The sequence below is a fragment of the Schistocerca serialis genome, chromosome 11 (genome assembly GCF_023864345.2).
Source record: "Schistocerca serialis cubense isolate TAMUIC-IGC-003099 chromosome 11, iqSchSeri2.2, whole genome shotgun sequence".
In the NCBI taxonomy this organism is placed as follows: Eukaryota; Metazoa; Arthropoda; class Insecta; order Orthoptera; family Acrididae; genus Schistocerca; species Schistocerca serialis.
The window spans coordinates 5,685,337-5,829,515 of record NC_064648.1 but is presented as its reverse complement, the minus strand read 5'-3'; positions in this window follow the sequence as shown (position 1 = coordinate 5,829,515).

The following is a 144,179-nucleotide window of genomic DNA, read 5'->3' as shown; positions in this document are numbered from 1 at the left end:
GTGCCTTTTGTATTTAATTCCGATGCAATTTCTGTGTTTCATCGTCAATAAGAACGTCCAAGGGATACAGTAAACCTGAAGTTAAGCATCGGAATCTATAACTAGTGTCACAGAAACGGTTCAAAACATAGACAGTAGGAAGAGTCAGTCTTCTTGTAATTTAGTAGCATTGTGCCTTTTTTATTTAATTCCGATGCAATTTCTGTGTTTCATCGTCAATAAGAAGGTCCAAGGGATACAGTAAACCTGAAGTGAAGCATCGGAATCTGTAACTAGCGTCACAGGAGTGATTCAAATCATAGTCATTAAGAAGAGTCAGTCTTCTTGTACTTAAGCCGGCATTGTGCCTTTTCTATTTAAATCCGATGCAATTTCTGTGTTTCATCGTCAATAAGAAAGTCAGAGGGATACAGTAAACCTGAAGGGTAGCATCGGAATCTATAACTAGTGTCACAGGAATGGTTCAAATCATAGTCAGTAAGAAGAGTCAGTCTTCTTGTACTTAAGTCGGCATTGTGCTTTTTCTATTTAATTCCGATGCAATTTCAGTGTTTCATCGTCAATAAGAATGTCAGAGGGATACAGTATACCTGAAGTGAACCATCGGAATCTATATCTAGTGTCATAGGAATGGTTCAAAACAGTCAGTAAGAAGAGTCACTCTCCTTGTACTTAAGACGGCATTGTGCCTTTTGTATTTAATTCCGATGCATTTTCTATGTTTCATCGTCAGTAAGAAGGTCAGAGGTATACTGAAAACCTGAAGTGAAGCATCGGAATCTATAACTAGTGTCACAGGAATGGTTCAAAACATAGTCAGTAAGAAGAGTCAGTCTTCTTGTACTTAAGTCGGCATTGTGCCCTTTGTATTTAATTCAGATGCAATTTCTGTGTTTCATCGTCAATAGGAAGGTCAGAGGGATACAATAAACCTGAAGTTAAGGATCGGAATCTATAACTAGTGTCACAGGAGTGGTTCAAAACATAGTCAGTAAGAAGAGTCAGTCTTCTTGTACTTATGTCGGCATTGTGCCTTTGGTATTTAATTCCGATGCAATTTCTGTGTTGCATCGTCAATAAGAACGTCCAAGGGATACACTAAACCTGTAGTGAAGCATCGGAATCTATAACTAGTATCACAGGAACGGTTCAAAACATAGACAGTAGGAAGAGTCAGTCTTCTTGTACTTAAGTGCCATTGTGCCTTTTCTATTTAATTCCAATGCAATTTCTGTGTTTCATCGTCAATAAGAAGGTCAGAGGCATACATTAAACCTGAAGTGTAGCATCGGAATCTATAACTAGTGTCACAGGAATGGTTCAAATCATAGTCAGTAAGAAGAGTTAGTCTTCTTGTACTTAAGTCGGCATTGTGCTTTTTCTATTTCATTCCGATGCAATTTCAGTGTTTCATCGTCAATAAGAATGTCAGAGGGATACAGTAAACCTGAAGTGAAGCATCGGAATCTATATCTAGTGTCACAGGAATGGTTCAAAACATAGAGAGTAAGGAGAGTCAGTCTTCTTGTACTTAAGTCGGCATTGTTCCATTTGTATTTAATTCCGATGCAATTTCTGTGTTTCAACGTCAATAAGAAGGTCAGTGGGATACAGTAAACCTGAAGTGAAGCATCGGAATCCATAACTAGTGTCACAGGAATGGTTCAAAACAGTCAGTAAGAAGAGTCAGTCTTCTTGTACTTAAGTCGGCATTGTGCCTTTTGTATTTAATTCCGATGCAATTTCTGTGTTTCTTCGTCAATAAGAAGGTCAGAGGGATACTGAAAACCTGAAGTGAAGCATCGGAAAATATAACTAGTGTTACAGGAATATTTCTAACATAGACAGTGTGAAGAGTCAGTCTTCTTGTACTTAAGTCAGCATTGTGCCTTTTGTATTTAATTCCGATGCAATTTCTGTGTTTCATCGTCAATAAGAAGGTCAGAGAATTACAGAAAACCTGAAGTGAAGCATCGGAATATATAACTAGTGTCACAGGAATGATCCAAAACATAGACAGTAGGAAGAGTCAGTCTTCTTGTACTTAAGTCAGCAATGTGCGTTTTATATATAATTCCGATGCACTTTCTGTGTTTCATGGTCAATAAGAAGGTCCAAGGGCTACAGTAAACCTGAAGTGAAGCATCGGAATCTGTAACCAGCGTCATAATAGTGGTTCAAAACATAGTCAGTAAGAGGAGTCAGTCTTCTTGTACTTAAGTCGGCATTGTGATTTTTCTATTTAATTCCGATGCAATTTCTGTGTTTCATCGTCAATAAGAAGGTCAGAGGGATACAGTAAACCTGAAGTGTAGCAACGGAATCTATAACTAGTGTCACAGAAATGGTTCAAATCATAGTCAGTAAGAAGAGTCAGTCTTCTTGTACTTAAGTCGGCATTGTGCTTTTTCTATTTCATACCGATGCAATTCCAGTGTTTCATCGTCAATAAGAATGTCAGAGGGATACAGTAAACCTGAAGTGAAGCATCGGAATCTGTAACTTGCGTCAGAGGAATAGTTCAAAACATAGACAGTAAGAAGAGTCAGTCTTCTTGTACTAAAGTCGGCATTGTGTTTTCTATTTAATTCCGATGCAATATCTGTGTTTCATCGACAATAAGAAAGTCCAAGAAATACAGTAAACCTGAAGTGAAGCATCGGAATCTATATCTAGTGTCACAGGAATGGTTCAAAACATAGACAGTAGGAAGAGTCAGTCGTCTTATACTTAAGTCAGCATTGTGCCTTTTCTATATAATTCCGATGCACTTTCTGTGTTTCATGGTCAATATGATGGTCCAAGGGATACAGTAAACCTGAAATGAAGCATCGGAATCTATAACTAGTGTCACAGGAATGTTTCAAAACATAGACAGTAGGAGGAGTCAGTCTACATGTACTTAAGTCGGCATTGTGCCTTTTGTATTTAATTCAGATGCAATTTGTGTGTTTCATCGGCAATAGGAAGGTCAGAGGGATACAGTAAACCTGAAGTGAAGCATCGGAATCTATAACTAGTGTCACAGGAGTGGTTCAAAACATAGTCAGTAAGAAGAGTCCGTCTTCTTGTACTTATGTCGGCATTGTGCCTTTTGTATTTAATTCCGATGCAATTTCTGTGTTTCATCGTCATTAAGAACGTCCAAGGGATACAGTAAACCTGAAGTGAAGCATCGGAATCTATAACTAGTGTCACAGGACCGGTTCAAAACATAGACAGTAGGAAGAGTCAGTCTTCTTGTACTTTAGTAGCATTGTGCCTTTTTTATTTAATTCCGATGCAATTTCTGTGTTTCTTCGTAAATAAGAAGGTCCAACGGATACAGTAAACCTGAAGTGAAGCATCGGAATCTGTAACTAGCGTCACAGGAGTGATTCAAATCATAGTCATTAAGAAGAGTCAGTCTTCTTGTACTTAAGTCGGCATTGTGCCTTTTTTATTTAAATCCGATGCAATTTCTGTGTTTCATCGTCAATAAGAAGGTCAGAGGGATACAGTAAACCTGAAGTGAAGCATCGGAATCTATAACTAGTGTCACAGAAATGGTTCAAAGCATAGACAGTAAGAAAGGTCAGTCTTCTTGTACTTAAGTTGGCATTGTGACTTATGTATTTAATTCCGATGCAATTTCTGTGTTTTATCGTCAATACGAAGATCAGAGTCATACAGAAAACCTGAAGTGAAGCATCGGAATCTATAACTAGTGTCATAGGAATGGTTCAAAACATAGACAGTAGGAAGAGTCAGTCTTCTTGTACTTAAGTCAGCATTGTGCCTTTTCTACATAATTCCGATGCACTCTCTGTGTTTCATGGTCAATAAGATGGTCCAATGGATACAGTAAACCTGAAATGAAGCATCGGAATCTATAACTAGTGTCACAGGAATGTTTCAAAACATAGACAGTAGGAAGAGTCAGTCTACACGTACTTAAGTCGGCATGGTGCCTATTGTATTTAATTCAGATGCAATTTCTGTGTTTCATTGTCAATAAGAAGGACCAAGGGATACAGTAAACCTGAAGTGAAGCATCGGAATCTATAACTAGTGTCACAGGAATGGTTCAAAACATAGTCAGTAAGAAGAGTCAGTCTTCCTGTACTTAAGTCGGCATTGTGCCTTTTCTATTTAATTCCGATGCAATTTCTGTGTTTCATCGTCAATAAGAGGGTCCAAGGGATACAGTAAACCTGAAGTGAAGCATGGGAATCTATAACTAGTGTCACAGGAATGGTTCAAAACATAGACAGTAAGGAGAGTCAGTCTTCTTGTACTTAAGTCGGCATTGTGCCATTTGTATTTAATTCCGATGCAATTTCTGTGTTTCAACGTCAATAAGGAGGTCAGTGGGATACAGTAAACCTGAAGTGAAGCATCGGAATCCATAACTAGTGTCACATTAATGGTTCAAAACAGTCAGTAAGAAGAGTCAGTCTTCTTGTACTTAAGTCGGCATTGTGCCTTTTGTATTTAATTCCGATGCAATTTCTGTGTTTCTTCGTCAATAAGAAAATCAGAGGGATACTGAAAACCTGAAGTGAAGCATCGGAATCTATAACTAGTGTTACAGGAATATTTCTAACATAGACAGTGTGAAGAGTCAGTCTTCTTTTACTTAAGTCAGCATTGTGCCTTTTGTATTTAATTCCGATGCAATTACTGTGTTTCATCGTCAATAAGAAGGTCAGAGAATTACAGAAAACCTGAAGTGAAGCATCGGAATATATAACTAGTGTCACAGGAATGGTTCAAAACATAGACAGCAAGAAGAGTCAGTCTTCTTGTACTTAAGTCAGCAATGTGCGTTTTGTATTTAATTCCGATGCACTTTCTGTGTTTCATGGTCAATAAGAAGGTCCAAGGGCTACAGTAAACCTGAAGTGAAGCGTCGGAATCCGTAACCAGCGTCATAATAGTGGTTCAAAACATAGTCAGTAAGAGGAGTCAGTCTTCTTGTACTTAAGTCGGCATTGTGCCTTTTCTATTTAATTCCGATGCAATTTCTGTGTTTCATCGTCAATAAGAAGGTCAGAGGGATACAGTAAACCTGAAGTGTAGCAACAGAATCTATAACTAGTGTCACAGAAATGGTTCAAATCATAGTCAGTAAGAAGAGTCATTCTTCTTGTACTTAAGTCGGCATTGTGCTTTTTCTATTTCATACCGATGCAATTCCAGTGTTTCATCGTCAATAAGAATGTCAGAGGGATACAGTAAACCTGAAGTGAAGCATCGGAATCTGTAACTTGCGTCAGAGGAATGGTTCAAAACATAGACAGTAAGAAGAGTCAGTCTTCTTGTACTAAAGTCGGCATTGTGTTTTCTATTTAATTCCGATGCAATATCTGTGTTTCATCGTCAATAAGAAGGTCCAAGAAATACAGTAAACCTGAAGTGAAGCATCGGAATCTGTAACTAGCGTCACAGGAGTGATTCAAATCATAGTCATTAAGAAGAGTCAGTCTTCTTGTACTTACGTCGGCATTGTGCCTTTTCTATTTAAATCCGATGCAATTTCTGTGTTTCATCGTCAATAAGAAAGACAGAGGGATACAGTAAACCTGAAGTGTAGCATCGGAAACTATAACTAGTGTCACAGGAATGGTTCAAATGATAGTCAGTAAGAAGAGTCAGTCTTCTTGTACTTAAGTCGGCATTGTGCTTTTTCTATTTCATTCCGATGCAATTTCAGTGTTTCATCGTCAATAAGAATGTCAGAGGGATACAGTATACCTGAAGTGAAGCATCGGAATCTATATCTAGTGTCACAGGAATGGTTCAAAACTTAGACAGTAAGTAGAGTCAGTCTTCTTGTACTTAAGTCGGCATTGTGCCATTTGCATTTAATTCCGATGCAATTTCTGTGTTTCAACGTCGATAAGAAGGTCAGAGGGATACAGTAAACCTGAAGTGAAGCATCGGAATCCATAACTAGTGTCACAGGAATGGTTCAAAACAGTCAGTAAGAAGAGTCAGTCTCCTTGTACTTAAGTCGGCATTGTGCCTTTTGTATTTAATTCCGATGCAATATCTGTGTTTCATCGTCAATAAGAAGGTCAGAGGGATACTGAAAACCTGAAGTGAAGCATCGGAATCTATAACTAGTGTCACAGGAATGGTTCAAACATAGACTGTGTGAAGAGTCAGTCTTCTTGTACTTAAGTCAGCATTGTGCCTTTTGTATTTAATTCCGATGCAATTTCTGTGTTTCATTGTCAATAAGAAGGTAAGAGAAATACAGAAAACCTGAAGTGAAGCATCGGAATATATAACTAGTGTCACAGGAATGGTTCAAAACATAGACAGTAGGAAAAGTCAGTCTTCCTGTACTTAAGTCAGCATTGTGCCTTTTGTATTTAATTCCGATGCACTTTCTGTGTTTCATGGTCAATAAGAAGGTCCAAAGGATACAGTAAACCTGAAATAAAGCATCGGAATCTATAACTAGTGTCACAGGAATGTTTCAAAACATAGACAGTAGGAAGAGTCAGTATACATGTACTTAAGTCGGCATTGTGCCTTTGTATTTAATTCCGAAGCAATTTCTGTGTTTCATCGTCAATTAGAAGGTCAGAGGGATACAGTAAACCTGAAGTGAAGCATCGGAATTTATAACTAGTGTCACAGCAATGGTTCAAAGCATAGACAGTAAGAAAGGTCAGTCTTCTTGTACTTAAGTCGGCATTGTGACTTTTGTATTTAATTCCGATGCAATTTCTGTGTTTTATCGTCAATACGAAGATCAGAGTCATACAGAAAACCTGAAGTGAAGCATCGGAATCTATAACTAGTGTCATAGGAATGGTTCAAAACATAGACAGTAGGAAGAGTCAGTCTACACGTACTTAAGTCGGCATTGTGTCTTTTGTATTTAATTCAGATGCAATTTCTGTGTTTCATTGTCAATAAGAAGGTCCAAGGGATACAGTAAACCTGAAGTGAAGCATCGGAATCTATAACTAGTGTCACAGGAATGGTTCAAAACATAGTCAGTAAGAAGAGTCAGTCTTCGTGTACTTAAGTCGGCATTGTGCCTTTTGTATTTAATTCCGATGCAATTTCTGTGTTTCTTCGTCAATAAGAAGGTCAGAGTGATACAGAAAACCTGAAGTGTAGCATCGGAATCTATAACTAGTGTCATAGGACTGGTTCAAATCATAGTCAGTAAGAAGAGTCATTCTTCTTGTACTTAAGTCGGCATTGTGCTTTTTCTATTTCATACCGATGCAATTCCAGTGTTTCATCGTCAATAAGAATGTCAGAGGGATACAGTAAACCTGAAGTGAAGCATCGGAATCTGTAACTTGCGTCAGAGGAATAGTTCAAAACATAGACAGTAAGAAGAGTCAGTCCTCTTGTACTAATGTCGGCATTGTGTTTTCTATTTAATTCCGATGCAATATCTGTGTTTCATCGTCAATAAGAAGGTCCAAGAAATACAGTAAACCTGAAGTGAAGCATCGGAATCTATATCTAGTGTCACAGGAATGGTTCAAACATAGACAGTAGGAAGAGTCAGTCGTCTTATACTTAAGTCAGCATTGTGCCTTTTCTATATAATTCCGATGCACTTTCTGTGTTTCATGGTCAATATGATGGTCCAAGGGATACAGTAAACCTGAAATGAAGCATCGGAATCTATAACTAGTGTCACAGGAATGTTTCAAAACATAGACAGTAGGAGGAGTCAGTCTACATGTACTTAAGTCGGCATTGTGCCTTTTGTATTTAATTCAGATGCAATTTCTGTGTGTCATCGGCAATATGAAGGTCAGAGGGATACAGTAAACCTGAAGTGAAGCATCGGAATCTATAACTAGTGTCACAGGAGTGGTTCAAAACATAGTCAGTAAGAAGAGTCCGTCTTCTTGTACTTATGTCGGCATTGTGCCTTTTGTATTTAATTCCGATGCAATTTCTGTGTTTCATCGTCAATACGAACGTCCAAGGGATACAGTAAACCTGAAGTGAAGCATCGGAATCTATAACAAGTGTCACAGGAACGGTTCAAAACATAGACAGTAGGAAGAGTCAGTCTTCTTGTACTTTAGTAGCATTGTGCCTTTTTTATTTAATTCCGATGCAATTTCTGTGTTTAATCGTCAATAAGAAGGTCCAAGGGATACAATAAACCTGAAGTGAAGCATCGGAATCTGTAACTAGCGTCACAGGAGTGATTCAAATCATAGTCATTAAGAAGAGTCAGTCTTCTTGTACTTAAGTCGGCATTGTGCCTTTTCTATTTAAATCCGATGCAATTTCTGTGTTTCATGGTCAATAAGAAAGTCAGAGGGATACAGTAAACCTGAAGTGTAGCATCGGAAACTATAACTAGTGTCACAGGAATGGTTCAAATCATAGTCAGTAAGAAGAGTCAGACTTCTTGTACTTAAGTCGGCATTGTGCTTTTTCTATTTAATTCCGATGCAATTTCAGTGTTTCATCGTCAATAAGAATGTCAGAGGGATACAGTAAACCTGAAGTGAAGCATCGGAATCCATAACTAGTGTCACAGGAATGGTTCAAAACAGTCAGTAAGAAGAGTCAGTCTCCTTGTACTTAAGTCGGCATTGTGCCTTTTGTATTTAATTCCGATGCAATTTCTGTGTTTCATCGTCAATAAGAAGGTCAGAGGGATACTGAAAACCTGAAGTGAAGCATCGGAATCTATAACTAGTGTCACAGGAATGGTTCAAACATAGACTGTGTGAAGAGTCAGTCTTCTTGTACTTAAGTCAGCATTGTGCCTTTTGTATTTAATTCCGATGCAATTTCTGTGATTCATTGTCAATAAGAAGGTAAGAGAAATACAGAAAACCTGAAGTGGAGCATCGGAATATATAACTAGTGTCACAGGAATGGTTCAAAACATAGACAGTAGGAAAAGTCAGTCTTCCTGTACTTAAGTCAGCATTGTGCCTTTTGTATTTAATTCCGATGTACTTTCTGTGTTTCATGGTCAATAAGAAGGTCCAAGGGATACAGTAAACCTGAAATAAAGCATCGGAATCTATAACTAGTGTCACAGGAATGTTTCAAAACATAGACAGTAGGAAGAGTCAGTATACATGTACTTAAGTCGGCATTGTGCCTTTGTATTTAATTCCGAAGCAATTTCTGTGTTTCATCGTCAATAAGAAGGTCAGAGGGATACAGTAAACCTGAAGTGAAGCATCGGAATCTATAACTAGTGTCACAGGAATGGTTCAAAGCATAGACAGTAAGAAAGGTCAGTCTTCTTGTACTTAAGTCGGCATTGTGACTTTTGTATTTAATTCCGATGCAATTTCTGTGTTTTATCGTCAATACGAGGATCAGAGTGATACAGAAAACCTGAAGTGAAGTATCAGAATCTATAACTAGTGTCATAGGAAAGGTTCAAAACATAGACAGTAGGAAGAGTCAGTCTTCTTGTACTTAAGTCAGCATTGTGCCTTTTCTACATAATTCCGATGCACTTTCTGTGTTTCATGGTCAATAAGATGGTCCAATGGATACAGTAACCCTGAAATGAAGCATCGGAATCTATAACTAGTGTCACAGGAATGTTTCAAAACATAGACAGTAGGAAGAGTCAGTCTACACGTACTTAAGTCGGCATTGTGCCTTTTGTATTTAATTCAGATGCAATTTCTGTGTTTCATTGTCAATAAGAAGGTCCAAGGGATACAGTAAACCTGAAGTGAAGCATCGGAATCTATAACTAGTGTCACAGGAATGGTTCAAAACATAGTCAGTAAGAAGAGTCAGTCTTCCTGTACTTAAGTCGGCATTGTGCCTTTTCTATTTAATTCCGATGCAATTTCTGTGTTTCATCGTTAATAAGAGGGTCCAAGGGATACAGTAAACCTGAAGTGAAGCATGGGAATCTATAACTAGTGTCACAGGAATGGTTCAAAACATAGTCAGTAAGAAGAGTCAGTCTTCCTGTACCTATGTCGGCATTGTGCCTTTTCTATTTAATTCCGATGCAATTTCTGTGTTTCATCGTCAATAAGAGGGTCCAAGGGATACAGTAAACCTGAAGTGAAGCATGGGAATCTATAACTAGTGTCACAGGAATGGTTCAAAACATAGACAGTAAGGAGAGTCAGTCTTCTTGTACTTAAGTCGGCATTGTGCCATTTGTATTTAATTCCGATGCAATTTCTGTGTTTCAACGTCAATAAGAAGGTCAGTGGGATACAGTAAACCTGAGGTGAAGCATCGGAATCCATAACTAGTGTCACAGGAATGGTTCAAAACAGTCAGTAAGAAGAGTCAGTCTTCTTGTACTTAAGTCGGCATTGTGCCTTTTGTATTTAATTCCGATGCAATTTCTGTGTTTCTTCGTCAATAAGAAGGTCAGAGGGATACTGAAAACCTGAAGTGAAGCATCGGAATCTATAACTAGTGTTACAGGAATATTTCTAACATAGACAGTGTGAAGAGTCAGTCTTCTTGTACTTAAGTCAGCATTGTGCCTTTTGTATTTAGTTCCGATGCAATTTCTGTGTTTCATCGTCAACAAGAAGGTCAGAGAATTACAGAAAACCTGAAGTGAAGCATCGGAATATATAACTAGTGTCACAGGAATGGTTCAAAACATAGACAGTAGGAAGAGTCAGTCTTCTTGTACTTAAGTCAGCAATGTGCGTTTTGTATTTAATTCCGATGCACTTTCTGTGTTTCATGGTCAATAAGAAGGTCCAAGGGCTACAGTAAATCTGAAGTGAAGCATCGGAATCTGTAACCAGCGTCATAATAGTGGTTCAAAACATAGTCAGTAAGAGGAGTCAGTCTTCTTGTACTTAAGTCGGCATTGTGCCTTTTCTATTTAATTCCGATGCAATTTCTGTGTTTCATCGTCAATAAGAAGGTCAGAGGGATACAGTAAACCTGAAGTGTAGCAACGGAATCTATAACTAGTGTCACAGAAATGGTTTAAATCATAGTCAGTAAGAAGAGTCATTCTTCTTGTACTTAAGTCGGCATTGTGCTTTTTCTATTTCATACCAATGCTATTCCAGTGTTTCATCGTCAATAAGAATGCAGAGGGATACAGTAAACCTGAAGTGAAGCATCGGAATCTGTAACTTGCGTCAGAGGAATAGTTCAAAACATAGACAGTAAGAAGAGTCAGTCTTCTTGTACTAAAGTCGTCATTGTGTTTTCTATTTAATTCCGATGCAATATCTGTGTTTCATCGTCAATAAGAAGGTCCAAGAAATACAGTAAACCTGAAGTGAAGCATCGGAATCTATATCTAGTGTCACAGGAATGGTTCAAACATAGACAGTAGGAAGAGTCAGTCGTCTTATACTTAAGTCAGCATTGTGCCTTTTCTATATAATTCCGATGCACTTTCTGTGTTTCATGGTCAATATGATGGTCCAAGGGATACAGTAAACCTGAAATGAAGCATCGGAATCTATAACTAGTGTCACAGGAATGTTTCAAAACATAGACAGTAGGAGGAGTCAGTCTACATGTACTTAAGTCGGCATTGTGCCTTTTGTATTTAATTCAGATGCAATTTCTGTGTTTCATCGGCAATATGAAGGTCAGAGGGATACAGTAAACCTGAAGTGAAGCATCGGAATCTATAACTAGTGTCACAGGAATGGTTCAAAACATAGTCAGTAAGAAGAGTCCGTCTTCTTGTACTTATGTCGGCATTGTGCCTTTTGTATTTAATTCCGATGCAATTTCTGTGTTTCATCGTCAATAAGAACGTCCAAGGGATACAGTAAACCTGAAGTGAAGCATCGGAATCTATAACTAGTGTCACAGGAACGGTTCAAAACATAGACAGTAGGAAGAGTCAGTCTTCTTGTACTTTAGTAGCATTGTGCCTTTTTTATTTAATTCCGATGCAATTTCTGTGTTTAATCGTCAATAAGAAGGTCCAAGGGATACAGTAAACCTGAAGTGAAGCATCGGAATCTGTAACTAGCGTCACAGGAGTGATTCAAATCATAGTCATTAAGAAGAGTCAGTCTTCTTGTACTTAAGTCGGCATTGTGCCTTTTCTATTTAAATCCGGTGCAATTCCTGTGTTTCATCGTCAATAAGAAAGTCAGAGGGATACAGTAAACCTGAAGTGTAGCATCGGAATCTATAACTAGTGTCACAGGAATGGTTCAAATCATAGTCAGTAAGAAGAGCCAGTCTTCATGTACTTAAGTCGGCATTGTGCTTCTTCTATTTAATTCCGATTCAATTTCAGTGTTTCATCGTCAATAAGAATGTCAGAGGGATACAGTATACCTGAAGTGAAGCATCGGAATCTATATCTAGTGTCACAGGAATGGTTCAAAACTTAGATAGTAACGAGAGTCAGTCTTCTTGTACTTAAGTCGGCATTGTGCCATTTGCATTTAATTCCGATGCAATTTCTGTGTTTCAACGTCGATTATAAGGTCAGAGGGATACAGTAAACCTGAAGTGAAGCATCGGAATCCATAACTAGTGTCACAGGAATGGTTCAAAACAGTCAGTAAGAAGAGTCAGTCTCCTTGTACTTAAGTCGGCATTGTGCCTTTTGTATTTAATTCCGATGCAATTTCTGTGTTTCATCGTCAATAATAAGGTCAGAGGGATACTGAAAACCTGAAGTGAAGCATCGGAATCTATAACTAGTGTCACAGGAATGGTTCAAACATAGACTGTGTGAAGAGTCAGTCATCTTGTACTTAAGTCAGCATTGTGCCTTTTGTATTTAATTCCGATGCAATTTCCGTGTTTCATTGTCAAAAAGAAGGTAAGAGAAATACAGAAATCCTGAAGTGAAGCATCGGAATATATAACTAGTGTCACAGGAATGGTTCAAAACATAGACAGTAGGAAAAGACAGTCTTCCTTTACTTAAGTCAGCATTGTGCCTTTTGTATTTAATTCCAATGCACTTTCTGTGTTTCATGGTCAATAAGAAGGTCCAAGGGATACAGTAAACCTGAAATGATGCGTCGGAATCTATAACTAGTGTCACAGGAATGTTTCAAAACATAGAGAGTAGGAAGAGTCAGTGTCCTTGTACTTAAGTCGGCATTGTGCCTTTGTATTTAATTCTGAAGCAATTTCTGTGTTTCATCGTCAATAAGAAGGTCAGAGGGATACAGTAAACCTGAAGTGAAGCATCGGAATCTATAACTAGTGTCACAGGAATGGTTCAAAGCATAGACAGTAAGAAAGGTCAGTCTTCTTGTACTTAAGTCGGCATTGTGACTTTTTTATTTAATTCCGATGCTATTTCTGTGTTTTATCGTCAATACGAAGATCAGAGTGATACAGAAAACCTGAAGTGAAGCATCGGAATCTATAACTAGTGTCATAGGAAAGGTTCAAAGCATAGACAGTAGGAAGAGTCAGTCTTCTTGTACTTAAGTCAGCATTGTGCCTTTTCTATATAATTCCGATGCACTTTCTGTGTTTCATGGTCAATAAGATGGTCCAATGGATACAGTAAACCTGAAATGAAGCATCGGAATCTATAACTAGTGTCACAGGAATGTTTCAAAACATAGACAGTAGGAAGAGTCAGTCTACACGTACTAAAGTCGGCATTGTGCCTTTTGTATTTAATTCAGATGCAATTTCTGTGTTTCATTGTCAATAAGAAGGTCCAAGGGATACAGTAAACCTGAAGTGAAGCATCGGAATCTATAACTAGTGTCACAGGAATGGTTCAAAACATAGTCAGTAAGAAGAGTCAGTCTTCCTGTACTTAAGTCGGCATTGTGCCTTTTCTATTTAATTCCGATGCAATTTCTGTGTTTCATCGTCAATAAGAGGGTCCAAGGGATACAGTAAACCTGAAGTGAAGCATGGGAATCTATAACTAGTGTCACAGGAATGGTTCAAACATAGTCAGTAAGAAGAGTCAGCCTTCTTGTACTTAAGTCGGCATTGTGCCTTTTCAATTTAATTCCGATGCAATTTCTGTATTTCGTCGCCAATATAAAGGTCCAAAGGATACAGTAAACCTGAAGTGAAGCATCGGAATCTATAACTAATGTCACAGGAATCGTTTCAAACATAGACAATAGGAAGAGTCAGTCTTCTTGTACTTAAGTCGGCATTGTGCTTTTCTATTTAATTCCCATGCAATATCTGTGTTTCATCGTCAATAAGAAGGTCCAAGGGATACAGTAAACCTAAAGTGAAGCATCGGAATCTATATCTAGTGTCTCAGGAATGGTTCAAAGCATAGACAGTAGGAAGAGTCAGTCTTCCTGTACTTAATTCGGCATTGTTCCTTTTGTATTTAATTCCGATGTAATATCTGTGTATCATCGTCAATAAGAAGGTCCAAGGGCTACAATAAACCTGAAGTAAAACATCGGATTTTGTAACTATCGTCACAGGAGTGGTTCAAAACATAGACAGTAAGAAGAGTCAGTCTTATTGTACTTTAGTCGGCATTATGCATTTTCTATTTTATTCCGATGCAATTTCTGTGTTTCATCGTCAATAAGAATGTCAGAGGGATACAGTAAACCTGAAGTGATGCATCGGAATCTATAACTAGTGTCACAGGAAAGGTTCAAATCATAGACAGTATGAACAGTCAGTCTTATTGTACTTAAGTCGGCATTGTGCTTTTTCTATTTCATTCCAATGCAATTTCAGTGTTTCATCGTCAATAAGAATGTCAGAGGGATACAGTAAACCTGAAGTGAACAATCGGAATCTGTAACTTGCGTCACAAGAATCGTTCAAAACATAGACAGTAGGAAGAGTCAGTCTTCTTGTACTTAAGTCGGCATTGTGCCTTTTGTATTTAATTCCGGTGCAATTTCTGTGTTTCATCGTCAAAAAGAAGGTCAGAGGGATACAGTAAACCTGAAGTGAAGCATCGGAATCTATATCTAGTGTCACAGGAATGGTTCAAACATAGACAGTAGGAAGAGTCAGTCTTCCTGTACTTAATTCGGCATTGTGCCTTTTGTATTTAATTCCGATTTAATATCTGTGTTACACCGTCAATAAGAAGGTCCAAGGGCTACAATAAACCTGAAGTAAAGCATCGGAATCTGTAACTATCGTCACAGGAGTGGTTCAAAACATAGACAGTAAGAAGAGTCAGTCTTATTGTACTTTAGTCGGCATTATGCGTTTTCTATTTTATTCCGATGCAATTTCTGTGTTTCATCGTCAATAAGAAGGTCAGAGGGATACAGTAAACCTGAAGTGAAGCATCGGAATCTATAACTAGTGTCACAGGAAAGGTTCAAAACATAGGCAGTATGAAGAGTCAGTCTACTTGTACTTAAGTCGGCATTGTGCTTTTTCTATTTCATTCCAATGCAATTTCAGTGTTTCATCGTCAATAAGACTGTCAGAGGGATACAGTAGACCTAAAGTGAAGCATCGGAATCTAGATCTAGTGTCACTGGAATGGTTCACAACAGTCAGTAAGAAGAGGGAGACTTCTTGTACTTAAGTCGGCATTGCGCATTTTGTATTTAATTCCGATGCAATTTCTGTGTTTCATCGTCAATAAGAAGGTCCAAGGGATACAGTAAACATGAAGTGAAGCATCGGAATCTATAACTAGTGTCACAGGAATGGTTCAAAACATAGACAGTAAGAAGTGTCAGTCTTCTTGTACTTAAGTCGGCATTGTGCCTTTTTCAATTTTATTCCGATGTAATTACTGTGTTGCATCGTCAATAGGAAGGTCAGAGGGATACCGTAAACCTGATGTGAAGCATCGGAATCTCTAACTAGTGTCACAGTAATGGTTCAAAACATAGTCAGTAAGAAGAGTCAGTCTTCTTGTACTTACGTTGGCGTTGTGCCTTTTGTAGTTAATTCCGAGGCAATATCTGTGTTTAATCGTCAATAAGAAGGCCCAAGGGATACAGTAAACCTGAAGTGAAGCTTCGGAATCTGTAACTACCGTCACAGGAATGGTTCAAAACAGAGACAGTAAGAAGAGTCAGTCTTCTTGCACTTAAGTCGGCATTGTGCTTTTTCTATTTCATACCGATGCAATTCCAGTGTTTCATCGTCAATACGAATGTCAGAGGGATACCGTAAACCTGAAGTGAAGCATCGGTATCTGTAACTTGCGTCAGAGGAATAGTTCAAAACATAGACAGTAAGAAGAGTCAGTCTTCTTATACTTAAGTCGGCATTGTGCTTTTCTATTTTATTCCGATGCAATAACTGTGTTTCATCGTCAATAAGAAGGTCCAAGGGATACAGTAAACCTGAAGTGAAGCATCGGAATCTATAACTAGCGTCACAGGAGTGGTCCAAAACATAGACAGTTTATAAGAGTCAGTCTTCTTGTACTTAAGTCGGCATTGTGCCTTTTCTATTTAATTCCGATGCAATTTCTGTGTTTCATCGTCAATAAGAAGGTCAGAGGGATACAGTAAACCTGAAGTGTAGCATCGGAATCTATAACTAGTGTCACAGGAATTGTTCAAATCATAGTTAGTAAGAAAAGTCAGTCTTCTTGTACTTAAGTCGGCATTGTGCTTTTTCTATTTCATTTCGATGCAATTTCAGTGTTTCATCGTCAACAAGAAGGTCAGAGGGAAACAGTAAACCTGAAGGGAAGCATCGGAATCTCTAACTTGCGTCAGAGGATTGGTTCAAAACATAGACAATAAGAAGAGTCAGTCTTCTTGTACTTAAGTCGGCATTGTGCCTTTCCTATTTAATTCCGATGCAATTTCTGTGTTTCATCTTCAATAAGAAGGTGCAAGGGATACAGTAAACTTGAAGTGATGCATCGGAATCTATATCTAGTGTCACAGGAATAGTTGATTGTTATAGACAGTTTGGAGAGTCAGTCTTCTTGTACTTAAGTCGGCATTGTGCCATTTGTATTTAAGTCCGATGCAATTTCTGTGTTTCAACGTCAATAAGAAGGTCAGAGGGATACAGTAATCCTGAAGTGTAGCATCGCAATCTATAACTAGTGTCACAGGAATGGTTCAAAACAGTCAGTAAGAAGAGTCAGACATCTTGTACTTAAGTCGCCATTGTGCATTTTGTATTTAATTCCGATGCAATATCAGTGTTTCATCGTCAAAAAGAAGGTCAGAGGGATACAGTAAACCAGAAGTGAAGCATCGGAATCGATAACTAGTGTCACAGGAATGGTTCAAAGCATAGACAGTAGGAAGAGTCAGTCTTCTTGTACTTAAGGCGGCATTGTGCCTTTTGTATTTAATTCCGATGCAATATCTGTGTTTCATCGTCAATAAGAAGGTCCAAGGGCTACAGTTAACCTGAAGTGAAGCATCGGAATCTCTAACTAGCGTCACAGGAGTGGTTCAAAACATAGTCAGTACGAGGAGTCAGTCTTCTTGTACTTAAGTCGGCATTGTGCCTTTTCTATTTAATTCCGATGCAATTTCTGTGTTTCATCGGCAATAATAAGGTCAGGGGGATACAGTAAACCTGAAGTGTAGCAACGGAATCTATAACTAGTGTCACAGGAATGGTTCAAATCATAGTCAGTGAGAAGAGTCAGTCTTCTTGTACTTAAGTCGGCATTGTGCTTTTTCTATTTCATACCGATGCAATTCCAGTGTTTCATCGTCAATACGAATGTCAGAGGGATACAGTAATCCTGAAGTGAAGCATCGGAATCTGTAACTTGCGTCAGAGAAATAGTTCAAAACATAGACAGTAAGAAGAGTCAGTCTTCTTGTACTTTAGTCGGCATTGTGTTTTCTATTTAATTCCGATGCAATATCTGTGTTTCATCGTCAATAAGAAGGTCCAAGGGATACAGTAAACCTGAAGTGAAGCATCGGAATCTATATCTAGTGTCACAGGAATGGTTCAAAACATAGACAGTAGGAAGAGTCAGTCTTCTTGAACTTAAGTCGGCACTGTGCCTTTTGTATTTAATTCAGATGCAATATCTGTGTTTCATCGTTAATAGGAAGGTCCAAGGGCTACAGTAAACCTGAAGTGAAGCATCGGAATCTGTAACTAGCGTCACAGGAGTGGTTCAAAACATAGACAGTAAGAAGAGTCCGTCTTCTTGTACTTAAGTCGGCACTGTGCCTTTTCTATTTAATTCCGATGCAAATTCTGTGTTTCATCGTCAATTAGAAGGTCAGAGGGATACAGTAAACCTGAAGCGTAGCATCGGGATCTATAACTACTGTCACAGGAATGGTTAAAATCATAGCCAGTAAGAAAAGTCAGTCTTCTTGTACTTAAGTCGGCAATGTGCTTTTTCCATTCATTCCGATGCAATTTCAGTGTTTCACCGTCAATAAGAATGTCAGAGGGATACAGTAAACCTGAAGGGAAGCTTCGGAATCTGTAACTTGCGTCAGAGGTATGGTTCAAAACATAGACGGTAAGAAGAGTCAGTCTTCTTGTACTTAAGTCGGCATTGTGCCTTTTCTATTTTAATTCCGATGCCATTTCTGTGTTTCATCTTCAATAAGAAGGTCCAAGGGATACAGTAAACCTGAAGTGAAGCATCGGAATCTATATCTAGTGTCACAGGAATGGTTCAAATAATAGACAGTAAGGAGAGTCAGTCTTCTTGTACTTAAGTCGGCATTGTGCCATTTGTATTTAATTCCGATGCAATTTTTGTGTTTCACCGTCAATAAGAAGGTCAGAGGGATACAGTAAACCTGAAGTGAAGCATCGGAATCTATAACTAGTGTCACAGGAATGGTTCAAAACATAGTCAGTAAGAAGAGTCAGTCTTCTTGTACTTAAGTCGGCATTGTGCCTTTTGTATTTAATTCAGATGCAATTTCTGTGTTTCATCGTCAATAGGAAGGTCAGTGGGATACAATAAACCTGAAGTGAAGCATCGGAATCTATAACTAGTGTCACAGGAGTGGTTCAAAGCATAGTCAGCAAGAAGAGTCAGTCTTCTTGTACTTATGTCGGCATTGTGCCTTTTGTATTTAATTCCGATGCAATTTCTGTGTTGCATCGTCAATATGAACGTCCAAGGGATACACAAAACCTGTAGTGAAGCATCGGAATCTATAACTAGTGTCACAGGAACGGATCAAAACATAGACAGTAGGAAGAGTCAGTCTTCTTGTACTTAAGTACCATTGTGCCTTTTCTATTTAAATCCGATGCAATTTCTGTGTTTCATCGTCAATTAGAAGGTCAGAGGGATACAGTAAACCTGAAGTGAAACATCGGAATCTGTAACTTGCGTCACAGGAATCGTTCAAAACATAGACAGTAGGAAGAGTCAGTTTTCTTGTACTTAAGTCGGCATTGTGCCTTTTGTATTTAATTCAGATGCAATATCTGTGTTTCATCGTCAATAGGAAGGTCCAAGGGCTACAGTAAACATGAAGTGAAGCATCGGAATCTGTAACTAGCGTCACAGGAGTGGTTCAAAGCATAGACAGTAAGAAGAGTCAGTCTTCTTGTACTTAAGTCGGCACTGTGCCTTTTCTATTTAATTCCGATGCAATTTCTGTGTTTCATCGTCAATTAGAAGGTCGGAGGGATACAGTACACCTGAAGTGAAACATCGGAACCTGTAACTTGCGTCACAGGAATCGTTCAAAACATAGACAGTAGGAAGAGTCAGTCTTCTTGTACTTAAGTCGGCATTGTGCCTTTTGTATTTAATTCCGGTGCAATTTCTGTGTTTCATCGTCAAAAAGATGGTCAGAGGGATACAGTAAACCTGAAGTGAAGCATCGGAATCTATAACTAGTATCACAGGAACGGTTCAAAACATAGACAGTAGGAAGAGTCAGTCTTCTTGTACTTAAGTCGGCATTGTGCTTTTTGTATTTCATTCCGATGCTATACCTGTGTTTCATCGACAATAAGAAGGTCCAAGGGCTACAGTAAACCTGAAGTGAAGCATCGGGATCTGTAACTAGCGTCACAGGAGTGGTCCAAAACGTAGACAGTTTATAAGAGTCAATCTTCTTGTACTTAAGTCATTATTGTGCATTTTGTATTTAATTCCGAAGCAATTTCTGTGTTTCATCGTCAAAAAGAAGGTCAGAGGGATACAGTAAACCTGAAGTGATGCATCGGAATCTATAACTAGTGTCACAGGAATGGTTCAAAACATAGACAGTCGGAAGAGACAGTCTTCTTTTACTTAAGGCGGCGTTGTGCCTTTTGTATTTAATTCCGATGCAATATCTGTGTTTCATCGTCAATAAGAAGGTCCAAGGGCTACAGTTAACCTAAAGTGAAGCATCGGAATCTCTAACTAGCGTCACAGGAGTGGTTCAAAACATAGTCAGTACGAGGAGTCAGTCTTCTTGTACTTTAGTCGGCATTGTGCCTTTTCTATTTAATTCCGATGCAATTTCTGTGTTTCATCGGCAATAAGAAGGTCAGAGGGATACAGTAAACCTGAAGTGTGGCAACGGAATCTATAACTAGTGTCACAGGAATATTTCAAATCATAGTCAGTGAGAAGAGTCAGTCTTCTTGTACTTAAGTCGGCATTGTGCTTTTTCTATTTCATACCGATGCAATTCCAGTGTTTCATCGTCAATACGAATGTCAGAGGGATACAGTAATCCAGAAGTAAAGCATCGGAATCTGTAACTTGCGTCAGAGAAATAGTTCAAAACATAGACAGTAAGAAGAGTCAGTCTTCTTGTACTTAAGACAGCATTGTGCCTTTTCTATATGATTCCGATGCAGTTTCTGTGTTTCATGGTCAATAAGATGGTTCAATGGATACAGTAAACCTGAAATGGTGCATCGGAATCTATAACTAGTGTCACAGGAATGTTTGAAAACATAGACAGTGGGAAGAGTCAGTCTACACGTACTTAAGTCGGCATTGTGCCTTTTGTATTTAATTCAGATGCAATTTCTGTGTTTCATTGATAATAAGAAGGTCCAAGGGATATAGTAAACCTGAAGTGAAGCATCGGAATCTATAACTAGTGTCACAGGAATGGTTCAAAACATAGTCAGTAAGAAGAGTCAGTCTTCTTGTACTTAAGTCGGCATTGTGCCTTCTGTATTTAATTCAGATGCAATTTCTGTGTTTCATCGTCAATAGGAAGGTCAGTGGGATACAATAAACCTGAAGTGAAGCATCGGAATCTATAACTAGTGTCACAGGAGTGGTTCAAAACATAGTCAGCAAGAAGAGTCAGTCTTCTTGTACTTATGTCGGCATTGTGCCTTTTGTATTTAATTCCGATGCAATTTCTGTGTTGCATCGTCAATAAGAACGTCCAAGGGATACACAAAACCTATAGTGAAGCATCGGAATCTATAACTAGTGTCACAGGAACGGTTCAAAACATAGACAGTAGGAAGAGTCAGTCTTCTTTTACTTAAGTACCATTGTGCCTTTTCTATTTAATTCCGATGCAATTTCTGTGTTTCATCGTCAATTAGAAGGTCAGAGGGATACAGTAAACCTGAAGAGAAACATCGGAATCTGTAACTTGCGTCACAGGAATCGTTCAAAACATAGACAGTAGGAAGAGTCAGTTTTCTTGTACTTAAGTCGGCATTGTGCCTTTTGTATTTAATTCAGATGCAATATCTGTGTTTCATCGTCAATAGGAAGGTCCAAGGGCTACAGTAAACCTGAAGTGAAGCATCGGAATCTGTAACTAGCGTCACAGGAGTGGTTCAAAGCATAGACAGTAAGAAGAGTCAGTCTTCTTGTACTTAAGTCGGCACTGTGCCTTTTCTATTTAATTCCGATGCAATTTCTGTGTTTCGTCGCCAATTAGAAGGTCGGAGGGATACAGTACACCTGAAGTGAAACATCGGAATCTGTAACTTGCGTCACAGGAATCGTTCAAAACATAGACAGTAGGAAGAGTCAGTCTTCTTGTACTTAAGTCGGCATTGTGCCTTTTGTATTTCATTCCGGTGCAATTTCTGTGTTTCATCGTCAAAAAGATGGTCAGAGGGATACAGTAAACCTGAAGTGAAGCATCGGAATCTATAACTAGTATCACAGGAACGGTTCAAAACATAGTCAGTAAGAAGAGTCAGTCTTCTTGTACTTAAGTCGGCATTGTGCCTTTTGTATTTAATTCAGATGCAATTTCTGTGTTTCATCGTCAATAGGAAGGTCAGTGGGATACAATAAACCTGAAGTGAAGCATCGGAATCTATAACTAGTGTCACAGGAGTGGTTCAAAACATAGTCAGCAAGAAGAGTCAGTCTTCTTGTACTTATGTCGACATTGTGCCTTTTGTATTTAATTCCGATGCAATTTCTGTGTTGCATCGTCAATATGAACGTCCAAGGGATACACAAAACCTGTAGTGAAGCATCGGAATCTATAACTAGTGTCACAGGAACGGATCAAAACATAGACAGTAGGAAGAGTCAGTCTTCTTGTACTTAAGTACCATTGTGCCTTTTCTATTTAAATCCGATGCAATTTCTGTGTTTCATCGTCAATTAGAAGGTCAGAGGGATACAGTAAACCTGAAGTGAAACATCGGAATCTGTAACTTGCGTCACAGGAATCGTTCAAAACATAGACAGTAGGAAGAGTCAGTTTTCTTGTACTTAAGTCGGCATTGTGCCTTTTGTATTTAATTCAGATGCAATATCTGTGTTTCATCGTCAATAGGAAGGTCCAAGGGCTACAGTAAACATGAAGTGAAGCATCGGAATCTGTAACTAGCGTCACAGGAGTGGTTCAAAGCATAGACAGTAAGAAGAGTCAGTCTTCTTGTACTTAAGTCGGCACTGTGCCTTTTCTATTTAATTCCGATGCAATTTCTGTGTTTCATCGTCAATTAGAAGGTCGGAGGGATACAGTACACCTGAAGTGAAACATCGGAATCTGTAACTTGCGTCACAGGAATCGTTCAAAACATAGACAGTAGGAAGAGTCAGTCTTCTTGTACTTAAGTCGGCATTGTGCCTTTTGTATTTAATTCCGGTGCAATTTCTGTGTTTCATCGTCAAAAAGATGGTCAGAGGGATACAGTAAACCTGAAGTGAAGCATCGGAATCTATAACTAGTATCACAGGAACGGTTCAAAACATAGACAGTAGGAAGAGTCAGTCTTCTTGTACTTAAGTCGGCATTGTGCTTTTTGTATTTCATTCCGATGCTATACCTGTGTTTCATCGACAATAAGAAGGTCCAAGGGCTACAGTAAACCTGAAGTGAAGCATCGGGATCTGTAACTAGCGTCACAGGAGTGGTCCAAAACATAGACAGTTTATAAGAGTCAATCTTCTTGTACTTAAGTCATTATTGTGCATTTTGTATTTAATTCCGAAGCAATTTCTGTGTTTCATCGTCAAAAAGAAGGTCAGAGGGATACAGTAAAACTGAAGTGATGCATCGGAATCTATAACTAGTGTCACAGGAATGGTTCAAAACATAGACAGTCGGAAGAGTCAGTCTTCTTTTACTTAAGGCGGCGTTGTGCCTTTTGTATTTAATTCCGATGCAATATCTGTGTTTCATCGTCAATAAGAAGGTCCAAGGGCTACAGTTAACCTAAAGTGAAGCATCGGAATCTCTAACTAGCGTCACAGGAGTGGTTCAAAACATAGTCAGTACGAGGAGTCAGTCTTCTTGTACTTTAGTCGGCATTGTGCCTTTTCTATTTAATTCCGATGCAATTTCTGTGTTTCATCGGCAATAAGAAGGTCAGAGGGATACAGTAAACCTGAAGTGTGGCAACGGAATCTATAACTAGTGTCACAGGAATATTTCAAATCATAGTCAGTGAGAAGAGTCAGTCTTCTTGTACTTAAGTCGGCATTGTGCTTTTTCTATTTCATACCGATGCAATTCCAGTGTTTCATCGTCAATACGAATGTCAGAGGGATACAGTAATCCAGAAGTAAAGCATCGGAATCTGTAACTTGCGTCAGAGAAATAGTTCAAAACATAGACAGTAAGAAGAGTCAGTCTTCTTGTACTTAAGACAGCATTGTGCCTTTTCTATATGATTCCGATGCAGTTTCTGTGTTTCATGGTCAATAAGATGGTTCAATGGATACAGTAAACCTGAAATGGTGCATCGGAATCTATAACTAGTGTCACAGGAATGTTTGAAAACATAGACAGTGGGAAGAGTCAGTCTACACGTACTTAAGTCGGCATTGTGCCTTTTGTATTTAATTCAGATGCAATTTCTGTGTTTCATTGATAATAAGAAGGTCCAAGGGATACAGTAAACCTGAAGTGAAGCATCGGAATCTATAACTAGTGTCACAGGAATGGTTCAAAACATAGTCAGTAAGAAGAGTCAGTCTTCTTGTACTTAAGTCGGCATTGTGCCTTTTGTATTTAATTCAGATGCAATTTCTGTGTTTCATCGTCAATAGGAAGGTCAGTGGGATACAATAAACCTGAAGTGAAGCATCGGAATCTATAACTAGTGTCACAGGAGTGGTTCAAAACATAGTTAGCAAGAAGAGTCAGTCTTCTTGTACTTATGTCGGCATTGTGCCTTTTGTATTTAATTCCGATGCAATTTCTGTGTTGCATCGTCAATAAGAACGTCCAAGGGATACACAAAACCTATAGTGAAGCATCGGAATCTATAACTAGTGTCACAGGAACGGTTCAAAACATAGACAGTAGGAAGAGTCAGTCTTCTTGTACTTAAGTACCATTGTGCCTTTTCTATTTAATTCCGATGCAATTTCTGTGTTTCATCGTCAATTAGAAGGTCAGAGGGATACAGTAAACCTGAAGTGAAACATCGGAATCTGTAACTTGCGTCACAGGAATCGTTCAAAACATAGACAGTAGGAAGAGTCAGTTTTCTTGTACTTAAGTCGGCATTGTGCCTTTTGTATTTAATTCAGATGCAATATCTGTGTTTCATCGTCAATAGGAAGGTCCAAGGGCTACAGTAAACCTGAAGTGAAGCATCGGAATCTGTAACTAGCGTCACAGGAGTGGTTCAAAGCATAGACAGTAAGAAGAGTCAGTCTTCTTGTACTTAAGTCGGCACTGTGCCTTTTCTATTTAATTCCGATGCAATTTCTGTGTTTCGTCGCCAATTAGAAGGTCGGAGGGATACAGTACACCTGAAGTGAAACATCGGAATCTGTAACTTGCGTCACAGGAATCGTTCAAAACATAGACAGTAGGAAGAGTCAGTCTTCTTGTACTTAAGTCGGCATTGTGCCTTTTGTATTTCATTCCGGTGCAATTTCTGTGTTTCATCGTCAAAAAGATGGTCAGAGGGATACAGTAAACCTGAAGTGAAGCATCGGAATCTATAACTAGTATCACAGGAACGGTTCAAAACATAGACAGTAGGAAGAGTCAGTCTTCTTGTACTTAAGTCGGCATTGTGTTTTTTGTATTTAATTCCGATGCTATATCTGTGTTTCATCGACAATAAGAAGGTCCAAGGGCTACAGTAAACCTGAAGTGAAGCATCGGGATCTGTAACTAGCGTCACAGGAGTGGTCCAAAACATAGACAGTTTATAAGAGTCAATCTTCTTGTACTTAAGTCATCATTGTGCATTTTGTATTTAATTCCGAAGCAATTTCTGTGTTTCATCGTCAAAAAGAAGGTCAGAGGGATACAGTAAACCTGAAGTGAAGCATCGGAATCTGTAACTAGTGTCACAGGAGTGGTCCAAAACATAGACAGTTTATAAGAGTCAATCTTCTTGTACTTAAGTCGGCATTGTGCCTTTTGTATTTAATTCAAATGCAATTTCTGTGTTTCATTGCCAATAAGAAGGTCCAAGGGATACAGTAAACCTGAAGTGAAGCATCGGAATCTATAACGAGTGTCACAGGAATGGTTCAAAACATAGTCAGTAAGAAGAGTCAGTCTTCTTGTACTTAAGTCTGCATTGTGCCTTTTGTATTTAATTCAGATGCAATTTCTGTGTTTCATCGTCAATAGGAAGGTCAGTGGGATACAATAAACCTGAAGTGAAGCATCGGAATCTATAACTAGTGTCACAGGAGTGGTTCAAAACATAGACAGTAAGATGAGTCAGTCTTCTTGTACTTAAGACAGCATTGTGCCTTTTCCATATAATTTCGATGCACTCTCTGTGTTTCATGGTCAATAAGATGGTCCAATGGATACAATAAACCTGAAGTGAAGCATCGGAATCTATAACTAGTGTCACAGGAGTGGTTCAAAACATAGTCAGCAAGAAGAGTCAGTCTTCTTGTACTTATGTCGGCATTGTGCCTTTTCTATTTAAATCCGATGCAATTTCTGTGTTTCATCGTCAATAAGAAGGTCAGAGGGATACAGTAAACCTGAAGTGTAGCATCGGAATCTATAACTAGTGTCACAGGAATGGTTCAAATCATAGTCAGTAAGAAGAGTTAGTCTTCTTGTACTTAAGTCGTCTTTTTGTGCTTTTTCTATTTCATTCCGATGCAATTTCAGTGTTTCATCGTCAATAAGAATGTCAGAGTGATACAGTAAACCTGAAGTGAAGCATCGGAATCTATATCTAGTGTCACAGGAATGGTTCAAAACATAGACAGTATGGAGAGTCAGTCTTCTTGTACTTAAGTCAGCATTGTGCCTTTTGTATTTAATTCCGATGCAATTTCTGTGTTTCATCGTCAATAAGAAGGTCAGAGAATTACAGAAAACCTGAAGTGAAGCATCGGAATATATAACTAGTGTCACAGGAATGGTTCAAATCATAGACAGTAGGAAGGGTCAGTCTTCTTGTACTTAAGTCAGCAATGTGCGTTTTGTATTTAATTCCGATGCACTTTCTGTGTTTCATGGTCAATAAGTAGGTCCAAGGGCTACAGTAAACCTGAAGTGAAGCATCGGAATCTGTAACCAGCGTCATAATAGTGGTTCAAAACATAGTCAGTAAGAGGAGTCAGTCTTCTTGTACTTAAGTCGGCATTGTGCCTTTTGTATTTAATTCCGATGCAATTTCTGTGTTTCATCGTCAATAAGAAGGTTAGAGGGATACAGTAAACTTGAAGTGTAGCAACGGAATCTATAACTAGTGTCACAGAAATGGTTCAAATCATAGTCAGTAAGAAGAGTCAGTCTTCTTGTACTTAAGTCGGCATTGTGCTTTTTCTATTTCATACCGATGCAATTCCAGTGTTTCATCGTCAATAAGAATGTCAGAGGTATACAGTAAACCTGAAGTGAAGCATCGGAATCTGTAACTTGCGTCAGAGGAATAGTTCAAAACATAGACAGTAAGAAGAGTCAGTCTTCTTGTACTAAAGTCGGCATTGTGTTTTCTATTTAATTCCGATGCAATATCTGTGTTTCATCGTCAATAAGAAGGTCCATGAAATACAGTAAACCTGAAGTGAAGCATCGGAATCTATATCTAGTGTCACAGGAATCGTTCAAAACATAGACAGTAGGAAGAGTCAGTCGTCTTATACTTAAATCAGCATTGTGCCTTTTCTATATAATTCCGATGCACTTTCTATGTTTGATGGTCAATATGATGGTCCAAGGGATACAGTAAACCTGAAATGCAGCATCGGAATCTATAACTAGTGTCACAGGAATGTTTCAAAACATATACAGTAGGAGGAGTCAGTCTACATGTACTTAAGTCGGCATTGTGCCTTTTGTATTTAATTCAGATGCAATTTTTGTGTTTCATCGGCAATAGGAAGGTCAGAGGGATACAGTAAACCTGAAGTGAAGCATCGGAATCTATAACTAGTGTCACAGGAGTGGTTAAAAACAAAGTCAGTAAGAAGAGTCCGTCTTCTTGTACTTATGTTGGCATTGTGCATTTTGTATTTAATTCCGATGCAATTTCTGTGATTCATCGCCAATAAGAACGTCCAAGGGATACAGTAAACCTGAAGTGAAGCATCGGAATCTATACCTAGTGTCACAGGAACGGTTCAAAACATAGACAGTAGGAAGAGTCAGTCTTCTTGTACTTAAGTAGCATTGTGCGTTTTGTATTTAATTCCGATGCAGTTTCTGTGTTTCATCGTCAATAAGAAGGTCCAAGGGATATAGTAAACCTGAAGTGAAGCATCGGAATCTGTAACTAGCGTCACAGGAGTGATTCAAATCATAGTCATTAAGAAGAGTCAGTCTTCTTGTACTTAAGTCGGCATTGTGCCTTTTCTATTTAAATCCGATGCAATTTCTGTGTTTCATCGTCAATAAGAAGGTCAGAGGGATACAGTAAACATGAAGTGTAGCATCGGAATCTATAACTAGTGTCACAGGAATGGTTCAAATCATAGTCAGTAAGAAGTGTCAGTCTTCTTGTACTTAAGTCGGCATTGTGCTTTTTCTATTTAATTCCGATGCAATTTCAGTGTTTCATCGTCAATAAGAATGTCAGAGGGATACAGTATACCTGAAGTGAAGCATCGGAATCTATATCTAGTGTCACAGGAATGGTTCAAAACTTAGACAGTAAGGAGAGTCAGTCTTCTTGTACTTAAGTCGGCATTGTGCCATTTGCATTTAATTCCGATGCAATTTCTGTGTTTCAACGTCGATAAGAAGGTCAGAGGGATACAGTAAACCTGAAGTGCAGCATCGGAATCCATAACTAGTGTCACAGGAATGGTTCAAAACAGTCAGTAAGAAGAGTCAGTCTCCTTGTACTTAAGTCGGCATTGTGCCTTTAGTATTTAATTCCGTTGCTATTTCTGTGTTTCATCGCCAATAAGAAGGTCAGAGGGATACTGAAACCCTGAAGTGAAGCTTCGGAATCTATAACTCGTGTCACAGGAATGGTTCAAACATAGACTGTGTGAAGAGTCAGTCTTCTTGTACTTAAGTCAGCATTGTGCCTTTTGTATTAAATTCCGATGCAATTTCTGTGTTTCATTGTCAATAAGAAGGTAAGAGAATTACAGAAAACCGGAAGTGAAGCATAGGAATATATAACTAGTGTCACAGGAATGGTTCAAAACATAGACAGCAGGAAGAGTCAGTCTTCCTGTACTTAAGTCAGCATTGTGCCTTTTGTATTTAATTCCGATGCACTTTCTGTGTTTCATGGACAATAAGAAGGTCCAAGGGATAGAGTAAACCTGAGATGAAGCATCGGAATCTATAACTAGTGTCACAGGAATGTTTCAAAACATAGACAGTAGGAAGAGTCAGTATACATGTACTTAAGTCGGCATTGTGCCTTTGTATTTAATTCCGAAGCAATTTCTGTGTTTCATCGTCAATAAGAAGGTCAGAGGGATACAGTAAACCTGAAGTGAAGCATCGGAATCTATAACTACTGTCACAGGAATGGTTCAAAGCATAGAAAGTAAGAAAGGTCAGTCTTCTTGTACTTAAGTCGGCATTGTGACTTTTGTATTTAATTCCGATGCAATTTCTGTGTTTTATCGTCAATACGAAGATCAGAGTGATACAGAAAACCTGAAGTGAAGCATCGGAATCTATAACTAGTGTCATAGGAATGGTTCAAAACATAGACAGTAGGAAGAGTCAGTCTTCTTCTACTTAAGTCAGCATTCTGCCTTTTCTATTTAATTCCGATGTACTTTCTGTGTTTCATGGTCAATAAGATGGTCCAATGGATACAGTAAACCTGAAATGAGCATCGGAATCTATAACTAGTGTCACAGGCATGTTTCAAAACGTAGACAGTAGGAAGAGTCAGTCTACACGTACTTAAGTCGGCATTGTGCCTTTTGTATTTAAGTCAGATGCAATTTCTGTGTTTCATTGTCAATAAGAAGGTCCAAGGGATACATTAAACCTGAAGTGAAGCATCCGAATCTGTAACTAGTGTCACAGGAATGGTTCAAAACATAGTCAGTAAGAAGAGTCAGTCTTCTTGTACTTAAGTCGGCATTGTGCCTTTTCTATTTAATTCCGATGCAATTTCTGTATTTCGTCGCCAATAAGAAGGTCCAAAGGATACAGTAAACCTGAAGTGAAGCATCGGAATCTATAACTAATGTCACAGGAATCGTTTCAAACATAGACAGTAGGAAGAGTCAGTCTTCTTGTACTTAAGTCGGCATTGTGCTTTTTCTATTTAATTCCCATGCAATATCTGTGTTTCATCGTCAATAAGAAGGTCCAAGGGATACAGTAAACCTGAAGTGAAGCATAGGAATCTATATCTAGTGTCACAGGAATGGTTCAAAGCATAGACAGTAGGAAGAGTCAGTCTTCCTGTACTTAATTCGGCATTGTGCCTTTTGTATTTAATTCCGATGTAATATCTGTGTTTCATCGTCAATAAGAAGGTCCAAGGGCTACAATAAACCTGAAGTAAAGCATCGGAATCTGTAACTATCGTCACAGGAGTGGTTCAAAACATAGACAGTAAGAAGAGTCAGTCTTATTGTACTTTAGTCGGCATTATGCCTTTTCTATTTTATTCCGATGCAGTTTCTGTGTTTCATCGTCAAAAAGAAGGTCAGAGGGATACAGTAAACCTGAAGTGAAGCATCGGAATCTATAACTAGTGTCAAAGGAAAGGTTCAAAACATAGACAGTATGAAGAGTCAGTCTTCTTGTACTTAAGTCGGCATTGTGCTTTTTCTATTTCATTCCAATGCAATTTCAGTGTTTCATCGTCAAGAAGAATGTCAGAGGGATACAGTAAACCTGAAGTGAAAAATCGGAATCTGTAACTTGCGTCACAGGAATCGTTCAAAACATAGACAGTAGGAAGAGTCAGTCTTCTTGTACTTAAGTCGGCATTGTGCATTTTGTATTTAATTCCGGTGCAATTTATGTGTTTCTTAGTCAAAAAGAAGGTCAGAGGGATACAGTAAACCTGAATTGAAGCATCGGAATCTATATCTAGTGTCACAGGAATGGTTCAAAGCATAGACAGTAGGAAGAGTCAGTCTTCCTGTACTTAATTCGGCATTGTGCCTTTTGTATCTAATTCCGATTTAATATCTGTGTTTCATCGTCAATAAGAAGGTCCAAGGGCTACAATGAACCTGAAGTAAAGCATCGGAATCTGTAACTATCGTCAAAGGAGTGGTTCAAAACATAGACAGTAAGAAGAGTCAGTCTTATTGTACTTTAGTCGGCATTATGCCTTTTCTATTTTATTCCGATGCAATTTCTGTGTTTCATCGTCAATACGAAGGTCAGAGGGATACAGTAAACCTGAAGTGAAGCATCGGAATCTGTAACTAGTGTCACAGGAAAGGTTCAAAACATAGGCAGTATGAAGAGTCAGTCTTCTTGTACTTAAGTCGGCATTGTGCTTTTTCTATTTCATTCCAATGCAATTTCAGTGTTTCATCGTCAATAAGAATGTCAGAGGGATACAGTAAACCTCAAGTGAAGCATCGGAATCTATATCTAGTGTCACAGGAATGGTTGAAATTATAGACAGTAAGGAGAGTCAGTCTTCTTGTACTTAAGTCGGCATTGTGCCATTTGTATTTAAGTCCGATGCAATTTCTGTGTTTCAACGTCAATAAGAAGGTCAGAGGGATACAGTAAACCTGAAGTGAAGCATCGCAATCTATAACTAGTGTCACAGCAATGGTTCAAAACAGTCAGTAAGAAGAGGGAGACTTCTTGTACTTAAGTCGGCATTGTGCCTTTTGTATTTAATTCCGATGCAATTTCTGTGTTTCATCGTCAATAAGAAGGTCCAAGGGATACAGTAAACATGAAGTGAAGCATCGGAATCTATAACTAGTGTCACAGGAATGGTTCAAAACATAGACAGTAAGAAGAGTCAGTCTTCTTGTACTTAAGTCGGCATTGTGCCTTTTTCAATTTAATTCCGATGTAATTACTGTGTTGCATCGTCAATAGGAAGGTCAGAGGGATACCGTAAACCTGATGTGAAGCATCGGAATCTCTAACTAGTGTCACAGAAATGGTTCGAAACATAGTCAGTAAGAAGAGTCAGTCTTCTTGTACTTACGTCGGCGTTGTGCCTTTTGTAGTTAATTCCGATGCAATATCTGTGTTTCATCGTCAATAAGAAGGCCCAAGGGATACAGTAACCCTGAAGTGAAGCATCGGAATCTGTAACTAGCGTCACAGGAATGGTTCAAAACATAGACAGTAAGAAGAGTCAGTCTTCTTGCACTTAAGTCGGCATTGTGCTTTTTGTATTTCATACCGATGCAATTCCAGTGTTTCATCGTCAATACGAATGACAGAGAGATACCGTAAACCTGAAGTGAAGCATCGGAATCTGTAACTTGCGTCAGAGGAATAGTTCAAAACATAGACAGTAAGAAGAGTCAGTCTTCTTGTACTTAAGTCGGCATTGTGCTTTTCTATTTAATTCCGATGCAATATCTGTGTTTCATCGTCAATAAGAAGGTCCAAGGGATACAGTAAACCTGAAGTGTTGCATCGGAATCTATATCTAGTGTTACAGGAATGGTTCAAAACATAGACAGTAGGAAGAGTCAGTCTTCTTGTACTTAAGTAGGCATTGTGCCTTTTGTATTTAATTCAGATGCAATATCTGTGTTTCATCGTCAATAGGAAGGTCCAAGGGATACAGTAAACCTGAAGTGAAGCATCGGAATATGTAACTAGCGTCACAGGAGTGGTTCAAAACATAGACAGTAAGAAGAGTCAGTCTTCTTGTAGTTAAGTCGGCACTGTGCCTTTTCTATTTAATTCCGATGCAATTTCTGTGTTTCATCGTCAATTAGAAGGTCAGAGGGATACAGTAAACCTGAAGTGAAACATCGGAATCTGTAACTTGCGTCACAGGAATCGTTCAAAACACAGACAGTAGGAAGAGTCAGTCTTCTTGTACTTAAGTCGGAATTGTGCCTTTTGTATTTAATTCCGGTGCAATTTCTGTGATTAATCGTCAAAAAGAAGGTCAGAGGGATACAGTAAACCTGAAGTGAAGCATCGGAATCTATAACTAGTGTCACAGGAACGGTTCAAAACATAGACAGTAGGAAGAGTCAGTCTTCTTGTACTTAAGTTAGCATTGTGATTTTTGTATTTAATTCCGATGCTTTATCTGTGTTTCATCGACAATAAGAAGGTCCAAGGGCTACACTAAACATGAAGTGAAGCATCGGAATCTGTAACTTGCGTCACAGGAGTGGTCCAAAACATAGACAGTTTATAAGAGTCAGCCTTCTTGTACTTAAGTCGGCATTGTGCCTTTTCTATTTAATTCCGATGCAATTTCTGTGTTTCATCGTCAATAAGAAGGTCAGAGGGATACAGTAAACCTGAAGTGTAGCATCGGAATCTATAACTAGTGTCACAGGAATTGTTCAAATCATAGTTAGTAAGAAAAGTCAGTCTTCTTGTACTTAAGTCGGCATTGTGCTTTTTCTATTTCATTTCGATGCATTTTCAGTGTTTCATCGTCAACACGAATGTCAGAGGGAAACAGTAAACCTGAAGGGAAGCATCGGAATCTCTAACTTGCGTCAGAGGAATGGTTCAAAACATAGACCATAAGAAGAGTCAGTCTTCTTGTACTTAAGTCAGCATTGTGCCTTTTCTATTTAATTCCGATGCAATTTCTGTGTTTCATCTACAATAAGAAGGTGCAAGGGATACAGTAAACTTGAAGTGATGCATCGGAATCTATATCTAGTGTCACAGGAATAGTTGAAATTATAGACAGTTTGGAGAGTCAGTCTTCTTGTACTTAAGTCGGCATTGTGCCATTTGTATTTAAGTCGGATGCAATTTCTGTGTTTCAGCGTCAATAAGAAGGTCAGAGGGATACAGTAATCCTGAAGTGAAGCATCGCAATCTATAACTAGTGTCACAGGAATGGTTCAAAACAGTCAGTAAGAAGAGTCAGACTTCTTGTACTTAAGTCGGCATTGTGCATTTTGTATTTAATTCCGATGCAATTTCTGTGTTTCATCGTCAAAAAGAAGGTCAGAGGGCTACAGTTAACCTGAAGTGAAGCATCGGAATCTGTAACTAGCGTCACAGGAGTGGTTCAAAACATAGTCAGTACGAGGAGTCAGTCTTCTTGTACTTAAGTCGGCATTGTGCCTTTTCTAATTAATTCCGATGCAATTTCAGTGTTTCACCGTCAATAAGAATGTCAGAGGGATACAGTAAACCTGAAGTGAAGCTTCGGAATCTGTAACTTGCGTCAGAGGTATGGTTCAAAACATAGACAGTAAGAAGAGTCAGTCTTCTTGTACTTAAGTCGGCATTGTGCCATTTGTATTTAATTCCGATGCAATTTCTGTGTTTCATCGTCAAAAAGAAGGTCAGAGGGATACTGTAAAACTGAATTGAAGCATCGGAATCTCTAACTTGTGTCACAGGAATGGTTCAAAACTTAGTCACTAAGAAGAGTCAGTCTCCTTGTACTTAAGTCGGCATTGTGCCTTTTGTATTTAATTCCGATGCAATTTCTGTGTTTCATCGTCAATAAGATGGTCGCAGGGATACAGTAAACCTGAAGTGAAGCTTCGGAATCTGTAACTAGCGTCACAGGATTGGTTCAAAGCATAGACACGAAGAAGAGTCAGTCTGCTTGTATTTCAGACGGCATTGTGCCTCTTCTATTTAATTCCGATGCGATTTCTGTGTTTATTCGTCAATAAGAAGGTCAGAGGGATACAGTGAACCTGAGTTGAAGCATCGGAATCTATAACTAGTGTCACAGGAATGGTTCAAAACATACACAGTAGGAAGAGTCAGTCTTCTTGTACTTAAGTCGGCATTGTGCCTTTTCTATTTAATTGCCTTGCAATTTCTGTATTTCGTCGCCAATAAGGAGGTCCAAAGGATTCAGTAAACCTGAAGTGAAGCATCTGAATCTATATCTAATGTCATAGGAATCGTTCAAAACATAGACAGTAGGAAGAGTCAGTCATCTTGTACTTAAGTCGGCATTGTGCTTTTTGTATTTCATTACGATGCAATTTCTGTGTTTCATCGTCAAAACGAAGGTCAGAGGGATACAGTAAACCTGAAGTGAAGCATCGGAATCTATAACTAGTGTCACAGTAATGGTTCAAAACATAGACAGTAGGAAGAGTCAGTCTTCTTGTACTTAAGTCGGCATTGTGCCTTTTGTATTTAATTCCGATGCAATATCTGTGATTCATCGTCAATAAGAAGGTCCAAGGGATACAGTAAACCTGAAGTGAGGCATCGGAATCTGTAACTAGAGTCAAAGGTGTGGTTCAAATAATAGTCAGTAAGAAGAGTCAGTCTTCTTGTACTTAAGTCGGCATTGTGCCATTTGTATTTAATTCCGATGCAATTTCTGTGTTTCATTGTCAATAAGAAGGTAAGAGAATTACAGAAAACCGGAAGTGAAGCATCGGAATATATAACTAGTGTCACAGGAATGGTTCAAAACATAGACAGTAGGAAGAGTCAGTCTTCCTGTACTTAAGTCAGCATTGTGCCTTTTGTATTTAATTCCGATGCACTTTCTGTGTTTCATGGTCAGTAAGAAGGTCCAAGGGATAGAGTAAACCTGAGATGAAGCATCGGAATCTATAACTAGTGTCACAGGAATGTTTCAAAACATAGACAGTAGGAAGAGTCAGTATACATGTACTTAAGTCGGCATTGTGCCTTTGTATTTAATTCCGAAGCAATTTCTGTGTTTCATCGTCAATAAGAAGGTCAGAGGGATACAGAAAACCTGAAGTGAAGCATCGGAATCTATAACTAGTGTCATAGGAATGGTTCAAAACATAGACAGTAGGAAGAGTCAGTCTTCTTCTACTTAAGTCAGCATTGTGCCTTTTCTATTTAATTCCGATGCACTTTCTGTGTTTCATGGTCAATAAGATGGTCCAATGGATACAGTAAACCTGAAATGAGCATCGGAATCTATAACTAGTGTCACAGGCATGTTTCAAAACATAGACAGTAGGAAGAGTCAGTCTACACGTACTTAAGTCGGCATTGTGCCTTTTGTATTTAATTCAGATGCAATTTCTGTGTTTCATTGTCAATAAGAAGGTCCAAGGGATACATTAAACCTGAAGTGAAGCATCCGAATCTGTAACTAGTGTCACAGGAATGGTTCAAAACATAGTCAGTAAGAAGAGTCAGTCTTCTTGTACTTAAGTCGGCATTGTGCCTTTTCTATTTAATTCCGATGCAATTTCTGTATTTCGTAGCCAATAAGAAGGTCCAAAGGATGCAGTAAACCTGAAGTGATGCATCGGAATCTATAACTAATGTCACAGGAATCGTTTCAAACATAGACAGTAGGAAGAGTCTGTCTTCTTGTACTTAAGTCGGCATTGTGCTTTTCTATTTAATTCCCCTGCAATATATGTGTTTCATCGTCAATAAGAAGGTCCAAGGGATACAGTAAACCTGAAGTGAAGCATCGGAATCTATATCTAGTGTCACAGGAATGTTTCAAAGCATAGACAGTAGGAAGAGTCAGTCTTCCTTTACTTAATTCGGCATTGTGCCTTTTGTATTTAATTCCGATGTAATATCTGTGTTTCATCGTCAATAAGAAGGTCCAAGGGCTACAAAAACCCTGAAGTAAAGCATCGGAATCTGTAACTATCGTCACAGGAGTGGTTCAAAACATAGACAGTAAGAAGAGTCAGTCTTATTGTACTTTAGTCGGCATTATGCCTTTTCTATTTTATTCCGATGCAGTTTCTGTGTTTCATCGTCAAAAAGAAGGTCAGAGGGATACAGTAAACCTGAAGTGAAGCATCGGAATCTATAACTAGTGTCACAGGAAAGGTTCAAAACATAGACAGTATGAAGAGTCAGTCTTCTTGTACTTAAGTCGGCATTGTGCTTTTTCTATTTCATTCCAATGCAATTTCAGTGTTTCATCGTCAATAAGAATGTCAGAGGGATACAGTAAACCTGAAGTAAAGCATCGGAATCTATATCTAGTGTCACAGGAATGGTTGAAATTATAGACAGTAAGGAGAGTCAGTCTTCTTGTACTTAAGTCGGCATTGTGCCATTTGTATTTAAGTCCGATGCAATTTCTGTGTTTCAACGTCAATAAGAAGGTCAGAGGGATACAGTAAACCTGAAGTGAAGCATCGCAATCTATAACTAGTGTCACAGCAATGGTTCAAAACAGTCAGTAAGAAGAGGGAGACTTCTTGTACTTAAGTCGGCATTGTGCCTTTTGTATTTAATTCCGATGCAATTTCTGTGTTTCATCGTCAATAAGAAGGTCCAATGGATACAGTAAACATGAAGTGAAGCATCGGAATCTATAACTAGTGTCACAGGAATGGTTCAAAACATAGACAGTAAGAAGAGTCAGTCTTCTTGTACTTAAGTCGGCATTGTGCCTTTTTCAATTTAATTCCGATGTAATTACTGTGTTGCATCGTCAATAGGAAGGTCAGAGGGATACCGTAAACCTGATGTGAAGCATCGGAATCTCTAACTAGTGTCACAGTAATGGTTCGAAACATAGTCAGTAAGAAGAGTCAGTCTTCTTGTACTTACGTCGGCGTTGTGCCTTTTGTAGTTAATTCCGATGCAATATCTGTGTTTCATCGTCAATAAGAAGGCCCAATGGATACAGTAACCCTGAAGTGAAGCATCGGAATCTGTAACTAGCGTCACAGGAATGGTTCAAAACATAGACAGTAAGAAGAGTCAGTCTTCTTGCACTTAAGTCGGCATTGTGCTTTTTGTATTTCATACCGATGCAATTCCAGTGTTTCATCGTCAATACGAATGACAGAGGGATACCGTAAACCTGAAGTGAAGCATCGGAATCTGTAACTTGCGTCAGAGGAATAGTTCAAAACATAGACAGTAAGAAGTGTCAGTCTTCTTGTACTTAAGTCGGCATTGTGCTTTTCTATTTAATTCCGATGCAATATCTGTGTTTCATCGTCAATAAGAAGGTCCAAGGGATACAGTAAACCTGAAGTGATGCATCGGAATCTATATCTAGTGTTACAGGAATGGTTCAAAACATAGACAGTAGGAAGAGTCAGTCTTCTTGTACTTAAGTAGGCATTGTGCCTTTTGTATTTAATTCAGATGCAATATCTGTGTTTCATCGTCAATAGGAAGGTCCAAGGGATACAGTAAACCTGAAGTGAAGCATCGGAATATGTAACTAGCATCACAGGCGTGGTTCAAAACATAGACAGTAAGAAGAGTCAGTCTTCTTGTACTTAAGTCGGCACTGTGCCTTTTCTATTTAATTCCGATGCAATTTCTGTGTTTCATCGTCAATTAGAAGGTCAGAGGGATACAGTAAACCTGAAGTGAAACATCGGAATCTGTAACTTGCGTCACAGGAATCGTTCAAAACACAGACAGTAGGAAGAGTCAGTCTTCTTGTACTTAAGTCGGAATTGTGCCTTTTGTATTTAATTCCGGTGCAATTTCTTTGATTAATCGTCAAAAAGAAGGTCAGAGGGATACAGTAAACCTGAAGTGAAGCATCGGAATCTATAACTAGTGTCACAGGAATGGTTCAAAACAGTCAGTAAGAAGAGTCAGACTTCTTGTACTTAAGTCGGCATTGTGCATTTTGTATTTAATTCCGATGCAATTTCTGTGTTTCATCGTCGAAAAGAAGGTCAGAGGGCTAAAGTTAACCTGAAGTGAAGCATCGGAATCTCTAACTAGCGTCACAGGAGTGGTTCAAAACATAGTCAGTACGAGGAGTCAGTCTTCTTGTACTTAAGTCGGCATTGTGACTTTTCTATTTCATACCGATGCAATTCCAGTGTTTCATCGTCAATACGAATGTCAGTGTAATACAGTAATCCTGAAGTGAAGCATCAGAATCAGTAACTTGCGTCAGAGAAATAGTTCAAAACATAGACAGTAAGAAGAGTCAGTCTTCTTGTACTTAAGTCGGCATTGTGCTTTTCTATTTAATTCCGATGCAATATCTGTGTTTCATCGTCAATAAGAAGGTCCAAGGGATACAGTAAACCTGAAGTGAAGCATCGGAATCTATATCTAGTGTCACAGGAATGGTTGAAAACATAGACAGTAGGAAGAGTCAGTCTTCTTGTACTTAAGTCGGCACTGTGCCTTTTGTATTTAATTCAGATGCAATATCTGTGTTGCATCGTTAATAGGAAGGTCCAAGGGCTACAGTCACCTGAAGTGAAGCATCGGAATCTGTAACTAGCGTCACAGGAGTGGTTCAAAACATAGTCAGTACGAGGGGACAGTCTTCTTGTACTTAAGTCGGCATTGTGCCTTTTCTATTTAATTCCGATGCAATTTCTGTGTTTCATCGGCAATAAGAAGGTCAGAGGGATACAGTAAACCTGAAGTGTAGCAACGGAATCTATAACTAGTGTCACAGGAATGGTTCAAATCATAGTCAGTGAGAAGAGTCAGTCATCTTGTACTTAAGTCGGCAATGTGCTTTTTCCATTTCATTCCGATGCAATTTCAGTGTTTCACCGTCAATAAGAATGTCAGAGGGATACAGTAAACCTGAAGTGAAGCTTCGGAATCTGTAACTTGCGTCAGAGGTATGGTTCAAAACATAGACAGTAAGAAGAGTCAGTCTTCTTGTACTTAAGTCGGCATTGTGCCTTTTCTATTTTATTCCGATGCAATTTCTGTGTTTCATCTTCAATAAGAAGGTCCTAGGGATACAGTAAACCTGAAGTGAAGCATCGGAATCTATATCTAGTGTCACAGGAATGGTTCAAATTATAGACAGTAAGGAGAGTCAGTCTTCTGGTACTTAAGTCGGCATTGTGCCATTTGTATTTAATTCCGATGCAATTTCTGTGTTTCACCGTCAATAAGAAGGTCAGAGGGATACAGTAAACCTGAAGTGAAGCATCGGAATCTATAACTAGTGTCACAGGAATGGTTCAAAACATAGTCAGTAAGAAGAGTCAGTCTTCTTGTACTTAATTCGGCATTGTGCCTATTTATTTAATTCCGATGCAATTTCTGTGTTTCATCGTCAATTAGAAGGTCCAAGGGATACACTAAACCTGAAGTGAAGCAACGGAATCTATAACTAGTGTCACAGGAATGGTTCAAAACATAGACTGTAAGAAGAGTCAGTCCTCTTATCCTTAAGTCGGCATTGTGCCTTTTCTATTTAATTCCGATGCAATTTCTGAGTTTCATCGTCAAAAAGAAGGTCAGAGGGATACTGTAAAACTGAATTGAAGCATCGGAATCTCTAACTAGTGTCACAGGAATGGTTCAAAACTTAGTCACTAAGAAGAGTCAGTCTCCTTGTACTTTAGTCGGCATTGTGCCTTTTGTATTTAATTCCGATGCAATTTCTGTGTTTCATCGTCAATAAGAAGGTCGCAGGAATACAGTAAACCTGAAGTGAAGCATCGGAATCTGTAACTAGCGTCACAGGAATGGTTCAAAGCATAGACACTAAGAAGAGTCAGTCTGCTTGTATTTCAGACGGCATTGTGCCTCTTCTATTTAATTCCGATGCGATTTCTGTGTTTAATCGTCAATAAGAAGGTCAGAGGGATACAGTGAACCTGAGTTGAAGCATCGGAATCTATAACTAGTGTCACAGGAATGGTTCAAAACATAGACAGTAGGAAGAGTCAGTCTTCTTGTACTTAAGTCGGCATTGTGCCTTTTCTATTTAATTGCGATGCAATTTCTGTATTTCGTCGCCAATAAGGAGGTCCAAAGGATACAGTAAACCTGAAGTGAAGCATCGGAATCTATATCTAATGTCACAGGAATCGTTCAAAACATAGACAGTAGGAAGAGTCAGTCATCTTGTACTTAAGTCGGCATTGTGCCTTTTGTGTTTCATTACGATGCAATTTCTGTGTTTCATCGTCAAAAAGATGGTCAGAGGGATACAGTAAACCTGAAGTGAAGCATCGGAATCTATAACTAGTGTCACAGGAATGGTTCAAAACATAGACAGTAGGAAGAGTCAGTCTTCTTGTACTTAAGTCGGCATTGTGCCTTTTGTATTTAATTCCGATGCAATATCTGTGTTTCATCGTCAATAAGAAGGTCCAAGGGATACAGTAAACCTGAAGTGAGGCATCGGAATCTGTAACTAGAGTCAAAGGAGTGGTTCAAATCATAGTCAGTAAGAAGAGTCAGTCTTCTTGCACTTAAGTCGGCATTGTGCCATTTGTATTTAATTCCGATGCAATTTCTGTGTTTCACCGTCAATAAGAAGGTCAGAGGGATACAGTAAACATGAAGTGAAGCATCGCAATCTATAAGTAGTGTCACAGGAATGGTTCAAAACAGTCAGTAGGAAGAGTCAGTCTTCTTGTACTTAAGTCGGCATTGTGCCTTTTGAATTTAATTCCGATGCAATTTCTGTGTTTCATCGTCAATAAGAAGGTCAGAGGGATACAGTAAACCTGAAGTGAAGCATCGGAATCTATAACTAGTGTCACAGGAATGGTTCAAAACATAGTCAGTAAGAAGAGTCAGTCTTCTTGTACTTATGTCGGCATTGTGGCTTTTGTATTTAATTCCGATGCAATTTCTGTGTTTCATCGTCAATAAGAAAGTCCAAGGGATACACTAAACCTGAAGTGAAGCAACGGAATCTATAACTAGTGTCACAGGAATGGTTCAAAACATAGACTGTAAGAAGAGTCAGTCCTCTTATACTTAAGTCGGCATTGTGCCTTTTTTATTTAATTCCGATGCAATTTCTGTGTTTCATCGTCAAAAAGAAGGTCAGAGGGATACTGTAAAACTGAATTGAAGCATCGGAATCTCTAACTAGTGTCACAGGAATGGTTCAAAACTTAGTCACTAAGAAGAGTCAGTCTCCTTGTACTTAAGTCGGCATTGTGCCTTTTGTATTTAATTCCAATGCAATTTCTGTGTTTCATCGTCAATAAGAAGGTCGCAGGGATACAGTAAACCTGAAGTGAAGCATCGGAATCTGTAACTAGCGTCTCAGGAATGGTTCAAAGCATAGACACTAAGAAGAGTCAGTCTGCTTGTATTTCAGACGGCATTGTGCCTCTTCTATTTAATTCCGATGCGATTTCTGTGTTTAATCGTCAATAAGAAGGTCAGAGGGATACAGTGAACCTGAGTTGAAGCATCGGAATCTATAACTAGTGTCACAGGAATGGTTCAAAACATAGACAGTAGGAAGAGTCAGTCTTCTTGTACTTAAGTCGGCATTGTGCCTTTTCTATTTAATTCCGATGCAATTTCTGTATTTCGTCGCCAATAAGGAGGTCCAAAGGATACAGTAAACCTGAAGTGAAGCATCGGAATCTATATCTAATGTCACAGGAATCGTTCAAAACATAGACAGTGGGAAGAGTCAGTCATCTTGTACTTAAGTCGGCATTGTGCCTTTTGTATTTCATTACGATGCAATTTCTGTGTTTCATCGTCAAAAAGAAGGTCAGAGGGATACAGTAAACCTGAAGTGAAGCATCGGAATCTATAACTAGTGTCACAGGAATGGTTCAAAACATAGACAGTAGGAAGAGTCAGTCTTCTTGTACTTAAGTCGGCATTGTGCCTTTTGTATTTAATTCCGATGCAATATCTGTGTTTCATCGTCAATAAGAAGGTCCAAGGGATACAGTAAACCTGAAGTGAGGCATCTGAATCTGTAACTAGAGTCAAAGGAGTGGTTCAAATCATAGTCAGTAAGAAGAGTCAGTCTTCTTGTACTTAAGTCGGCATTGTGCCATTTCTATTTAATTCCGATGCAATTTCTGTGTTTCATCGTCAATAAGAACGTCCAAGGGATACAGTAAATCTGAAGTGAAGCATCCGAATCTATATCGAGTGTCACAGGAATGGTTCAAAACATAGACAGTAGGAAGAGTCATTCTTCTTGTACTTAAGTCTTCATTGTGCCTTTTCTATTTAATGCCGATGCAATGTCTGTGTTTCATCGTCAATAAGAAGGTACAAGGGATACAGTAAACCTGAAATGAAGCATCGGAATCTATAACTAGTGTCACATGAATGGTTCAAAACATAGACAAAAAGAAGAGTCAGTCTTCTTGTACTTAAGTCGGCATTGTGCCTTTTCTATTTAATTCCGATGCAATTTCTGTATTTCGTCGCCAATATGAAGGTCCAAAGGATACAGTAAACCTGTAGTGATGCATCGGAATCCATAACTGGTGGCACAGGAATCGTTCTAAACATAGACAGTAGAAAGAGTCAGTCTTCTTGTACTTAAGTCGGCATAGTGCCTTTTGTATTTATTTCCGATGCAATTTCTGTGTATCATCGTCAAAAAGAAGGTCAGAGGGATACAGTAAACCTGGAGTGAAGCATCGGGATCTATAACTAGTGTCACAGGAATCGTTCAAAACATAGACAGTAGGAAGAGTCAGTCTTCTAGTACTTAAGTCGGCATTGTGCCGACTTAAGTACATGTAGACTGACTCTTCCTACTGTCTATGTTTTGAAACATTCCTGTGACACTAGTTTTAGATTCCGATGCTTCACTTCAGGTTTACTGAATTCCTTGGACCTTCTTATTGACGAAGAAACACAGAAATTGCATCGGAATTAAATACAAAGGGCACAATGCCGACTTAAGTAGACGAAGACTGACTCTTTCTACTGTCTATGTATTGAACCATTCCTGTGACACTAGTTATAGATTCCGATGCTACACTTCAGGTCTACTGTATCCCTCTGAAATTCTTATTGACGATGGAACACAGAAATTTTATCGGAATTAAATACAAAAGGCACAATGCTGACGTAAGTACAAGAAGACTGACTCTTCTTACTGACTGTTTTGAACCATTCCTGTTACACTAGTTATAGATTCCGATGCTTCACTTCAGGTGTACTGTATCCCTCTGACCTTCTTAGTGACGATGAAACACAGAAATTGCATCGGAATTAAATACAAATGGCACAATGCCCACTTAAGTACAAGAAGACTAACTCTCCTTACTGTCTATGATTTGAACCATTCCTGTGACACTAGATATAGATTCCGATGCTTCACTTCAGGATTACTGTATTCCTTGGACCTTCGTACTGACGATGGAACACAGAAATTGCATTGGAATTAAATAGAAAAGGCACAATGCCGACTTAAGTACAAGATGACTGACTCTTCCTACTGTCTATGTTTTGAAACATTCCTGTGACGCTAGTTATAGATTCCGATGCTTCATTTCAGGTTTACCGTATACATTGGACCTTCTTATTGACGATGAAACACAGAAAGTGCATCGGAATTAAATAGAAAAGGCACAATGCTGACTTAGTTACAAGAAGACTGACTCTTCCTACTGTCTACGTTTTGAACCATTCCTGAACACTAGTTATAGATTCCGATGCTTCACTTCAGGATTACTGTATCCCACCTGACCTTCTTATTGACGATGAAACACAGAAATTGCATCGAAATTAAAAACAAAAGTCACATTGCCGACTTAAGTACATGTAGACTGACTCTTCCTACTGTCTATGTTTTGAAACATTCCTGTGACACTAGTTTTAGATTCCGATGCTTCACTTCAGGTTTACTGAATTCCTTGGACCTTCTTATTGACGAAGAAACACAGAAATTGCATCGGAATTAAATACAAAGGGCACAATGCCGACTTAAGTAGACGAAGACTGACTCTTTCTACTGTCTATGTATTGAACCATTCCTGTGACACTAGTTATAGATTCCGATGCTACACTTCAGGTCTACTGTATCCCTCTGAAATTCTTATTGACGATGAAACACAGAAATTTCATCGGAATTGTATACAAAAGGCACGATGCCGACGTCAGTACAAGTGGACTGACTCTTCTTACCGACTGTTTTGAACCATTCTTGAGACACTACTTATAGATTCCGATGCTTCACTTCAGGTTTACTGTATCCCTCTGACCTTCGTATTGACGATGAATCACAGAAATTGCATCGGAATTAAATGCAAAAGGCACAGTGCCGACTTAAGTACAAGAAGACTGACTCTTCTAACTGTCTATGATTTGAACCATTCCTGTGACACTAGTTATAGATTCCGATGCTTCACTTCAGGTTTACTATATCCCTTGGACGCTCTTATTGACGATGAAACACAGAAATTGCATCGGAATTAAATAGAAAGGGCACAATGCCGACTTAAGTACAAGAAGACTGACTCTTCTTACTGTCTATGATTTGAACCATTCCTGTGACACTAGTAATAGATTCCGATGCTTCACTTCAGGTTTACTGTATCTCTCTGACCTTCTTATTGACGATGAAACACAGAAATTGCATCGGAATTAAATAGAAAAGGCACAATGCCGACTTAAGTACTAGAAGACTGACTCTTCTTACTGTCAATGATTTGAACCATTCCTGTGACACTAGTTATAGATTCCGATGCTTCACTTCAGGTTTACTGTTTCCCTCTTGTACTTAAGTCGGCATTGTGAGCATTCTATTTAATTCCGATGCAATTTCTGTGTTTCATCGTCAATAAGAACGTCCAAGGGATACAGTAAACCTGAAGTGAAGCATCGGAATCTATAACTAGTGTCACAGGAATGGTTCAAAACATAGACAGTACGAAGAGTCAGTCTTCTTGTACTTGAGTCGGCATTGTGCCTTTTCTATTTCATTCCGATGCAATTTCTGTGTTTCATCGTCAATAAGAAGGTCCAAGGGATACAGAAAACCTGAAGTGAAGCATCGGAAACTTTAACTAGTGTCACAGGAATGGTTCAAAACATAGACAAAAAGAAGAGTCAGTCTTCTTGTACTCAAGGCCCCAATGTGCATTTTGCATTTAATTCCGATGCAATTTCTGTGATTAATCGTCAATACGAAGGTCAGAAGGATACAGTAAACCTGAAGTGAAGCATCGGAATCTATAACTAGTGTCACAGGAATGGTTCAAAACAGTCGGTAAGAAGAGTCAGTCCTCTTGTACTTAGGTCGGCATCGTACCATTTGTATTTAATTCCGATGCAATTTCTGTGTTCCATCGTCAATAAGAAGGTCCAAGGGTTAAAGTAAATCTGAAGTGAAGCATCGGAATCTATAACTAGTGTCACAGGAATGGTTCAAACATAGTCAGTAAGGAGAGTCAGTCTTCTTGAACTTAAATCGGCATTGTGCCATTTGCATTTAATTCACATGCAATTTCTGTGTTTCGTCGTCAATAAGATGGTCAGAGGGATACAGTAAACCAGAAGTGAAGCATCGGAATCTATAACTAGTGTCACAGGAATGGTTCAACTCACTCAGTAAGAAGAGACAGTCTTCTTGTACTTAAGTCGGCATTGTGCCTTTTGTATTTTATTCCGATGCAATTTCTGTGTTTCATCGTCAATATGAAGGTCAGAGGGATACAGTACACCTGAAGTGTAGCATCAGAATCTATAACTAGTGTCACAGGAATGGTTCAAAACATAGACAGTAGGAAGAGTCAGTCTTCTTGTACTTAAGTCGGCATTGTGCCTTTTGTATTTCATTCCGATGCAATTTCTGTGTTTCATCGTCAATAAGAAGGTCCAAGGGACTCAATAAACCTGAAGTGAAGCATTGGAATCTATAACTAGTGTCACAGGAATGGTTCAAATCTTAGACAGTAAGAAGAGTCAGTCTTCTTGTACTTAAGCCGGCATTGTGCCTTTTGTATTTAATTCAGATGCAATATCTCTGTTTCATCGTCAATAAGAACGTTCAAGGGATACAGTAAACATGAAGTGAAGCATCGGAATCTAATACTAGTGTCACATGAGTGGTTCAAAATATAGACAGTAGGATGAGTCAGTCTTCTTGTACTTAAGTCGGCATTGTGCCTTTTGCATTAAATTCTGATGCAATTTCTGAGATTCATCGTCAATAAGAAGGTCCAAGAGACTCAGTAAACCTGAAGTGAAGCATCGGAATCTATAACTAGTGTCACAGGAATGGTTCAAAGCATGGACAGTAACAAAGGTCAGTCTTCTAGTACTTAAGTCGGCATTGTGCCTTTTGTATATAATTCCGATGCAATTTCTGTGTTTCATCGTCAATAAGAATATCAGAGGGATACAGTAATCCTGAAGTGAAGCATCGCAATCTATAACTAGTGTCACAGGAATGGTTAAAAACATAGACAGTAGGAAGAGTCAGTCTTCTTGTACTTAAGTCGGCATTGTGAGCATTCTATTTAATTCCGATGCAATTTCTGTGTTTCATCGTCAATAAGAACGTCCAAGGGATACAGTAAACCTGAAGTGAAGCATCGGAATCTATAACTAGTGTCACAGGAATGGTTCAAATAATAGACAGTAGGAAGAGTCAGTCTTCTTGTACTTGAGTCGGCATTGTGCCTTTTCTATTTCATTCCGATGCAATTTCTGTGTTTCATCGTCTATAAGAAGGTCAGAGGGATAGAGTAAACCTGAAATGAAGCATCGGAATCTGTAACTAGCGTCACAGGAATGGTTCAAAACATAGACAGTAAGATGAGTCAGTCTTCTTGTACTTAAGTCGGCATTGTGCCTTTTCTATTTAATTCCGATGCAATTTCTGTGTTTCATCGTCAATAAGGAGGTCCAAGGAATTCAGTAAACCTGAAGTGAAGCATTGGAATCTATAACTAGTGTCACAGGAATGGTTCAAATCATAGACAGTAAGAAGAGTCAGTCCTCTTATTCTTATGTCGGCATTGTGACTTTGTATTTAATTCCGAAGCAATTTCTGTGTTTCATCGTCAATAAGAACGTCCAAGGGATACAGTAAACCTGAGGAGAAGCATCGGAATCTATAACTAGTGTCACAGGAATGGTTCAAAACATAGACAGTAGTAAGAGTCAGTCTTCTTGTACTTAAGTCGGCATTGTGCCTATTCTATTTAATTCCGACGCAATTTCTGTGTTTCATCGTTAATAAGAAGGTCCAAGGGATACAGTAAGCCTGAAGTGAAGCATCGGAATCTATAACTAGTGTCACAGGAATGGTTCAAAACATAGACAAAAATAAGAGTCAGTCTTCTTGTACTTAAGTCGGCATTGCGCCATTTGAATTTCATTCCGATGCAATTTCTGTGATTCATCGTCAATAAGAAGGTCCAAGGGGTACAGTAGACCTGAAGTGAAGCATCGGAATCTATAACTAGTGTCACAGGAATTTTTCAAAACATAGACAGTAAGAAGAGTCTGTCTTCTTGCACTTTAGTCGGCATTGTGCCTTTTGTAATTACATCCGATGCAGTTTCTGTGTTTCATCGTCAACAAGAAGGTCAGAGGGATACAGTAATCCTGAAGTGAAGCATCGGAATCTATAACTAGTGTCACAGGAATGGTGCAAAACATAGAAAGTAGGAAGAGTCAGTCTTCTTGTACTTAAGTCTGCATTGTGAATTTTCTATTTAATTCCGATGCAATTTCTGTGTTTCATCGTCAGTAAGAAGGTCCAAGGAATACAGTAAACCTGAAGTGAAGCATCGGAATCTATATCTAGTGTCACAGGAATGGTTCAAAACATAGACAGTAAGGAGAGTCAGTCTTCTTGCACTTAAGTCGGCATTGTGCCATTTGTATATAATTCCGATGCAATTTCTGTGTTTCATCGTCACTAAGAAGGTCAGAGGGATACAGTAATCCTGAAGTGAAGCATCGGAATCTATAACTAGTGTCACAGGAATGGTTCCAAGCAGTCAGTAAGAAGAGTCAGTCTACTTGTACTTACGTCGGCATTGTGCCTTTTGTATTTAATTCCGATGCAATTTCTGTGTTCCATCGTCAATAAGAATATCAGAGGGATACAGTAGACCTGAAGTGTAGCATCGGAATCTATAACTAGTGTCACAGGAATGGTTCAAAACATAGACAGTAGGAAGAGTCAGTCATCTTGTACTTAAGTCGGCATTGTGACCTTCCTATTTAATTCCGATGCAATTTCTGTGTTTCATCGGCAATAAGAAGGTCCAAGGGATACAGAAAATCTGAAGTGAAGTATCGGAATCTATAACTAGTGTCACAGGAATGGTTCAAAACATAGACAAAAAGAAGAGTCAGTCTTCTTGTACTCATGTCGGCATTGTGCATTTTGCATTTAATTCCGATGCAATTTCTGTGTTTCATCGTCAATAAGAAGGTCAGAGGGATACAGTAAACCTGAAGTGAAGCATCGGAATATGTAACTAGTGTCACAGGAATGGTTCAAAACAGTCTTTAAGAAGAGTCAGTCTTCTTGTACTTAGGTCGGCATCGTGCCATTTGCATTTAATTCCGATGCAATTTCTGTGCTCCATCGTCAATAAGAAGGTCCAAGGGTTACAGAAAATGTGAAGTGAAGCATCGGAATCTATAACTAGTGTCACAGGAATGGTTCAAAACATAGACAGTAAGAAGAGTCAGACTTTTTGTACTTAAGTCGGCATTATGCCCATTTCAATTTAATTCCGATGCAATTACTGTGTTTCATCGTCAATAAGAAGGTCCGAGGGATACAGTAAACCTGAAGTGAAGCATCGGAATCTATATCTAGTGTCACAGGAATGGTTCAAAACATAGTCAGTAAGGAGAGTCAGTCTTCTTGAACTTAAGTCGGAATTGTGCCATTTGTATTTAATTCACATGCAATTTCTGTGTTTCGTCGTCAATAAGATGGTCAGAGGGATACAGTAAACCTGAAGTGAAGCATCGGAATCTATAACTAGTGTCACAGGAATGGTTCAAAACACTCAGTAAGAAGAGACAGTGTTCTTGTACTTAAGTCGGCATTGTGCCTTTTGTATTTAATTCCGATGCAATTTCTGTGTTTCATCGTCAATAAGAAGGTCAGAGGGATACATTAAACCTGAAGTGTAGCATCGGAATCTATAACTAGTGTCACAGGAATGGTTGAAAACATAGACAGTAGGAAAAGTCAGTCTTCTTGTACTTAAGTCGGCATTGTGCCTTTTGTATTTAATTCCGATGCAATCTCTGTGTTTCATCGTCAATAAGAAGGTCCAAGGGACTCAATAAACCTTAAGTGAAGCAATGGAATCTATAACTAGTGTCACAGGAATGGTTCAAATCTTAGACAGTAAGAAGATTCAGTCTTCTTGTACTTAAGCCGGCATTGTGCATTTTGATTTTAATTCCGATGCAATTTCTCTGTTTCATCGTCAATAAGAACGTCCAAGGGATACAGTAACCATGAAGTGAAGCATCGGAATCTATTACTAGTGTCACAGGAATGGTTCAAAGTATAGACAGTAGGATGAGTCAGTCTTCTTGTACTTGAGTCGACATTGTGCCTTTTGTATTTAATTCCGATGCACTTTCTGTGTTTCATCGTCAATAAGAAGGTCCAAGGTATACAGTAAACATGAAATGAAGCATCGGAATCTATTACTAGCGTCACAGGAATGTTTCAAAACATAGACAGTAGGATGAGTCAGTCTACATGTACTTAAGTCGTCATTGTGCCTTTTGTATTTAATTCCGATGCTATTTCTGTGGTTCATCGTCAATAAGAAGGTCCAAGGGATACAGGAAACCTGAAGTGAAGAATCGGAATCTATAACTAGTGTCACAGGAATGGTTCAAATCATAGACATTAAGAAGAGTCAGACTACTTGTACATAGGTCGGCATTAAGCCCTTTTCTATTTAATTCCGATGCAATTACTGTGTTTCATCGTCAATAAGAAGGTCAGAGGGATACAGTAAACCTGAAGTGAAGCATCGGAGTCTCTAACTGGTGTCACAGGAATGGTTCAAAACATAGTCAGTAAGAAGAGTCAGTCTTCTTGTTCTTAGGTAGGCATTGTGCCTTTTGTATTTAATTCCGATGCAATATCTGTGTTCCATCGTCAATAAGAAGGTCCAAGCGATACAGTAAACCTGAAGTGAAGCATCGGAATCTGTATCTAGTGTCACAGGAATGGTTCAAAACATAGACTGTAAATAGAGTCAGTCTTCTTGTACTTAAGTCGGCATTGTGCCATTTGTATTTAATTCCGATGCAATGTCTGTGTTTCATCGTCAATAAGAAGGTCAGAAGCATACAGTACACCTCAAGTGAAGCATCGGAATCTATAACTAGTGTCACAGGAATGGTTCAAAACAGTCAGTAAGTAGAGTCAGTCTACTTGTACTTACGTCGGCATTGTGCCTTTTGTATTTAATTCCGATGCAATTTCTGTGTTCCATCGTCAATAAGAATTTCAGAGGGATACAGTAGACCTGAAGTGAAGCATTGGAATCCATATCTAGTGTCACAGGAATGGCTCAAAAACATAGTCAGTAAGGAGAGTCAGTCTTCTTGAACTTAAGTCGGCATTGTGCCATTTGTATTTAATTCAGATGCAATTTCTGTGTTTCGTCGTCAATAAGATGGTCAGAGGGATACAGTAAACCTGAAGTGAAGCATCGGAATCTATAACTAGTGTCACAGGAATAGTTCAAAACACTCAGTAAGAAGAGACAGTCTTCTTGTACTTAAGTCGGCATTGTGCCTTTCGTATTTAATTCCGATGCAATATCTGTGTTTCATCGTCAATAAGAATGTCAGAGGGATACAGTAATCCTGAAGTGAAGCATCGGAATCTATAACTAGTGTCACAGGAATGGTTAAAAACATAGACAGTAGGAAGAGTCAGTCTTCTTGTACTTAAGTCAGCATTGTGCCTTTTCTATTTAATTCCGATGCACTTTCTGTGTTTCATCGTCAATAAGAAGGTCAGAGGGATACAGTAAACCTGAAGTGAAGCATCGGGATCTGTAACTAGTGTCACAGGAATGGTTCAAAGCAAAGTCAGTAAGAAGAGTCAGTCTTCTTGTACTTAAGTCAGCGTTGTGCCTATTGTATTAAATTCCGATGCAATATCTGTGGTTCATCGTCAATAAGAAGGTCCAAGGGATACAGGAAACCTGAAGTGAAGAATCGGAATCTATAACTAGTGTCACAGGAATGGTTCAAAACATAGACAGTAAGAAGAGTCAGACTACTTGTACATAGGTCGGCATTAAGCCCTATTCTATTTAATTCCGATGCAATTACTGTGTTTCATCGTCAATAAGAAGGTCAGAGGGATACAGTAATCCTGAAGTGAAGCATCGGAATCTCTAACTGGTGTCTCAGGAATGGTTCCAAACATAGTCAGTAAGAAGAGTCAGTCCTCATGTTCTTAGGTAGGCATTGTGCGTTTTGTATTTAATTCCGATGCAATATCTGTGTTTCATCGTCAATAAGAAGGTCCAAGCGATACAGTAAACCTGAAGTGAAGCATCGGAATCTGTATCTAGTGTCACAGGAATGGTTCAAAACATAGACAGTAAGTGGAGTCAGTCTTCTTGTACTTAAGTCGGCATTGTGCCATTTGTATTTAATTCCGATGCAATGTCTGTGTTTCATCGTCAATGAGAAGTTCAGAAGGATACAGTACACCTCAAGTGAAGCATCGGAATCTATAACTAGTGTCACAAGAATGGTTCAAAACAGTCAGTAAGAAGAGTCAGTCTTCTTGTACTTAAGTCGGCATTGTGCCTTTTGTATTTAATTCCGATGCAATTTCTGTGTTTCATCGTCAATAAGAACGTCCAAGGGATACAGTAAACCTGAGGAGAAGCATCGGAATCTATAACTAGTGTTACAGGAATGGTTCAAAACATAGACAGTAGGAAGAGTCAGTCTTCTTGTACTTAAGTCGGCATTGTGCCTTTTCTATTTAATTCCGACGCAATTTCTGTGTTTCATCGTCAATAAGAAGGTAAAAGGGATACAGTAAGCCTGAAGTGAAGCATCGGAATCTATAACTAGTGTCACAGGAATTTTTCAAAGCATAGACAGTAAGAAGAGTCTGTCTTCTTGTACTTTAGTCGGCATTGTGCCTTTTGTAACTACTTCCGATTCAGTTTCTGTGTTTCATCGTCTACAAGAAGGTCAGAGGGATACAGTAATCCTGAAGTGAAGCATCGGAATCTATAACTAGTGTAACTGAAATGGTTCAAAACATAGACAAAAAGACGAGTCAGTCTTCTTGTACTTAAGTCGGCATTGTGCCTTTTGTATTTAATTCCGATGCAATTTCTGTGTTTCATCGTCAATAAGAAGGTCAGAGGGATACAGTAAACCTGAAGTGAAGCATCGGAATCAATAACTAGTGTCACAGGAATGGTTCAAAACAGTCACTAAGAAGAGTCGGTCTTCTTGTACTTAAGTCGGCATTGTTCCTTTTGTATTTAATTACGATGCAATTTCTGTGTTTCATCGTCAATAAGAAGATCAGAGGGATACAGTAAACCTGAAGTGTAGCATCGGAATCTATAACTAGTGTCACAGGAATAGTTCAAAACCTAGACAGTAGGAAGAGTCAGTCTTCTTGTACTTAAGTCGGCATTGTGCCTTTTGTTTATAATTCCGATGCAATTTCTGTGTTTCATGGCCTATAAGAAGGTCCAAGGCATTCAATAAACCTGAAGTGAAGCATCGGAATCTATAACTAGTGTCACAGGAATTGTTCAAAGCATAGACAGTAAGAAGAGTCAGTCTTCTTGTACTTAAGTCGGCATTGTGCCTTTTATATTTAATTCCGATGCACTTTCTGTGTTTCATCGTCAATAAGAAGGTCCAAGGGACACAGTAAGCCTGAAATGAAGCATCGGAATCTATAACTAGCGTCACAGGAATGTTTCAAAGCATAGACAGTAGGAAGAGTCAGTCTACATGTACTTAAGTCAGCATTGTGCCTTTTGTATTTAATTCCGATGCAATTTCTGTGTTTCATCGTCAATAAGAAGGACCAGGGGATACAGTAAACCTGAAATGAAGCATCGGAATCTATAACTAGTGCCACAGGAATGGTTCAAAATATAGACAGTAAGAAGAATCAGATATCTTGTACTTAAGTCGGCATTATGCCCATTTCAATTTAATTCCGATGCAATTACTGCGTTTCACCGTCAATAAGAAGGTCAGAGGGATACAGTAAACGTGAAGTGAAGCATCGGAATCTCTCACTAGTGTCACAGGAATGGTTCAAAACATAATCAGTAAGAAGAGACAGTCTTCTTGTAAATAAGTCTGTATTGTGCCTTTTGTATTTAATTCCGATGCAATATCTGTGTTTCATCATCAATAAGAAGGTCCAAGGGATACAGTAAACCTGAAGTGAAGCATCGGAATTTGTAACTAGCGTCGCAGGAATGGTTCAAAACATTGTCAGTAGGAAGAGTCAGTCTTCTTGTACCTAAGTCGGCATTGTGCCTTTTCTATTTAATTCCGATGCAATTTCTGTGTTTCATCGTCAATAAGAAAGTCAGAGGGATACATTAAACCTGAAGTGTAGCATCGGAATCTATAACTAGTGTCACAGGAATGGTTCAAACATAGACAGTAGGAAGAGTCAGTCTTCTTGAACTTAAGTCGGCATTGTGCCTTTTGTATTTAATTCCGATGCAATTTCTCTGTTTCATCGTCAATAAGAACGTCCAAGGGATACAGTAAACATGAAGTGAAGTATCGGAATCTATAACTAGTGTCACAGGAATGGTTCAAAATATAGACAGTAGGATGAGTCAGTCTTCTTGTACTTAAGTCAGCATTGTGCCTTTTGTATTTAATTCCGATGCAATTTCTGAGATTCATCGTCAATAAGAAGGTCCAAGGGACTCAGTAAACCTGAAGTGAAGCATCGGAATCTATAACTAGTGTCACAGGAATGGTTCAAAGCATAGACAGTAAGAAAGGTCAGTCTTCTTGTACTTAAGTCGGCATTCAGCCTTTTGTATTTAATTCCGATGCAATTCCTGTGTTTCATCGTCAATAAGAATATCAGAGGGATACAGTATTCCTTAAGTGAAGCATCGGAATCTATAACTAGTGCCGCAGGAATGGTTAAAAACATAGACAGTAGAAAGTGTCAGTCTTCTTGTACTTAAGTCAGCATTGTGCCTTTTCTATTTGATTCCGATGCACTTTCTGTGTTTCATCGTCAATAAGAAGGTCCAAGGTATACAGTAAACATGAAATGAAGCATCGGAATCTATTACTAGCGTCGCTGGAATGTTTCAAAATTTAGACAGTAGGAAGAGTCAGACTACATGTACTTAAGTCTTCATTGTGCCATTTGTATTTAATTCCGACGCAATTTCTATGTTTAATCGTCATTAAGAAGGTCAGAGGGATACAGTAAACCTGAAGTGAAGCATCGTGATCTGTAACTAGTGTCACAGGAATGGTTCAAAACTAAGTCAGTAAGAAGAGTCAGTCTTCTTGTACTAAAGTCGGCGTTGTGCCTATTGTATTAAATTCAGATGCAATTTCTGTGGTTCATCGTCAATAAGAAGGTCCAAGGGATACATGAAACGTGAAGTGAAGAATCGGAATCTATAACTAGTGTCACAGGAATGGTTCAAAACATAGACAGTAAGAAGAGTCAGACTACTTGTACATAGGTCGGCATTAAGCCCTTTTCTGTTTAATTCCGATGCAATTACTGTGTTTCATCGTCAATAAGAAGGTCAGAGGGATACAGTAAACCTGAAGTGAAGCATCGGAATCTCTAACTGGTGTCACAGGAATGGTTCCAAACATAGTCAGTAAGAAGAGTCAGTCTTCTTGTTCTTAGGTAGGCATTGTGCGTTTTGTATTTAATTCCGATGCAATATCTGTGTTTCATCGTCAATAAGAAGGTCCAAGCGATACAGTAAACCTGAAGTGAAGCATCGGAATCTGTATCTAGTGTCACAGGAATGGTTCAAAACATAGACAGTAAGTAGAGTCAGTCTTCTTGTACTTAAGTTGGCATTGTGCCATTTGTATTTAATTCCGATGCAATGTCTGTGTTTCATCGTCAATAAGAAGGTCAGAAGGATACAGTACACCTCAAGTGAAGCATCTGAATCTATAACTAGTGTCACAAGAATGGTTCACAACAGTCAGTAAGAAGAGTCAGTCTTCTTGTACTTAAGTCGGCATTGTGCCTTTTGTATTTAATTCCGATGCAATTTCTGTTTTTCATCGTCAATAAGAAGGTCAGAGGGATAGAGTAAACCTGAAATGAAGCATCGGAATCTGTAACTAGCGTCACAGGTATTGTTCAAGGCATAGACAGTAAGAAGAGTCAGTCTCCTTGTACTTAAGGCGGCATTGTGCCTTTTCTATTTATTTCCGATGCAATTTCTGTGTTTCATCGTCAATAAGGAGGTCCAAGGAATTCAGTAAACCTGAAGTGAAGCATCGGAATCTATAACTAGTGTCACAGGAATGGTTCAAATCATAGACAGTAAGAAGAGTCAGTCCTCTTGTACTTTAGTCGGCATTGTGCCTTTTGTATTTAATTCCGATGCAATTTCTGTGTTTCATCGTCAATAAGAACGTCCAAGGGATACAGTAAACCTGAGGAGAAGCATCGGAATCTATACCTAGTGTTACAGGAATGGTTCAAAACATAGACAGTAGGAAGAGTCAGTCTTCTTGTACTTAAGTCGGCATTGTCCCTTTTCTATTTAATTCCGAAGCAATTTCTGTGTTTCTTCGTCAATAAGAAGGTCCAAGGGATACAGTAAGCCTGAAGTGAAGCATCGGAATCTATAACTAGTGTCACAGGAATGGTTCAAAACTTAGACGAAAAGAAGAGTCAGTCTTCTTGTACTTAAGTCGGCATTGTGCCATTTGTATTTCATTCCGATGCAATTTCTGTGATTCATCGTCAATAAGAAGGTCCTAGGGGTACAGTAAACCTGAAGTGAAGCATCGGAATCTATAACTAGTGTCACAGGAATTTTTTCAAAGCATAGACAGTAAGAAGAGTCTGTCTTCTTGTACTTTAGTCGGCATTGTGCCTTTTGTAATTACTTCCGATTCAGTTTCTGTGTTTCATCGTCAACAAGAAGGTCAGAGGGAAACAGTAATCCTGAAGTGAAGCATCGGAATCTATAACTAGTGTCACAGGAATGGTTCAAAACATAGAAAGTAGGAAGAGTCAGTCTTCTTGTACTTAAGTCTGCATTGTGAATTTTCTATTTAATTCCGATGCAATTTCTGTGTTTCATCGTCAATAAGGAGGTCCATGGGATACAGTAAACCTGAAGTGAAGCATAGGAATCTATAACTAGTGTCACAGCAATGGTTCAAAACATAGACAAAAAGACGAGTCAGTCTTCTTGTATTTAAGTCGGCATTGTGCCTTTTGTATTTAATTCCGATGCACTTTCTGTGTTTCATCGTCAATAAGAAGGACCAGGGGATACAGTAAACCTGAAGTGAAGCATCGGAATCTATAACTAGTGTCACAGGAATGGTTCAAAATATAGACAGTAAGAAGAGTCAGAAATCTTGTATTTAAGTCGGCATTATGCCCTTTTCAATTTAATTCCGATGCAATTACTGCGTTTCACCGTCAATAAGAAGGTCAGAGGGATACAGTAAACCTGAAGTGAAGCATCGGAATCTCTCACTAGTGCCACAGGAATGGTTCAAAACATAATCAGTAAGAAGAGACAGTCTTCTTGTACATAAGTCTGTATTGTGCCTTTTGTATTTAATTCCGATGCAATATCTGTGTTTCATCATCAATAAGAAGGTCCAAGGGATACAGTAAAAATGAAGTGAAGCATCGGAATTTGTAACTAGCGTCGCAGGAATGGTTCAAAACATTGTCAGTAAGAAGAGTCAGTCTTCTGGTACTTAAGTCAGCATTGTGCCTTTTCTATTTACTTCCGATGCAATTTCTGTGTTTCATCGTCAATAAGAACGTCCAAGGGATACAGTAAACCTGAAGTGAAGCATCGGAATCTATAACTAGCGTCACAGGAATGGTTCAAAACATAGACAGTAGGAAGAGTCAGTCTTCTTGTACCTAAGTCGGCATTGTGCCTTTTCTATTTAATTCCGATGCAATTTCTGTGTTTCATCGTCAATAAGAAAGTCAGAGGGATACAGTAAACCTGAGGTGAAGCATCGGAATCTGTAAATAGCGTCACAGGAATGGTTCAAATCATAGACAGTAAGAAGAGTCAGTCTTCTTGTACTTAAGTCGGCATTGTGCCTTTTCTATTTAATTCCGATGCAATATCTATGTTTCATCGTCAATAAGAAGGTCCAGGGGATACAGTAATCCTGAAGTGAAGCATCGGAATCTTAACTAGTGTCACAGGAATGGTTCAAAACATAGACAAAAAGAGGAATCAGTCTTCTTGTACTTAAGTCGGCATTGTGCCTTTAGTATTTAATTCCGATGCAATTTCTGTGTTTCTTCGTCAATAAGAAGGTCAGAGGGATACAGTAAACCTGAAGTGAAGCATCGGAATCTATAACTAGTGTCACAGGAGTGGTTCAAAACATAGACAGTGGGAATAGTCAGTCTTCTTGTACTTAAGTCGGCATTGTGCCTTTTGTATTTAACTCCGATGCACTATCTGTGTTTCATCGTCAATAAGAAGGTCCAAGGGATGCAATAAACCTGAAATGAAGCATCTGATTCTATAACTAAGGTCTTAGGACTGTTGCAAAATATAGACAATTGAAAGAGTCAGTGTTGTTGTACTTAAGTCGGCATTGTGCCATTTCTATTTAATTCCGATGCAATTTCTGTGTTTCAACGTCAATACGAAGGCCAGAGGGATACAGTAAACCTGAAGTGAAGCATCGGAATCTATAACTAGTGTCACAGGAATGGTTCAAATCATAGTCAGTAAGATGAGTCAGTCTTCTTGTACTTAAGTCGGCATTGTGCCTTTTGTATTTAATTCCGATGCAATTTCTGTGTTTCATCGTCAATAAGAAGGTCAGAGGGATATAGAAAACCTGAAGTGAAGCATCGTAATCAGTAAGTAGTGTCACAGGAATGGTTCCAAACATAGTCAGTAAGAAGAGTCAGTTTCGTTGTACTTAAGTCGGCATTGTGCCTTTTCTATTTAATTCCGAAGCAAATTCGGTGTTTCATCGACAAAAAGAAGGTCCAAAGGATACAGTAAACCTAAAGTGAATCATCGTAATCTATAACTTTTGTCACAGGAATGGTTCAAAAAATAGTCTGTACGAAGAGTCAGTCTTCTTGTACTTAAGTCGGCATTGTGCCTTTTGTATTTAATTCCGATGCCATTTCTGTGTTTCATCGTCAATAAGAAGGTCCAAGGGAAACAGTAAACCTGAAGTGAAGCATCGGAATCTATAACTAGTGTCACAGGAATGGTAAAAACATAGACAAAAATAAGAGTCAGTCTTCTTGTACTTAAGTCGGCATTGTGCCCTTTGTATTTAATTCCGATGCAATTTCTGAGTTTCATCGTCAATATGAAGGTCATAGGGATACAGTAAACCTAAAGTGAAGCATCGTAATCTATAACTAGTGTCACAGGAATGGTTCAAAACAGTCAGTAAGAAGAGTCAGTCTTCTTGTCCTTATGTCGGCATTGTGCTTTTGTATTTAATTCCGATGCAATTTCTGTGTTTCATCGTCAATAAGAAGGTCCAAGGGATACAGTAAACCTGAAATGAAGCATCGGAGTCTATAACTAAGGTCACAGGACTGTTTCAAACATAGACAGTAGGAAGAGTCAGTCTACATCTACTTACGTCGGCATTGTGCCTTTTGTATTTAATTCCGATGCAATATCTGTGCTTCATCGTCAATAAGAAGGTCCAAGGGATACGGTGAACCTGAAATAAAGCATCGGCTTCTATAACTAGTGTCACAGGAGTGGTTCTAAACATAGACAGTAGGAAGAGTCAGTCTTGTTGTACTTAAGTCGGCATTGTGCGTTTTCTATTTCATTCCGATGCACTTTCTGTGTTTCATCGTCAATAAGAAGGTCCAAGGGATACAATAAACCAGAAATGAAGCATCTGATTCTATAACTAACGTCTTAGGACTGTTGCAAAATATAGACAATTGAAAGAGTCAGTGTTGTTGTACTTAAGTCGGCATTGTGCCTTTTCTATTTAATTCCGATGAAATTTCTGTGTTTCATCGTCAATAAGAAGGCAACAGGGGGTACAGTAAACCTGAAGTGAAGCATCGGAATCTATATGTAGTGTCACAGGAATGGTTCAAACCATAGTCAGTAAGATGAGTCAGTCTTCTTGTACTTAAGTCGGCATTGTGCCTTTTCCATTACATTCCGATGCAATTTCTGTGTTTCATCGTCAATAAGAAGGTCTGAGGGATACAGTAAACCTGAAGTGAAGCATCGGAATCTATTACTAGTGTCACAGGAATGGTTCAAAGCAGTCAGTAAGTAGAGTCAGTCTACTTGTACTTAAGTCGGCATTGTGCCTTTTGTAATTAACTTCGATGCACTCTCTGTGTTTCATCGTCAATACGAATTTCCAAGGAATACAGTAAACCTGAAATAAATCATCGGAATCTATAACTAGTGTCGCAGGAATGGTTCAAAACATGGACAGTAGGAAGAGTCAGTCTTCTTGTACTTAAGTCGCCGTTGTGCCTCATCTATTTAATTCCGATGCACTTTCTGTGTTTCATCGTCAATAAGAAGGTCCAAGGGATACAATAAACCTGAATTGAAGGATCGGAATCTATAACTAAGGTCACAGGACTGTTTCAAACATAGACAGTAGAAAGAGTCGGTCTACATGTACTTACGTCGGCATTGTCCATTTTGTATTTAATTCCGATGCAATATCTGTGTTTCATCGTCAATAAGAAGGTCCTAGGGATAGAGTAAACCTGAAGTGAAGCATCGGAATCAATAACTAGTGTCACAGGAATGATCAAAAACATAGACAAAGAGAAGAGTCAGTCTTCTTGTACTTAAGTCGGCATTGTGCCTTTTGTATTTAATTCCGATGCAATTTCTGTGTTTCATCGTCAATAAGAAGGTGAGAGGGAAACAGTAAACCTGAAGTGCAAAATCGGAATCTATAACTAGTGTCACAGGATTGGTTCAAAACATAGTCAGTAAGAAGAGTCAGTCTTCTTGAACTTAAGTCGGCATTGTGCGTTTTGTATTTAATTCCGATGCAATTTCTGTGTTTCATCGTCAATAACAATGTCCAAGGGATTCAGCAAACCTGGAGTGAAGCATCGGAATCTATAACTAATGTCACAGGAATGGTTCAAAGCATAGACAGTAAGAAGAGTCAGTCTTCTTGTACCTACGTCGGCATTGTGCCTTTTGTATTTAATTCCGATGCAATTTCTGTGTTTCATCGTCAATAAGAAGTTCCAAGGGATACAGTCAATCTGAAGTGAAGCATCGGAATCTGTAACTAGCGTCACAGGAATGGTTCAAAACATAGACAGTAAGAAGAGTCAGTCTTCTTGTACATAAGTCGGCATTGTAACTTTTCTATTTAATTCCGATGCAATTTCCGTGTTTCATCGTCAATAAGAAAGTAAGAGGGATACAGCAAACCTGAAGTTAAGCATAGGAATCTATAACTAGTGTCACAGGAATGGTCCAAAACATAGTCAGTACGAATAGTCAGTCTTATTGTACTTAAGTCGGCATTGTGCCTTTTGTATTTGATTCCGATGCCATTTCTGTGTTTCATCGTCAATAAGCAGGTCAGAGGGATACAGTAAACCTTAAGTGAAGCATCGGAATCTATAACTAGTGTCACAGGAATGGTTCAAAACATAGTCAGTAAGAAGAGTCAGTCTTCTTGTACTTAAGTCGGCATTGTGCCTTTTGTGTTTAATACCGATGCAATTTCTGTGTTTCATCGTCAATAAGAAGTTCCAAGGGATACAGTAAACCTGAAGTGAAGCTTTGGAATCTATAACTAGTGTCACAGGAGTGGTTCAAACATAGAGAGTAAGAAGAGTCAGTCTAGTTGTACTTAAGTCGGCATTATGCCGTTTTCAATTTAATTCCGATGCAATTACTGTGATTCATCGTCAATAAGAAGGTCAGAGAAATACAGTAAACCTGAAGTTAAGCATAGGAATCTATAACTAGTGTCACAGGAATGGTCCAAAACATAGTCAGTACGAAGAGTCAGTCTTATTGTACTTAAGTCGGCATTGTGCCTTTTGTATTTAAGTCCGTGCCATTTCTGTGTTTCTTCGTCAATAAGAAAGTCAGAGGGTACAGTAAACCCGAAGTGAAGCATCGGAATCTGTTACTAGCGTCACAGGAATGGTTCAAAACATAGACAGTAAGAAGAGTCAGTCTTCTTGTACTTAAGTCGGCATTGTGCCATTTTCAATTTAATTCCGATGCAATTACTGTGTTTCATCGTCAATTAGAAGGTCAGAGGGATACAGTAAACCAGAAGTGAAGCATCGGAGTCTGTAATTAGTGTCACAGGAAGTGTTCAAAACATAGTCAGTAAGAAGAGTCAGTCTTCTTGTACTTACGTCGGCATTGTGCCTTTTGTATTTATTTCCGATGCAATATCTGTGTTTCATCGTCAATAAGAAGGTCCAAGGGATACAGTAAACCTGAAGTGAAGCATCGGAATCTGTAACTAGCGTCACAGGAATGGTTCAAAACATAGACAGTAAGAAGAGTCAGTCTTCTTGTACATAAGTCGGCATTGTGCCTTTTCTATTTAATTCCGATGCAATTTCCGTGTTTCATCGTCAATAAGAAGGTAAGAGGGATACAGTAAACATGAAGTTCAGCATAGGAATCTATAACTAGTGTCACAGGAATGGTCCAAAACATAGTCAGTACGAAGAGTCAGTCTTATTGTACTTAAGTCGGCTTTGTGCATTTTGTATTTAATTCCGTGCCATTTCTGTGTTTCATCGTCAATAAGAATGTCAGAGGGATCCAGTAAACCTTAAGTGAAGCATCGGAATCTATAACTAGTGTCACAGGAATGGTTCAAATCATAGTCAGTGAGAAGAGTCAGTCTTCTTGTACTTAAGTCGGCATTGTGTTTTTTTATTTTAATTCCGATCCAATTTCAGTGTTTCATCGCCAATAAGAAGGTCAGAGGGATTCAGTAAACCTGACGTGAAGCATCGGAATCTGTGACTTGCGTAACAGGAATGGCTCAAAACATAGAGAGTAAGATGAGTCAGTCTTCTTGTACTTAAGTCGGCATTGTGCATTTTTATGTAATTCCGATGCAATTTCTGTGTTTCATCGTTAATAAGAAGGTCCAAGAGATACAGTAAACCTGAAGTGAAGCATCGGAATCTTTATCTTGTGTCACAGGAATGGTTCAAAACGTAGACAGTAAGGTGAGTCAGTCTTCTTGTACTTAAGTCGGCATTGTTGCATTTGTATTTAATTCCGATGCAAGTTCTGTGATTCATCGCCAATAGTAAGGTCAGAGGGATACAGTAAACCTGAAGTGTAGCATCGGAATCTATTACTAGTGTCACAGGAATGGTTCAAAACATAGACAGTAGGAAGAGTCAGTCTTCTTGTACTTAAGTCGGCATTGTCCCTTTTGTATTTAATACCGATGCAATTTCTGTGTTTCATCGTCAATAAGAAGGTCAGAGGGATACAGTAAACCTGAAGTGAAGCATCGGAATCTATAACTAGTGTCACAGGAATGGTTCAAAACATAGACAGTGGGAAGAGTCAGTCTTCTTGTACTTAAGTCAGCATTGTGCCTTTTCTATTTAATTCCGATGCACATTCTGTGTTTCATCATCAACAAGAATGTCCAAGGGATACAGTAAACCTGAAATGAAGTATCAGAATCTATAACTAGTGTCACAGGAATGTTTCAAAACATAGACAGTAGGAAGAGTCAGTCTACATATACTTAAGTGGGCCTTGTGCCTTTTGTATTTAATTCCGCTGCAATTTCTGTTTCATCGCCAATAAGAAGGTCAGAGGGATAAAGTAAACCTGAAGTGAAGCATCGGAATCTAATCTAGTGTCACAGGAATGGTTCAAATCATAGTCAGTGAGAAGAGTCAGTCTTCTTGTACTTAAGTCGGCATTGTGTTTTTTTATTTTAATTCCGATCCAATTTCAGTGTTTCATCGCCAATAAGAAGGTCAGAGGGATTCAGTAAACCTGACGTGAAGCATCGGAATCTGTGACTTGCGTAACAGGAATGGCTCAAAACATAGAGAGTAAGATGAGTCAGTCTTCTTGTACTTAAGTCGGCATTGTGCATTTTTATGTAATTCCGATGCAATTTCTGTGTTTCATCGTTAATAAGAAGGTCCAAGAGATACAGTAAACCTGAAGTGAAGCATCGGAATCTTTATCTTGTGTCACAGGAATGGTTCAAAACGTAGACAGTAAGGTGAGTCAGTCTTCTTGTACTTAAGTCGGCATTGTTGCATTTGTATTTAATTCCGATGCAATTTCTGTGATTCATCGCCAATAGTAAGGTCAGAGGGATACAGTAAACCTGAAGTGTAGCATCGGAATCTATTACTAGTGTCACAGGAATGGTTCAAAACATAGACAGTAGGAAGAGTCAGTCTTCTTGTACTTAAGTCGGCATTGTCCCTTTTGTATTTAATACCGATGCAATTTCTGTGTTTCATCGTCAATAAGAAGGTCAGAGGGATACAGTAAACCTGAAGTGAAGCATCGGAATCTATAACTAGTGTCACAGGAATGGTTCAAAACATAGACAGTGGGAAGAGTCAGTCTTCTTGTACTTAAGTCAGCATTGTGCCTTTTCTATTTAATTCCGATGCACATTCTGTGTTTCATCATCAACAAGAATGTCCAAGGGATACAGTAAACCTGAAATGAAGTATCAGAATCTATAACTAGTGTCACAGGAATGTTTCAAAACATAGACAGTAGGAAGAGTCAGTCTACATATACTCAAGTGGGCCTTGTGCCTTTTGTATTTAATTCCGATGCAATTTCTGTTTCATCGCCAATAAGAAGGTCAGAGGGATAAAGTAAACCTGAAGTGAAGCATCGGAATCTAATCTAGTGTCACAGGAATGGTTCAAATATAGGGAGTAAGAAGAGTCAGTCTACTTGTACTTAAGTCGGCTTTATGCCCTTTTCAATTTAATTCCGATGCAATTACTGTGATTCATCGTCAATAAGAAGGTCAGAGGGATACAGTAAGCCTGAAGTGAATCATCGGAATCTCTAACTAGTGTCACAGGAATGGTTCAAAATATAGTCAGTAAGAAGAGACAGTCTTCTTGTACTTAATTCGGCATTGTGCCTTTTGTATTTAATTCCGATGCAATTACTGTGTTTCATCGTCAATAAGAAGGTCCAAGGGATACAGTAAACCTGAAGTGAAGCATCGGAATCTGTAACTAGCGTCACAGGAATGGTTCAAAACATAGTCAGTAAGAAGTGTCAGTCTTTTTGTACTTAAGTCGGCATTGTGCCTTTTCTATTTAATTACGATGCAATTTCTGTGTTTCATCGTCAATAAGAACGTCCAAGGGATACAGTGAACCTGAAGTGAAGCATCCGAATCTATAACTAGTGTCACAGGATTGGTTCAAAGCATAGACAGTAGGAAGAGTCAATCTTCATGTACTTAAGTCGGCATTGTGCCTTTTCTATTTAATTCCGATGCAATTTCTGTGTTTAATCGTCAATAAGAAGGGCAGAGGGATACAGTAAACCCGAAGTGAAGCATCGGAATCTGTAACTAGCGTCACAGGAATGGTTCAAAACATAGACAGTAAGAAGAGACAGTCTTCTTGTACTGAAGTCGGCATTGTGCCATTTTCAATTTAATTCCGATGCTATTACTGTGTTTCATCGTCAATTTGAAGGTGAGAGGGTACCAGTAAACCAGAAGTGAAGCATCGGAATCTCTAAGTAGTGTCAGAGGAAGTGTTCAAAACATAGTCAGTAAGAAGAGTCAGTCTTCTTGTACTTACGTCGGCATTGTGCATTTTGTATTTAATTCCGATGCAATATCTGTGATTCATCGTCAATAAGAAGGTCCAAGGGATACAGTCAACCTGAAGTGAAGCATCGGAATCTGTAACTAGCGTCACAGGAATGGTTCAAAACATAGACAGTAAGAAGAGTCAGTCTTCTTGTACATAAGTCGGCATTGTGCCTTTTGTATTTAATTCGGTGCCATTTCTGTGTTTCATCGTCAATAAGAATGTCTGAGGGATGCAGTAAACCTTAAGTGAAGCATCGGAATCTGTGACTTGCGTCACAGGAATGGTTCAAAACATAGAGAGTAAGATGAGTCAGTCTTCTTGTACTTGAGTCGGCATTGTGCATTTTCTATTTGATTCCGATGCAATTTCTGTGTTTCATCGTTAATAAGAAGGTCCAAGAGATACAGTAAACCTGAAGTGAAGCATCGGAATCTATATCTTGTGTCACAGGAATGGTTCAAAACATAGACAGTAAGGTGAGTCAGTCTTCTTGTACTTAAGTCGGCATTGTTCCATTTGTATTTAATTCCGATGCAATTTCTGTGTTTCAACGTCAAGATGATGGTCAGAGGGATACAGTAAACATGACGTGAAGCATCGGAATCCATAATAAGTGTCACAGGAAAGTTTCAAAACAGTCAGTAGGAAGAGTCAGTCATCTTGTACTTAAGTCGGCATTGTGCCTTTTGTATTTAATTCCGATACAATTTCTGTAATTCATCGTCAATAGTAAGGTCAGAGGGATACAGTAAACCTGAAGTGTACCATCGGAATCTATAACTAGTGTCACAGGAATGGTTCAAATCATAGACAGTAGGAAGAGTCAGTCTTCTTGTACTTAAGTCGGCATTGTGCCTTTTGTATTTAATACCGATGCAATTTCTGTGTTTCATCGTCAATAAGAAGGTCCAACGGATACAGTAAGCCTGAAGTGAAGCATCGGAATCTATAACTAGTTTCTCAGGAGTGGATCAAAGCATAGACTGTAAGAAAGGTCAGTCTTCTTGTACTGAAGTCGGCATTGTGCCTTTTGTATTTAATTCCGATGCAATTTCTGTGTTTCATCGTCAATAAGAAGGTCAGAGGGATACAGTAAAAGTGAAGTGAAGCATCGGAATCTATAACTAGTGTCACAGGAATGGTTCAAAACATAGACAGTGGGAAGAGTCAGTCTTCTTGTACTTAAGTCAGCATTGTGCCTTTTCTATTTAATTCCGATGCACATTCTGTGTTTCATCATCAATAAAAAGGTCCAAGGGATACAGTAAACCTGAAATGATGTATCAGAATCTATAACTAGTGTCACAGGAATGTTTCAAAACATAGACAGTAGGAAGAGTCTGTCTACATATACTTAAGTGGGCCTTGTGCCTTTTGAATTTAATTCCGATGCAATTTCTGTTTCATCGCCAATAAGATGGTCAGAGGGATACAGTAAACCTGAAGTGAAGCATCGGAATCTATAACTAGTGTCACAGGAATGGTTCAAAACATAGTCAGTAAGAAAAGTCAGTCTTCTTGTACTTAAGTCGGCATTGTGCCTTTTGTATTTAATTCCGATGCAATTTCTGTGTTTCATCGTCAATAAGAAGGTCCAAGGGATACAGTAAACCTGAAGTAAAGCTTTGGAATCTATAACTAGTGTCACAGGAATGGTTCAAACATAGAGAGTAAGAAGAGCCATTCTACTTGTACTTAAGTCGGCATTATGCCCTTTTCAATTTAATTCCGATGCAGTTACTGTGATTCATCGTCAATAAGAAGGTCAGAGGGATACAGTAAACCTGAAGTGAAGCATCGGAGTCTCTAACTAGTGTCACAGGAATGGTTCAAAATATAGTCAGTAAGAAGAGTCAGTCTTCTTGTACTTAAGTCGGCAATGTGCCTTTTGTATTTAATTCCGATGCAATATCTGTGTTTCATCGTCAATAAGAAGGTCCAAGGGATACAGTAAACCTTAAGTGAAGCATCGGAATCTGTGACTTGCGTCACAGGAATGGTTCAAAACATAGAGAGTAAGATGAGTCAGTCTTCTTGTACTTGAGTCGGCGTTGTGCATTTTCTATTTGATTCCGATGCAATTTCTGTGTTTCATCGTTAATAAGAAGGTCCAAGAGATACAGTAAACCTGAAGTGAAGCATCGGAATCTATATCTTGTGTCACAGGAATGGTTCAAAACATAGACAGTAAGGTGAGTCAGTCTTCTTGTACTTAAGTCGGCATTGTTCCATTTGTATTTAATTCCGATGCAATTTCTGTGTTTCAACGTCAAGATGATGGTCAGAGGGATACAGTAAACATGACGTGAAGCATCGGAATCTATAATAAGTGTCACAGGAAAGTTTCAAAACAGTCAGTAGGAAGAGTCAGTCATCTTGTACTTAAGTCGGCATTGTGCCTTTTGTATTTAATTCCGATGCAATTTCTGTAATTCATCGTCAATAGTAAGGTCAGAGGGATACAGTAAACCTGAAGTGTACCATCGGAATCTATAACTAGTGTCACAGGAATGGTTCAAATCATAGACAGTAGGAAGAGTCAGTCTTCTTGTACTTAAGTCGGCATTGTGCCTTTTGTATTTAATACCGATGCAATTTCTGTGTTTCATCGTCAATAAGAAGGTCCAACGGATACAGTAAGCCTGAAGTGAAGCATCGGAATCTATAACTAGTTTCTCAGGAGTGGTTCAAAGCATAGACTGTAAGAAAGGTCAGTCTTCTTGTACTGAAGTCGGCATTGTGCCTTTTGTATTTAATTCCGATGCAATTTCTGTGTTTCATCGTCAATAAGAAGGTCAGAGGGATACAGTAAACCTGAAGTGAAGCATCGGAATCTATAACTAGTGTCACAGGAATGGTTCAAAACATAGACAGTGGGAAGAGTCAGTCTTCTTGTACTTAAGTCAGCATTGTGCCTTTTCTATTTAATTCCGATGCACATTCTGTGTTTCATCATCAATAAAAAGGTCCAAGGGATACAGTAAACCTGAAATGAAGTATCAGAATCTATAACTAGTGTCACAGGAATGTTTCAAAACATAGACAGTAGGAAGAGTCTGTCTACATATACTTAAGTGGGCCTTGTGCCTTTTGAATTTAATTCCGATGCAATTTCTGTTTCATCGCCAATAAGATGGTCAGAGGGATACAGTAAACCTGAAGTGAAGCATCGGAATCTATAACTAGTGTCACAGGAATGGTTCAAAACATAGTCAGTAAGAAGAGTCAGTCTTCTTGTACTTAAGTCGGCATTGTGCCTTTTGTATTTAATTCCGATGCAATTTCTGTGTTTCATCGTCAATAAGAAGGACCAAGGGATACAGTAAACCTGATGTAAAGCTTTGGAATCTATAACTAGTGTCACAGGAATGGTTCAAACATAGAGAGTAAGAAGAGCCAGTCTACTTGTACTTAAGTCGGCATTATGCCCTTTTCAATTTAATTCCGATGCAGTTACTGTGATTCATCGTCAATAAGAAGGTCAGAGGGATACAGTAAACCTGAAGTGAAGCATCGGAATCTCTAACTAGTGTCACAGGAATGGTTCAAAATATAGTCAGTAAGAAGAGTCAGTCTTCTTGTACTTAAGTCGGCAATGTGCCTTTTGTATTTAATTCCGATGCAATATCTGTGTTTCATCGTCAATAAGAAGGTCCAAGGGATACAGTAAACCTGAAGTGAAGCATCGGAATCTGTAACTAGCGTCACAGGAATGGTTCAAAACATAGTCAGTAAGAAGAGTCAGTCTTACTGTACTTAAGTCGGCATTGTGCCTTTTATATTTAATTACGATGCAATTTCTGTGATTCATCGTCAATAAGAACGTCCAAGGGATACAGTGAACCTGAAGTGAAGCTTCCGAATCTATAACTAGTGTCACAGTTTGGTTCAAAGCATAGACAGTAGGAAGAGTCAATCTTCATGAACTTAAGTCGTCATTGTGCCTTTTCTATTTAATTTCGAAGCAATTTCTGTCTTTCATCGTCAATAAGACGGTCAGAGGGAAACAGTAAAACTTAAGTGAAGCATCGGAATCTATAACTAGTGTCACAGGAATGGATCAAATCATAGTCAGTGAGAAGAGTCAGTCTTCTTGTACTTAAGTCGGCATTGTGCTTTTTCTATTTCATTCCGATGCAATTTCAGTGTTTCATCGCCAATAAGAAGGTCAGAGGGATACAGTAAACCTTAAGTGAAGCATCGGAATCTGTAACTTCCGCCACAGAAATGGTTCAAAACATAGACAGTAAGATGAGTCAGTCTTCTTGTACTTAAGTCGGCATTGTACATTTTCTATTCAATTCCGATGCAATTTCTGTGTTTCATCGTTAATAAGAAGGTCCAAGAGATACAGTAAACCTGAAGTGAAGCATCGGAATCTATATCTAGTGTCACAGGAATGGTTCAAAACATAGACAGTAAGGTGAGTCAGTCTTCTTGTACTTAAGTCGGCATTGTTCCATTTGTATTTAATTCCGATGCAATTTCTGTGTTTCAACGTCAAGAAGAAGGTCAGAGGGATACAGCAAACATGAAGTGAAGCATCGGAATCTATAACTAGTGTCACAGGAAAGTTTCATATCAGTCAGTAGGAAGAGTCAGTCATCTTGTACTTAAGTCGGCATTGTGCCTTTTGTATTTTATTCCGATGCAATTTCTCTGATTCATCGTCAATAATAAGGTCAGAGGGATACAGTAAACCTGAAGTGTAGCATCGGAATCTATAACTAGTGTCACAGGAATGGTTCAAAACATAGACAGTTGGAAGAGTCAGTCTTCTTGTACTTAAGTCCGAATTGTGCCTTTTCTATTTAATTCCGTTGCACATTCTGTGTTTCATCGTCAATAAGAAGGTCCAAGGGATACAGTAAACCTGAAATGAAGTATCGGAATCTATAACTAGTGTCACAGGAATGTTTCAATCTTAGACAGTAGGATGAGTCAGTCTACATGTACTTAAGTCGGCCTTGTGCCTTTTGTATTTAATTCCGATGCAATAATTGTGTTTCATCGTCAATAAGAAGGTCCAAGGGATACAGTAAACCTGAAGTGAAGCTTTGGAATCTATAACAAGTGTAACAGGAATGGTTCAAACATAGAGAGTAAGAAGAGTCAGTCTACTTGTACTTAAGTCGGCATTATGCCCTTTTCAATTTAATTCCGATGCAATTACCGTGTTTCATCGCCAATAAGAAGGTCAGAGGGATACAGTAAACATGAAGTGAAGCATCGGAATCTGTAACTAGTGTCACAGGAATGGTTCAAAACATAGTCGGTAAGGAGTGTCAGTCTTCTTGTACTTAAGTCGGCATTGTGCCTTTTGTAATTAATTCCGATGCAATATCTGTGTTTCATCGTCAATAAGAAGGTCCAAGGGATACAGTAAACCTGAAGTGAGGCATCGGAATCTGTAACTAGCGTCACAGGAATGGTTCAAAACATAGTCAGTAAGAAGAGTCAGTCTTATTGTACGTAAGTCGGAATTGTGCCTTTTCTATTTAATTACGATGCAATTTCTGTGTTTCATCGTCAATAAGAACGTCCAAGGGATACAGTGAACCTGAAGTGAAGCATCCGAATCTATAACCAGTGTCACAGGATTGGTACAAAACATAGACAGTAGGAAGAGTCAATCTTCATGTACTTAAGTCGGCATTGTGCTTTTCTATTTAATTCTGATGCAATTTCTGTGCTTCATCGTCAATAAGAAGGTCAGAGGGATACAGTAAACCTGAAGTGAAGCATCGGAATCTGTAACTAGCGTCACAGGAATGGTTCAAAACATAGACAGTAAGAGGAGTCAGTCTTCTTGTACTTAAGTCGGCATTGTGCTATTCTATTTAATTCCGATGCAATTTCTGTGTTTCATCGTAAATAAGAAGGTCCAAGGGGTACTGCAAAACCTGAAGTGGAGCATCGGAATCTATAACCAGTGTCACAGGAATGGTTCAAAGCATAGACTGTAAGAAAGGTCAGTGTTCTTGTACTTATGTCGGCATTGTGCCTTTTGTATTTATTTCCGATGCAATTTCTGTGTTTCATCGTCAATAAGAAGGTCAGAGGGATACAGTAAACCTGATGTGAAGCATCGGAATCTATAACTAGTGTCACAGGAATTGTTCAAAACATAGTCATTAAGAAGAGTCAGCCTTCTTGTACCTACGTCGGCATTGTGCCAATTCTATTTAAGTCCGATGCAATATCTGTGTTTCATCGTCAATAAGAAGGTCCAAAGGATACAGTAAACCTGAAGTAAATCATCGGAAACTATAACTAGTGTTACAGGAATGGTTCAGAACATAGTCAGTACGAAGAGTCGGTCTTCTTGTACTTAAGTCGGCATTGTGCCTTTTGTATTGAATTCCGATGCAATTTCTGTGTTTCATCGTCAATTAGAAGGTCAGAGGGATACAGTAAACCTTAAGGGAAGCATCGGAATCTATAACTAGTGTCACAGGAATATTTCAAAGCATAGACAGTAAGAAGGGTCAGTCTTCTTGTACTTAAGTCGGCATTGTACTTTTCGTATTTAATTCCGATGCAATTTCTGTGTTTCATCGTCAATAAGAAGGTCCAAGGGATACGGTAAACCTGAAGTGAAGCATCGGAATCTATAACTAGTGTCACAGGAATGGTTCAAAACATAGACAAAAAGAAGAGTCAGTCGTCATGTACCTAAGTCGGCATTGTGCCTTTTGCATTTGTTTCCGATGCAATATCTGTGTTTCATCGTCAATAAGAAGGTCAGAGGGATACAGTAAACCTTAAGTGAAGCATCGGAATCTATAACTAGTGTCACAGGAAAGTTTCAAAACATAGACAGTAAGAAGGGTCAGTCTTCTTGTACATAAGTCGGCATTGTGCTTTTCGTATTTAATTCCGATGCAATTTATGTGTTTCATCGTCAATAAGAAGGTCAGAGGGATACAGTAAACCTGAAGTGAAGCATCGGAATCTATAACTAGTGTCACAGGAATGGTTCAAAACATAGACAGTGGGAAGAGTCATTCTTCTTGTACTTAAGTCAGCATTGTGCATTTTCTATTTACTTCCGATGCACATTCTGTGTTTCATCGTCAATAAGAAGGTCCAAGGGATACAGTAAACCTGAAACGAAGTATAGGAATCTATAACTAGTGTCACAGGAATGTTTCAAATCATAGACAGTAGGAAGAGTCAGTTTACATGTACTTATGTCTGCCTTGTGCCTTTTGTGTTTAATTCCGATGCAATTTCTGTTTCATCGCCGATAAGAATGTCAGAGGGATACAGTAAACCTGAAGTGAAGCATAGGAATCTATAACTAGTGTCACAGGAATGGTTCAAAACATAGTCAGTTAGAAGAGTCAGTCTTCTTGTACTTATGTCGGCATTGTGCGTTTTGTATCTAATTTCAATGCAATATCTGTGTTTCATCGTCAATAACAACGTCCAATTGATACAGTGAACCTGAATTGAAGCATCGGAATCTATAACTAGTGTCACAGGATTGGTTCAAAACATAGACAGTAGGAAGAGTCATTCTTCATGTACTTAAGTCGGCATTAAGCCCTTTTCAATTTAATTCCGATGCAATTAATGTATTTCATCGTCAATAAGAAGGACAGAGAGATACAGTAAACCTGAAGTGAACCATCGGAACCTGTAACTAGTGTCACAGGAATGGTTCACATCATAGTCAGTAAGAAGAGTCAGTCTTCTTGTACTTAAGTCGGCATTGTGCCTTTTGTATTTAATTCCGATGCAATATCTGTGTTTCATCGTCAATAAGAACGTCCAAGGGATACAGTAAACCTGAAGTGAAGCATCCGAATCCGTAACTAGCGTTACAGGAATAGTTCAAAACATAGTCAGTAAGAAGAGTCAGTCTACGTGTACTTAAGTCGGCATTGTGCCTTTTCTACTTAATTCCGATGAAATTTCTGTGTTTCATCGTCAATAAGAAGGTCAGAGGGATACGGTAAACCTGAAGTGAAGCATCGGAATCTATAACTAGTGTCACAGGAATATTTCAAAACATAGACAGTAAGAAGGGTCAGTCTTCTTGTAAATAAGTCGGTATTGTGATTTTCGTATTTAATTCCGATGCAATTTCTGTGTTTCATCGTCAATAAGAAGGTGAGATGGATACAGTAAATCTGAAGTGAAGCATCGGAATCTATAACTAGTGTCACAGGAACGGTTCAAAACATAGACAGTGGGAAGAGTCAGTCTTCTTGTACTTTAGTCGCCATTGTGCCTTTTCTATTTAACTCCGATGCAATTTCTGTGTGTCATCGTCAATAAGAAGGTTAGAGGGATACAGTAAACCTGAAGTGAAGCATCGGAATCTATAACTAGTGTCACAGGAACGGTTCAAAACATAGACAGTGGGAAGAGTCAGTCTTCTTGTACTTTAGTCGGCATTGTGCCTTTTCTATTTAACTCCGATGCAATTTCTGTGTTTCATCGTCAATAAGAAGGTTAGAGGGATACAGTAAAACAGAAGTGAAGCATCGGAATGTATATCTAGTGTCACAGGAATGGTTCAAAACATAGTCAGTAAGAAGAGTCAGTCTTCTTGTACTTAAGTAGGCATTATGCCCTTTTCAATTTAATTCCGATGCAATTACTGTGTTTCATCGTCAATGAGAAGGTCAGAGGGATACAGTAAACCTGATGTGAAGCATAGGAATCGATAACTAGTGTCACAGGAGTGGTTCAAAACATAGAGAGAAAGAAGGGTCAGTCTCATTGTACTTAAGACGGCATCGTGCCTTTTGTATTTAATTCCGATGCAATTTCTGTGTTTCAACGTCAGTAAGAAGTTCCAAGGGATACAGTAAACCTGAAGTGAAGCATCTGAATTTATAACTAGTGTCACAGGAATGGCTCAAAACATAGACAGTAAGAAGAGTCAGTCTTCTTGTACTTAAGTCGGCATTGTGCCTTTTGTATTTAATTCCGATGCAATATCTGTGTTTCATCGTCAATAAGAACGTCCAAGGGATACAGTAAACCTGAAGTGAAGCATCCGAATCCGTAACTAGCGTTACAGGAGTAGTTCAAAACATAGTCAGTAAGAAGAGTCAGTCTTATTGAACTTAAGTCGGCATTGTGCCTTTTCAATTTAATTCCGATGCAATTTCTGTGTTTCATCGCCAATAAGAACGTCCAAGGGATACAGTGAACCTGAAGTGAAGCATCGGAATCTATAACTAGTGTCACAGGATTGGTTCAAATCATAGACAGTAGGAAGAGTCAGTTTTCATGTACTTAAGTCGGCATTGTGCCTTTTCTATTAAATTCCGATGCAATTTCTGTGTTTCATCGTCAATAGGAAGGTCAAAGGGATACAGTAAATCCGAAGTGAAGCATCGGAATCTGTAACTAGCGTCACAGGAATGGTTCAAAACGTAGACAGTAAGAAGAGTCAGTCTTCTTGTACTTAAGTCGGCATTGTGCCTTATCTATTTAATTCCGATGCAATTTCTGTGTTTCATCGTCAATAAGAAGGTCCAAGGAATATAGTAAACCTGAAGTGAAGCATCGGAATCTAAAACTAGTGTCACAGGAATGGTTCAAAACATAGACAGTAAGAAGAGTCAGTCTTCTTGTACTTAAGTCGGCATTGTGCCTTTTCTATTTAATTCTGATGCAATTTCTGTGTTTCATCGTCAATAAGAAGGTCAGAGGGATACAGTAAACCTGAAGTGAAGCATCGGAATGTACAACTAGTGTGAGAGGAATGGTTCAAAACATAGTCGGTAAGAAGAGTCAGTCTTCTTGTACCTAAGTCGGCATTGTGCCCTTTGTATTTAGTTCCGATGCAATTTCTGTGTTTCATCGTCAATAAGAAGGTCCTAGGGATAGAGTAAACCTGAAGTGAAGCATCGGAATGTATAACTAGTGTCGCAGGAATGGTGCAAAACATAGTCAGTAAGAAGAGTCAGTCTTCTTGTACTTAAGTCGGCATTGTGCCTTTTCTATTTAATTCCGATGCTATTTTTGTGTTTCATCGTCAATAAGAAGGTCAGAGGGATACGGTAAACCTGAAGTGAGGCATCGGAATCTGTAACTAATGTCACAGGAATGGTTCAAATCAGAGACAGTAAGAAGAGTCAGTCTTCTTATACTTAAGCCGGCATTGTGTCTTTTCTATTTAATTTCGTTGCAATTTCTGTGTTTCATCGTCAATAAGAAGGTCCAAGGGATACAGTAAACCTGATGTGGAGCATCGGAATCTATAACTAGTGTCACAGGAATGGTTCAAAACATAGACAGTAAGAGGAGTCTGTCTTCTTGTACTTAAGTCGGCATTGTGCCTTTTCTATTTAACTCCGATGCAATTTCAGTGTTTCATAGTCAAAAAGATTGTCAGAGGGATACAGCAAACCTGAAGTGAATAATCGTAATCTATAACTAGTGTCACAGGAATGGTTCAAATCATAGCCAGTACGAAGAGTCAGTCGTCTCGTACTTTAGTCGGCATTGTGCCTATTGTATTTAATTCCGATGCAATTTCTGTGTTTCATCGTCAATAAGAAGGTCAGAGGGATACAGTAAACCTGAAGTGAAGCATCGGAATCTATAACTAGTGTCACAGGAATGGTTCAAAACGTAGACAGTAAGAAGTGTCAGTCTTCTTGTACTTACGTCGGCATTGTGCCTTTTGTATTTAATTCCGATGCAATTTCTGTGTTTCATCGTCAATAAGAAGGTGCAAGGGATACAGTAAACCTGAAGTGAAGCATCGGAATCTATAACTAGTGTCACAGGAATGTTTCAAAACATAGACAGTACGAAGTGTCAGTCTTCTTGTACTTAAGTCGGCATTGTGCCTTTTGTATTTAATTCCGATGCAATTTCTGTGTTTCAACGTCAATAAGATGGTCAGAGGGATACAGTAAACCTGAAGTGAAGCATCGGAATCTATAACTATTGTCACAGGAATGGCTCAAAACAGTCAGTAAGAAGAGTCACTCTTCTTGTACTTAAGTCGTCATTGCGCCTTTTGTATTTAATTCCGATGCAATATCTGTGTTTCATCGTCAATTAGAAGGTCCAAGGGATACAGTAAAACAGAAGTGAAACATCGGATTGTATAACTAGTGTCACAGGAATGATTCAAAACAAAGTCAGTAAGAAGAGTCAGTCTTCTTGTACTTGAGTCGGCATTATGCCCATTTCAAGTTAATTCCGATGCAATTACTGTGTTTCATCGTCAATAAGAAGGTCAGAGGGATACAGTAAACCAGAAGTGAAGCATCGGAATCTGTAACTAGTGTCACAGGAATGGTTCAAAACATAGTCAGTAAGAAGAGTCAGTCTTCTTGTACTTAAGTCGGCATTATGCCCTTATCAAATTAATTCCGATGCAATTACTGTGTTTCATCGTCATTAAGAAGGTCAGAGGGATACAGTAAACCTGAAGTAAAGCATCGGAATCGATAACTAGTGTCACAGGAATCGTTCAAATCATAGACAGTAAGCAGGGTCAGTCTTATTTTACTTAAGTCGGTATTGTGCCTTTGGTATTTAATTCCGATGCAATTTCTGTGTTTCAACGTCAATAAGAAGGTCCAAGGGATACAGTAAACCTGAAGTGAAGCATCGGAATTTATAACTAGTGTCACAGGAATGGTTCAAAACATAGACAGTAAGAAGAGTCAGTCTTCTTGTACTTAAGTCGGCATTGTGCCTTTTCTATTTAAATCCGATGCAATTTCTGTAGCTCGTCGCCAATAAGAAGGTCCAAAGGATACAGTAAACCTGAAGTGAAGCGTCGGAATCTATAACTAATGTCACAGGTATCGTTCAAAACATATTCAGTAGGAAGATTCAGTCTTCTTGTACTTAAGTCGGCATTGTGCCTTTTGTATTTAATTCCGATGCAATATCTGTGTTTCATCGTCAATAAGAACGTCCAAGGGATACAGTAAACCTGAAGTGAAGCAACGGAATTTATAACTAGTGTCACAGGAATGGTTCAAAACATAGACAGTAAGAAGAGTCAGTCTTCATGTACTTATGTGGGCATTGTGCCTTTTCTATTTAATTCCGATGCAATTTCTGTGTTTCATCGTCAATAGGAAGGTCAGAGGGATACAGTAAATCCGAAGTGAAGCATCGGAATCTGTAACTAGCGTCACAGGAATAGTTCAAAACATAGACAGTGAGAAGAGTCAGTCTTCTTGTACTTAAGTCGGCATTGTGCCTTATCTATTTAATTCCGATGCAATTTCTGTGTTTCATTGTCAATAAGAAGGTCCAAGGAATACAGTAAACCTGAAGTGAAGCATCGGAATATATAACTAGTGTCAGAGGAATGGTTCAAAACATAGTCAGTAAGAAGAGTCAGTCTTCCTGTACTTAAGTCGGCATTGTGCAATTTCAACATAATTCCGATGCAATATCTGTGATTCATCGTCAATAAGAAGGTCAGAGGGATACAGTAAACCTTAAGAGAAGTATCTGAATCGTTAACAAGTGTCACAGGAATGGTTCAAATCATAGACAGTAAGAAGGGTCAGTCTTTTTGTACGTAAGTCGGATTTGTGCCTTTTGTATTTAATTCCGATGCAATTTCTGTGTTTCATCGACAATAAGAAGGTCCAAGGGATACAGTAAACCTAAAGTGAAGCATCGGAATTTATAACTAGTGTCACAGAAATGGTTCAAAACATAGACAAAAACAAGAGTCAGTCTTCTTAAACTTAAGTCGGCATTGTGAATTTTGTATTTAATTCCGATACAATTTCTGTGATTTATCGTCAATAAGAAAGTCAGAGCTATACAGTTAACCTGAAGTGAAGCATCGGAATCTGTAACTAGTGTCACAGGAATGGTGCAAAACAGTGAGTAAGAAGAGTCAGTCTTCTTGTACTTAAGTCGGCATTGTGCATTTTGTATTTAATTCCGATGCAATTTCTGTTTCATCGCCAATAAGAAGCTCAGAGGGATACAGTAAACCTGAAGTGAAGCTTTGGAATCTATAACTAGTGTCACAGGAATGGTTCAAATCATAGAGAGGAAGAACAGTCAGTCTTCTTGTACTTAAGTCGGCATTATGCCCTTTTCAATTTAATTCCGATGCAATTACTGTGTTTCATCGTCAATAAGAAGGTCAGAGGGATACAGTAAACCTGAAGAGAAGCATCGGAATCTCTATCTGGTGTCACAGGAATGGTTCAAACATAGTCATTAAGAAGAGTCAGTCTTCTTGTACTTAAGTCGGCATTGTGCCTTTTGTATTTAATTCCGATGCAATATCTGTGTTTCATCGTCAATAAGAAGGTCCAAGGGATTCAGTAAACCTGAAGTGAAGCATCGGATTCTGTAACTAGCGTCGCAGGAATGGTTCAAAACATAGTCAGTAAGACGAAGTAGTCTTATTGTACTTAAGTCGGCATTGTGACTTTTCTATTTAATTCCGATGCAATTTCTGTGTTTCATCGTCAATAAGAAGGTCAGAGGGATACAGTAAACCTGAAGAGAAGCATCGGAATCTCTATCTAGTGTCACAGGAATGGTTCAAACATAGTCAGTAAGAAGAGTCAGTCTTCTTGTACTTAAGTCGGCATTGTGCCTTTTGTATTTAATTCCGATGCAATATCTGTGTTTCATCGTCAATAAGAAGGTCCAAGGGATACAGTAAACCTGAAGTGAAGCATCGGATTCTGTAACTAGCGTCACAGGAATGGTTCAAAACATAGTCAGTAAGACGAGATAGTCTTATTGTACTTAAGTCGGCATTGTGACTTTTCTATTTAATTCCGATGCAATTTCTGTGTTTCATCGTCAATAAGTACGTCCATGGGATACTGTGAACCTGAAGTGAAGCATCTGAATCTATAACTAATGTCACAGGATTGGTTCAAATCATAGACTGTAGGAAGAGTCAGTCTTCATGTACTTAAGTCGGCATTGTGCCTTTACTATTTAATACCGATGCAATTTCTGTGTTTCTTCGTCAATAAGAAGGTCAGAGGGATACAGTAAATCCGAAGTGAAGCATCGGAATCTGTAACTAGCGTCACAAGAATGGTTCAAAACATAGACAGTAGGAAGAGTCAGTCTTCTTGTACTTAAGTCGGCATTATGCCCTTATCAAATTAATTCCGATGCAATTACTGTGTTTCATCGTCATTAAGAAGGTCAGAGGGATACAGTAAACCTGAAGTAAAGCATCGGAATCGATAACTAGTGTCACAGGAATCGTTCAAATCATAGACAGTAAGCAGGGTCAGTCTTATTTTACTTAAGTCGGTATTGTGCCTTTGGTATTTAATTCCGATGCAATTTCTGTGTTTCAACGTCAATAAGAAGGTCCAAGGGATACAGTAAACCTGAAGTGAAGCATCGGAATTTATAACTAGTGTCACAGGAATGGTTCAAAACATAGACAGTAAGAAGAGTCAGTCTTCTTGTACTTAAGTCGGCATTGTGCCTTTTCTATTTAAATCCGATGCAATTTCTGTAGTTCGTCGCCAATAAGAAGGTCCAAAGGATACAGTAAACCTGAAGTGAAGCGTCGGAATCTATAACTAATGTCACAGGTATCGTTCAAAACATATTCATTAGGAAGATTCAGTCTTCTTGTACTTAAGTCGGCATTGTGCCTTTTGTATTTAATTCCGATGCAATATCTGTGTTTCATCGTCAATAAGAACGTCCAAGGGATACAGTAAACCTGAAGTGAAGCAACGGAATTTATAACTAGTGTCACAGGAATGGTTCAAAACATAGACAGTAAGAAGAGTCAGTCTTCATGTACTTATGTGGGCATTGTGCCTTTTCTATTTAATTCCGATGCAATTTCTGTGTTTCATCGTCAATAGGAAGGTCAGAGGGATACAGTAAATCCGAAGTGAAGCATCGGAATCTGTAACTAGCGTCACAGGAATAGTTCAAAACATAGACAGTGAGAAGAGTCAGTCTTCTTGTACTTAAGTCGGCATTGTGCCTTATCTATTTAATTCCGATGCAATTTCTGTGTTTCATTGTCAATAAGAAGGTCCAAGGAATACAGTAAACCTGAAGTGAAGCATCGGAATATATAACTAGTGTCAGAGGAATGGTTCAAAACATAGTCAGTAAGAAGAGTCAGTCTTCCTGTACTTAAGTCGGCATTGTGCAATTTCAACATAATTCCGATGCAATATCTGTGATTCATCGTTAATAAGAAGGTCAGAGGGATACAGTAAACCTTAAGAGAAGTATCTGAATCGTTAACAAGTGTCACAGGAATGGTTCAAATCATAGACAGTAAGAAGGGTCAGTCTTTTTGTACGTAAGTCGGATTTGTGCCTTTTGTATTTAATTCCGATGCAATTTCTGTGTTTCATCGACAATAAGAAGGTCCAAGGGATACAGTAAACCTAAAGTGAAGCATCGGAATTTATAACTAGTGTCACAGAAATGGTTCAAAACATAGACAAAAACAAGAGTCAGTCTTCTTAAACTTAAGTCGGCATTGTGAATGTTGTATTTAATTCCGATACAATTTCTGTGATTTATCGTCAATAAGAAAGTCAGAGCTATACAGTTAACCTGAAGTGAAGCATCGGAATCTGTAACTAGTGTCACAGGAATGGTGCAAAACAGTGAGTAAGAAGAGTCAGTCTTCTTGTACTTAAGTCGGCATTGTGCATTTTGTATTTAATTCCGATGCAATTTCTGTTTCATCGCCAATAAGAAGCTCAGAGGGATACAGTAAACCTGAAGTGAAGCTTTGGAATCTATAACTAGTGTCACAGGAATGGTTCAAATCATAGAGAGGAAGAACAGTCAGTCTTCTTGTACTTAAGTCGGCATTATGCCCTTTTCAATTTAATTCCGATGCAATTACTGTGTTTCATCGTCAATAAGAAGGTCAGAGGGATACAGTAAACCTGAAGAGAAGCATCGGAATCTCTATCTGGTGTCACAGGAATGGTTCAAACATAGTCATTAAGAAGAGTCAGTCTTCTTGTACTTAAGTCGGCATTGTGCCTTTTGTATTTAATTCCGATGCAATATCTGTGTTTCATCGTCAATAAGAAGGTCCAAGGGATTCAGTAAACCTGAAGTGAAGCATCGGATTCTGTAACTAGCGTCGCAGGAATGGTTCAAAACATAGTCAGTAAGACGAAGTAGTCTTATTGTACTTAAGTCGGCATTGTGACTTTTCTTTTTAATTCCGATGCAATTTCTGTGTTTCATCGTCAATAAGAAGGTCAGAGGGATACAGTAAACCTGAAGAGAAGCATCGGAATCTCTATCTAGTGTCACAGGAATGGTTCAAACATAGTCAGTAAGAAGAGTCAGTCTTCTTGTACTTAAGTCGGCATTGTGCCTTTTGTATTTAATTCCGATGCAATATCTGTGTTTCATCGTCAATAAGAAGGTCCAAGGGATACAGTAAACCTGAAGTGAAGCATCGGATTCTGTAACTAGCGTCACAGGAATGGTTCAAAACATAGTCAGTAAGACGAGATAGTCTTATTGTACTTAAGTCGGCATTGTGACTTTTCTATTTAATTCCGATGCAATTTCTGTGTTTCATCGTCAATAAGTACGTCCATGGGATACTGTGAACCTGAAGTGAAGCATCTGAATCTATAACTAATGTCACAGGATTGGTTCAAATCATAGACTGTAGGAAGAGTCAGTCTTCATGTACTTAAGTCGGCATTGTGCCTTTACTATTTAATACCGATGCAATTTCTGTGTTTCTTCGTCAATAAGAAGGTCAGAGGGATACAGTAAATCCGAAGTGAAGCATCGGAATCTGTAACTAGCGTCACAAGAATGGTTCAAAACATAGACAGTAGGAAGAGTCAGTCTTCTTGTACTTAAGTCGGCATTATGCCCTTATCAAATTAATTCCGATGCAATTACTGTGTTTCATCGTCATTAAGAAGGTCAGAGGGATACAGTAAACCTGAAGTAAAGCATCGGAATCGATAACTAGTGTCACAGGAATCGTTCAAATCATAGACAGTAAGCAGGGTCAGTCTTATTTTACTTAAGTCGGTATTGTGCCTTTGGTATTTAATTCCGATGCAATTTCTGTGTTTCAACGTCAATAAGAAGGTCCAAGGGATACAGTAAACCTGAAGTGAAGCATCGGAATTTATAACTAGTGTCACAGGAATGGTTCAAAACATAGACAGTAAGAAGAGTCAGTCTTCTTGTACTTAAGTCGGCATTGTGCCTTTTCTATTTAAATCCGATGCAATTTCTGTAGTTCGTCGCCAATAAGAAGGTCCAAAGGATACAGTAAACCTGAAGTGAAGCGTCGGAATCTATAACTAATGTCACAGGTATCGTTCAAAACATATTCATTAGGAAGATTCAGTCTTCTTGTACTTAAGTCGGCATTGTGCCTTTTGTATTTAATTCCGATGCAATATCTGTGTTTCATCGTCAATAAGAACGTCCAAGGGATACAGTAAACCTGAAGTGAAGCAACGGAATTTATAACTAGTGTCACAGGAATGGTTCAAAACATAGACAGTAAGAAGAGTCAGTCTTCATGTACTTATGTGGGCATTGTGCCTTTTCTATTTAATTCCGATGCAATTTCTGTGTTTCATCGTCAATAGGAAGGTCAGAGGGATACAGTAAATCCGAAGTGAAGCATCGGAATCTGTAACTAGCGTCACAGGAATAGTTCAAAACATAGACAGTGAGAAGAGTCAGTCTTCTTGTACTTAAGTCGGCATTGTGCCTTATCTATTTAATTCCGATGCAATTTCTGTGTTTCATTGTCAATAAGAAGGTCCAAGGAATACAGTAAACCTGAAGTGAAGCATCGGAATATATAACTAGTGTCAGAGGAATGGTTCAAAACATAGTCAGTAAGAAGAGTCAGTCTTCCTGTACTTAAGTCGGCATTGTGCAATTTCAACATAATTCCGATGCAATATCTGTGATTCATCGTCAATAAGAAGGTCAGAGGGATACAGTAAACCTTAAGAGAAGTATCTGAATCGTTAACAAGTGTCACAGGAATGGTTCAAATCATAGACAGTAAGAAGGGTCAGTCTTTTTGTACGTAAGTCGGATTTGTGCCTTTTGTATTTAATTCCGATGCAATTTCTGTGTTTCATCGACAATAAGAAGGTCCAAGGGATACAGTAAACCTAAAGTGAAGCTTCGGAATTTATAACTAGTGTCACAGAAATGGTTCAAAACATAGACAAAAACAAGAGTCAGTCTTCTTAAACTTAAGTCGGCATTGTGAATTTTGTATTTAATTCCGATACAATTTCTGTGATTTATCGTCAATAAGAAAGTCAGAGCTATACAGTTAACCTGAAGTGAAGCATCGGAATCTGTAACTAGTGTCACAGGAATGGTGCAAAACAGTGAGTAAGAAGAGTCAGTCTTCTTGTACTTAAGTCGGCATTGTGCATTTTGTATTTAATTCCGATGCAATTTCTGTTTCATCGCCAATAAGAAGCTCAGAGGGATACAGTAAACCTGAAGTGAAGCTTTGGAATCTATAACTAGTGTCACAGGAATGGTTCAAATCATAGAGAGGAAGAACAGTCAGTCTTCTTGTACTTAAGTCGGCATTATGCCCTTTTCAATTTAATTCCGATGCAATTACTGTGTTTCATCGTCAATAAGAAGGTCAGAGGGATACAGTAAACCTGAAGAGAAGCATCGGAATCTCTATCTGGTGTCACAGGAATGGTTCAAACATAGTCATTAAGAAGAGTCAGTCTTCTTGTACTTAAGTCGGCATTGTGCCTTTTGTATTTAATTCCGATGCAATATCTGTGTTTCATCGTCAATAAGAAGGTCCAAGGGATTCAGTAAACCTGAAGTGAAGCATCGGATTCTGTAACTAGCGTCGCAGGAATGGTTCAAAACATAGTCAGTAAGACGAAGTAGTCTTATTGTACTTAAGTCGGCATTGTGACTTTTCTATTTAATTCCGATGCAATTTCTGTGTTTCATCGTCAATAAGAAGGTCAGAGGGATACAGTAAACCTGAAGAGAAGCATCGGAATCTCTATCTAGTGTCACAGGAATGGTTCAAACATAGTCAGTAAGAAGAGTCAGTCTTCTTGTACTTAAGTCGGCATTGTGCCTTTTGTATTTAATTCCGATGCAATATCTGTGTTTCATCGTCAATAAGAAGGTCCAAGGGATACAGTAAACCTGAAGTGAAGCATCGGATTCTGTAACTAGCGTCACAGGAATGGTTCAAAACATAGTCAGTAAGACGAGATAGTCTTATTGTACTTAAGTCGGCATTGTGACTTTTCTATTTAATTCCGATGCAATTTCTGTGTTTCATCGTCAATAAGTACGTCCATGGGATACTGTGAACCTGAAGTGAAGCATCTGAATCTATAACTAATGTCACAGGATTGGTTCAAATCATAGACTGTAGGAAGAGTCAGTCTTCATGTACTTAAGTCGGCATTGTGCCTTTACTATTTAATACCGATGCAATTTCTGTGTTTCTTCGTCAATAAGAAGGTCAGAGGGATACAGTAAATCCGAAGTGAAGCATCGGAATCTGTAACTAGCGTCACAAGAATGGTTCAAAACATAGACAGTAGGAAGAGTCAGTCTTCTTGTACTTAAGTCGGCATTGTGCCTTTTGTATTTAATTCCGATGCAATTTCTGTGTCTCTTCGTCAATAAGAAGGTCAGAGGGATACAGTAACCTTGAAGTGAACCATCGGAATCTGTAACTAGCGTCACAGGAATGGTTCAAAACATAGACAGTAAGAAGAGTCAGTCTTCTTGTACTTAAGTCGGCATTGTGCCTTTTGTATTTAATTCCGATGCAATTTCGGTGTTTCATCGTCAATAAGAAGGTCCAAGGGATACAGTGAACCTGAAGTGAAGCTTTGGAATCTCTAACTAGTGGCACAGGAGTGGTTCAACACATAGTCAGTAAGAAGAGTCAGTCTTCTTGTACTTACGTCGGCATTGTGCAATTTCTATTTAATTCCGATGCAATATCTGCATTTCATCGTCAATAAGAAGGTACAAGGGATACAGTAAACCTGAAGGGAAGCATCGGAATCTATAACTGGTTTCACAGGAATGGTTCAAATCATAGTCAGTAAGAAGATTCAGTCTTCTTGTACTTAAGTTGGCATTGTGCCTTTTGTATTTAGTTCCGATGCAATTTCTGTGTTTCATCGTCAATAAGAAGGTCAGAGGGATACAGTGAAACCTGAAGTGAAGCTTCGGAATCTATAACTAGTGTCACAGGAATGGTTCAAAACAGTCAGTAAGAAGAGTCAGTCTTCTTGTACTTAAGTCGGCATTGTGCATTATGTATTTAATTCCGATGCAATTTATGTTTCATCGCGAATAAGAAGGTGAGAGGGATTCAGTAAACCTGAAGTTAAGCATCGGAATCTATAACTAGTGTTACAGGATTGGTTCAAAACATTGTCAGTAACAAGAGTCAGTCTTCTTGTACTTAAGTCGGCATTGTGCCTTTTGTATTTAATTCCGATGCAATTTCGGTGTTTCATCGTCAATACGAGGGTCCAAGGCATACAGTGAACCTGAAGCGATGCTTTGGAATCTCTAACTAGTGTCACAGGAGTGGTTCAACACATAGTCAGTAAGAAGAGTCAGTCTTCTTGTACTTACGTCGGCATTGTGCAATTTCTATTTAATTCCGATGCAATATCTGTATTTCATCGTCAATAAGAAGGTACAAGGGATACAGTAAACCCGAAGAGAAGCATCGGAATCTATAACTGGTTTCACAGGAATGGTTCAAATCATAGTCAGTAAGTAGAGTCAGTCTTCTTGTACTTAAGTTGGCATTGTGCCTTTTGTATTTAATTCCGATGCAATTTCTGTGTTTCATCGTCAATAAGAAGCTCAGAGGGATACAGTGAAACCTGAAGTGATGCATCGTGATCAATAACTAGTGTCACAGGAATGGTTCAATACAGTAAGTAAGAAGAGTCAGTCTTCTTGTACTTAAGTCGGCATTGTGCATTTTGTATTTAATTCCGATGCAATTTCTGTTTCATCGCCAATAAGAAGGTCAGAGGGATACAGTAAACCTGAAGTGAAGCATCGGAATCTCTAACTAGTGTCACAGGAATGGTTCAAAACATAGTCAGTAAGAAGGGTCAGTCCTCTTGTACTTACGTCGGCATTGTGCAATTTCTATTTAATTCCGATGCAATTTCTGCGTTTCATCGTCAATAAGAAGGTCAGAGGGATACAGTAAACCTTAAGTGAAGCATCGGAATCTATAACTAGTGTCACAAGAATGGTTCAAATCATAGGCAGTAGGAAGAGTCAGTCTTCTTGTACTTAAGTCGGCATTGTGCCTTTTGTATTTAATTCCGATGCAATTTCTGTGTTTCTTCGTCAATAAGAAGGTCAGAGGGATACAGTAACCTTGAAGTCAACCATCGGAATCTGTAACTAGCGTCACAGGAATGGTTCAAAACATAGACAGTAAGAAGAGTCAGTCTTCTTTTACTTAAGTCGGCATTGTGCCTTTTGTATTTAATTCCGATGCAATTTCGGTGTTTCATCGTCAATAAGAAGGTCCAAGGGATACAGTGAAACCTGAAGTGAAGCTTCGGAATCTATAACTAGTGCCACAGGAATGGTTCAAAACAGTCAGTAAGAAGAGTCAGTCTTCTTGTACTTAAGTCGGCATTGTGCATTATGTATTTAGTTCCGATGCAATTCATGTTTCATCGCGAATAAGAAGGTGAGAGGGATACAGTAAACCTGAAGTGAAGCATCGGAATTTATAACTAGTGTCACAGGAATGGTTCACAACGTAGACAAAAAGAAGAGTCTGTCTTCTTGTACTTAAGTCGGCATTGTGCCTTTTGTATTTAAATCCGATGCAATTTCGGTGTTTCATCGTCAACAAGAAGGTCCAAGGCATACAGTGAATCTGAAGTGAAGCTTTGGAATCTCTAACTAGTGTCACAGGAGTGGTTCAACACATAGTCAGTAAGAAGAGTCAGTCTTCTTGTACTTACGTCGACATTGTGCAATTTCTATTTAATTCCGATGCAATATCTGTATTTCATCGTCAATAAGAAGGTACAAGGGATACAGTAAACCTGAAGAGAAGCATCGGAATCTATAACTGGTTTCACAGGAATGGTTGAAATCATAGTCAGTAAGAAGAGTCAGTCATCTTGTACTTAAGTTAGCATTGTGCCTTTTGTATTTAATTCCGATGCAATTTCTGTGTTTCATCGTCAATAAAAAGGTCAGAGGGATACAGTGAAACCTGAAGTGAAGCTTCGGAATCTATAACTAGTGTCACAGGAATGGTTCAAAACAGTCAGTAAGATGAGTCAGTCTTCTTGTACTTAAGTCGGCATTGTGCATTATGTATTTAATTGCGATGCAATTTATGTTTCATCGCGAATAAGAAGGTGAGTGGGATACAGTAAACCTGAAGTGAAGCATCGGAATCTATAACTAGTGTCAGAGGAATGGTTCAAAGCATAGTCAGTAAGAAGAGTCAGTCTTCTTGTACTTAAGTTGGCATTGTGCCTTATGTATTTAATTCCGATGCAAGTTCTGTGTTTCATCGTCAATAAGAAGGTCCAAGGGATATAGTAAACCTGGAGTGAAGCATCGGAATCTATAACAAGTGTCACAGGAATGGTTCAAAACATAGTCAGTACGAAGAGTCAGTCTTCTTGTACTTAAGTCGGCATTGTGCCTTTTGTATTTAATTCCGATGCAATTTCTGTGTTTCATCGTCAATAAGAAGGTCCAAGGGATACAGTAAACCTGAAGTGAAGCATCGGAATTTATAACTAGTGTCACAGGAATGGTTCACAACATAGACAAAAAGGATAGTCAGTCTTCTTGTACTTAAGACGGCATTGTGCCTTTTCTATTTAATTCCGATACAACTTCTGTGTATCATCGTTAATAAGAACGTCCAAGGGATACAGTAAACCTGAAGTGAAGCATCGGAATCTATAACTAGTGACACAGGAATGGTTCAAAACATAGACAGTAGGAAGAGTCAGTCTTCTTGTACTTAAGTCTGCATTGTGCCTTTTCTATTTAATGCCGATGCAATTTCTGTGTTTCATCGTCAATAAGAAGGTCAGAGGGATACAGTAACCCTGAAGTGAACCATCGGAATCTGTAACTAGCGTCACAGGAATGGTTCAAAACATAGACAGTAAGAAGAGTCAGTCTTTTTGTACTTAAGTCGGCATTGTGCCTTTTCTATTTAATTCCGATGCAATTTCTGTATTTCATCGTCAATAAGAAGGTCCAAGGGATACAGTAAACCTGAAGAGAAGTATCGGAATCTATAACTGGTTTCACAGGAATGGTTCAAATCATAGTCAGTAAGAAGAGTCAGTCTTCTTGTACTTAAGTTCGCATTGTGCCTTTTGTACTTAATTCCGATGCAATTTCTGTGTTTTATCGTCAATAAGAAGGTCAGAGGGATACAGTGAAACCTGAAGTGATGCATCGGAATCTATAACTAGTGTCACAGGAATGGTTCAAAACAGTCAGTAAGAAGAGTCAGTCTTCTTGTACTTAAGTCGGCATTGTGCATTATGTATTTAATTCCGATGCAATTTATGTTTCATCACGAATAAGAAGGTGAGAGGGATACAGTAAACCTGAAGTGAAGCATCGGAATCTATAACTAGTGTCACAGGAATGGTTCAAAACATAGTCAGTAAGAAGAGTCAGTCTTCTTGTACTTAAGTCGGCATTGTGCCCTTTGTATTTAATTCCGATGCAATTTCGGTGTTTCATCGTCAATAAGAAGGTCCAAGGGATACAGTGAACCTGAAGTGAAGCTTTGGAATCTCTAACTAGTGTCACAGGAGTGGTTCAAACATAGTCAGTAAGAATAGTCAGTCTTCTTGTACTTACGTCGGCATTGTGCAATTTCTATTTAATTCCGATGCAATATCTGTGTTTCATCGTCAATAAGAAGGTCCAAGGGATACAGTAAACCTGAAGTGAAGCATCAGAATCAGTAACTAGCGTCACAGGAATGCTTCAAAACATAGTCAGTAAGAAGAGTCAGTCTTATTGTACTTAAGTGGGCATTGTGCCGTTTCTATTTAATTCCGATGCAATTTCTGTGTTTCATCGTCAATAAGAACGTCCAAGGGATACAGTGAACCTCAAGTGAAGCATCGGAATCTATAACTAGTATCACAGGAATGGTTCAAAACATAGACTGTAAGAAGAGTCAGTCCTCTTGTACTTAAGTCGGCATTGTGTCTTTTCTATTTAAATTCGATGCAATATCTGTGTTTCATCGTCAATAAGAAGGTCAGAGGGATACAGTAAACCTGAAGTGAAGCATCGGAATGTATAACTAGTGTCACAGGAATGGTTCAGAACAGTGAGTAAGAAGAGTCAGTCTTCTTGTACTTAAGTCGGCATTGTGCAATTTCTATTTAATTCCGATGCAATATCTTTGTTTCATCGTCAATAAGAAGGTCAGAGGGATACAGTAAACCTGAAGTGAAGCATCGGAATCTATAACTAGTGTCACAGGAATGGTTCAAAACAGTTAGTAAGAAGAGTCAGTCTTCTTGTACTTAAGTCGGCATTGTGCCTTTTGTATTTAATTCCGATACAAGTTCTGTGATTCATCGTCAATAAGAAAGTCAGAGAGATACAGTAAACCTGAAGTGAAGCTTCGGAATCTATAACTAGTGTCACAGGAATGGTTCAAAACAGTCAGTAAGAAGAGTCAGTCTTTATGTACTTAAGACGGCATTGTGCCTTTTGTATTTAATTCCGATGCAATTTCTGTGTTTCATCGTCAAAAAGAAGGTCAGAGAGATACAGTAAACCTGAAGTGAAGCATCGGAATCTGTAACTAGTGTCAGAAGAATGGTTCAAAACATAGTCAGTAAGAAGAGTCAGTCTTCTTGTACTTAAGTCGGCATTGTGCCTTTTGTATTTAATTCCGATGCAATTTCTTTGTTTCATCGTCAAAAATAAGGTCAGAGGGATACAGTAAACCTGAAGTGAAGCATCGGAATCTATAACTAGTGTCACAGGAATGGTTCAAAACATAGACAGTAGGAAGAGTCAGTCTACTTGTACTTAAGTCGGTATTGTGCCTCTTGTATCTAACTATGATGCACTATCTGCGTTTCATCGTCAATAAAATGATCGAAGGGATACAGTAAATCTGGAATGAAGCATCGGAATCTATAACTAGTGTCACAGGAATGGTTCAAAACATAGACAGTAGGAAGATTCAGTCTACATGTACTTAAGTCGGCATCGTGCCTTTTGTATTTATTTCCGATGCAATTTCTGTGTTTCATCGTCAATGAGAAGGTCAGAGGGATACAGTAAACCTGAAGTGAAGCATCGGAATCTATAACTAGTTTCACAGGAATGGTTCAAAAAGAAGTCAGTAAGAAGAGTCAGACTTCTTGTACTTAAGTCGGCATTGTGATTTTTCTATTTAATTCCAATGCAATTTCTGTGTTTCATCGTCAATAAGAAGATCAGAGGGATACAGTAAACCTGAAGTGAAGCATCGGAATCTCTAACTAGTGTCACAGGAATGGTTCAAAACACAGTCAGTAAGAAGAGTCAGTCTTCTTGTACTTAAATCGGCATTGTGCCTTTTGTATTTAATTGCGATGCAATCTCTGTGTTTCATCGTCAATAAGAAGGTCCAAGGGATACAGTAAACCTGAAGTGAAGCATCGGAATCTGTAACTAGCGTCACAGGAATGGTTCAAAGCATAGTCACTAATAAGATTCAGTATGCTTGTAGTTAAGACGGCATTTTGCCTTTTCTATTTAATTCCGATGCAACTTCTGTGTTTCATCGTCAATAATAAGGTCAGAGGGATACTGAAACCCTGAAGTGAAGCATCGGAATCTGTAACTAGCGTCACAGGAATGGTTCAAAACTTAGACAGTAAGAAGAGTCAGTCTTCTTGTACTTAAGTCGGCATTGTGCCTTTTCTATTAAATTCCGATGCAATTTCTGTATTTCATCGTCAATAAGAAGGTCCATTGGATACAGTAAGCGTGAAGTGAACCATCGGAATCTATAACTAGTGTCACTGGAATGGTTCAAAACATAGACAGTAAGCGGAGTCAGTCTTCTAGTACCTTAGTCGGCATTGTGCCTTGTCCATTTAATTCCGATGCCATTACTGTGTTTCATCGTCAATAAGACGGTCTAAGGGATATAGTAAACCTTAAGTGATTCATCGTAATCTATAACTAGTGTCACAGGAATGGTTCAAAACATAGTCAGTAAGAAGAGTCAGTCTTCTTGTACTTAAGTCGGCATTGTGCCTTTTGTATTTAATTCCGATGGAAATTCTGCGTTTCATCGACAATAAGAACGTCCAAGGGATACAGTGAACCTGAAGTGAAGCATCGGAATCTATAACTAGTGTCACAGGAATGGTTCAAAACATAGACAGTAAGAAGAGTCAGTCCTCTTGTACTTAAGTCGGCATTGTGCCTTTTCTATTTAAATCCGATGCAATATCTGTGTTTCATCGTCAATAAGAAGGTCAGAGGGATACAGTAAACCTGAAGTGAAGCATCGGAATCTATAACTAGTGTCACAGGAATGGTTCAGAACAGTCAGTAAGAAGAGTCAGTCTTCTTGTACTTAAGCCCGCATTGTGCCTTTTGTATTTAATTCCGATACAAGTTCTGTGTTTCATCGTCAATAAGAAACTCAGAGAGATACAGTAAACCTGAAGTGAAGCTTCGGAATCTATAACTGGTGTCACAGGAATGGTTCAAAACAGTCAGTAAGAAGAGTCAGTCTTTTTGTACTTAAGTCATCATTGTGCCTTTTGTACTTAATTCCGATGCAATTTCTGTGTTTCATCGTCAAAAATAAGGTCAGAGGGATACAGTAACCCTGAAGTGAAGCATCGGAATCTCTAACTAGTGTCACGGGAATGGTTCAAAACACAGTCAGTAAGAAGAGTCAGTCTTCTTGTACTTAAATCGGCATTGTGCCTTTTGTATTTAATTCCCATGCAATCTCTGTGTTTCATCGTCAATAAGAAGGTCCAAGGGATACAGTAAACCTGAAGTGAAGCATCGGAATCTGTAACTAGCGTCACAGGAATGGTTCAAAGCATAGACACTAAGAAGATTCAGTATGCTTGTACTTAAGACGGCATTTTGCCTTTTCTATTTAATTCCTATGCAACTTCTGTGTTTCATCGTCAATAATAAGGTCAGAGGGATACAGAAACCCTGAAGTGAAGCATCGGAATCTGTAACTAGCGTCACAGGAATGGTTCAAAACATAGACAGTAAGAAGAGTCAGTCTTCTTGTACTTAAGTCGGCATTGTGCCTTTTCTATTAAATTCCGATGCAATTTCTGTATTTCATCGTCAATAAGAAGGTCCATTGGATACAGTAAGCGTGAAGTGAACCATCGGAATCTATAACTAGTGTCACTGGAATGGTTCAAAACATAGACAGTAGGCGGAGTCAGTCTTCTAGTACCTTAGTCGGCATTGTGCCTTGTCCATTTAATTCCGATGCCATTACTGTAGTTCATCGTCAATAAGACGGTCTAAGGGATATAGTAAACCTTAAGTGATTCATCGTAATCTATAACTAGTGTCACAGGAATGGTTCAAAACATAGTCAGTAAGAAGAGTCAGTCTTCTTGTACTTAAGTCGGCATTGTGCCTTTTGTATTTAATTCCAATGCAATTTCTGCGTTTCATCGACAATATGAACGTCCAAGGGATACAGTGAACCTGAAGTGAAGCATCGGAATCTATAACTAGTGTCACAGGAATGGTTCAAAACATAGACAGTAAGAAGAGTCAGTCCTCTTGTACTTAAGTCGGCATTGTGCCTTTTCAATTTAAATCCGATGCAATATCTGTGTTTCATCGTCAATAAGAAGGTCAGAGGGATACAGTAAACCTGAAGTGAAGCATCGGAATCTATAACTAGTGTCACAGGAATGGTTCAGAATAGTCAGTAAGAAGGGTCAGTCTTCTTGTACTTAAGCCCGCATTGTGCCTTTTGTATTTAATTCCGATATAAGTTCTGTGTTTCATCGTCAATATGAAACTCAGAGAGATACAGTAAACCTGAAGTGAAGCTTCGGAATCTATAACAGGTGTCACAGGAATGGTTCAAAACAGTCAATAAGAAGAGACAGTCTTTTTGTACTTAAGTCGATATTGTGCCTATTGTATTTAACTCCGATGCACTATGTGCGTTTCATCGTCAAAAAGTTGATCGAAGGGATACAGTAAATATGGAATGAAAGATCGGAATCTATAACTAGTGTCACAGGAATGGTTCAAAACATAGACAGTAAGAAGATTCAGTATACATGTACTTAAGTCGGCATCGTGCCTTTTCTATTTAATTCCAATGCAATTTCTGTGTTTCATCGTCAATAAGAAGGTCAGAGGGATACTGTAAACCCGAAGGGAAGCATCGGAATCTCTATCTAGTGTCACAGGATTGGTTCAAAACATAGTCAGTAAGAAGAGTCAGTCTTCTTGTACTTAAATCGGCATTGTGCCTTTTGTATTTAATTCCGATGCAATTTCTGTGTTTCATCGTCAAAAAGAAGGTCAGAGGGATACAGTAAGCCTGAAGTGAAGCATTGGAATCTATAACTAGTGTCACAGGAATGGTTAAAAACATAGACAGTAAGAAGAGTCAGTCTTCTTGTACTTAAGTCGGTATTGTGCCTATTGTATTTAACTCCGATGCACTATCTGCGTTTCATCGTCAATAAGATGATCTAAGGGATACGGTAAATAAGGAATGAAACATCCGAATCTATAACTAGTGTCACAGGAATAGTTCAAAACATAGACAGTAAGAAGATTCAGTCTACATGTACTTAAGTCGGCATCGTGCCTTTTCTATTTAATTCCAATGCAATTTCTGTGTTTCATCGTCAATAAGAAGGTCAGAGGGATACAGTAAACCCGAAGGGAAGCATCGGAATCTCTATCTAGTGTCACAGGATTGGTTCAAAACATAGTCAGTAAGAAGAGTCAGTCTTCTTGTACTTAAATCGGCATTGTGCCTTTTGTATTTAATTCCGATGCAATCTCTGTGTTTCATCGTAAATAAGAAGGTCCAAGGGATACAGTAAACCTGAAGTGAAGCATCGGAATCTGTAACTAGCGTCACAGGAATGGATCAAAACATAGACACTAACAAGATTCAGTATGCTTGTACTTATGACGGCATTTTGCCTTTTCTATTTAAATCCGATGCAATTTCTGTGTTTCATCGTCAATAAGAAGGTCAGAGGGATACAGTAAACCTGAAGTGAAGCATCGGAATCTATAACTAGTTTCACAGGAATAGTTCAAAAATGTAGTCAGTAAGAAGAGTCAGACTTCTTGTACTTAAGTCGGCATTGTGCCTTTTCTATTTAATTCCAATGCAATTTCTGTGTTTCATCGTCAATAAGAAGGTCAGAGGGATAAAGTACACCCAAAGGGAAGCATCGGAATCTCTATCTAGTGTCACAGGAATGGTTCAATACATAGACACTAATAAGATTCAGTATGCTTGTACTTAAGACGGCATTTTGCCTTCTCTACTTAATTCCGATGCAATTTCGGTGTTTCATCGTCAATAAGAAGGTCAGAGGGATACAGTGAACCTGAGGTGAAGCATCGGAATCTATAACTAGTGTCACAGGAATGGTTCAAAACTCAGACAGTAGGAAGAGTCGGTCTTCTTGTACTTAAGTCGGCATTGTGCCTTTGCTATTTTATTCCGATGCAACTTCTGTATTTCGTCGCCAATAAGAAGGTCCAAAGGATACAGTAAACCTGAAGTGAAACATCGGAATCTATAACTAGTGTCACAGGAATGGTTCAAAACATAGACAGTAAGATGAGTCAGTCCTCTTGTACTTAAGTCGGCATTGTGCCTTTTCTATTTAAATCCGATGCAATATCTGTGTTTCATCGTCAATAAGAAGGTCAGAGGGATACAGTTACCCTGAAGTGAAGCATACGAATCTGTATCTAGCGTCACAGGAATGGTTCAAAACATAGACAGTAAGAAGAGTCAGTCTTCTTGTACTTAAGTCGGCATTGTGCCTTTTCCATTAAATTCCGATGCAATTTCTGTATTTCATTGTCAATAAGAAGGTCCATTGGATACAGTAAGCCTGAAGTGAATCATCGGAATCTATAACTAGTGTCACTGGAATGGTTCAAAACATAGTCAGTAAGAGGAGTCAGTCCTCTAGTACCTTAGTCGGCATTGTGCCATTTCTATTTAATTCCGATGCAATTACTGTGTTTCATAGTCAACAAGACGGTCCAAGGGATATAGTTAACCTGAAGTGATTCATCGTAATCTATAACTAGTGTCACAGGAATGGTTCAAAACATAGTCAGTAAGAAGAGTCAGTCTTCTTGTACTTAAGTCGGCATTGTGCCTTTTGTATTTAATTCCGATGCAATTTCTGCGTTTCATCGACAATAAGAACGTCCAAGGGATACAGTGAACCTGAAGTGAAGCATCGGAATCTATAACTAGTGTCACAGGAATGGTTCAAAACATAGACAGTAAGAAGAGTCAGTCCTCTTGTACTTAAGTCGGCATTGAGCCTTTTCTATTTAAATCCGATGCAATATCTGTGTTTCATCGTCAATAAGAAGGTCAGAGGAATACGGTAAACCTGAAGTGAAGCATCGGAATCTATAACTAGTGTCACAGGAATGGTTCAGAACAGTCAGTAAGAAGAGTCAGTCTTCTTGTACTTAAGTCGGCATTGTGCAATTTCTATTTAATTCCGATGCAATATCTTTGTTTCATCGTCAATAAGAAGGTCAGAGGGATACAGTAAGCCTGAAGTGAAGCATTGGAATCTATAACTAGTGTCACAGGAATGGTTCAAAACATAGACAGTAGGAAGAGTCAGTCTTCTTGTACCTAAGTCGGTATTGTGCCTATTGTATTTAACTCCGATGCACTATCTGCGTTTCATCGTCAATAAGATGATCGAAGGGATACAGTAAATATGGAATGAAGCATCGGAATCTATAACTAGTGTCACAGGAATGGTTCAAAACATAGACAGTAGGAAGATTCAGTCTACATGTACTTAAGTCGGCATCGTGCCTTTTCTATTTAATTCCAATGCAATTTCTGTGTTTCATCGTCAATAAGAAGGTCAGAGGGATACAGTAAACCCGAAGGGAAGCATCGGAATCTCTATCTAGTGTCACAGGAATGGTTCAAAACATAGTCAGTAAGAAGAGTCAGTCTTCTTGTACTTAAATCGGCATTGTGTCTTTTGTATTTAATTCCGATGCAATCTCTGTGTTTCATCGTCAATAAGAAGGTCCAAGGGCTACAGTAAACCTGAAGTGAAGCATCGGAATCTGTAACTAGCGTCGCAGGAATGGTTCAAACCATAGACACTAAGAAGATTCAGTATGCTTGTACTTAAGACGGCATTTTGCCTTTTCTATTTAAATCCGATGCAAATTCTGTGTTTCATCGTCAATAAGAAGGTCAGAGGGATACAGTAATCCTGAAGTGAATCATCGGAATCTATAACTAGTTTCACAGGAATAGTTCAAAAATGTAGTCAGTAAGAAGAGTCAGACTTCTTGTACTTAAGTCGGCATTGTGCCTTTTCTATTTAATTCCAATGCAATTTCTGTGTTTCATCGTCAATAAGAAGGTCAGAGGGATACAGTAAACCCGAAGGGAAGCATCGGAATCTCTATCTAGTGTCACAGGAATGGTTCAAAACATAGTCAGTAAGAAGAGTCAGTCTTCTTGTACTTAAATCGGCATTGTGCCTTTTGTATTTAATTCCGATGCAATCTCTGTGTTTCATCGTCAATAAGAAGGTCCAAGGGATACAGTAAACCTGATGTGAAGCATCGGAATCTATAACTAGTGTCACAGGAATGGTTCAAATCTCAGACAGTAGGAAGAGTCGGTCTTCTTGTACTTAAGTCGGCATTGTGCCTTTGCTATTTTATTCCGATGCAATTTCTGTATTTCGTCGTCAATAAGAAGGTCCAAAGGATACAGTAAACCTGAAGTGAAGCATCGGAATCTATAACTAGTGTCACAGGAATGGTTCAAAACATAGACAGTAAGATGAGTCAGTCCTCTTGTACTTAAGTCGGCATTGTGCCTTTTCTATTTTAATCCGATGCAATATCTGTGTTTCATCGTCAATAAGAAGGTCAGAGGGATACAGTAACCCTGAAGTGAAGCATACGAATCTGTATCTGGCGTCACAGGAATGGTTCAAAACATAGACAGTAAGAAGAGTCAGTCTTCTTGTACTTAAGTCGGCATTGTGCCTTTTCCATTAAATTCCGATGCAATTTCTGTATTTCATTGTCAATAAGAAGGTCCATTGGATACAGTAAGCCTGAAGTGAATCATCGGAATCTATAACTAGAGTCACTGGAATTGTTCAAAACATAGACAGTAAGAGGAGTCAGTCCTCTAGTACCTTAGTCGGCATTGTGCCATTTCTATTTAATTCCGATGCAATTACTGTGTTTCATAGTCAATAAGACGGTCCAAGGGATATAGTTAACCTGAAGTGATTCATCGTAATCTATAACTAGTGTCACACGAATGGTTCAAAACATAGTCAGTAAGAAGAGTCAGTCTTCTTGTACTTAAGTCGGCATTGTGCCTTTTGTATTTAATTCCGATGCAATTTCTGCGTTTCATCGACAATAAGAACGTCCAAGTGATACAGTGAACCTAAAGTGAAGCATCGGAATCTATAACTAGTGTCACAGGAATGGTTCAAAACATAGACAGTAAGAAGAGTCAGTCCTCTTGTACTTTTGTCGGCATTGTGCCTTTTCTATTTAAATCCGATGCAATATCTGTGTTTCATCGTCAATAAGAAGGCCAGAGGGATACGGTAAACCTGAAGTGAAGCATCGGAATCTATAACTAGTGTCACAGGAATGGTTCAGAACAGTCAGTAAGAAGAGTCAGTCTTCTTGTACTTAAGTCGGCATTGTGCAATTTCTATTTAATTCCGATGCAATATCTTTGTTTCATCGGCAAAAAGAAGGTCAGAGGGATACAGTAAGCCTGAAGTGAAGCATTGGAATCTATAACTAGTGTCACAGGAATGGTTCAAAACATAGACAGTAGGAAGAGTCAGTCTTCTTGTACTTAAGTCGGTATTGTGCCAATTGTATTTAACTCCGATGCACTATCTGCGTTTCATCGTCAATAAGATGATCGAAGGGATACAGTAAATATGGAATGAAGCATCGGAATCTATAACTAGTGTCACAGGAATGGTTCAAAACATAGACAGTTGGAAGATTCAGTCTACATGTACTTAAGTCGGCATCGTGCCTTTTCTATTTAATTCCAATGCAATTTCTGTGTTTCATCGTCAATAAGAAGGTCAGAGGGATACAGTAAACCCGAAGGGAAGCATCGGAATCTCTATCTAGTGTCACAGGAATGGTTCAAAACATAGTCAGTAAGAAGAGTCAGTCTTCTTGTACTTAAATCGGCACTGTGCCTTTTGTATTTAATTCCGATGCAATCTCTGTGTTTCATCGTCAATAAGAAGGTCCAAGGGCTACAGTAAACCTGAAGTGAAGCATCGGAATCTGTAACTAGCGTCGCAGGAATGGTTCAAAACATAGACACTAAGAAGATTCAGTATGCTTGTACTTAAGACGGCATTTTGCCTTTTCTATTTAAATCCTATGCAATTTCTGTGTTTCATCGTCAATAAGAAGGTCAGAGGGATACAGTAAACCTGATGTGAACCATCGGAATCTATAACTAGTTTCACAGGAATAGTTCAATAAAGTAGTCAGTAAGAAGAGTCAGACTTCTTGTACTTAAGTCGGCATTGTGCCTTTCCTATTTAATTCCAATGCAATTTCTGTGTTTCATCGTCAATAAGAAGGTCAGAGGGATACAGTAAACCCGAAGGGAAGCATCGGAATTTCTATCTAGTGTCACATGAATGGTTCAAAACATAGTCAGTAAGAAGAGTCAGTCTTCTTGTACTTAAATCGGCATTGTGCCTTTTGTATTTAATTCCGATGCAATCTCTGTGTTTCATCGTCAATAAGAAGGTCCAAGGGATACAGTAAACCTGAAGTGAAGCATCGGAATCTACAACTAGCGTCACAGGAATGGTTCAAAACATAGTCACTAAGAAGATTCAGTATGCTTGTACTTAAGACGGCATTTTGCCTTTTCTATTTAATTCCGATGCAACTTCTGTGTTTCATCGTCAATAAGAAGGTCAGAGGGATACAGTAAACCCGAAGGGAAGCATCGGAATCTCTATCTAGTGTCACAGGAATGGTTCAAAACATAGTCAGTAAGAAGAGTCAGTCTTCTTGTACTTAAATCGGCATTGTGCCCTTTGTATTTAATTCCGATGCAATCTCTGTGTTTCATCGTCAATAAGAAGGTCCAAGGGCTACAGTAAACCTGAAGTGAAGCATCGGAATCTGTAACTAGCGTCGCAGGAATGGTTCAAAACATAGACACTAAGAAGATTCAGTATGCTTGTACTTAAGACGGCATTTTGCCTTTTCTATTTAAATCCGATGCAATTTCTGTGTTTCATCGTCAATTAGAAGGTCAGAGGGATACAGTAAACATGATGTGAAGCATCGGAATCTATAACTAGTTTCACAGGAATAGTTCAAAAAAGTAGTCAGTAAGAAGAGTCAGACTTCTTGTACTTAAGTCGGCATTGTGCCTTTCCTATTTAATTCCAATGCAATTTCTGTGTTTCATCGTCAATAAGAAGGTCAGAGGGATACAGTAAACCCGAAGGGAAGCATCGGAATTTCTATCTAGTGTCACACGAATGGTTCAAAACATAGTCAGTAAGCAGTCTTCTTGTACTTAAATCGGCATTGTGCCTTTTGTATTTAATTCCGATGCAATCTCTGTGTTTCATCGTCAATAAGAAGGTCCAAGGGATACAGTAAACCTGAAGTGAAGCATCGGAATCTACAACTAGCGTCACAGGAATGGTTCAAAACATAGTCAGTAAGAATAGTCAGTCTTCTTGTACTTAAGTCGGCAATGTGCCTTGTGTATTTAATTCCGATGCAATTTCTGTGTTTCTTCGACAATAAGAAGGTCAGAGGGATACAGTAAACCTAAAGTGAAACATCGGAATCTATAACTAGTGTCACAGGAATGGTTCAAAACATAGACAGTAAGAATTGTCAGTCTTCTTGTACTTAAGTCGGCATTGTGCCTTTTGTATTTAAGTCCGATGCAATTTCTGTGTTACATCGTCAATAAGAAGGTGCAAGGGATACAGTAAACCTGAAGTGAAGCATCGGAATCTATAACTAGTGTCACCAGAATGGTTCAAAACATAGACAGTAAGAAGAGTCAGTCTTCTTGTACTTAAGTCGGCATTGTCCCTTTTGTATTTAATTCCGATGCAATTTCTGTGTTTCATCGTCAATAAGAAGGTCAGACTGATACAGTAAACCTGAAGTGAAGCATCGTAATCTATAACTAGTGTCACAGGAATGGTTCAAAACAGTCAGTACGAAGAGTCAGTCTTCTTGTACTTAAGTCGGCATTGTGTCTTTTGTATTTAATTCCGAAGCAATCTCTGTGTTTCATCGTCAATAAGAAGGTCCAAGGGATACAGTAAACCTGAAGTGGAGCATCGGAATCTATAACTAGTGTCACAGGAATGGTTCAAAACAAAGGCAGTAAGAAGAGTCAGTCTTCTTGTACTTAAGTCGGCATTGTGATTTTCTATTTAATTCCGATGCAATTTCTGTATTTCGTCGCCAATAAGTAGGTCCAAAGGATACAGTAAACCTGAAGTGAAGCATCGGAAACTATAACTAATGTCACAGGAATCGTTCAAAACATAGGCAGTAGGAAGAGTCATCCATCTTGTACTTAAGTCGGCATTGGGCCTTTTGTATTTAGTTCCGATGCAACTTCTGTGTTTCATCGTCAATAAGAAGGTCCTAGGGATAGAGTAAACCTGAAGTGAATCATCGGAATCTATAACTAGTGTCACAGGAATGGTTCAAAACATAGTCAGTAAGAAGAGTCAGTCTTCTTGTACCTAAGTCGGCATTGTGCCTTTTGTATTTAATTCCGATGCAATTTCTGTGTTTCATCGTCAATACAAAGGTCCAAGGGATACAGTAAACCTGAAGTGATGCATCGGAATCTAAAACTAGTGTCACAGGAGTTGATCAAAACATAGTCAGTAAGAGGAGTCAGTCTTCCTGTACTTAAGTAGGCATATTGCCTTTTGTATTTAATTCCGATGCAATTTCTGTGTTTCATCGTCAATAAGTAGGTCAGAGGGATACAGTAAACCTGAAGTGAAGCATCGGAATCTAAAACTAGTGTCACAAGAATGGTTCAAAACATAGCCAGTAAGAAGAGTCAGTATTCTTGTACTTAAGTCGGCATTGTCCCTTTTGTATTTAATTCCGATGCAATTTCTGTGTTTCATCGTCAATAAGAAGGTCAGAGGGATACAGTAAACCCGAAGTGAAGCATCGTAATCTATAACTAGTGTCACAGGAATGGTTCAAAACAGTCAGTACGAAGAGTCAGCCTTCTTGTACTTAAGTCGGCATTGTGCCATTTGTATTTAATTCCGAAGCAATTTCTGTGTTTTATCGTCAATAAGAAGGTCCAAGGGATACAGTAAACCTGAAGTGGAGCATCGGAATCTATAACTAGTGTCGCTGGAATGGTTCAAACAAAGGCAGTAAGAAGAGTCAGTCTTCTTGTACTTAAGTCGGCATTGTGATTTTCCATTTAATTCCGATGCAATTTCTGTATTTCGTCGCCAATAAGAAGGTCCAAAGGATACAGTAAACCTGAAGTGAAGCATCGGAATCTATAACTAATGTCACAGGAATCGTTCGAAACATAGGCAGTAGGAAGAGTCATCCTTCTTGTACTTAAGTCGGCATTGGGCCTTTTGTATTTCGTTCCGATGCAATTTCTGTGTTTCATCGTCAATAAGAAGGTCCTAGGGATAGAGTAAACCTGAAGTGAAGCATCGGAATCTATAACTAGTGTCACAGGAATGGTTCAAAACATAGTCAGTAAGAAGAGTCAGTCTTCTTGCACTTAAGTCGGCATTGTGCCTTTTGTATTTAATTCCGATGCAATTTCTGTGTTTCGTCGTCAATACAAAGGTCCAAGGGATACTGTAAACCTGAAGTGAAGCATCGGAATCTAAAACTAGTGTCACAGGAATTGATCAAAACATAGTCAGTAAGAAGAGTCAGTCTTCTTGTACTTAAGTTGGCATTGTGACTTTTGTATTTAATTCCGATGCAATTTCTGTGTTTCATCGTCAATAAGTAGGTCAGAGGGATACAGTAAACCTGAAGTGAATCATCGGAATCTATAACTAGTGTCACAGGAATGGTTCAAAATAGTCAGTAAGAAGAGTCAGTCTTCTTGTACTTAATTCGGCATTGTGCCTTTTGTATTTAATTCCAATGCAATTTCTGTGTTTCATCGTCAATAAGATGGTCCAAGGGATACAGTAAACCTGAAGTGAAGCATCGGAATCTGTAACTAGCGTCACAGGAATGGTTCAAAACATAGACACTAAGAAGATTCAGTATGCTTGTACTTAAGACGGCATTTTGCCTTTTCTATATAATTCCGATGCAATTTCTGTGTTTCATCGTCAATAAGAAGTTCAGAGGGATACAGTGAACCTGAGGTGAAGCATCGAAATCTATAACTAGTGTCACAGGAATGGTTCAAACATAGACAGTAGGAAGAGTCATCCTTCTTGTACTTAAGTCGGCATTGGGCCTTTTGTATTTAGTTCCGATGCAATTTCTGAGTTTCATCGTCAATAAGAAGGTCCTAGGGATAGAGTAAACCTGAAGTGAAGCATCGGAATCTATAACTAGTGTCACAGGAATGGTTCAAAACATAGTCAGTAAGAAGAGTCAGTCTTCTTGTACTTAAGTCAGCATTGTGAATTTTGTATTTAATTCAGATGCAATTTCTGTGTTTCATCGTCAATAAGAGGGTCCAAGGGATACAGTAGACCTGAAGTGAAGCATCGGAATCTATAACTAGTTTCACAGGAATGGTTCAAAACGTAGTCAGTAAGAAGAGTCAGACTTCTTGCACTTAAGTCGGCATTGTGCCTTTTCTATTTAATTCCAATGCAATTTCTGTGTTTCATCGTCAATAATAAGGTCGGAGGGATACAGTAAACCTGAAGGGAAGCATCGGAATCAGTAACTAGCTTCATAGGAATGGTTCAAATCATAGTCAGTAAGAAGAGTCAGTCTTCTTGTACTTAATTCGGCATTGTGCTTTTGTATTTAATTCCGATGTAATCTCTGTGTTTCATCGTCAATAAGAAGGTCCAAGGGATACAGTAAACCTGAAGTGAAGCATCGGAATCTGTAACTAGGGTCACAGGAATGGTTCAAAACATAGACACTAAGATGATTCAGTATGCTTGTACTTAAGACGGCATTTTGCCTTTTCTATTTAATTCCGATGCAATTTCTGTGTATCATCGTCAATAAGAAGGTCAGAGGGATACAGTGAACCTGAGGTGAAGCATCGGAATCAGTAACTAGTGTCACAGGAATGGTTCAAAACATAGTCAGTAAGAAGAGTCAGTCTTCTTGTACTTAAGTCGGCATTGTGCCTTTTCTATTAAATTCCGATGCAATTTCTGTATTTCATCGTCAATAAGAAGGTCCATGGGATACAGTAAGCCTGAAGTGAAGCATCGGAATCTATAACAAGTGTCACTGGAATGGTTCAAAACATAGACAGTAAGAGGAGTCAGTCTACTAGTACCTTAGTCGGCATTGTGCCTTTTGTATTTAATTCCGATGCAATTACTGTGTTTCATCGTCAACAAGACGGTCCAAGGAATATAGTAAACCTGAAGTGAATCATCGTAATCTATAACTAGTGTCACAGGAATGGTTCAAAACATAGTCAGTAAGGAGACTCAGTCTTCTTGTACTTAAGTCGGCATTGTGCATTTTGTATTCAATTCCGATGCAATCTCTGTGTTTCATCGACAATAAGAAGGTCAGAGGGATACAGTAAACCTAAAGTGAAACATCGGAAACTATAACTAGTGTCACAGGAATGGTTCAAAACATCGACAGTAAGAAGTGGCAGTCTTCTTGTACGTAAGTCGGCATTGTGCCTTTTGTATTTAATTCCGATGCAATTTATGTGTTACATCGTCAATAAGAAGGTGCATGGGATACAGTAAACCTGAAGTGAAGCATCGGAATCTATAACTAGTGTTACAGGAATGGTTCAAAGCTTAGAGAATAGGTAGAGTCAGTCATCTTGTACTTAAGTCGGCATTGTGCATTTTGTATTTATTTCCGATGCAATTTCTGTGTTTCATCGTCAATACGATGATCAGAGCGATACAGTAAACCTTAAGTGAAGCATCGGAATCTATATCTAGTGTCACTGGAGTGGTTCAAAACATAGACTGTAGGAAGAGTCTGTCTTCTTGTACTTAATTCGGCATTGTGCCTTTTTTATATAATTCCGATGCAATTTCTGTGTTTCATCGTCAATAAGAAGGTCAGAGGGATACAGTAAAACTGAAGTGAAGCATCGGAATGTATAACTAGTGTCACAGGAATGATTCAAAACATAGACAGTAGGTAGAGTCAGTCTTCCTGTACTTAAGTCGGCATTGAGCCTTTTCTATTTAATTCCGATGCAATTTCTGTGTTTCATCGTCAATAAGAAGGTCAGAGGGATACAGTAAACCTGAAGTGAATCATCTGAATCTATAACTAGTGTCACAGCAATGGTTCAAAACATAGACAGTAGGAAGAGTCAGTCTACATGTACTTAAGTCGGCATCGTGCCTTTTGTATTTAATTCCGATGCAATTTTTTTGTTTCATCGTCAATAAGAACCTCCAAGGGAAACAGTAAACCTGAAGTGAAGAATCGGAATCAATAACTAGTGTCACAGGAATGGTTCAAAACATAGTCAGTAAGAAGAGTCAGTCTTCTTGTACTTAAGTCGGCATTGTGCCTTTTCTTTTTAATTCCGATGCAATTTCTGTGTTTCATCGTCAATAAGAAGGTCCAAGGGAAGCACTACACCTGAAGTGAAGCATCGGAATCTATAACAAGTGTCACAGGAATATTTCAAAACATAGACAGTAAGAAGAGTCAGTCTTCTTGTACTTAAGTCGGCATTGTGCCTTTTCCATTTAATTCGGATGCAATTTCTGTGTTTCATCGTCAATAAGGGGTCAGAGGGATACACTAAACCTGAAGTGAGGCATCGGAATCTATATGTGGTGTCACAGGAATATTTCTAAACAATGTCAGTAAGAAGAGTCAGTCCAATTGTACTTATGTCGGCATTGTGCCTTTCGTATTTAATTCCGATGCAATTTCGGTGTTTCATCGTCAATAAGAAGGTCCAAGAGATACAGTAAACCTGAAGGGAAGCATCGGAATCTATAACTAGTGTCACAGGAATGGTTCAAATCATAAACAGTATGAAGTGTCAGTCTTCTTGTACTTAAGTCAGCATTGTGCCCTTTTTATTTAATTCCGATGCAATTTCTGTGTTTCATCGTCAATAAGACGGTCAGAAGGATACAGTAAACCGGAAGTAACGCATCGGAATCTATCCTTAGTGTCACAGGAATGGTTCATATCATAGACAGTAGGAAGAGTCAGTCTTCTTGTACTTGAGTCGGGATTGTGCCTTTTGCATTTAATTCCGATGCAATTTCTGTGTTTCATCGTCAATAAGGTCAGAGGGATACAGTAAACCTGAAGTGAAGCATCGGAATCTATCACTAGTGTCACAGGAACGGTTCAAAACATAGACAGTAGGAGGAGTGAGTCTTCTTGTACTTAAGTCGGCATTGTGCCTTTTGTATTTAATTCCGATGCAATTTCTGTGTTTCATCGTCAATAAGAAGGTCAGAGGGATGCAGTAAACCTGAAATGAAGCATCAGAATCTATAACTAGTGTCACAGGAAAGGTTCAAAACATAGACAGTCAGAAGAGTCAGTCAACTTGTACTTAAGTCGGCATTGCGCCTTTTGTATTTAATTCCGATGCAATTTCTGTGTTTTATCGTCAATAAGAAGGTCCAAGGGATACAGTACACCAGAAGTGAAGCATCGGAATCTATAACTAGAGTCACAGGAATGGTTCAAATCATAGACAGTACGAAGAGTCAGTCTTCTGGTACTTAAGTCAGCAATGTGCCATTTCTATTTAATTATGATGCAATTTCTGTGTTTCATCATCAATAAGAAGGTCAGAGGGATACAGTAATCCTGAAGTGAAACATCGGAGTCTATAACTAGTGTCACAGGAGTGGTTCAAAGCGTAGTCAGTAAGAAGAGTCAGTCTTCTTGTACTTAAGTCGGCATTGTGCCTTTTCTATTTAATTCCGATGCAATTTCTGTGTTTCGTTGTCAATAATAGGGTCAGAGGGATACAGTAAACCTGAAGTGAAGCATTGGAATCTATAACTAGTGTCACAGGAATGGTTCAAAACATAGTCAGTAAGAAGAGTCAGTCTTCTTGTACTTAAGTCAGCATAGTGCCCATTCTATTTAATTCCGATGAAATTTCTAAGTTTCATCGTCAATAAGAAGGTCAGGGGGATACAGTAAACCTGAAGTGAAGCACCGTAGTCTTTAACTAGTGTCACAGGAATGGTTCACACATAGTCAGTAAGAAGAGTCAGTCTTCTTGCACTAAAGTCGGCATTGTGCCTTTTCTATTTAATTAAGATGCAATTTGTGTGTTTCGTTGTCGATAAGAAGGTCAGAGTGATACAGTAAACCTGAAGTGAAGCATCGGAATCTATAACTAGTGTCACAGGAATGGTTCTAAACATAGTCAGTAAGAAGAGTCAATCTTCTTGTACTGAAGTCGGCATTGTGCCTTTTGTATTTAATTCCGATGCAAATTCTGTGTTTCATCGTCAATAACAAGGCCAGAGGGATACAGTAAACCTGAAGTGAAGCATCGGAATGTATAACTAGTGTCAAAGGAATGGTTCAAAACATAGAAAGTAGGAAGAGTCAGTCTACTTGTACTGAAATAGGCATTGTGCATTTTGTATTTAATTCCGATGCAATTTCTGTGTTTCATCGTCATTAAGAAGGTCAGAGGGATACAGTAAACCTGAAGTGAAGCATCGGAATCTATAACTAGTCTCACAGGAATGGTTCAAAACATAGACATTAGGTAGTGTCAGTCTTCTTGTACTTAAGTCGGCATTGTGCCTTTTCTATCTAATTCCGATGCAATTTCTATGTTTCGTCGTCAATAAGAAGGTCCAAGGGATACAGTATATCTGAAGTGAAGCATCGGAATCTATAACTAGTGTCACAGGAATGGTTCAAAACATAGACAGTAAGAAGAGTCAGTCTTCTTGTACTTAAGTCGGCATTGTGCCTTTTGTATTTAATTTCGATGCCATTTCTGTGTTTCATCGGCAATAAGAAGGTCAGAGGGATACAGTAAACCTGAAGTGAAGTATCGGAATCAGTAACTAGTGTCACAGAAATGGTTCAAAACTTAGACAGTAGAAAGAGTCAGTCTTCTTGTACTTAAGTCGGCATTGTGCCTTTTCGATTTAATTCCGATGCATTTTCTGTGTTTCATCATCAATAAGTTGGTGAGAGGGCTACAGTAAACCTGAAGTGAAGCATCGGAGTCTATAACTAGTGTCACAGGAATGGTTCAAAACATAGACATTGGGAAGAGTCAGTCTTCCTGTACTTAAGTCGGCATTGTGCCTTTTCTATTTCATGCCGATACAATTTCTGTGTTTCATCGTCAATTAGAAGGTCAGAGGGACACAGTAAACCTGACGTGATGCATTGGAATCTATAACTAGCGTCACAGGAATGGTTCAAAACATAGACAGTAGGAAGAGTCAGTCTTCTTGTACTTAAGTCGGTATTGTGCCTTTTCAATTTAATTACGATGCAATATCTGTGTTTCGTCGTCAATAAGAAGGTCCAAGGGATACAGTAAACCTGAATTCAAGCATCGGAATCTATAACTAGTGTCACAGGAATGGTTCAAAGCACAGACAGTAATAAGAGTCAGTCTTCTTGTACTTAAGTCTGCAATGTGCCTTTTGTATTTAAATCCGATGCAATTTCTGTGTTTCATCGTCTATAAGAAGGTCAGAGGGATACAGTAAACCTGAAGTGAAGCGTCGGAATCTGTAACTAGTGTCACAGAAATGGTTCAAAACTTAGACAGTAGAAAGAGTCAGTCTTCTTGTACTTAAGTCGGCATTGTGCCTTTTCGATTTAATTCCGATGCATTTTCTGTGTTTCATCATCAATAAGTTGGTGAGAGGGCTACAGTAAACCTGAAGTGAAGCATCGGAGTCTATAACTAGTGTCACAGGAATGGTTCAAAACATAGTCAGTAAGAAGAGTCAGTCTTGTTGTACTTAAGTCGGCATTGTGCCTTTTACATTTAATTCCGATGCAATTTCTGTGTTTCTTTGTCCATAAGAAGGTCAGAGGGATACAGTAAATCTGAAGGGAAGCATCGGAATCTATAACTAGTGTCACAGGAATGGTTCAAAGCATAGTCAGTAAGAAGAGTCAGTCTTCTTGTACTTAAGTAGGCATTGTGCCTTTTGTATATAATTCCGATGCAATTTCGGTGTTTCATCGTCAATAAGAAGGTATAAGGGATAGAGAATACCTGAAGTGAAGCATCGCAATCCATAACTAGTGTCACAGGAATGGTTCAAAACATAGTTAGTAAGAAGAGAGTCTTCTTGTTCTTAAGTCGGCATTGTGCCTTTTCTATTTACTTCTGATGCAAATTCTGTGTTTCATCGTCAATAAGACGGTCAGAGCGATACAGTAAACCTGAAGTGAAGCATCGGAATCTATAGCTAGTGTCACAGAAATGGTTCAAATCATAGAGAGTAGGAAGAGTCAATCTTCTTGTACTTAAGTCTGCATTGTGCCTTTTGTATTTAATTCCGATGCAATTACTGTGTTTCATCGTCAATAAGAAGGTCAGAGGTATACAGTAAACCTGAAGTGAAGCATCGGAATCTATAACTAGTGTCACAGGAATGGTTCAAAACATAGTCAGTAAGAAGATTCAGTCTTCTTGTACTTAATTCGGCATTGTGCCTTTTTATTTAATTCCGATGCAATTTCTGTGTTTCATCGTCAATAAGAAGGTCCAAGTGAGACAGTAAACCTGAAGTGAAGCATCGGAATCAATAACTAGTGTCACAGAAATGGTTCAAAACATAGTCAGTAAGAAGAGTCAGTCTTCTCGTACTTAAGTCGGCATTGTGCCTTTGCTATTTAATTCGGATGCAATTTCTGTGTTTCATCGTCAATAAGAAGGTCAGAGGGATACAGTAAACCTGAAGTGAAGCATCGGAATCTATAACTAGTGTCACAGGAATGGTTAAAATATAGACAGTAAGAAGAGTCAGTCTTCTTGTACTTAAGCCTTCAATGTGCCTTTTGTATTTAATTCCGATGCAATTTCTGTGTTTCATCGTCAATAAGGAGGTCCAAGGGATACAGTAAACATATAGTGAAGTATCTGAATCTAAAACTGGTCTCACAGGAAATGTTCACAGCATAGACAGTAAGAAGAGTCAGTCTCCATGTACTTAAGTCGGCATTGTGCCTTTTGTATTTAATTCCGATGCAATTTCTGTGTTTCATCGTCAATAAGTAGGTCAGAGGGATACAGTAAAAGTGAAGTGAAGCATGGGATTCTATAACTAGTGTCACAGGAATGGTTCAAAACATAGACATTAGGTAGTGTCAGTCTTCTTGTACTTAAGTCGGCATTGTGCCTTTTCTATTTGATTCTGATGCATTTTCTGTGTTTCGTCGTCAATAAGATGGTCCAAGGAATACAGTAAATCTGAAGTGAAGCATCGGAATCTATAACTAGTGTCACAGCAATGGTTCAAAACATAGACAGTAAGAAGAGTCTGTCTTCTTGTACTTAAGTCGGAATTGTGCCTTTTGTATTTAATTCCGATGCAATTTCTTTTTTTCTTCGTCGATAAGATGGTCCAAGGGATACAGTAAACCTGGAGTGAAGCATCGGAATCTATAACTAGTGTCACAGGAATTGTTCAAACATAGACAGTAAGAACAGTCAGTCTTCTTGTACTTAAGTCGGAATTGTGGCTTTTGTAATTAATTCCGATGAATTTTCTTTGTTTCATCGTCAATAAGAAGGTCCAAGGGATACAGTAAACCTGAAGTGAAGCATCGGAATCTATAACTAGTCTCACAGGAATGGTTCAAATCATAGACATTAGGTAGAGTCAGTATTCTTGTACTTAAGTCGACATTGTGCCTTTTCTATCTAATTCCGATGCAATTTCAATGTTTTGTCGTCAATAAGAAGGTCCAAGGGATACAGTATATCTGAAGTGACGCATCGGAATCTATAACTAGTGTCACAGGAATGGTTCAAAACATAGACAGTAAGAAGAGTCAGTCTTCTTGTACTTAAGTCGGCATTGTGCCTTTTCTATTTAATTCCGATGCAATTTCAGTGTTTCATCGTCAATAAGAAGGTCAGAGGGATACAGTAAACCTGAAGTGAAGCATCGGAATCTATAACTAGTGTCACAGGAATGGTTCAAAACATAGACAATAGGAAGGGTCAGTCTCCTTGTACTTAAGTCGGCATTGTGCCGTTTCTATTTAATTCCGATGCAATTTCTGTGTTTCATCGTCAATTAGAAGGTCAGAGGGATACAGTAGACCTGAAGTGATGCATCGGAATCTATAACTAGTGTCATAGGAATGGTTCAAAACATAGACAGTAGGAAGAGTCAGTCTTCATGTACTTAAGTCGGCATTGTGCCTTTTCAATTTAATTCCGATGCGATATCTGTGCTTCGTCGTCAATAAGAAAGTCAAAGTAATACAGTAAACCTGAATTGAAGCATCGGAATCTATAACTAGTGTCACAGGAATGGTTCAAAGCACAGACAGTAATAAGAGTCAGTCTTCTTGTACTTATGTCGGCATTGTGCCGTTTGTATTTAATTCCGATGCAATTTCTGTGTTTCATCGTCAATAAGAAGGTCAGAGGGATACACTAAACCTGAAGTGAAGCATCGGAATGTATAACTAGTGTCACAGGAATGATTCGAAACATAGACATTGGGAAGAGTCAGTCTTCCTGTACTGAGGCCGGCATTGTGCCTTTTCTATTTCATGCCGATGCAAATTCTGTGTTTCATCGTCAATACGAAGGTCAGAGGGATACAGTAAACCTGAAGTGAAGCATCGGAATCTATATCTAGTGTCACTGGAATGGTACAAAGCATAGACAGCAGGAAGAGTCAGTCTTATTGTACTTAAGTCGGCATTGTTCCTTTTTTATTTAATTCCGATGCAATTTCTGTGGTTCATCGTCAATAAGAAGGTCAGAGGGATACAGTAAATCCGAAGTGAAGCGTCGGAATGTATAACTAGTGTCACAGGAATGATTCAAAACATAGACATTGGGAAGAGTCAGTCTTCCTGTACTGAAGTCGGCTTTGTGCCTTTTCTATTTCGTTCCGATGCAAATTCTGTGTTTCATCGTCAATAAGAAGGTCAGATGGATACAGTTAACCTGCAGTGAATCATCGGAATCTATAACTAGTGTCACAGGAATGGTTCAAAACATAGATAGTAGGAAGAGTCAGTCTACATGTACTTAAGTCGGCATCGTGCCTTTTGTATTTAATTCCGATGCAATTTTTGTGTTTCATCCTCAATAAGAAGGTCCAAGGGATACAGTAATCCTGAAGTGAAGAATCGGAATCAATAACTAGTGTCAAAGGAATAGTTCAAAATATAGTCAGTAAGAAGAGGCAGTCTTCTTGTACTGAAGTCGGCATTGTGCCTTTTCTATTTAATTCCAAAGCAATTTCTGTGTTTCATCGTCAATAAGAAGGTCCACGGGATGCAAGACACCTGAGGTGAAGCATCGGAATCTATAACTAGTGTCACAGGAATGGTTCAAAACATAGACAGTAAGAAGTGTCGGTCTTCTTGTACTTAAGTCGACATTGTGCCTTTTCTATTTAATTCCGATGTAATTTCTGTGTTTCATCGTCAATAAGAAGGTCAGAGGGACACAGTAAACCTGAAGTGAGGCATCGGAATCTATAAGTGGTGTCACAGGAATGGTTCAAAACATAGTCAGTAAGAAGAGTCAGTCTTCTTGTACATAAGTCGGCATTGTGCCTTTTCTATTTAATTCCGATGCAATTTCTGTGTTTCATTGTCCATAAGAAGGTCAGAGGGATACAGTATACCTGAAGTGAAGCATCGCAATCTATAACTAGTGTCACAGGATTGGTTCAAAACATAGTCAGTAAGAAGAGTCAGTCTTCTTGTACTTAAGTCGGCATTGTGCCTTTTCTATTTACTTGCGATGCAAATTCTGTGTTTCATCGTCAATAAGAAGGTCAGAGGGATACAGTAAACCTGAAGTGAAGCATTGGAATCTATAATTAGTGTCACAGGAATGGTTGTAAACATAGACACTAGGAAGAGTCAGTCTTCTTGTACTTCAGTCGGCATTGTGCCTTTTGTATTTAATTCCGATGCAATTTCTGTGTTTCATCGTCAATAAGAAAGCCAGAGGGATACAGTAAACCTGAAGTGAAGCATCAGAATCTATAACTAGTGTCACAGGATTGGTTCAAAACATAGACAGTAAGAAGAGTCAGTCCACTTGTAGTTAATCGCCATTGTACCTTTTGTATTTAATTCCGATGTAATTTCTGTGTTTCATCGTCAGTAAGAAGGTCCAAGGAATACAGTACACCTGAAGTGAAGCATCAGTATCTATAACTAGTGTCACAGGAATGGTTCAAATCATAAACAGTAAGAAGAGTCAGTCTTCTTGTACTTAGGTCAGCATTGTGCCCTTTCTATTTAATTCCGATGCAATTTCTGTGTTTCATCGTCAATAAGGCGGTCAGAGGAATACAGTAAACCTGAAGTGAAGCATCGGAATCTATAACTAGTGTCACAGGAATGGTTCAAATCATAGACAGTAGGAAAAGTCATTCTTCTCGTACTTAAGTCGGCATTGTGCCTTTTGTATTTAATTCCGATGCAATTTCTGTGTTTCATCGACAATAAGAAGGTCTGTGGGATACAGTAAACCTGAAACGAAGCATCAGAATCTATAACTAGAGTCACAGGAATGGTTCAAAACATAGACAGTAAGAAGAGTCAGTCAAGTTGTACTTAAGTCGGCATTGTGCCTTTTGAATTTAATTCCGATGTAATTTCTGTTATTCATCGTCAATAAGAAGGTCGATGGGATACAGTAAACCTGAAGTGAAGCATCGCAATCTATAACTAGTGTCAGAGGAAAGGTTCAAAACATAGTCAGTAAGAAGAGTCAGTCTTCTTGTACTTAAGTCGGCATTGTGCCTTTTCTATTTACTTCCGATGCAATATCTGTGTTTCATCGTTAATAACAAGGTCTGTGGGATACAGTAGACCTGCAGTGAAGCATCGGAATCTATAACTAGTGTCACAGGAGATGTTCAAACATAGACAGTAAGAAGAGTCAGTCTTCTTGTACTTAAGTCGGCATTGTGCATTTTCTATTTAATTCCGATGCCATTTCTGTGTGTCATCGTCAATAAGAATGTCAGAGGGATACAGTAAACCTGAAGTGAAGCATCGGAATCTATAACTAGTGTCACAGGAATGGTTCAAAGCATAGACAATAGGATGGGTCAGTCTTCTTGTACTTAAGTCGGCATTGTGCCTTTTCTATTTAATTCCGATTCAATTTCTGTATTTCGTCGTCAATAAGAAGGTCCAAGGGATACAGTAAACCTGACGTGAAGCATCGGAGTCTATAACTAGTGTCACAGGAATGGTTCAAAACATAGTCAGTAAGAAGAGTCAGTCTTCTTGTACTTAAGTCGGCATTGTGCCTTTTCCATTTAATTCCAATGCAGTTTCTGTGTTTCATTGTCCATAAGAAGGTCAGAGTGATACAGTAAATCTGAAATGAAGCATCGGAATCTATAACTAGTGTCACAGGAATGGTTCAAAACATAGACAGTAGGAAGAGTCAGTCTTCTTGTACTTAAGTCGGCATTGTGCATTTTCAATTTAATTCCGATGCAATACTTGTGTTTCGTCGTCAATAAGAAGGTCCAAGGGATACAGTAAACCTGAATTCAAGCATCGGAATCAATAACTAGTGTCACAGGAATGGTACAAAACACAGACAGTAATAAGAGTCAGTCTTCTTGTACTTAAGTCTGCAATGTGCTTTTTTATTTAATTCCGATGCAATTTCTGTGTTTCATCGTCAATAAGAAGGTCAGAGGGATACAGTAAACCTGAAGTGAAGCATCGGAATATATAACTAGTGTCACAGGACTGTGTCAAAACATAGAGAATAGGAAGAGTCAGTCTTCTTCTACTTAAGTCGGCATTGTGCCTTTTGTATTTAATTCCTATGCTATTTCTGTGTTTCATCGTCAATAAGAAGGTCTGAGGGATACAGTAAACCTGAAGTGAAGCATCGGATTTGACAACTAGTGCCACAGGAATGGTCCACAACATAGTCAGTAAGAAGAGTCAGTCTTCTGGTACTTAATTCGGCATTGTGCATTTTTATTTAATTCCGATGCAATTTCTGTGTTTCTTCGTCAATAAGAAGGTCAGAGGGATTCAGTAAACCTGAAGTGAAGCGTCGGAATCTTTAACTAGTGTCACAGAAATGGTTCAAAACATAGTCAGTAAGAAGAGTCAGTTTTCTTGTACTTAAGTGGGCATTGTGCTTTTTCTATTTAATTCCGATGCAATTTCTGTGTTTCGTTGTCAATAAGAAGGTCGGAGGGGTACAGTAAACCTGAAGTGAAGCATCGGAATGTATAACTAGGGTCACAGGAATCGTTCAAAACATAGACAGTGGGAAGAGTCAGTCTTCTTCTACTTGAGTCGGCATTGTGCATTTTGCATTTATTTCCGATGTAATATCTGTGTTTCATCGTCAATAAGAATGTCAGAGGGATACAGTAAACTTGAAGTGATGCATCGGAATCTATATCTAGTGTCACTGGAATGGTTCAAAACATAGACAGTAGGAAGAGTCAGTCTTCTTGTACTTAAGGCGGCATTGTGCCTTTTCTATTTAATTCCGATGCATTTTCTGTGTTTCATCATCGATAAGTAGGTCAGAGGGACACAGTAAACCTGAAGTGAAGCATCGGAGTCTATAACTAGTGTCACAGGAATGGTTCAAAACATAGTCAGTAAGAAGAGTCAGTCTTCTTGTACTTAAGTCGGCATTGTGCCTTTTCCATTTAATTCCAATGCAGTTTCTGTGTTTCATTGTCCATAAGAAGGTCAGAGTGATACAGTAAATCTGAAATGAAGCATCGGAATCTATAACTAGTGTCACAGGAATGGTTCAAAGCATAGTCAGTAAGAAGAGTCAGTCTTCTTGTACTTAAGTAGGCATTGTGCCTTTTGTATATAATTCCGATGCAATTTCTGTGTTTCATCGTCAATAAGAAGGTATAAGGGATACAGAATACCTGAAGTGAAGCATCGCAATCCATAACTAGGGTCACAGGAATGGTTCAAAACATCGTCAGTAAGAAGAGTCAGTCTTCTTGTACTTAAGTCGGCATTGTGCCTTTTCCATTTACTTCTGATGCAAATTCTGTGTTTCATCGTCAATAAGAAGGTTAGAGGGATACAGTAAACCTGAAGTGAAGCATCGGAATCTATAACTAGTGTCACAGAAATGGTTCAAATCACAGAGAGTAGGAAGAATCAATCTTCTTGTACTTAAGTCTGCATTGTGCCTTTTGTATTTAATTCCGATGCAATTACTGTGTTTCATCGTCAATAAGAAGGTCAGAGGGATACAGTAAACCTGAAGTGAAGCATCGGAATCTATAACTAGTGTCACAGGAATGGTTCAAAACATAGTCAGTAAGAAGAGTCAGTCTTCTTGTACTTAATTCGACATTGTGCCTATTTATTTAATTCCGATGCAATTTCTGTGTTTCATCGTCAATAAGAAGGTCCAAGTGAGACAGTAAACCTGAAGTTAAGCATCGGAATCAATAACTAGTGTCACAGAAATGGTTCAAAACATAGTCGGTAAGAAGAGTCAGTCTTCTCGTACTTAAGTCGGCATTGTGCCTTTGCTATTTAATTCGGATGCAATTTCTGTGTTTCATCGTCAATACGAAGGTCAGAGGGATACAGTAAACCTGAAGTGAAGCATCGAAATCTATAACTAGTGTCACAGGAATGGTTAAAATATAGACAGTAAGAAGAGTCAGTCTTCTTGTACTTAAGTCTTCAATGTGCCTTTTGTATTTAATTCCGATGCAATTTCTGTGTTTCATCGTCAATAAGGAGGTCCAAGGGATACAGTAAACATATAGTGAAGTATCTGAATCTAAAACTGGTCTCACAGGAAATGTTCACAGCATAGACAGTAAGAAGAGTCAGTCTCCATGTACTGAAGTCGGCATTGTGCCTTTTGTATTTAATTCCGATCTAATTTCTGTGTTTCATCGTCAATAAGAAGGTCAGAGGGATACAGTAAAACTGAAGTGAAGCATCGGAATCTATAACTAGTGTCACAGGAATGGTTCAAAACATAGACATTAGGTAGTGTCAGTCTTCTTGTACTGAAGTCGGCATTGTGCCTTTTCTATTTTATTCTGATGCATTTTCTGTGTTTCGTCGTCAATAAGATGGTCCAAGGGATACAGTAAACCTGGAGTGAAGCATCGGAATCTATAACTAGTGTCACAGGAATTGTTCAAACATAGACAGTAAGAAGAGTCAGTCTTCTTGTACATAAGTCGGAATTGTGCCTTTTGTAATTAATTCCGATGAAATTTCTTTGTTTCATCGTCAATAAGAAGGTCCAAGGGATACAGTAAACCTGAAGTGAAGCATCTGAATCCATAAGTAGTGTCAGAGGAATGGTTCAAAACATAGACAGTAAGAAGAGTCAGTCTTCTTGTAATTAAGTCGGAATTGTGCCTATTGTATTTAATTCCGATGCAATTTCTGTGTTTCATCGTCAATAAGAAGGTCAGAGATACAGTAAACCTGAAGAGAAGCATCGGAATCTATAACTAGTGTCAGAGGAATGGTTCAAAGCATAGACAGTAAGATGAGTCTGTCTTCTTGTACATAAGTCAGCATTGTGCCTTTTCTATTTAATTCCGATGCAATTTCTGTGATTCATCGTCAATAAGAAGTTCCAAGGGATACAGTAAACCTGAAGTGAAGCATCGGAATCTATAAGCGGTGTCACAGGAATGGTTCAAATCATAGACAGTAAGAAGAGTCAGTCTTCTTGTACTTAAGTCGGCATTGTGCCTTTTGTATTTTATTCCGATGCAATTTCTGTTTTTCATCGTCGATAACATGGTACAAGGGATACAGTAAACCTGGAGTGAAGCATTGGAATCTATAACTAGTGTCACAGGAGATGTTCAAACATAGACAGTATGAAGAGTCAGTCTTCTTGTACTTAAGTCGGAATTGTGCCCTTTGTATTTAATTCCGATGAAATTTCTTTGTTTCATCGTCAATAAGAAGGTCCAAGAGATACAGTAAACCTGAAGTGAAGCATCGGAATCTATAACTAGTGTCACAGGAATGGTTCAAAACATAGATAGTAAGAAGAGTCAGTCTTCTTGTACTTAAGTCGGCATTGTGCCTTTTGTATTTAATTCTGATGCAATTTCTGTGTTTCATCGTCAATAAGAAGGTCAGAGGGATATAGTATACCTGAAGTGAAGCATCGGAATGTATAACTAGTGTCACAGGAACGGTTCAAAACATAGACAGTAGGAAGAGTCAGTCTACTTGTACTTATGTCGGCATTGTGCATCTTGTATTTAATTCCGATGCAATTTCTGTGTTTCATCGTCAATAAGAAGGTCAGAGGGATACAGTAAACCTAAAGTGAAGCATCGTAATCTATAACCAGTGTCACAGGAATGGTTCAAAACATAGACATTAGGTAGAGTCAGTCTTCTCGTACTAAGTCGGCATTGTGCCTTTTCCATTTAATTCCGAAGCAATTTCTGTGTTTCGTCGTCAATAAGAAGGTCCAAGGGATACAGTAAATGTGAATTGAAGCATCGGAATCTATAACTAGTGTCACAGGTATGGTTCAAATCATAGTCAGTAAGAAGAGTCAGTCTTCTTGTACTTAATTCGGCATTGTGCCTTTTTATTTACTTCGGATGCAATTTCTGTGTTTCATCGTTAATAAGAAGCAGGGATACAGTAAACCTGAAGTGAAACATCGGAATGTATAACTAGTGTCACAGGAATGGTTCAAAACATAGACAGTAGGAAGTGTCTGTCTTCTTGTACTTGAGTCAGCATTGTGCCTTTTGTATTTATTTCCGATGCAATTTCTGTGTTTCATCGTCAACAAGAAGGTCAGAGGGATACAGTACACCTGAAGTGAAGCATCGGAATCTATAACAAGTGTCACAGGAATGGTTAAAATCATAGACTGTAAGAAGAGTCAATCTTCTTGTACCTAAGTCGGCATTGTGCCTTTTGTATTTAATTCCGATGCAATTTCTGCGTTTCATCGTCAATAAGAAGGTCAGAGGGATACAGTAAAACTGAAGTGAAGCATCGGAATGTATAACTAGTGTCACAGGAATGGTTCAAAACATAGTCAGTAAGAAGAGTCAGTATTCTTGCACTGAAGTCGGCATTGTGCCTTTTCAATTTAATTCCGATGCAATTTCTGTGTTTCATCGTCAATAAGAAGGTCCAAGGGATGCAGTCCACATGAAGTGAAGCATCGGAATCTATAACTAGTGTCACAGGAATGTTTCAAAACATAGACAGTAAGAAGAGTCAGTCTTCTTGTACGTAAGTCGGCATTGTGCCTTTTCTATTTAATTCCGATGCAATTTCTGTGTTTCGTCGTCACTAAGAAGGTCAGAGGGATACAGTAAACCTGAAGTGAAGCATCGGAATCTATAAGTGGTGTCACAGGATTGGTTCGAACAAAGTCAGTAAGAAGAGTCAGTCTTCTTGTACATAAGTCGGCATTGTGCCTTTCGCATTTAATTCCGATGCAATTTCGGTGTTTCATCGTCAATAAGAAGGTCCAAGGGATACAGTACACCTGAAGTGAAGCATCGGAATCTATAACTAGTGTCACAGGAATGGTTCAAAACATAGAGAGTAGGAAGAGTCAGTCTTCTTGTACTTAAGTCGGCGTTGTACCTTTTGTATTTAATTCCAATGCATTTTCTGTGTTTCATCGTCAATAAGAAGGTCAGAGGGATACAGTAAACCTGAAGTGAAGCGTCGGAATCTATAACTAGTGTCACAGGAATGGTTCAATACATAGACAGTAATAAGAGTCTGTCTTCTTGTACTTATGTCGGCATTGTGCCTTTTGTATTTAATTCCGATGCAAATTCTGTGTTTCATCGTTAATAAGAAGCTCAGAGGGATACATTAAACCTGAAGTGAAGCATCAGAATCTGTAACTAGTGTCACAGGAATGGTTCAAAACATAGAGAGTAGGAAGATTCAGTCTTCTTGTACTTAAGTCGGCCTTGTACCTTTTGTATTTCATTCCGATGAATTTTCTGTGTTTCATCGTCAATAAGAACGTCAGAGGGATACAGTAAACATGAAGTGAAGCGTCGGAATCTATAACTAGTGTCACAGGAATGGTTCAAAACATATTCAGTAAGAGGAGTCAGTCTTCTTGTACTTATGTCGGCATTGTGCCTTTCGTATTTGATTCCGATGCAATTTCTGTGTTTCATCGTCAATAAGAAGGTCCAAGGGATGCAGTCCACATGAAGTGAAGCATCGGAATCTATAACTAGTGTCACAGGAATGGTTCAAATCATAGACAGTAAGAAGAGTCAGTACTCTTGTACTTAAGTCGGCTTTGTGCTTTTTGTATCTAATTCCGATGCAATTTCTGTGTTTCATCGTCAATAAGAAGGTCAGAGGGATACAGTAAACCTGAAGTGAAGCATCGGAATCTATAACTAGTGTCACAGGAATGGTTCAAAACATAGACAGTAGGAAGAGTCAGTCTACATATACTTTAGTCGGCATTGTGCCTTTTGTATTTAATTCCGATGCAATTTTTTTGTTTCATCGTCAATAAGAATTTCCAAGGAATACAGTAAACCTGATGTGAAGGATCGGAATCAATAACTAGAGTCACAGGAATGGTTCAAATCATAGTCAGTAAGTAGAGTCAGTCTTCTTGTACATATGTCGGCATTGTGCCTTTTCTATTTAATTCCAATGCAATTTCTGTGTTTCATCGTCAATAAGAAGGTACAGGGGATGCAGTACACCTGAAGTGAAGCATCGGAATCTATAACTAGTGTCACAGGAATGGTTCAAAACATAGACAATAAGAAGAGTCAGTCTTTTTGTACTTAAGTCGGCATTTTGCTTTTTCTATTTAATTCCGATGCAATTTCTGTGTTTCATCGTCAATAAGAAGGTCAGAGGGATACAGTAAACCTGAAGTGAAGCATCGGAATCTATAAGTGGTGTCACAGGAATGGATCAAAACATATTCAGTAAGAAGAGTCAGTCTTCTTGTACTTATGTAGGCATTGACCCTTTCGTATTTAATTCCGATGCAATTTTGGTGTTTCATCGTCAATAAGAAGGTCCAAGGGATGCAGTAAACCTAAAGTGAAGCATCGGAATCTATAACTAGTGTCACAGGATCGGTTCAAAACATAGACAGTAAGAAGAGTCAGTCTTCTTGTACTTAAGTCGGCATTGTGCCTTTTCTATTTAATTCCGATGCAATTTCTGTGTTTCATCATCAAAAAGAAGGTCAGAGGGATACAGTAATCCTGAAATGAAGCATCGGAGTCTATAACTAGTGTCACAGAAATGGTTCAAAACATAGACAGTAAGAAGAGTCAGTCTTCATGTACTTAAGTCGGCATTGTGCCATTTCTGTTTAATTCCGATGCAATTTCTGTGTTCCATTGTCAATAAGATGGTCCGAGGAATACAGTAAACCTGAAGTGAAGCATCGGAATCTATAATTAGTGTCACAGGAATGGTTCAAATCATAGTCAGTAAGAAGAGTCAGTTTTCTTGTACTTAGGTCGGCATTGTGCCTTTTGTATTTAATTCCGATGCTATTTCTGTGTTTCATCGTAAATAAGAAGGTATAAGGGATACAGTAAACCTGAAGTGAATCATCGCAATCTATAACTAGTGTCACAGGAATGGTTCAAAACATAGTCAGTAAGAAGAGTCAGTCTTCTTGTACTTAAGTCGGCATTGTGCCTTTTCTATTTGATTCCGATGCAATTTCTGTGTTTCATCGTCAATAAGAAGGTCCAAGGGATGCAGTCCACATGAAGTGAAGCATCGGAATCTATAACTAGTGTCACAGGAATGGTTCAAAACAAAGAGAGTAAGAAGAGTCAGTCTTCTTGTACTTATGTCGGCATTGTGATTTTTCTATTTAATTGCGACGCAATTTCTGTGTTTCATCGTCACTAAGAAGGTCAGAGGGATACAGTAAACCTGAAGTGAAGCATCGGAATCTATAAGTGGTGGCACAGGAATGGTTCGAACAAAGTCAGTAAGTAGAGTCAGTCTTCTTGTACTTAAGTCGGCATTGTGCCTTTCGTATTTAATTCTGATGCAATTTCTTTTTTTCATCGTCAATAAGAAGGTCCAAGGGATACAGTAAACCTGAAGTGAAGCATCGGAATCTATAACTAGTGTCACAGGAATGGTTCAAAGCACAGTCTGTAAGAAGGGACAGTCTTCTTGTATTTAAGTCGGCATTGTGCCTTTTCTATTTAATTCCGATGCAATTTCTGTGTTTCATCGTCAATAAGAAGGACCAAGGGATACAGTAAACCGGAAGTGAAGCGGCGGAATCTAATTACTAGTGTCACAGAAATGGTTCAAAACATAGACAGTAAGAAGTGTCGGTCCTCTTGTACTTAGGTCGGCATTGTGCTTTTTGTATCTAATTCCGATGCAATTTCTGTGTTTCATTGTCAATAAGGAGGTCAGAGGGATACAGTAAACCTGACGTGAAGCATCGGAATCTATAACTAGTGTCACAGGACCGGTTCAAAACATAGACAGTAGGAAGAGTCAGTCTTCTTGTACTTAAGTCGGCATTGTGCCTTTTCTATTTAATTCCGATGCAATTTCTGTGTTTCGTCATCAATAAGAAGGTCCAAGGGATACAGTAAAATTGAAGTGAAGCGTCGGAATCTATAACTAGTGTCACAGGAATGGTTCAATACATAGACAGTAATAAGAGTCAGTCTTCTTGTACTTATGTCGGCATTGTGCCTTTTGTAATTAATTCCGATGCAATTTCTGTATTTCATCGTTAATAAGAAGGTCAGAGGGATACATTAAACCTGAAGTGAAGCATCGGAATCTATAACTAGTGTCACAGGAATGGTTCAAAACATAGAGAGTAGGAAGAGTCAGTCTTCTTGTACTTAAGTCGGCGTTGTGCCTTTTGTATTTAATTCCGATGCAATTTCTGTGTTTCATCGTCAATAACAAGGTCAGAGGGATACAGTAAACATGAAGTGAAGCATCGGAATCTATAAGTGGTGTCACAGAATTGGTTCGAACAAAGTCAGTAAGAAGAGTCAGTCTTCTTGTACTTAAGTCGTCATTGTGCATTTCGTATTTAATTCCGATGCAATTTCGGTGTTTCATCGTCAATAAGAAGGTCCAAGGGATACAGTAAACCTGAAGTGAAGCATCGGAATCTATAACTAGTGTCACAGGAATGGTTCAAAACATACTCAGTAAGAAGAGTCAGTCTTCTTGTACTTCAGTCGGCATTGTGCCTTTTCTATTTCATTCCGATGCAATTTCTGTGTTTCGTCGTCATTAAGAAGGTCCAAGGGATACAGTAAACCTGAAGTGAAGCATCGGAATCTATAACTAGTGTCGCAGGAATGTTTCAAATCATAGACAGTAAGAAGAGTCAGTCCTCTTGTACTTAAGTCGGCATTGTGCTTTTTGTATCTAATTCCGATGCAATTTCTGTGTTTCATCGTCAATAAGAAGGTCAGAGGGATACAGTAAACCTGAAGTGAAGCATCAGAATCTATAACTAGTGTCACAGGAATGGTTCAAAACATAGACAGTAGGAAGTGTCAGTCTACATATACTTAAGTCGGCATTGTGCCTTTTGTATTTAATTCCGATGCAATTTTTGTGTTTCATCGTCAATAAGAATTTCCAAGGGATACAGTAAACCTGATGTGAAGGATCGGAATCAATAACTAGTGTCACAGGAATGGTTCCAAACATAGTCAGTAAGAATAGTCAGTCTTCTTGTACATAAGTCGGCATTGTGCCTTTTCTATTTAATTCCAATGCAATTTCTGTGTTTCATCGTCAATACGACGGTCAGAGGGATACAGTAAACCTGAAGTGAAGCATCGGAATCTATAAGTGGTGTCACAGGAATGGATCAAAACATATTCAGTAAGAAGAGTCAGTCTTCTTGTACTTATGTCGGCATTGTGCCTTTCGTATTTGATTCCGATGCAATTTTGGTGTTTCATCGTCAATAAGAAGGTCCAAGGGATGCAGTAAACCTGATGTGAAGCATCGGAATCCATAACTAGTGGCACAGGATCGGTTCAAAACATAGACAGTAAGAAGAGTCAGTCTTCTTGTACTTAAGTCGGCATTGTGCCTTTTCTATTTAATTCCGAAGCAATTTCTGTGTTTCGTCATCAAAAAGAAGGTCAGAGGGATACAGTAATCCTGAAATGAAGCATCGGAGTCTATAATTAGTGTCACAGGAATGGTTCAAAACATAGACTGTAAGAAGAGTCAGTCTTCTTGTATTTAAGTAGGCATTGTGCCATTTCTATTTAATTCCGATGCAATTTCTGTGTTTCATTGTCAATAAGAACGTCCGAGGGATACAGTAAACCTGAAGTGAAGCATCGGAATCTATAACTAGTGTCACAGGAATGGTTCAAATCATAGTCAGTAAGAAGAGTCAGTTTTCTTGTACTTAGGTCGGCATTGTGCCTTTTGTATTTAATTAAGATGCAATTTCTGTGTTTCATCGTAAATAAGAAGGTATAAGGGATACAGTAAACCTGAAGTGAAGCATCGCAATCTATAACTAGTGTCACAGGAATGGTCAGTAGGAAGAATCAGTCTTATTGTACTTAAGTCGGCATTGTGCCTTTTCTATTTAATACCGATGAAATTTCTGTGTTTCATCGTCAATAAGAAGGTCAGAGGGATACAGTAAACCTGAAGTGAAGCATCGGAATGTATAACTAGTGTCACAGGAATAGTTCAAACCATGGACAGAAGGAAGAGTCAGTCTTCTTGTACTTAAGTCGGCATTGTGACTTTTGTATTTATTTCCGATACAATTTCTGTGTTTCGTCATCAATAAGAGGGACAGAGGGATACAGGAAACCTGAAGTGAAGCATCGGAATCCATAACTAGTGTCACAGGAATGGTTCAAAACATAGACAGTAAAAAGAGTCAGTCCTCTTGTACTTATGTCGGCATTGTGCCTTTCGTATTTTATTCCGATGAAAATTTGGTGTTTCATCGTCAATAAGAAGGTCGAAGGGATACAGTAGACCTGAAGTGAAGCATCGGAACCTATAACTAGTGTTACAGGATCGGTTCAAAACATAGACAGTAAGAAGAGTCAGTCTTCTTGTACTTAAGTCGGCATTGTGGCTTTCCTACTTAATTCCGATGCAATTTCTGTGTTTCATCATCAATAAGAAGGTCACAGGGATACAGTAAACCTGAAGTGAAGCATCGGAGTCCATAACTAGTGTCACAGGAATGGTTCAAAACATAGTCAGTAAGAAGAGTCAGTCTTCTTGTACTTAAGTCGGCATTGTGCCATTTCTATTTAATTCCGATGCAATTTCTGTGTTTCATCGTCAATAAGAAGGTGTGAGGAATTCAGTAAACCTGAAGTGAAGCATCGCAATCAATAACTAGTGTCACAGGAATGATTCAAAACATAGTCAGTAAAGAGAGTCAGTCTACTTGTACTTAAGTCGGCATTGTGCCTTTTCTATTTAATTCCGATGCAATTTCTGTGTTTCGTCGTCAATAAGAAGGTCCAAGGGATACAGTAAACCTGAAGTGAAGCATCGGAATCTATAACTAGTGTCACAGGACTGTTTCAAAACATAGTCAGTAAGAAGAGTCAGTCTTCTTGTACTTAAGTCGGCATTGCGCCTTTTCTATTTAATTCCGATGCAATTTCTGTGTTTCATCATCAAAAAGAAGGTCAGAGGGATACAGTAATCCTGAAATGAAGCATCGGAGTCTATAACTAGTGTCACAGGAATTGTTCAAATCATAGTCAGTAAGAAGAGTCAGTTTTCTTGTACTTAGGTCGGCATTGTGCCTTTTGTATTTAATTCCGATGCAATTTCTGTGTTTCATCGACAATAAGAACGTCAGAGGGATACAGTAAACCTGAAGTGAAGCATCGGAATCTATAAGTGGTGTCACAGGAATGGATCAAATCATATTCAGTAAGAAGATTAAGTCTTCTTGTACTTATGTCGGCATTGTGCCTTTCGTATTTAATTCCGATGCAATTTTGGTGTTTCATCGTCAATAATTAGGTCCAAGGGATGCAGTAAACCTGAAGTGAAGCATCGGAATCTATAACTAGTCTCACAGGATCGGTTCAAAACATAGACAGTAAGAAGAGTCAGTCTTCTTGTACTGAAGTCGGCATTGTGCCTTTTCTATTTAATTCCGATGCAATTTCTGTGTTTCATCATCAAAAAGAAGGTCAGAGGGATACAGTAATTCTGAAATGAAGCATCGGAGTCTATAACTAGTGTCACAGGAATGGTTCAAAGCATAGTCAGTAAGAAGGGTCAGTCTTCTTGTACTTAAGTCGGCATTGTTCCTTTTCAATTTAATTCCGATGCAATTTCTGTGTTTCGTTGTCAATAAGAATTTCCAAGGGATACAGTAAACCTGAAGTGAAGCGGCGGAATCTATAACTAGTGTCACAGATATGGTTCAAAACATAGTCAGTAAGAAGAGTCAGTCTGCTTGTACTTAAGTCGGCATTGTGCATTTATATTTAATTCCGCTGGAATTTCCGTGTTTCACCGTCAATAAGAAGGTCAGAGGGATACAGTAAACCTGAAGTGAAGCATCGGAATGTATAACTAGTGTCACAGGAATAGTTCAAATCATAGACAGTAGGAAGAGTCAGTCTTCTTGTACTTAAGTCGGCATTGTGACTTTTGTATTTATTTCCGATACAATTTCTGTGTTTCATCATCAATAAGAAGGACAGAGGGATAGAGGAAACCTGAAGTGAAGAATCGGAATCAATAACTAGTGTCACAGGAATGGTTCAAAACATAGTCAGTAAGAAGAGTCAGTCTTCTTGTACTTAGGTCGGCATTGTGCCTTTTATATTTGATTCCGATGCAATTTCTGTGTTTCATCGTCATTAAGAAGGTCCAAGGGATGCAGTACACCTGAAGTGAAGCATTGGAATCTATAACCAGTGTCACAGGAATGGTTCAAAACATAGACAGTAAGAAGAGTCAGTCCTCTTGTACCTATGTCGGCATTGTGCCTTTCGTATTTTATTCCGATGAAATTTTGGTGTTTCATCGTCAATGAGAAGGTCGAAGGGATACAGTAAACCTGAAGTGAAGCTTCGGAGTCTATAACTAGTGTTACAGGATCGGTTCAAAACATAGACAGTACGAAGAGTCAGTCTTCTTGTACTTAAGTCGGCATTGTGCCAATTCTATTTAATTCCGATGCAATTTCTGTGTTTCATTGTCAGTAAGAAGGTCAGAGGGATACAGTAAACCTGAAGTGAAGCATCGGAATCTATAACTAGTGTCACAGGAATGTTTCAAAACATAGTCAGTAAAGAGAGTCAGTCTACTTGTACTTAAGTCGGCATTGTGCCATTTGTATTTAATTCCGAAGCAGTTTCTGTGTTTCATCGACAATAAGAACGTCAGAGGGATACAGTAAACCTGAAGTGAAGCATCGGAATCTATAAGTGGTGTCACAGGAATGGATCAAATCATATTCAGTAAGAAGATTAAGTCTTCTTGTACTTATGTCGGCATTGTGCCTTTCGTATTTAATTCCGATGCAATTTTGGTGTTTCATCGTCAATAATTAGGTCCAAGGGATGCAGTAAACCTGAAGTGAAGCATCGGAAAATATAACTAGTCTCACAGGATCGGTTCAAAACATAGACAGTAAGAAGAGTCAGTCTTCTTGTACTGAAGTCGGCATTGTGCCTTTTCTATTTAATTCCGATGCAATTTCTGTGTTTCATCATCAAAAAGAAGGTCAGAGGGATACAGTAATTCTGAAATGAAGCATCGGAGTCTATAACTAGTGTCACAGGAATGGTTCAAAGCATAGTCAGTAAGAAGGGTCAGTCTTCTTGTACTTAAGTCGGCATTGTTCCTTTTCAATTTAATTCCGATGCAATTTCTGTGTTTCGTTGTCAATAAGAATTTCCAAGGGATACAGTAAACCTGAAGTGAAGCGGCGGAATCTATAACTAGTGTCACAGATATGGTTCAAAACATAGTCAGTAAGAAGAGTCAGTCTGCTTGTACTTAAGTAGGCATTGTGCATTTATATTTAATTCCGATGGAATTTCCGTGTTTCACCGTCAATAAGAAGGTCAGAGGGATACAGTAATCCTGAAGTGAAGCATCGGAATGTATAACTAGTGTCACAGGAATAGTTCAAATCATAGACAGTAGGAAGAGTCAGTCTTCTTGTACTTAAGTCGGCATTGTGACTTTTGTATTTATTTCCGATACAATTTCTGTGTTTCATCATCAATAAGAAGGACAGAGGGATAGAGGAAACCTGAAGTGAAGAATCGGAATCAATAACTAGTGTCACAGGAATGGTTCAAAACATAGTCAGTAAGAAGAGTCAGTCTTCTTGTACTTAGGTCGGCATTGTGCCTTTTCTATTTTATTCCGATGCAATTTCTGTGTTTCATCATCAATAAGAAGGTCAGAGGGATACAGTAAACCTGAAGTGAAGCATCGGAGTCCATAACTAGTGTCACAGGAATGGTTCAAAACATAGTCAGTAAGAAGAGTCAGTCTTCTTGTACTTAAGTCGGCATTGTGCCATTTCTATTTAATTCCGATGCAATTTCTGTATTTTATTGTCAATAAGAAGGTCAGAGGGATACAGTATACCTGAAGTGAAGCATCGGAATCTATAACTAGTGTCACAGGAATGTTTCAAAACATAGTCAGTAAGAAGAGTCAGTCTACTTGTACTTAAGTCGGCATTGTGCCTTTTCTATTTAATTCCGATGCAATTTCTGTGTTTCGTCATCAATAAGAAGTTCCAAGTGATACAGTAAACCTGAAGTGAAGCATCGGAATGTATAACTAGTGTCACAGGAATAGTTCAAATCATGGACAGAAGGAAGAGTCAGTCTTCTTGTACTTAAGTCGGCATTGTGACTTGTATTTATTTCCGATACAATTTCTGTGTTTCATCATCAATAAGAGGGACAGAGGGATACAGGAAACCTGAAGTGAAGCATCGGAATCCATAACTAGTGTCACAGGTATGGTTCAAAACATAGACAGGAGGAAGAGTCATTCTTCTTGTACTTATGTCGGCATTGTGCCTTTTCTATTTAATTCCGATGCAATTTCAGTGTTTCATCGTCAATAAGAAGGTCAGAGGAATACAGTAAACATGAAGTGAATCATCGGAATCTATAACTAGTGTCACAGGAATGGATCAAAACATAGACAGTTAAAAGAGTCAGTCTACATATACTTAAGTCGGCATTGTGCCTTTTGTATTTAATTCCGATGCAATTTTTGTGCTTCATCGTCAATAAGAAGGTCCAAGGGATACAGTAAACCTGAAGTGAAGAAACGGAATCAATAACTAGTGTCACAGGAATGGTTCAAAACATAGTCAGTAAGAAGATTCAGTCATCTTGTACTTAAGTCGGCATTGTGCCTTTTCTATTTAATTCCGATGAGATTTCTGTGTTTCATCGTCAATAAGAAGGTCTGAGGGATGCAGTACACCTGAAGTGAAGCATTGGAATCTATAACCAGTGTCACAGGAATGGTTCAAAACATAGACAGTAAGAAGAGTCACTCCTCTTGTACTTATGTCGGCATTGTGCCTTTCGTATTTTGTTCCGATGAAAATTTGGTGTTTCATCGTCAATAAGAAGGTCGAAGGGATACAGTAAACCTGAAGTGAAGCATCGGAATCTATAACTAGTGTTACAGGATCGGTTCAAAACATAGACAGTAAGAAGAGTCATTCTTCTTGTACTTAAGTCGGCATTGTGCCTTTCCTACTTAATTCCGATGCAATTTCTGTGTTTCATCATCAATAAGAAGGTCAGAGGGATACAGTAAACCTGAAGTGAAGCATCGGAGTCCATAACTAGTGTCACAGGAATGGTTCAAAACATAGTCAGTAAGAAGAGTCAGTCTTCTTGTACTTAAGTCGGCATTGTGCCAATTCTAATTAATTCCGATGCAATTTCTGTGTTTCATTGTCAGTAAGAAGGTCAGAGGGATACAGTAAACCTGAAGTGAAGCATCGGAATCTATAACTAGTGTCACAGGAATGTTTCAAAACATAGTCAGTAAAGAGAGTCAGTCTACTTGTACTTAAGTCGGCATTGTGCCATTTGTATTTAATTCCGAAGCAGTTTCTTCGTTTCATCGTCAATAAGAAGGTCAGAGGGATACAGTAAACCTGAAGTGAAGCATTGGAATCTATAACTAGTGTCACAGGAATGTTTCAAAAAATAGTCAGTAAGAAGAGTCAGTCTTCATGTACTTAAGTCAGCATTGTGCCTTTTGTATTTAATTCCGATGCAATTTCTGTGTTTCATCGTCAATAAGAAGGTCCAAGGGATACAGTAAACTAGAAGTGAAGCGTAGGAATCTATAACTAGTGTCACAGGAATGGTTCAATACGTAGACGGTAATATGAATCAGTCTTCTTCTACTTAAGTCGGCATTGTGCCTTTTGTATTTAATTCCGAAGCAGTTTCTTCGTTTCATCGTCAATAAGAAGGTCAGAGGGATACAGTAAACCTGAAGTGAAGCATCGGAATCTATAACTAGTGTCACAGGAATGGTTCAAAGCATAGAGAGTAGGAAGAGTCAGTCTTCTTGTACTTAAGTCGGCATTGTGCCTTTTGTATTTAATTCCGATGCAATTTCTGCGTTGCATTGTCAATAAGAAGGTCAGAGGGATGCAGTAAACATGAAGTGAAGCATCGGAACCTATAACTAGTGTCACAGGAATGGTTCAAAACATAGACAGTAAGAAGAGTCAGTCTTTTTGTTCTTAAGTCGGCATTTTGCTTTTTCTGTTTAATTCCGATGCAATTTCTGTGTATCATCGTCAATATGAAGGTCAGAGGTATACAGTAAACCTGAAAGGAAGCATCGGAATCTATAAGTGGTGTCACAGGAATGGATCAAAACATATTCAGTAAGAAGAGTCAGTCTTCTTGTACTTATGTCGGCATTGTGCCTTTCGTATTTAATTCCGATGCAATTTTGGTGTTTCATCGTCAATAAGAAGGTTCAAGGGATGCAGTAAACCTGAAGTGAAGCATCGGAATCTATAACAAGTGTCACAGGATCGGTTCAAAACATATACAGTAAGAAGAGTCAGTCTTGTTGTACTTAAGTCGGCATTGCGCCTTTTCTATTTAATTCCGATGCAATTTCTGTGTTTCATCATCAAAAAGAAGGTCAGAGGGATACAGTAATCCTGAAATAAAGCATCGGAGTCTATAACTAGTGTCACAGGAATGGTTCAAAACATAGTCAGTAAGAAGAGTCAGTCTTCTTGTACTTAAGTCGGTATTGTGCCATTTATATTTAATTCCGATGCAATTTCTGTGTTTCATTGTCAATAAGAAGGTCCGAGGGATACAGTAAACCTGAAGTGAAGCATCGTAATCTATAACTAGTGTCACAGGAATGGTTCAAATCATAGTCAGTAAGAAGAGTCAGTTTTCTTGTACTTAGGTCGGCATTGTGCCTTTTGTATTTAATTCCGATGCAATTTCTGTGTTTCATCGTCAACAAGAAGGTCCAGGGAATGCAGTACACCTGAAGTGAAGCATCGGCATCTATAACTAGTGTTACAGGATCGGTTCAAAACATAGACAGTAAGGAGAGTCAGTCTTCTTGTACTTAAGTCGGCATTGTGCCTTTTCTATTTAATTCCGATGCAATTTCTGTGTTTCATCATCAATAAGAAGGTCAGAGGGATACAGTAAACCTGAAGTGAAGCATCGGAGTCCATAACTAGTGTCACAGGAATGGTTCAAAACATAGTCAGTATGAAGAGTCAGTCTTCTTGTACTTAAGTCGGCATTGTGCCATTTCTATTTAATTCCGATGCAATTTCTGTGTTTTATTGTCAATAAGAAGGTCAGAGGGATACAGTAAACCTGAAGTGAAGCATCGGAATCAATAACTAGTGTCACAGGAATGTTTCAAAACATAGTCAGTAAGAAGAGTCAGTCTACTTGTACTTAAGTCGGCATTGTGCCTTTTCTATTTAATTCCGATGCAATTTCTGTGTTTCGTCATCAATAAGAAGGTCCAAGGGATACAGTAAACCTGAAGTGAAGCATCGGAATGTATAACTAGTGTCACAGGAATAGTTCAAATCATTTACAGAAGGAAGAGTCATTCTTCTTGTACTTATGTCGGCATTGTGCCTTTTCTATTTATTTCCGATGCAATTTCTGTGTTTCATCGTCAATAAGAAGGTCAGAGGGATACAGTAAACATGAAGTGAATCATCGGAATCTATAACTAGTGTCACAGGAATGGATCAAAACATAGACAGTAAAAAGAGTCAGTCTACATATACTTAAGTCGGCATTGTGCCTTTTGTATTTAATTCCGATGCAATTTTTGAGCTTCATCGTCAATAAGAAGGTCCAAGGGATACAGTAAACCAGAAAGTGAAGCATCGGAATCTATAACTAGTGTTACAGGATCGGTTCAAAACATAGACAGTAAGAACAGTCATTCTTCTTGTACTTAAGTCGGCATTGTGCCTTTCCTACTAAATTCAGATGCAATTTCTGTGTTTCATCATCAATAAGAATGTCAGAGGGATACAGTAAACCTGAAGTGAAGCATCGGAGTCCATAACTAATGACACAGGAATGGTTCAAAACATAGTCAGTAAGAAGAGTCAGTCTACTTGTACTTAAGTCGGCATTGTGCCATTTCTGTTTAATTCCGATGCAATTTCTAAGTTTCATTGTCAGTAAGAAGGTCAGAGGGATACAGTAAACCTGAAGTGAAGCATAGGAATCTATAACTAGTGTCACAGGAATGTTTCAAAACATAGTCAGTAAAGACAGTCAGTCTACTTGTACTTAAGTCGGCATTGTGCCATTTGTATTTAATTCCGAAGCAGTTTCTTCGTTTCATCGTCAATAAGAAGGTCTGAGGGATACAGTAAACCTGAAGTGAAGCATCGGAATCTATAACTAGTGACACAGGAATGTTTCAAAACTTAGTCAGTAAGAAGAGTCAGTCTTCTTGTACTTAAGTCAGCATTGTGCCTTTTGTATTTAATTCCGATGCAATTTCTGTGTTTCATCGTCAATAAGAAGGTCCAAGGGATACAGTAAACTAGAAGTGATGCGTAGGAATCTATAACTAGTGTCACAGGAATGGTTCAATACATAGACGGTAATATGAATCAGTCTTCTTCTACCTAAGTCGGCATTGTGCCTTTCGTATTTAATTCCGAAGCAGTTTCTTCGTTTCATCGTCAATAAGAAGGTCAGAGGGATACAGTAAACCTGAAGTGAAGCATCGGAATCTATAACTAGTGTCACAGGAATGGTTCAAAGCATAGAGAGTAGGAAGAGTCAGTCTTCTTGTACTTAAGTCGGCATTGCGCCTTTTGTATTTAATTCCGATGCAATTTCTGCGTTGCATTGTCAATAAGAAGGTCAGAGGGATACAGTAAACATGAAGTGAAGCATCGGAATCTATAACTAGTGTCACCGGAATGGTTCAAAACATAGACAGTAAGAAGAGTCAGTCTTTTTGTACTTAAGTCGGCATTTTGCTTTTTCTGTTTAATTCCGATGCAATTTCTGTGTTTCATCGTCAATAAGAAGGTCAGAGGTATACAGTAAACCTGAAAGGAAGCATCGGAATCTATAAGTGGTGTCACAGGAATGGATCAAAACATATTCAGTAAGAAGAGTCAGTCTTCTTGTACTTATGTCGGCATTGTGCCTTTCGTATTTAATTCCGATGCAATTTTGGTGTTTCATCGTCAATAAGAAGGTCCAAGGGAGGCAGTAAACCTGAAGTGAAGCAACGGAATCTATAACTAGTATCACAGGATCGGTTCAAAACATAGACAGTAAGAAGAGTCAGTCTTCTTGTACTTAAGTCGGCATTGCGCCTTTTCTATCTAATTCCGATGCAATTTCTGTGTTTCATCATCAAAAAGAAGGTCAGAGGGATACAGTAAACCTGAAGTGAAGCATCGTAATCTATAAGTAGTGTCACAGGAATGGTTCAAATCATAGTCAGTAAGAAGAGTCAGTTTTCTTGTACTTAGGTCGGCATTGTGCCTTTTGTATTTAATTCCGATGCAATTTCTGTGTTTCATCGTCAATAAGAAGGTCCAGGGGATGCAGTACACCTGAAGTGAAGCATCGGAATCTATAACTAGTGTCACAGGAATGGTTCAAAACATAGACAGTAAGAAGAGTAAGTCTTTTTGTACTTAAGGCGGCATTTTGGTTTTTCTATTTAATTCCGATGCAATTTCTGTGTTTCATCGTGAATAAGAACGTCAGAGGGATACAGTAAACCTGAAGTGAAGCATCGGAATCTATAAGTGGTGTCACAGGAATGGATCAAAACATATTCAGTAAGAAGAGTCAGTCTTCTTGTACTTATGTCGGCATTGTGCCTTTCGTATTTAATTCCGATGCAATTTTGGTGTTTCATCGTCAATAATTAGGTCCCAGGGAAGCAGTAAACCTGAAGTGAAGCATCGGAATCTATAACTAGTGTCACAGGATCGGTTCAAAACATAGACAGTAAGAAGAGTCAGTCTTCTTGTACTGAAGTCGGCATTGTGCCTTTTCTATTTAATTCCGATGCAATTTCTGTGTTTCATCATCAAAAAGAAGGTCAGAGGGTAACAGTAATCCTGAAATGAAGCATCGGAGTCTATAACTAGTGTCACAGGAATGGTTAAAAACATAGTTAGTAAGAAGGGTCAGCCTTCTTGTACTTAAGTCGGCATTGTGCCTTTTCAATTTAATTCCGATGCAATTTCTGTGTTTCATTGTCAATAAGAATTTCCAAGGGATACAGTAAACCTGAAGTGAAGCGGCGGAATCTATAACTAGTGTCACAGAAATGGTTCAAAACATAGTCAGTAAGAAGAGTCAGTCTGCTTGTACTTAAGTCGGCATTGTGCATTTATATTTAATTCCGATGCAATTTCCGTGTTTCATCGTCAATAAGAAGGTCAGTGGGATTCAGTAAACCTGAAGTGAAGCATCGGAATGTATAACTAGTGTCACAGGAATAGTTCAAATCATAGACAGTAGGAAGAGTCAGTCTTCTTGTACCTATGTCGGCATTGTGCCTTTCGTATTTTATTCCGATGAAATTTTGGTGTTTCATCGTCAATAAGAAGGTCGAAGGGATACAGTAAACCTGAAGTGAAGCATCTGAATCTGTAACTATTGTTACAGGATCGGTTCAAAACATAGACAGTAAGAAGAGTCAGTCTTCTTGTACTTAAGTCGGCATTGTGACTTTTGTATTTATTTCCGATACAATTTCTGTGTTTCATCATCAATAAGAGGGACAGAGGTATACAGGAAACCTGAAGTGAAGCATCGGAATCCATAACTAGTGTCACAGGAATGGTTCAAAACATAGACAGCAGGAAGAGTCATTCTTCTTGTACTTATGTCGGCATTGTGCTTTTTCTATTTAATTCCGATGCAATTTCTGTGTTTCATCGTCAATAAGAAGGTCAGAGGGATACAGTAAACATGAAGTGAATCATCGGAATCTATAACTAGTGTCACAGGAATGGATCAAAACATAGACAGTAAAAAGAGTCAGTCTACATATACTTAAGTCGGCATTGTGCCTTTTGTATTTAATTCCGATGCAATTTTTGAGCTTCATCGTCAATAAGAAGGTCCAAGGGATACAGTAAACCTGAAGTGAAGCATCGGAATCTATAACTAGTGTTACAGGATCGGTTCAAAACATAGACAGTAAGAACAGTCATTCTTCTTGTACTTAAGTCGGCATTGTGCCTTTCCTACATAATTCAGATGCAATTTCTGTGTTTCATCATCAATAAGAATGTCAGAGGGATACAGTAAACCTGAAGTGATGCATCGGAGTCCATAACTAATGTCACAGGAATGGTTCAAAACATAGTCAGTAAGAAGAGTCAGTCTACTTGTACTTAAGTCGGCATTGTGCCATTTCTATTTAATTCCGATGCAATTTCTAAGTTTCTTTGTCAGTAAGAAGGTCAGAGGGATACAGTAAACCTGAAGTGAAGCATCGGAATCTATAACTAGTGTCACAGGATTGTTTCAAAACATAGTCAGTAAAGACAGTCAGTCTACTTGTACTTAAGTCGGCATTGTGCCATTTGTATTTAATTCCGAAGCAGTTTCTTCGTTTCATCGTCAATAAGAAGGTCAGAGGGATACAGTAAACCTGAAGTGAAGCATCGGAATCTATAACTAGTGACACAGGAATGTTTCAAACTTAGTCAGTAAGAAGAGTCAGTCTTCTTGTACTTAAGTCAGCATTGTGCCTTTTGTATTTAATTCCGATGCAATTTCTGTGTTTCATCGTCAATAAGAAGGTCCAAGGGATACAGTAAACTAGAAGTGATGCGTAGGAATCTATAACTAGTGTCACAGGAATGGTTCAATACATAGACGGTAATATGAATCAGTCTTCTTCTACTTAAGTCGGCATTGTGCCTTTTGTATTTAATTCCGAAGTAGTTTCTTCGTTTCATCGTCGATAAGAAGGTCAGAGGGATACAGTAAACCTGAAGTGAAGCATCGGAATCTATAACTAGTGTCACAGGAATGGTTCAAAGCATAGAGAGTAGGACGAGTCAGTCTTCTTGTACTTAAGTCGGCATTGCGCCTTTTGTATTTAATTCCGATGCAATTTCTGCGTTGCATTGTCAATAAGAAGGTCAGAGGGATACAGTAAACATGAAGTGAAGCATCGGAATCTATAACTAGTGTCACCGGAATGGTTCAAAACATAGACAGTAAGAAGAGTCAGTCTTTTTGTACTTAAGTCGGCATTTTGCTTTTTCTGTTTAATTCCGATGCAATTTCTGTGTTTCATCGTCAATAAGAAGGTCAGAAGTATACAGTAAACCTGAAAGGAAGCATCGGAATCTATAAGTGGTGTCACAGGAATGGATCAAAACATATTCAGTAAGAAGATTTAGTCTTCTTGTACTTATGTCGGCATTGTGCCTTTCGTATTTAATTCCGATGCAATTTTGGTGTTTCATCGTCAATAAGAAGGTCCAAGGGAGGCAGTAAACCTGAAGTGAAGCATCGGAATCTATAACTAGTATCACAGGATCGGTTCAAAACATAGACAGTAAGAAGAGTCAGTCTTCTTGTACTTAAGTCGGCATTGCGCCTTTTCTATTTAATTCCGATGCAATTTCTGTGTTTCATCATCAAAAAGAAGGTCAGAGGGATACAGTAAACCTGAAGTGAAGCATCGTAATCTATAAGTAGTGTCACAGGAATGGTTCAAATCATAGTCAGTAAGAAGAGTCAGTTTTCTTGTACTTAGGTCGGCATTGTGCCTTTTGTATTTAATTCCGATGCAATTTCTGTGTTTCATCGTCAATAAGAAGGTCCAGGGGATGCAGTACACCTGAAGTGAAGCATAGGAATCTATAACTAGTGTCACAGGAATGGTTCAAAACATAGACAGTAAGAAGAGTCAGTCTTTTTGTACTTAAGGCGGCATTTTGGTTTTTCTATTTAATTCCGATGCAATTTCTGTGTTTCATCGTGAATAAGAACGTCAGAGGGATACAGTAAACCTGAAGTGAAGCATCGGAATCTATATGTGGTGTCACAGGAATGGATCAAAACATATTCAGTAATAAGAGTCAGTCTTCTTGTACTTATGTCGGCATTGTGCCTTTCGTATTTAATTCCGATGCAATTTTGGTGTTTCATCGTCAATAATTAGGTCCAAGGGAAGCAGTAAACCTGAAGTGAAGCATCGGAATCTATAACTAGTGTCACAGGATCGGTTCAAAACATAGACAGTAAGAAGAGTCAGTCTTCTTGTACTGAAGTCGGCATTGTGTCTTTTCTATTTAATTCCGATGCAATTTCTGTGTTTCATCATCAAAAAGAAGGTCAGAGGGATACAGTAATCCTGAAATGAAGCATCGGAGTCTATAACTAGTGTCACAGGAATGGTTCAAAACATAGTTAGTAAGAAGGGTCAGCCTTCTTGTACTTAAGTCGGCATTGTGCCTTTTCAATTTAATTCCGATGCAATTTCTGTGTTTCATTGTCAATAAGAATTTCCAAGGTATACAGTAAACCTGAAGTGAAGCGGCGGAATCTATAACTAGTGTCACAGAAATGGTTCAAAACATAGTCAGTAAGAAGAGTCAGTCTGCTTGTACTTAAGTCGGCATTGTGCATTTATATTTAATTCCGATGCAATTTCCGTGTTTCATCGTCAATAAGAAGGTCAGTGGGATTCAGTAAACCTGAAGTGAAGCATCGGAATGTATAACTAGTGTCACAGGAATAGTTCAAATCATAGACAGTAGGAAGAGTCAGTCTTCTTGTACCTATGTCGGCATTGTGCCTTTCGTATTTTATTCCGATGAAATTTTGGTGTTTCATCGTCAATAAGAAGGTCGAAGGGATACAGTAAACCTGAAGTGAAGCATCGGAATCTGTAACTATTGTTACAGGATCGGTTCAAAACATAGACAGTAAGAAGAGTCAGTCTTCTTGTACTTAAGTCGGCATTGTGCCTTTTCTATTTAATTCCGATGCAATTTCTGTGTTTCATCATCAATAAGAAGGTCAGAGGGATACAGTAAACCTGAAGTGAAGCATCGGAGTCCATAACTAGTGTCACAGGAATGCTTCAAAACATAGTCAGTAAGAAGAGTCAGTATTCTTGTACTTAAGTCGGCATTGTGCCATTTCTATTTAATTCCGATGCAATTTCTGTGTTTCATTGTCAATAAGAACGTCAGAGGGATACAGTAAACCTGAAGTGAAACATCGGAATCTATAACTAGTGTCACAGGAATGTTTCAAAACATAGTCAGTAAGAAGAGTCAGTCTACTTGTACTTAAGTCGGCATTGTGCCTTTTCTATTTAATTCCGATGCAATTTCTGTGTTTCGTCATCAATAAGAAGGTCCAAGGGATACAGTAAACCTGAAGTGAAGCATCGGAATCTATAACTAGTGTCACAGGAATGTTTCAAAACATAGACATTAAGAAGAGTCAGTACCCTTGTACTTAAGTCGGCATTGTGCTTTTTGTATCTAATTCCGATGCAATTTCTGTGTTTAATCGTCAATAAGAAGGTCAGATGGATACAGTAAACCTGTAGGGAAGCATCGGAATCTATAACTAGTGTCACAGGAATGGTTCAAAACATAGACTGTAGGAAGAGTCAGTCTTCTTGTACTTAAGTCAGCATTGTGCATTTTCTATTTAATTCCGATGCAATTTCTGTGTTTCGTCGTCAATAAGAAGGTCCAAAGGATACAGTAAACTAGAAGTGAAGCGTCGGAATCTATAACTAGTGTCACAGGAATGGTTCAATACATAGACAGTAATATGAATCAGTCTTCTTGTACTTAAGTCGACATTGTGCCATTTGTATTTAATTCCGAAGCCGTTTCTTCGTTTCATCGTCAATACGAAGGTCAGAGGGATACAGTAAACCTGAAGTGAAGCATCGGAATCTATAACTAGTGTCACAGGAGTGGTTCAATGCATAGAGAGTAGGAAGAGTCAGTCTTCTTGTACTTAAGTCGGCATTGTGCCTTTTGTATTTGATTCCGATGCAATTTCTGTGTTGCATCGTCAATTAGAAGGTCAGAGAGATACAGTAAACATGAAGTGAAGCGTCGGAATCTATAACTAGTGTCACAGGAATGGTTCAATACATAGACAGTAATATGAATCAGTCTTCTTGTACTTAACTCGGCATTGTGCCTTTTGTATTTAATTCCGATGCAATTTCTGTGTTGCATCGTCAATAAGAAGGTCAGAGGGATACAGTAAATATGAAGTGAAGCATCGGAATCTATAACTAGTGTCACAGGAATGGTTCAAAACATAGTCAATAAGAAGAGTCAGTCTTCTTGTACTTAATTCGGCATTGTGCCTTTTTTATTTAATTCCGATGCAATTTCTGTGTTTCATCATCAATAAGAAGGTCAGAGGGATACAGTAAACCTGAAGTGAAGCATCAGAGGCTATAACTAGTGTCATAGGAATGGTTCAAAACATATTCTGTAAGAAGAGTCAGTCTTCTTGTACTTAAGTCGGCATTGTGCCATTTCTATTTAATTCCGATGCAATTTCTGCGTTTCATTGTCAATAAGAAGGTCAGAGAGATACAGTAAACCTGAAGTGAGGCATCGGAATCTATAACTAGTGTCACAGGAATGGTTCAAAACATAGACTGTAGGAAGAGTCAGTCTTCTTGTACTTCAGTCAGCATTGTGCCTTTTCTATTTAATTCCGATGCAATTTCTGTGTTTCGTCGTCAATAAGAAGGTCCAAGGGATACAGTAAACTAGAAGTGAAGCGTCGGAATCTATAAAAAGTGTCACAGGAATGGTTCAATACATAGACAGTAATATGAGTCAGTCTTCTTGTACTTAAGTCGGCATTGTGCCTTTTGTATTTAATTCCGAAGCAGTTTCTGCGTTTCATCGTCAATAAGAAGGTCAGAGGGATACAGTAAACCAGAAGTGAAGCATCGGAATCTATAACTAGTGTCACAGGAGTGGTTCAATGCATAGAGAGTAGGAAGAGTCAGTCTTCTTGTACTTAAGTCGGCATTGTGCCTTTTGTATTTGATTCCGATGCAATTTCTGTGTTGCATTGTCAATTAGAAGGTCAGAGAGATACAGTAAACATGAAGTGAACCATCGGAATCTATAACTAGTGGCACAGGAATGGTTCAAAACATAGTCAGTAAGAAGAGTCAGTCTTCTTGTACTTATGTCGGCATTGTGCCATTTCTATTTAATTCCGATGCAATTTCAATGTTTCATTGTCAATAAGAAGGTCAGAGGGATACAGTAAACCTGAAGTGAAGCATCGGAATTTATAACTAGTGTCACAGGAATGTTTTAAAACATAGTCAGTAAGAAGAGTCAGTCTTCTTGTACGTAAGTCAGCATTGCGCCTTTTGTATTTAATTCCGATGCAATTTCTGTGTTTCATCGTCAATAAGAATGTATGAGGGACACAGTAAATCTGAAGTTAAGCATCACAATCTATAACCAGTGTCACAGGAATGGTTCAAACATAGTCAGTAAGAAGAGTCAGTCTTCTTGTACTTAAGTCGGCATTGTGCCTTTTCTATTTAATTCCGATGCAATTTCTGTGTTTCGTCGTCAATAAGAAGGTCCAAGGGATACAGTAAACTAGAAGTGAAGCGTCGGAATCTATAACTAGTGTCACAGGAATGGTTCAATACATAGACAGTAATATGAGTCAGTCTTCTTGTACTTAAGTCGGCGTTGTGCCTTTTGTATTTAATTCCGAAGCAGTTTCTTCGTTTCATCGTCAATAAGAGGGTCAGAGGGATACAGTAAACCTGAAGTGAAGCATCGGAATCTATAACTAGTGTCACAGGAATGTTTCAAAACATAGTCAGTAAAGACAGTCAGTCTACTTGTACTTAAGTCGGCATTGTGCCATTTGTATTTAATTCCGAAGCAGTTTCTTCGTTTCATCGTCAATAAGAAGGTCAGAGGTATACAGTAAACCTGAAGTGAAGCATCGGAATCTATAGCTAGTGACACAGGAATGTTTCAAAACTTAGTCAGTAAGAAGAGTCAGTCTTCTTGTACTTAAGTCAGCATTGTGCCTTTTGTATTTAATTCCGATGCAATTTCTGTGTTTCATCGTCAATAAGAAGGTCCAAGGGATACAGTAAACTAGAAGTGATGCGTAGGAATCTATAACTAGTGTCACAGGAATGGTTCAATACATAGACGGTAATATGAATCAGTCTTCTTCTACTTAAGTCGGCATTGTGCCTTTTGTATTTAATTCCGAAGTAGTTTCTTCGTTTCATCGTCGATAAGAAGGTCAGAGGGATACAGTAAACCTGAAGTGAAGCATCGGAATCTATAACTAGTGTCACAGGAATGGTTCAAAGCATAGAGAGTAGGAAGAGTCAGTCTTCTTGTACTTAAGTCGGCATTGCGCCTTTTGTATTTAATTCCGATGCAATTTCTGCGTTGCATTGTCAATAAGAAGGTCAGAGGGATACAGTAAACATGAAGTGAAGCATCGGAATCTATAACTAGTGTCACCGGAATGGTTCAAAACATAGACAGTAAGAAGAGTCAGTCTTTTTGTACTTAAGTCGGCATTTTGCTTTTTCTGTTTAATTCCGATGCAATTTCTGTGTTTCATCGTCAATAAGAAGGTCAGAGGTATACAGTAAACCTGAAAGGAAGCATCGGAATCTATAAGTGGTGTCACAGGAATGGATCAAAACATATTCAGTAAGAAGAGTCAGTCTTCTTGTACTTATGTCGGCATTGTGCCTTTCGTATTTAATTCCGATGCAATTTTGGTGTTTCATCGTCAATAAGAAGGTCCAAGGGAGGCAGTAAACCTGAAGTGAAGCATCGGAATCTATAACTAGTATCACAGGATCGGTTCAAAACATAGACAGTAAGAAGAGTCAGTCTTCTTGTACTTAAGTCGGCATTGCGCCTTTTCTATTTAATTCCGATGCAATTTCTGTGTTTCATCATCAAAAAGAAGGTCAGAGGGATACAGTAAACCTGAAGTGAAGCATCGTAATCTATAAGTAGTGTCACAGGAATGGTTCAAATCATAGTCAGTAAGAAGAGTCAGTTTTCTTGTACTTAGGTCGGCATTGTGCCTTTTGTATTTAATTCCGATGCAATTTCTGTGTTTCATCGTCAATAAGAAGGTCCAGGGGATGCAGTACACCTGAAGTGAAGCATAGGAATCTATAACTAGTGTCACAGGAATGGTTCAAAACATAGACAGTAAGAAGAGTCAGTCTTTTTGTACTTAAGGCGGCATTTTGGTTTTTCTATTTAATTCCGATGCAATTTCTGTGTTTCATCGTGAATAAGAACGTCAGAGGGATACAGTAAACCTGAAGTGAAGCATCGGAATCTATAAGTGGTGTCACAGGAATGGATCAAAACATATTCAGTAATAAGAGTCAGTCTTCTTGTACTTATGTCGGCATTGTGCCTTTCGTATTTAATTCCGATGCAATTTTGGTGTTTCATCGTCAATAATTAGGTCCAAGGGAAGCAGTAAACCTGAAGTGAAGCATCGGAATCTATAACTAGTGTCACAGGATCGGTTCAAAACATAGACAGTAAGAAGAGTCAGTCTTCTTGTACTGAAGCCGGCATTGTGCCTTTTCTATTTAATTCCGATGCAATTTCTGTGTTTCATCATCAAAAAGAAGGTCAGAGGGATACAGTAATCGTGAAATGAAGCATCGGTGTCTATAACTAGTGTCACAGGAATGGTTCAAAACATAGTTAGTAAGAAGGGTCAGCCTTCTTGTACTTAAGTCGGCATTGTGCCTTTTCAATTTAATTCCGATGCAATTTCTGTGTTTCATTGTCAATAAGAATTTCCAAGGGATACAGTAAACCTGAAGTGAAGCGGCGGAATCTATAACTAGTGTCACAGAAATGGTTCAAAACATAGTCAGTAAGAAGAGTCAGTCTGCTTGTACTTAAGTCGGCATTGTGCATTTATATTTAATTCCGATGCAATTTCCGTGTTTCATCGTCAATAAGAAGGTCAGTGGGATTCAGTAAACCTGAAGTGAAGCATCGGAATGTATAACTAGTGTCACAGGAATAGTTCAAATCATAGACAGTAGGAAGAGTCAGTCTTCTTGTACCTATGTCGGCATTGTGCCTTTCGTATTTTATTCCGATGAAATTTTGGTGTTTCATCGTCAATAAGAAGGTCGAAGGGATACAGTAAACCTGAAGTGAAGCATCGGAATCTGTAACTATTGTTACAGGATCGGTTCAAAACATAGACAGTAAGAAGAGTCAGTCTTCTTGTACTTAAGTCGGCATTGTGCCTTTTCTATTTAATTCCGATGCAATTTCTGTGTTTCATCATCAATAAGAAGGTCAGAGGGATACAGTAAACCTGAAGTGAAGCTTCGGAGTCCATAACTAGTGTCACAGGAATGGTTCAAAACATAGTCAGTAAGAAGAGTCAGTATTCTTGTACTTAAGTCGGCATTGTGCCATTTCTATTTAATTCCGATGCAATTTCTGTGTTTCATTGTCAATAAGAACGTCAGAGGGATACAGTAAACCTGAAGTGAAACATCGGAATCTATAACTAGTGTCACAGGAATGTTTCAAAACATAGTCAGTA